General features: G+C 36.9%; 5 protein-coding genes and 15 non-coding genes across 21 annotated transcripts; 3 read left to right on the top strand and 17 right to left on the bottom strand.

Moving 5' to 3' along the window:
- The first annotated feature begins 2,011 nt into the window (after positions 1-2,011).
- On the top strand, positions 2,012-18,270 carry LOC128207300 (uncharacterized). Of its 2 annotated transcripts, XM_052910141.1 has the most exons (5): positions 2,012-2,035; positions 2,815-3,949; positions 5,338-5,496; positions 9,201-9,460; positions 16,349-18,270. In XM_052910141.1, exons 2-5 carry the CDS (start codon positions 2,890-2,892, stop codon positions 16,439-16,441), a joined length of 1,572 nt encoding a protein of 523 aa, XP_052766101.1. In that variant the 5' UTR covers positions 2,012-2,035; positions 2,815-2,889; the 3' UTR covers positions 16,442-18,270. The 2 variants fall into 2 exon arrangements, with proteins under 2 accessions (XP_052766101.1, XP_052766100.1); XM_052910140.1 differs by lacking the exon at positions 2,012-2,035 and having other exon boundaries at positions 2,495-3,949.
- A 23,343-nt stretch (positions 18,271-41,613) lies between these two features.
- LOC128209186 (uncharacterized) lies at positions 41,614-51,229 on the top strand. Its single transcript, XM_052913108.1, has 4 exons — positions 41,614-43,275; positions 43,645-43,803; positions 48,104-48,357; positions 50,123-51,229. Exons 1-4 carry the CDS (start codon positions 42,012-42,014, stop codon positions 50,204-50,206), a joined length of 1,761 nt encoding a protein of 586 aa, XP_052769068.1. The 5' UTR covers positions 41,614-42,011; the 3' UTR covers positions 50,207-51,229.
- A 3,898-nt stretch (positions 51,230-55,127) lies between these two features.
- Positions 55,128-55,209, bottom strand: Trnas-gcu (transfer RNA serine (anticodon GCU)). Its single transcript has one exon. It is a non-coding gene; the product is annotated as a tRNA-Ser (tRNA).
- Positions 55,210-55,768: 559 nt separating this feature from the next.
- Positions 55,769-55,850, bottom strand: Trnas-gcu (transfer RNA serine (anticodon GCU)). The gene has a single exon. It is a non-coding gene; the product is annotated as a tRNA-Ser (tRNA).
- Positions 55,851-57,576: 1,726 nt separating this feature from the next.
- Positions 57,577-57,658, bottom strand: Trnas-gcu (transfer RNA serine (anticodon GCU)). Its single transcript has one exon. It is a non-coding gene; the product is annotated as a tRNA-Ser (tRNA).
- Positions 57,659-57,996: 338 nt separating this feature from the next.
- Trnas-gcu (transfer RNA serine (anticodon GCU)) lies at positions 57,997-58,078 on the bottom strand. Its single transcript has one exon. It is a non-coding gene; the product is annotated as a tRNA-Ser (tRNA).
- A 495-nt stretch (positions 58,079-58,573) lies between these two features.
- On the bottom strand, positions 58,574-58,658 carry Trnas-gcu (transfer RNA serine (anticodon GCU)). The gene has a single exon. It is a non-coding gene; the product is annotated as a tRNA-Ser (tRNA).
- Positions 58,659-58,994: 336 nt separating this feature from the next.
- Positions 58,995-59,076, bottom strand: Trnas-gcu (transfer RNA serine (anticodon GCU)). Its single transcript has one exon. It is a non-coding gene; the product is annotated as a tRNA-Ser (tRNA).
- Positions 59,077-59,704: 628 nt separating this feature from the next.
- On the bottom strand, positions 59,705-59,786 carry Trnas-gcu (transfer RNA serine (anticodon GCU)). Its single transcript has one exon. It is a non-coding gene; the product is annotated as a tRNA-Ser (tRNA).
- Positions 59,787-60,414: 628 nt separating this feature from the next.
- On the bottom strand, positions 60,415-60,496 carry Trnas-gcu (transfer RNA serine (anticodon GCU)). The gene has a single exon. It is a non-coding gene; the product is annotated as a tRNA-Ser (tRNA).
- Positions 60,497-60,888: 392 nt separating this feature from the next.
- Positions 60,889-60,973, bottom strand: Trnas-gcu (transfer RNA serine (anticodon GCU)). Its single transcript has one exon. It is a non-coding gene; the product is annotated as a tRNA-Ser (tRNA).
- A 335-nt stretch (positions 60,974-61,308) lies between these two features.
- On the bottom strand, positions 61,309-61,390 carry Trnas-gcu (transfer RNA serine (anticodon GCU)). The gene has a single exon. It is a non-coding gene; the product is annotated as a tRNA-Ser (tRNA).
- A 628-nt stretch (positions 61,391-62,018) lies between these two features.
- Positions 62,019-62,100, bottom strand: Trnag-gcc (transfer RNA glycine (anticodon GCC)). The gene has a single exon. It is a non-coding gene; the product is annotated as a tRNA-Gly (tRNA).
- Positions 62,101-62,498: 398 nt separating this feature from the next.
- On the bottom strand, positions 62,499-62,580 carry Trnas-gcu (transfer RNA serine (anticodon GCU)). The gene has a single exon. It is a non-coding gene; the product is annotated as a tRNA-Ser (tRNA).
- Positions 62,581-62,917: 337 nt separating this feature from the next.
- Positions 62,918-63,000, bottom strand: Trnas-gcu (transfer RNA serine (anticodon GCU)). Its single transcript has one exon. It is a non-coding gene; the product is annotated as a tRNA-Ser (tRNA).
- Positions 63,001-64,293: 1,293 nt separating this feature from the next.
- Trnas-gcu (transfer RNA serine (anticodon GCU)) lies at positions 64,294-64,375 on the bottom strand. The gene has a single exon. It is a non-coding gene; the product is annotated as a tRNA-Ser (tRNA).
- A 5,531-nt stretch (positions 64,376-69,906) lies between these two features.
- Positions 69,907-97,718, bottom strand: LOC128209273 (uncharacterized). The gene is made up of 19 exons (XM_052913232.1): positions 97,005-97,718; positions 94,990-95,034; positions 92,246-92,353; positions 90,182-90,220; positions 82,729-82,800; positions 82,314-82,438; positions 80,478-80,635; positions 79,990-80,071; positions 77,103-77,221; positions 75,400-75,443; positions 75,092-75,202; positions 74,755-74,841; positions 72,980-73,088; positions 72,577-72,719; positions 72,185-72,383; positions 71,289-71,490; positions 70,877-70,974; positions 70,430-70,486; positions 69,907-70,091 (listed from the first exon to the last, which is right to left on the bottom strand). The coding sequence occupies exons 1-19, from the start codon at positions 97,194-97,196 to the stop codon at positions 70,066-70,068; spliced, it is 2,016 nt and encodes a 671-aa protein (XP_052769192.1). The 5' UTR covers positions 97,197-97,718; the 3' UTR covers positions 69,907-70,065.
- On the bottom strand, positions 70,199-70,280 carry Trnas-gcu (transfer RNA serine (anticodon GCU)). The gene has a single exon. It is a non-coding gene; the product is annotated as a tRNA-Ser (tRNA).
- Positions 97,719-98,308: 590 nt separating the features above from the next.
- On the bottom strand, positions 98,309-101,857 carry LOC128207483 (uncharacterized). Its single transcript, XM_052910431.1, has 3 exons — positions 101,757-101,857; positions 99,054-99,240; positions 98,309-98,522 (listed from the first exon to the last, which is right to left on the bottom strand). Exons 1-3 carry the CDS (start codon positions 101,809-101,811, stop codon positions 98,447-98,449), a joined length of 318 nt encoding a protein of 105 aa, XP_052766391.1. The 5' UTR covers positions 101,812-101,857; the 3' UTR covers positions 98,309-98,446.
- A 20,310-nt stretch (positions 101,858-122,167) lies between these two features.
- Positions 122,168-129,954, top strand: LOC128209521 (uncharacterized). The gene is made up of 4 exons (XM_052913573.1): positions 122,168-123,179; positions 127,121-127,252; positions 127,669-127,755; positions 129,113-129,954. The coding sequence occupies exons 1-4, from the start codon at positions 123,080-123,082 to the stop codon at positions 129,415-129,417; spliced, it is 624 nt and encodes a 207-aa protein (XP_052769533.1). The 5' UTR covers positions 122,168-123,079; the 3' UTR covers positions 129,418-129,954.
- The last annotated feature ends 14,225 nt before the right edge of the window (positions 129,955-144,179 follow it).

The following is a 144,179-nucleotide window of genomic DNA, read 5'->3' on the forward strand; positions in this document are numbered from 1 at the left end:
CCCAGGGACACGGTATTTATAGTGTCCCCTGTGTTCCGATAACATGGTTGTTAATCTTAAAGGATCGACCTGGATTCAATCCAGTGCTTTCCTTGGCACCATATTGAGCCTTCACTGGTTCTACAGCTGCCGAGGCTCGGTCGCATTACGGCCATTGCAATGCATCTCTGCACACAGTGCATTATCAGCATGACAAAGACTTACGATGGCAATGTGAATATAAAATAAATGCGCTTATGTACATTGAACAACCGTGAATGTTTAACTATAAAAGCATAATACTAGATTTGCAAAACCTGTGAACTAGCTACTATGACAATAACAGAGCTGGCGTGATATACTTTAAGCTGCTGCAAAGAACTGCATCCGTTAACTGGGGGTTCCTGGTGACATTGCTATACATTTGCGCAAGTTAAACAACCAGGGTACCGCTAACTAGATTTACATTATGTCTGTGCACAATGTATAAAAAACCTAATATGCTGTGTTATCGGAGCACTCCGAACAAAAGGACCGGTAGGGCAGTATTCCCAGTGGCGATCGGTCCGTCCGTTAACACTGTCAGTTGTCCTTGATTAGTTACACAAATAAAATAAAACATCAAAAATTAAAATCAAGCAATATTTTAAATAAAAATGTTAAGCATCGGACAAATATGGATTGATTATCTAAATATGATATTCATGAAACAGTTTTTCCTAAAAAGCTTCCATGCAGTACTAAACCATTTCAAATTCATTCAGCACATGTATCAGTGTGTGGTTACCACTTCATAAATTACGACATAAATGCCATCGATGTGCCATATAAATAGATCCAAATGAAATGACAAAAATAGCAAGCAGTTATCAGGTGTTAATTCTGATAAAGCGCTTAACATGATAATAAATATAAGAAAAAGTGTAGTAAATTATCCAACAACGTGAATAACGAACAAGTTTAACCAAAACAACAATAAGTACACAATTTGATGACGTCACACTGTGAGTACATGCATTTACGCGGTTTATGTGTACATCGGTCTGTCAAGTTTTACTGTGTGCACGGATTATAAAGTTATTCGCTGTCGCTTTCTACGATGATTTAGCAGCGTTTTCGTAGTGAACAGGGCGTTTCACAACATGCAGATGATTACGGTGTAGCTTTATTCTGTACTGCCTGGATGTTGATGTTGAAAAGTTCCACCAAGAATGTTTCCAGCGAACATGATGTTCTAGCTGTCATGCAGTGTGTACTGAGAAGACTGTGCTGCGGAAATCGCATTTGTGTCTAAGGTAAACGACAGCTGCATTGATTGCATATTGCATGTGTTTGTCAAGATGGAGATGTTTAAAACGTTCTTGTGTTGTTTGTCACTAATGTGGCTGTATTTGTTGACGGACTGGATATTTCTGTGACTAGTGATCTGCATTAATTGATTTGGCGGATCATTGTTATCAGAAAGTTTTAAACAAAATGCTTTCTGGCACTATGATTCGTCAGCAATTTGTCAACAATGCGGAGGGATATCTAGGTCGCGTGTGATTAATCTAGCCAATAGAATTGTCTGATTTGTTATCTTACACATGTGTAAGATAAAAATATTCGTAATGGGTAAATTACACGGAAAACAAGGGTAAGCATGTGATAAATAGACATAAGCGATAGTATGTAGGATGGAGGGAAAAGCCCCCTTGCATAAACAGATAAACAGAATTTAATGAATTTCATTGGATTTAAAGTAATTGTATGTGTACCTAGGACGGGAACCGGAATTGATTTCTTGATTGGATATCGGCTCGTGGTATTTTACCCGCTATTGATTTATATTCGGTGAATTGCTATTATATAATTAACAATAAACATGTCTATCATACGATTTTTTTTTCAAATTCTGTAAACATTATATCTGTAATATGTGTTCTTATCGAAAAAGGTGGTCAATTTATTGGCATTCGGACGGTTAGATTTAAATTTAATATGTGACTACCCGTTTACATGTCACAGTTTATGAAGGATGCATTTCACAAAACAACGTTTGATTTAAACACAGAAGGTAATAAAATTGAACAACAAACAAGAACGTCAATATTTCTCAGTCACAAATAAAGTCATTAATTTTAAATGAGTATTTTGATTTGAGTTTGTTTTCGAATTCTTTAAACTGAAAAAATCGATTAATCGTCCAGTCCATTATGAAAACATTTTTTTATTTATTAGTTTAATAGATCAATAACACACTGATCGATTATCCTTTGAATATGAAGAATCAAAAAGGGAGATAGTGAAATTGAATACTGGTACCATAGAAAGAATGTTCTAAATATCACTTCATATGTGTTCTTGTCGATGCTATTTTCAACTACGAAACCCCCCTATATCTAATGTTGTTCTCATGTTAATCCGTCTGTATTTTAGTTTGATAAATTACTAAATTTATAAGCTTGAAATGATGATAAGTTGTAAATATAATAGAAAATCAGGCAGATATCAGTTTCCGTCTGACGGAGTGAATGTAGTAGATACGCGAAACTTAAGATTTAGTGATCATCTAGGAAGTGATCAATATTATTTGTTATTCCGCACCTATAAACTTACTGATATTGATTAAAGCATATCTAAAATTTAAATGCTCTATTTTAACAACGCAGTGACATATGGACTAATATATATCAATTCTACATTATTTAAATTAACGAGAAAATGTTGGAATTTAAATATATTCTTTTTATAATGGTTATATACCGCTCAGCCGAGGAGGTAGACTGTGCTTGTATTGACAATGACTCATGTTTATCTTGTGCGAAGACGAATTCATGGGTACCCTTTTTAAAGGTCACGTGTAGATGGTGTCCCCTTGACAGGCGGTGCCATACAGTTGGATCCGTTCAGAACCCCTGTACAACGGAAATGAATATTGATGAACCAACGCGGTGCCCATTGAATGAGGGATTTCGAAGTGATTACAATCCATCTGAGGCCTATACCAACGCTTTGCTAGCTGCAGTCTCATATGCCGAACCGGAGTACGCCCAAAAATGTCTTAATCATAGTCTTCCAAACCATGATTTCGAAATGATTGAGGCGATCGGACGAAAGTGCGATGGCATATTTGATTACAAGGAGTGTTTTGCATACACGGCTGTTTCTCACACAAGAAAACTCATTATTGTCTCGTTTCGAGGAACGGCCGCATTTACACAACTTGTACACCAGCTCGGTGAAACACTTTCTCCAAAACTCTTTAAACAATATGGATATGTTCACTCATATTTCAAGTATGCTTTTGAAAGGCTGTATCCGTGCATTAAGAAGAGTGTTCAAACTCTTGTGACAAAGCATTCAAACTATGACGTTTTCGTAACTGGTCACTCCCTTGGAGGTGCAATTGCCTCTCTTGCCGCGATTTCTTTAAGGGAAAGAGATCTAGTAACAGACGACAAAATGTCACTGTACACGTTCGGTATGCCCCGCGCTGGTAGCCGGGAGTATGCCTTCAATTTTGACAAGAAAGTCAGAAAGAGCTGGAGAATTGTCCACTACCAAGATATGGTCAGCATAATACCACCGAGGCTGGGGATAATAAAGAAAAAGATTCCCTACCATCACCATGGTGAAGTGTATTACCCTGATGCAGAAATGAACAAATATTCACGCTACAATATGTGTCATGGCAACGAGGACGACCCAAACTGTAGCCGAGCTAATATGCCCTATACAGAGGATATGCTTAACACAATAGCCAACTGCATTTTATCAAGTAAAATAAAATGTGCACTTGCTGTAGGAACTCAAGTGTACAACCTGTATATGGGTAATTTCGTTTATCACACGCATTACTTTGGTATCAACATGGGTGGTTATTGTAAGAATGAACTTCGATACAAGAGAGCATTCGAAGAATCCCAGTTTCCAAGTGACTATTGTCAGATCATCTCACTAAAAGACGCACAGGAAGTAGCAGGAACAGGTACAAGTTTTTCGCCAAATTAACAATTGCCATATGCTTTAAAGCTGCACTCTCACAGAATAAACGTTGTGTCACCTTTTTTTGTCTTTGAACGAGCCAAGTTTTGCGAAAATCCATAGGAACCAGTTATATAAGAGTTAGACTGCTGACAAATAATTAGATCGCAGATTTTTATACATAAGTTCAAATGATGTTTTATGCATTAATAACTTTTTAAGCCATAAAAAAAAAATTCGAACAAAGATATGAAAATCTACAATATCTGAATTTTTGTCAGCAATCTTTTATCATTGGTTTGCATATATATTTACGCAAAAATTGGCTCTTTCCAAAACAAAAATAGTTGTAAAAATGGTATATCTAATGCAGCTTTAACGTGATCTATTGTTTCTTTATCAGTGTTAATCTTGTTGTAACTAGACTACATTGTTCTAATTTATTGCACATGTATTTGTTAAGGAGTCCTGTTTATAAGGTCAATTGATACTGTGATAGTATGTAAATACTTTAAAACTTTAAAGTGACACTCTTATTCAAAATCAATACATACGCTTGTGTTGCAAACATAAATTTTGAGTGATAAATCTTTAACTACTTATTAAATATGCATTTATGGAAAATATTAATTACTGATAACAAGATTGTTGCCGTGTATTTAACAGCTGAAAACGCAAAAATATTAAATGATTGGTGAGTGCTAAAATATTTACTGTGATTTACTATCGTCTCTTAAGGTAGAAATACTGTGTTTTCTGCACCTTTTATTCAAACTAAGCTCGGTATAGTTCATAAGAACCATTGTTTTCGACATTTTTTCATCTTTTAAGCATATTTAAACATTTTATAAATTGCTGTAAATCTTATTTGTGAGTAAGAGTGCATTTTTAAAGATTAATCATTTATTTAATTATCCCCGGTTGTTACTCTGTAAGACCAATGTTGGAATATTTACACTCTGCTAGTATTCCGTATAACGTAAACTTGTCGCTAATGTTGCATAAATATCATGGCGTTTTGACGTCATTGTTTATTTCAATATTGCGCACTGAGTGGATTAGCGCTACGCTATATAATCAATTATATATGACGATACAATTATCGGTTATTCTTTTAATCTAACGTTATTTGTCAACTTTTTTACTAACAAATACTCAGCTATAGAATGTTTTTTAATCGTAATTAATAAATTGATTTAAAGGTAAATGGAAAGTGTGATAGCCTTTTACGGGTTTTCATGCTGTATGGAAGCAGGAAGATACACTTGCAAATACCAAGAAGCGCATAGAATTTGCTCGCTGTTCAGCATGAACACAATAAAAATACGATCAACACTTCAATGAGTCAATCTTTAAATTAGTTTTACATGAAACCCGTAATTTTGATTGCAGCTATTGCCACTGTAAAGGAAAGTGAATGTGACTTTGAAAAGGACTTTTGCGGATGGACGCGGGGCAACGGAAGTACGTTCAACTTCAAACGGGCACAAGGAGCCACAGACGAGGGCGGCAAGACGGGACCTTCTGCAGACAGGAAAGGCTCCAATAAAGGTATATATAGTAAGATTTATTGTATTCTGATTTCAGGACCTCTAACTTAGAAATGAAATTTAAGTAGCACGTAAATAATTTTAATTTGTTTCGCGTTGTTTAAGAAAAAATGATGTAAGAAGCATTTATTTCAAATTGTGAGTAATGAAATGTTTTCGCTTTCTGTTTCACCGTTAAAGGTGTACTGTCCGTTAGTGCGTATGACAACTATAATAATTATCTAAAGGATTATGTATGCTGGATTTATGAAACATAATAGTGAAAAATACCACTCAGGATAAATATGTATGAACTATCATGAAATCTGGTATGTGTATAAATGACAAGATGAGATTATGCATGTCATTTTAATCATATTGTCGACCATAAATGTGGTTGCAATGGCAATGAAGAAGTGGAAAACCCGCTTTTTTATTATTGGCATACAACTCAAAATGTATTAAACTATTAATCTATGTTCATCAAACTCGGTTTGTAGATGTATAGAGAAATGAGATAATGCTGTGTACATGAAACTAGATATTTTGAAAGATCTAAATTACGATGCCATTTAGAGCTTTTCATTAGAAATCATCATTAGAAATCAATGCGGTTGCTATGGCAATGTAATAAATGTATAACCGTCTGACCGAAACAAACAGGACCCTGGAATATTTATAGAGTATGCAAGCCAGCTGTGTGAAGTTAGCTAAACATACGACATTGGACATTGGACATTCAAGATCGAATGTTGTGCTGGCACGACATTGGACATTGGACATTCAAAATCGAATGTTGTGCTGGCACGACATTGGTAATTGGACATTCAATATTGAAAGTCGTGCTGGCACGACATTGGACATTCAAAAATGAATGTCGTGCCAGCACGACATTGGACATTGGGATTTCAAAAATGAATGTCGTGCTAGCATAGGACATTCAAAATCGAATGTTGTGCTGGCACGACATTGGACATTGGACATTCAAAAGTGAAAGTCGTGCTAGCACGACATTAGACATTGGACATACAAAAATGAATGTCGTGCCAGCACGACATTGGACATTGGGATTTCAAAAATGAATGTCGTGCTAGCACGACATTGGACATTGGACATTCAAAATCGAATCTTGAGCTAGCACGACATTGGACATTGGACATTCAAAAATGAATGTCGTGCCAGCACGACATTGGACATTGGACATTGGGATTTCAAAAATGAATGTCATGCTAGCACGACATTGGACATTGGACATTCAACATTGAATGTTGTGCTAGCACGACATTGGACATTGGACATTCAACATCGAAAGTTGTGCTAGCACGACATTGGACATTGGACATTCAACATTGAATGTTGTGCTAGCACGACATTGGACATTGGCCATTCAACATCGAAAGTTGTGCTAGCACGACATTGGACATTGGACATTCAAAATCGAATGTCGTGCCAGCACGACATTGGACATTGGAATTTCAAAAGTGAAAGTCGTGCTAGCACGACATTGCACATTAGACATTCAAAAATCAATGTCGTGCCAGCACGACATTGGACATTGGACATTGGAATTTCAAAAATGAATGTCGTGCTAGCACGACATTGGACATTGGACATTCAAAATCGAATGTTGTGCTGGCACGACATTGGACATTGGACATTCAAAAGTGAAAGTCGTGCCAGCACGACATTTGACATTGGACATTTGGATTTCAAAAATGAATGTCGTGCTAGCACGACATTGGACATTCAAAATCGAATGTTGTGCTGGCACGACATTGGACATTCAAAATTGATTTTTTTGCTGGCACGACATTGGACATTCAAAATCGAATGTTGTGACTAATTGAGTCGATAAAAAATAAGTCGACAGGCAGTAATAGGTTACTCAATCGGCTCATTGACAATATTTCGTGTTATTATACGTAAAACCAGATAAAGTAGATGTAGGAACGATAACATTTATCTTTTTTGGAATCATCAATGCATGTGTATATTTTCCATATGTCATCATATACTGTGAATATAATTATCTTCACTTCGTTTATAAATGGTACTGGATGTGTAGCAGTGGTGTGTAAAGAATTAAGCTTATTAAAAGTATGCCATTTCGAAAGCATTATCACTGTTTGTCTACATATAATCAACGACCATTCATAAGTATATTCATTTGAATCTTTCTCTGCATATGTGACATCATGTCTATCTGAATCATGCTTAAGTTTCAAATATTGCAAATGAATCGTAATGACAATGCTCTCTTGGTGTTTATAAATTCATAATGGGTCATTGCTTTTGTGATCTCTAACCCTTTACAAATAATTTTAAGACAATATCTAGCACGACATTCAATTTTGAAATCCCAATGTCCAATGTCCAATGTCGTGCTGGCACGACATTCATTTTTGAATGTCCAATGTCCAATGTCGTGCTAGCACGACTTTCACTTTTGAATGTCCAATGTCCAATGTCGTGCCAGCACATCATTCGATTTTGAATGTCCAATGTCCAATGTCGTGCTAGCACGACTTTCACTTTTAAATGACCAATGTCCAATGTCGTGCCAGCACAACATTCGATTTTGAATGTCCAATGTCCAATGTCGTGCTAGCACGACATTCATTTTTGAAATCCCAATGTCCAATGTCGTGCTGGATGTCCAATGTCGTGCTAGCACGACTTTCACTTTTGAATGTCCAATGTCCAATGTCGTGCCACCACAACATTAGATTTTGAATGTCCAATGTCCAATGTCGTGCTAGCACGACATTCATTTTTGAAATCCCAATGTCCAATGTCGTGCTGGCACGACATTCATTTTTGAATGTCCAATGTCCAATGTCGTGCCAGCACAACATTCGATTTTGAATGTCCAATGTCGTGCAAGCACGACATTCATTTTTGAAATCCCAATGTCCAATGTCCAATGTCGTGCTAGCACGACATTCATTTTTGAATGTCCAATTTCCAATGTCGTGCCAGCATGACTTTCAATTTTGAATGTCCAATGTCCAATGTCGTGTCAGCACAACATTCGATCTTGAATGTCCAATGTCCAATGTCGTATGTTTAGCTAAATTCACCCAGCTATGCAAGCCAGTTTTATGCAACTGCAAATGTATTTAGTTAGAGAGCCATTATGCACGTTGTATATGTTTTTGTTAGACAAAAAGTAATGTTTCTCAACGAAATTGATTAATAACCTCACTTAGTAAATAAATATTGAAGTTAGGCTCGTGAATTTAGTGTCAGGAGAGAGAATAGTAGGTTGATATTCTGACTGTTTTCTATGGGCAAAATTTATTGTCATAGGGGTGGATAAATCAAAATACCAAACAAGCAAATATTATACTATAGAGCATATCATGCCTCATGCAAAAATGAATGTAAAAATGTAAAACGTGTATAATAGGATTAAAAGGTATTTATAAACACGCCAAACAGTTTCTTTGGGTGTTGAAAACCATTTGCAGTTGCTATTGGATTTTTTATCAAGATTTTTTTTAAATTGTAGTAAAATGGTAATGCCAAGGCTTAAATCGGTAGGGAAGTATTGCATTGCTCGCATTACTCATTGGTATCACAACCTAATAAAAAGTGATCTAAAGATATACAAAAAGAATGACTTCGTGTTGGTGATACATTAGCAGAGTGTATCAGTTACAATAGTTATATGGACAATCAGACAGTGTTTAAAACAGTTAAATTATCTATTTGAACGATCTGTAGGTTTCTTCATCTTTGCTGATGCCTCTGGGAACGACGATCAAGTAGCCAAACTGCGGTCCCCAAACTTCCCTACCGGAGATTATTGTCTGAAGTTCTTCTACCACATGTACGGCAAGGACATGGGCAAGCTCACATTATGGCTGAAGGTGGACGGAATTAAGCGTACAAATGTATGGAATAAATATGGAGACCATGGAAAGGAATGGATTAAGGAAGAAGCTTTTATCAAAAACCAAGCTAAGGTCAATGGAACACTCCATGTAAGCTATTTTTTCGTATATTTTCTTGTTTCAAAATTGTTAAAAAATGCATCTCAGCTAATCTTAAGTTTGATGTTTTCAATGGATAAGCGTATCATTGAGATTATTTGTCTATATATTATCTTTAACGAACACTGAAATAAAACTCTTCGCTTTACGGTTTAGCTCAATGATCAATTATGTGCATAAAAAATCACATATCAATAAGTCACATCGTAAGCGTCTTATCATTACCACTACACTAGAAATAGCGAGGAGAAAAGATAATGTGCATCTACCACTACAATAGAAATATCGCAGAAATTGCGTCTTTAACAATACCCTTGATAAAATGATAGTAACAGAAGTTGTACGCTTATCAATGTACATAGCGATGCCGAACAGAAACAGTATTTCTACCAATATACCAGACATCGCGATGGTTATCAGACATTGTGCCTCCTGAACTACACTAATCATAGCGATGGAGAACAGAAATTGTGCCTCTATCACTACACAATACATAACGATGCCTCCACCACTTTAATAGACATGGCAATGGTGAACAGAAGCTTTGCCTCTTTCCCTATACAAAACTGTACTAGGTATAGCGATGAGTCTATTAAGACACTAGACAAAGACATGTTGCGCAATAGCTTTGCCTCTGCCACTATTCTAGACAAAACAATGGTGAACAGAAATTGTGCCTCCTCCTCCACCAAGACACAATACATAACGATAGTGAACAGAAATTGTGCCTCTACCACTACATTAGACATAGCGATGGTGAACAGAAACTATGTTTCCGCCACTACACTAGACCTAGCGCTGGTGAACAGAAACTATGTTTCCGCCACTACACTAGACCTAGCGCTGGTGAACAGAAACTATGCCCCCGCCACTACACTTGACATAGCGATGGTGAACAGAATCTATGCCCCCCGCAACTACACTAGACCTAGCGCTGATGAACAGAAACTATGCCTCCACCACTACACTAGACCTAGCTATGGTGAACAGAAACTATGTTTCCGCCACAACACTAGACATAGCGATGGTGAACAGAAACTATGCCTCCATCACTGCACAAGATCTAGCGATGGTGAACAGAAACTATGCCTCCAACACTGCACAGGACATAGCGATGGTGAACAGAAACTATGCCTTCGCCACTATACTAGACATAGCTATGGTGAACAGAAACTATGTTTCCGCCACAACACTAGACATAGCGATGGTGAACAGAAACTATGCCTCCACCACTATACTAGACTTAGCTATGGTGAACAGAAACGTTGACTCTACCACTATACTAGACCTAGCTATGGTGAACAGAAACTATGTTTCCGCCACAACACTAGACATAGCAATGGTGAACAGAAACTATGCCTCCACCACTGCACAAAATCTAGCGATGGTGAACAGAAACTATGCCTCCACCACTGCACAGGACATAGCGATGGTGAACAGGAACTATACTTTCGACCCTACACTAGACATAGCAATGGTGAACAAAAACTATGCCTCCACCACTACACTAGACATAGCGATGGTGAACAGAAACTATGCCTCCACCACTGCACTAAACCTAGCAATGGTAAACAGAAACTATGCCTCCACCACTTCACTAGACATAGCGATGGTGAACAGAAACTATGCCTCCACCACTGCACTAGACATAGCGATGGTGAACAGAAACTATGCCTCCACCACTGCACTAGACATAGCGATGGTGAACAGAAACTTTGCCTCCACCACTGCACTAGACATAGCGATGGTGAACAGAACCTATGCCTCCACCACTACACTAGACCTAGCGATTTGGTTAACAGAAAGGCAGCCTCTACCGTTATACTAAACATAGCGATAGCGAACAGAAAGGCAGCCTCTACCGTTACACTAGACATCACTATGCCACCCCATCGACCACGACACTAGACATAGCAATGGAGAACAGAAGATGTGCCACTACCAAACCACTTTTCTATACACATCGATGGTTAACGGAGACTGTGCCACTACCAATACACTTGCCATATCGCTGGTGAACGGAAGTTGTGCTTCTACCATGACACATGACATAGCGATGGTGAACAGATGTTATGCGTCTACCACTAACTTCACTTGACATAGCGATGGTGAACAGATGTTTTGCCTCTACCACTCACTACACTAGACATAGCGATGGTGAACAGATGTTATGCCTCTACCACTCACTACACTAGACATAGCGATGGTGAACAGATGTTTTGCCTCTACCACTCACTACACTAGACATAGCGATGGTGAACAGATGTTTTGCCTCTACCACTCACTACACTAGACATAGCGATGGTGAACAGATGTTTTGCTTCTACCACTCACTACACGTAACATAGCGATGGTGAACAGATGTTATGCCTCTACCACTCAATACACGTAACATAGCGATGGTGAACAGATGTTTTGCCTCTACCACTCACTACACGTAACATAGCGATGGTGAACAGATGTTTTGCCTCTACCACTCACTACACTAGACATAGCGATGGTGAACAGATGTTTTGCCTCTACCACTCACTACACGTAACATAGCGATGGTGAACAGATGTTTTGCGTCTACCACTAACTTCACTTGACATAGCGATGGTGAACAGATGTTATGCCTCTACCACTCACTTCACATGATATAGCGATGGTGAACAGATGTTATGCCTCTACCACTCACTACACGTAAAATAGCGATGGTGAACAGATGTTTTGCCTCTACCACTCACTACACGTAACATAGCGATGGTGAACAGATGTTTTGCCTCTACCACTCACTACACTAGACATAGCGATGGTGAACAGATGTTATGCCTCTACCACTCACTACACGTAACATAGCGATGGTGAACAGATGTTTTGCCTCTACCACTCACTACACTAGACATAGCGATGGTGAACAGATGTTTTGCCTCTACCACTCACTACACATGACATAGCGATGGTGAACAGATGTTATGCCTCTACCACTCACTATACTAGACATAGCGATGGTGAACAGATGTTTTGCCTCTACCACTCACTACACTAGAAATAGCGATGGTGAACAGATGTTTTGCCTCTACCACTCACTACACTAGACATAGCGATGGTGAACAGATGTTATGCCTCTACCACTCACTACACGTAACATAGCGATGGTGAACAGATGTTTTGCCTCTACCACTCACTACACGTAACATAGCGATGGTGAACAGATGTTTTGCCTCTACCACTCACTACACTAGACATAGCGATGGTGAACAGATGTTTTGCCTCTACCACTCACTACACGTAACATAGCGATGGTGAACAGATGTTTTGCCTCCACCACTCACTACACTAGACATAGCGATGGTGAACAGATGTTTTGCCTCTACCACTCACTACTCATGACATAGCGATGGTGAACAGATGTTATGCCTCTACCACTCACTACACGTAACATAGCGATGGTGAACAGATGTTTTGCCTCTACCACTCACTACACTAGACATAGCGATGGTGAACAGATGTTTTGCCTCTACCACTCACTACACGTAACATAGCAATGGTGAACAGATGTTTTTCCTCTACCACTCACTACACTAGACATAGCGATGGTGAACAGATGTTTTGCCTCTACCACTCACTACACGTAACATAGCGATGGTGAACAGATGTTTTGCGTCTACCACTAACTTCACTTGACATAGCGATGGTGAACAGATGTTATGCCTCTACCACTCACTTCACATGATATAGCGATGGTGAACAGATGTTATGCCTCTACCACTCACTACACGTAACATAGCGATGGTGAACAGATGTTTTGCCTCTACCACTCACTACACTAGACATAGCGATGGTGAACAGATGTTTTGCCTCTACCACTCACTACTCATGACATAGCGATGGTGAACAGATGTTATGCCTCTACCACTCACTACACGTAACATAGCGATGGTGAACAGATGTTTTGCCTCTACCACTCACTACACTAGACATAGCGATGGTGAACAGATGTTTTGCCTCTACCACTCACTACACTAGACATAGCGATGGTGAACAGATGTTATGCCTCTACCACTCACTACACTAGACATAGCGATGGTGAACAGATGTTTTGCCTCTACCACTCACTACACTAGATATAGCGATGGTGAACAGATGTTTTGCCTCTACCACTCACTACACATGACATAGCGATGGTGAACAGATGTTATGCCTCTACCACTCACTACACTAGACATAGCGATGGTGAACAGATGTTTTGCCTCTACCACTCACTACACTAGACATAGCGATGGTGAACAGATGTTTTGCCTCTACCACTCACTACACTAGATATAGCGATGGTGAACAGATGTTTTGCCTCTACCACTCACTACACATGACATAGCGATGGTGAACAGATGTTATGCCTCTACCACTCACTACACTAGACATAGCGATGGTGAACAGATGTTGTGCCTCTACCACTCACTACACTAGACATAGCGATGGTGAACAGATGTTTTGCCTCTACCACTCACTACACTAGACATAGCGATGGTGAACAGATGTTTTGCCTCTACCACTCACTACACGTAACATAGCGATGGTGAACAGATGTTTTGCCTCTACCACTCACTACACTAGACATAGCGATGGTGAACAGATGTTTTGCCTCTACCACTCACTACACGTAACATAGCGATGGTGAACAGATGTTATGCCTCTACCACTCACTACACTAGACATAGCGATGGTGAACAAATGTTTTGCCTCTACCACTCACTACACGTAACATAGCGATGGTGAACAGATGTTTTGCCTCTACCACTCACTACACTAGACATAGCGATGGTGAACAGATGTTTTGCCTCTACCACTCACTACACCTGACATAGCGATGGTGAACAGATGTTATGCCTCTACCACTCACTACACTAGACATAGCGATGGTGAACAGATGTTTTGCCTCTACCACTCACTACACTAGACATAGCGATGGTGAACAGATGTTTTGCCTCTACCACTCACTACACTAGACATAGCGATGGTGAACAGATGTTTTGCCTCTACCACTCACTACACTAGACATAGCGATGGTGAACAGATGTTATGCCTCTACCACTCACTACACTAGACATAGCGATGGTGAACAGATGTTATGCCTCTACCACTCACTACACTAGACATAGCGATGGTGAACAGATGTTTTGCCTCTACCACTCACTACATTAGACATAGCGATGGTGAACAGATGTTATGCCTCTACCACTCACTACACTAGACATAGCGATGGTGAACAGATGTTTTGCCTCTACCACTACACTAGGCATAGCGATGGTGAACAGATGTTATGCCTCTACCACTCACTACACATGACATAGCGATGGTGAACAGATGTTATGCCTCTACCACTCACTACACTAGACATAGCGATGGTGAACAGATGTTTTGCCTCTACCACTCACTACACGTAACATAGCGATGGTGAACAGATGTTTTGCCTCTACCACTCACTACACTAGACATAGCGATTGTGAACAGATGTTTTGCCTCTACCACTCACTACACGTAACATAGCGATGGTGAACAGATGTTTTGCCTCTACCACTCACTACACTAGACATAGCGATGGTGAACAGATGTTTTGCCTCTACCACTCACTACACATGACATAGCGATGGTGAACAGATGTTATGCCTCTACCACTCACTACACTAGACATAGCGATGGTGAACAGATGTTTTGCCTCTACCACTCACTACACGTAACATAGCGATGGTGAACAGATGTTTTGCCTCTACCACTCACTACACTAGACATAGCGATGGTGAACAGATGTTTTGCCTCTACCACTCACTACACTAGACATAGCGATGGTGAACAGATGTTTTGCCTCTACCACTCACTACACTAGACATAGCGATGGTGAACAGATGTTTTGCCTCTACCACTCACTACACTAGACATAGCGATGGTGAACAGATGTTTTGCCTCTACCACTCACTACACGTAACATAGCGATGGTGAACAGATGTTATGCCTCTACCACTCACTACACTAGACATAGCGATGGTGAACAGATGTTTTGCCTCTACCACTCACTACACGTAACATAGCGATGGTGAACAGATGTTATGCCTCTACTACTCACTACACTAGACATAGCGATGGTGAACAGAAATTGTGTCCATACGAGGACACTAGGTGTTGCGATTGTGAACGGATGTTATGCCTCTACCACTCACTACACTAGACTTAGCGATGGTGAACAGAAATTGTGTCCATACGAGGACACTAGGTGTTGCGATTGTGAACGGATGTTATGCCTCTACCACTCACTACTCATGACATATCGCTGGTGAACAGAAATTGTGTCCATACGAGGACACTAGGTGTTGCGATTGTGAACGGATGTTATGCCTCTACCACTCACTACACTAGACTTAGCGATGGTGAACAGAAATTGTGCCCTTACCAGGACACTAGATTTTGCGATTGTGAACGGATGTTATAACTCTACCACTACACTAGCCATAGCTTTGGTGAAAATATATAGTGCCTTTAAAAATTGCACGTCATGTTGTTATTACGGTCTCAATTTCTAGCAAAATTATGAAGTATTGACTTCATTAAGTACACTATGTAAATCTTGTATATGATTTGAATTGGATATAATTTCTGGCTATTTCATATTTTGTATACTTTATATTTCTTAGTTTGATTAACCAAATTGTGTTGTCATCTCAAAAAAGTCATTAAATATGCTAAAGGATTTAGAACAAAGGCATTATATGAACGTAAATCGTGAGTATCTACCATGTTAGGCTGTTAAATGGTACATGTAACAAGAATTGAGTTAGTATTTAAGTTACTATTCTGACTAGACTATTGAGAAACGTATTGTACGTACATATGTATCTTTTATAGTTCGAGTTCGAAGCTAAGATGGGGAAAGGTTTCGCCAGTGATATAGCTTTGGATGACATAAGTGTAAAACCTGGAAATTGTAAGAGCAACTGAACACTAATGCGGGGCCTAGAACCGTACTGGAGAATGAAGTTATATATGTAGTTGTTTATACTCTAATGTTGCTGAAACCTAAATTGCATAATTGATTTTTGAGTGCATTCAGTTTGAACTCATAAATTGTATTTTCACATGCTATACCAGAAAATATGCTTGTCCAGAACAAATGCTCTCTTCCAAATATATTTCTTGAGTGCATTGAATAAAATTGTATATTATATGTATATGACTATATATGTTAAATTGTGTGTTCGCTGTATGAGGTAAAAACAATAGACAATCTTTAATTCATGTCTTTGTATTCTTATTAAAGGAAAAAAACTTATCATGGCTACATTACATTTAAACACACGTTACAACATTTAAACAAACTGTAAGAATATCTACAACAAAGGCAACTGCCACAGTTATCACAATACTTTTCTGTGTTCTGTGTACCCCTTCACCACACAGCCAAACATTTTACACTGAAAGAAAAACTCCATTACATATTCAGATTAAATTATCCTTTAATAAAAAAAATGACATTCGGTAAGACACTTGTTCGTTATAGTTGTCATTTTGCAACTAGCTCTTTGGTACAAAAAAAGTAAGAATGATGCCGACGAAGATGGGATTCGAACACACGCGGGCAGATCTCAGTGGATTAGCAGTCCATCACCTTAACCACCCGGCCAACTCGCATTCTCAAAACAACTTTGAAAGAAATTAAGAACGAGAATGTTTATCTGTATCATTACATCAATACACTTTAGCGTCTAAGAAAAGCAAAGATATAGGTTATTGATGCTTTTTTGACCCCAATCAGTAAAGATAATCTCGGAATTGGGAATTTTCGCGTCGTTTGTCACAAAATTGTAAATTTCTGATAAATGATTATTTATTTTTTTGTTCCTTCATCAATTTCCAGGAAATACTCACGAACCTGTTTGTCCCTTGTTTATCTAAACACATTCAAAAAGTCGTCAATATCTTCAATAAAAAGACCTAGTCATTGATACAACTTAGTGCATGGCAATTAAAGAAAACAATCGACAATTTTTGATAGCACATAATGTCTGTGTGCAATAAAAACTCCCGTTCTAGAAGTTTATAACTCTTACACACGAAAAAAAGAAAAAAAAATAACATCATTTTTAATAACTCCTCAAATCGTATTTTAATAGTGTCTAGTTACTCTTTTTCACCAAATCACGGAATTAGCAATTGACTTGAAGCATAACATCGATTCGCATTTACGCATTTACCAAATCTGCGTGAAAATTAATTATGATTAAAACCTTTAAGAAACTGTTGAAAGAAAAAAATCTTAGTGTAGAGGTCACCTGTACTACATATTCTTGTTCAGAACGTCAGAATGCTTCATATAACCGAGGTTAACTTTCGATGGTGGGATTTTTTGTTCAAAATCTCGGTCAGTATGTCAAATGTTTAAAACATTTTACCATATCTGATTTAACATAAATTTTGAGCAAATTTAGATAAAAAACAAGTAAAAATATAACTAAACTTTATAAAACTCTAGATGTCACATGTTTACCTTATGTTTAGAAACATTGTTGTAATCATTAAAGCTATGTCTAATTCTTGTAATAACTAGTTTATTTGTTTAAATGTAAGACAGTATTGTTTCAATATAGCTCTAGACCACATGTTCCTACCATATATGAAACTTGACCAAAAAAAAAATGTTTACATTGTTATGAAAAAATGAATGAAATACGAAAATGGTTGTAAAAAAATATAGCGTAGAATTTTCATTGTTTGTGTTAATTCAATTTAATATCTTTTTTATAAATAGACAATATAATTGTATTCGATGATATGCTGTTTGCTTGTTATGTACGTCTTTGCCATGTAATTTCCACAATGGCCCAATGCAAATATACCGAAATGCCAAAGCAACATGAACAGTCAAATGCTGGTCAGAAACTGCAAAAACTTGTTAACGTTTATGAGGCAACACAGCCAGTATTTACTTAACTTGGTCAAATGCATTAGTCCAAGTTCACCTCTAGTCAACTTGCTTTGATACATTCCCATTAAAGAAAGATGAAGTAGAATGGTAGATGGAGCGTTTGGCAGTCTATGCTGAAGTATGTATTTATATTTAAAGGTCGGAAAGTGATCACTGTTAATAGTCATCAACATGTTTGTTCATTTAAACAAAACAACCCATTAAAATTATGGACTAATCATATTATATACGCAATTTGCCCTACCTCAAAGTTGCTATCTCAACTATGACCTATTTGAATGTTATGTCTAAATATCAGACAGTATGACAGACCCGTTCAGATATTGTGAATACTGTCATTCTTCTTCAATGACCCTTAAAATGTTGTCAACATTTAAATTCCGACTCTATAAATGTACGAAGATATGTCAGCAAAGGGGGGTGTGTTATCAGGTTTTTATTATTTGGAGCATATCAATGCCCTTCTTAATCGATTAGAAAAATCCGGCTATTGCGCAAAAGTTGGTACAATTGCATAAGGGAATCCTACCATCGCAGACAACATTACACTCGTTGCTTTGGCGTTCTTTGGTCTTCAGCATATGCTTGATATCGTACAAGAGTACGCAGTCCATCACAACTTTGAAATCAATACTACAAAATCTTGTTGCTTGCCGTTCTCCACAAGACGCTTGTCAGTTCCTTAATTAGTAACATTTGCCGGACAATCGCTTAATTACGTCGAATCTTCCACTCATTAAGGGATATTAGTGAACTCTTTCTGCAAAAGATAATGACGTTGCTTTCCGATAGTTAACGCGATAACTTTTTATAAGAAAATATATTTTTCAATCGTCGAACTAGTAGTGTAATGCCTGGCCTTATACCTGACATTTGCGCTTTGGTGAACAAATACCTCTTACGAGATAGCCTAAACGATTTTATATTGCATAATATAGCACATTCGAATTCGAGCTGGAAAATCACTATCCATAAAACCGTTAAACAGATATGATTTATCTTATGGCGAAAAAGACCTTTGACAAGAATTTTCAAAAAACTCAATAAAGAAATTGAGCCATGTGCTATGTGACAGTCCTCAAATATTCGATCGGACTTGAAACTTGCCCACTTCATTGCTTGCTTGTGAACCTCTTTACTGCACTCCGGGTGTTTAATAAGCAAATGCGTGTTGTTTGACAAAACTGTTCATACACAGCAGCAGTATGTAAACGTTTTTATTGTGATCTAAACATGCTATTTGGTCAACATTTCGGATCCGACATTGAAGGTGATATATTGAAATAAATGAAACGGCTTAAAAACAGCATTACCTTGGACCCTGAACCTTCAGTGGTATGTTTTTCACTTCATTGTCTTGTTATGATTTATAACACACGTTTGAATTATATGTAGGGGAGCAAAGTGTCCACGTCGCATGTATCCAACCCCACGGAGACGGGCCTCAAAAGTAAAGCACCAAGTATTACTTCCGGTTCGAACCCCAATGGCTCCCCCGATATCGAGTTGGCTCAACCTAACAGTATTCCTCATACGGAGAGCTCCAAGCTCTAGGGTTGCGCGGGGAGTGTGGCATTCTGTGACGTTTGTGTAACACGCCCGTGCTCATCTTCGAAACTTCATTGTGCCCATATCTCTTCTGAAGAATTCCAATCTTTGATTAATTCCCATAACGAAACGATGAAAAGTGATTCTCGTAGTATACAGCATCCTGAAAATAGAAATAATAATTTGTCGAATGACCTCTGTTATGATGCTTTAGATTTAAATATTGGTTCACTCAACGTGTGTGGCCTAAAGACAAGGCTTAACTATCCAGAATTTGTTGATCTAATTAAGAATTTTAATATTTTCTGTGTCCAGGAGACTAAAATTGACAATTTTGATATCATAAGTTTGGATAATTATCACTTTTATTCTAAACCAAGGTCACAAAAGTATCTCCGGAAATCCGGGGGTCTCGGTTTCTTTGTTCACAATAGTTTAAATCATAAAGTGGAAATTATCCAATCTAATAATGAATATGTTCATTGGCTAAAGTTAAGCTTATCAAATAACGATTGTATAATAATAGGCAACATCTATGTCCCACCCGATCAGTCTAGATTTTTTAACGAAGACGAATTTTCAGAATTTCAAAATGATGTCTCTGACAAGTGTATAACATACAAAAAGATTTTCCTGACAGGAGACTGTAATGCATACACATCTAATATGCCCGATTTTGAAGATTTTGATGATTTTCTATCAAAGCACTTCAGATTAGACGAAAAAACATTAAGTTCTCTTAATATATCACGAGTTTTAACTGACCTGAATCTGCCATTGTCACGCAATTCACAATGTCGTAAAATTAACAACCATGGATATAAGTTGTTAAATATATGTAAGTCCAACAACCTTTTTTTATTAAATGGACGTCTTGGTAACGATGCCCACTCTGGATATTACACATTTCGTAATAGTTCTGTTATCGACTATAGTATTGCATCATCTCATTTACTCTGTTCGGTGAATGACTTCGAAATAATTGAAGTCGATCCACTTTTTTCGGATGGTCATAGCTTACTGTCAACAATTGTCACTATCGATATTTCCAATACACAAACAAATGTAAACATTACCTCTAGCTCGCGAAATCCAACCCGTCATCCTAAATGGCAGCAGGAAAAACACGAGGAATTTGTGTTCAACCTGAACAGTACCGACAAAGAATCTATTGATAACCGGTTGCGTAATCCCCCACGGTCAAATACGCGATTATTCCTCAATACAATTACTGAAGATATTGCTAATCTGTTCAAAGAATCGGCTTTTAAAACATTCTCTCAAAAAATAAGTAATAACACCTATCCAACAAAATATACATATAGCACGAAAAGGCCGTGGTTCGGCCTACAGTGCAAGAAGGCGCGGTCGCTATACAATAAAGCACGGAAAGCTTATAATATGAATAAATCGACTTCGAACAAAGAAAAATTACATACTGCGAGTAAGCATTATAAAGTTACAATGAATACGTATGTTGCAAAACACAAGCATTCAGCAGAATACAAACTTCGAGAACTCCATTCAAAACATCCTAAAGATTACTGGAACCACTTGAACAAGGTTACCAACGTATCTAAACATGAGTCACCCCCTATAGACGATTTTTTTCATTATTTCAAAAAAATCAATGACGTCGTTGACGCGAATGATCATATATCGGATAATAACCACCCGAGCTTCTCTAGCGCCGAAACCGATCTGTTAAATAGGCCAATAGAACATGACGAAATTAACAAAATGATACTGAAAAGTAAGAATGGTAAAACATCGTCGCAGTTTGATAATATTATCAATGAATACTTTAAAGCCTCGCGCGCCGATATGGTGCCAACCTTCTGTACACTTTTCAATATAATTCTTGAAACTGGTATTCTCCCGGATGCATGGCTAATCGGGTAAATAAAGCCAATTTTTAAAAACAAGGGTTCTCCTACCGACCCCCAAAATTATAGGCCGATTACCATTCTTAGTTGTTTAGGCAAATTATTCACGTCTATCCTTAATGAACGCATCAACACATTCCTCCATAATAATAACTTGTTAAACGAGAACCAAGCCGGATTTCGCGCAAATTATTCAACCTGCGATCATATTCTTACATTGCATTTCCTTATAAGTAAACTAAGGGCCCAGAAAAAGAAACTGTTTTGCTCATTTATTGATTTTTCTGCCGCATTTGACTCTGTCTGGCGAGCTGGCCTGTGGCATAAGCTAATGCAAACTGGCTTACAAGGTAAAATCCTCACAGTCATAAAAAATATGTATAATGATATAAAATCATGCGTTTCCATCAATGGGCATCTGTCTCCTATGTTCCCAAGCTTTTGTGGAGTTCGTCAGGGAGAAAATCTTTCTCCGATTTTATTTTCTATTTACCTAAACGATTTAGAAGAATTCCTTAAAAGAATATGTTCTAGTGTTTCTATAGAAGTAGATGCTAATGAGACAATTATGTACCTTCAGTTACTTATTCTCTTGTATGCTGATGACACTGTACTTTTTGCAGACAATGAACGTGATTTTCAAAAAAGTCTTAACTGTTTCCAAGATTACTGTTTGCAATGGAAACTAAATATTAACCTCTCAAAGACTAAAATAATTGTCTTTGGTGCCAGAAATCTGAAGAAATTTAACTTTAGCATTGCTAACCAAGCGCTAGAGATAGTCAAGGAATACAAATACCTAGGTGTATATTTCTCGTCCACCGGTAGCTTTTTATACTGCCGTAAATATTTAATAAGCCAGGCTAACAAAGCAATGTATGCTCTATTTCTTAGAATTAATAACCTAGACTTGCCTTTGGACATACAACTGAAGCTTTTTGATTCTACCATTGTCCCGATTCTAACGTACGGTTGTGAAGTCTGGGGTTTTGAAAACCTTGATCTGTTGGAGCAACTTCACTGTAATTTTTTGCGACGGATTACATATACTAGAAAAAGTACTCCACGGTACATGCTCTACTCGGAACTGGGTAGATACCCCCTTAACACCATAGTTAAAACCAGAATGATTAGTTACTGGAGTAAACTCGTTTCATCCCATGACTCGAAAATAAGTTTTTTGATATATAAAGGCATTTTACATAGTAATAATTCAGCCTGGACCAGTTACATCAAGTCAATACTTGATTCAACGGGTTATTCATACGTTTGGCATAACCAAACAAGAGTATCTGTAAAATATATCAGTAAACTTGTGAAATCTAACCTTGTAGACCAATTTCAGCAAAACTGTTTTGAACAATTTAATCTTTCGTCTAAGGGTAAAATGTATTCTCTGTTTAAGTCTGATATTAAATTTGAGGAGTACCTTAATATTTTACCCAAATCTCTACGTTTTACATTCTTGCATTTCCGCACTAGTAATCATAAATTCCCTATCGAAGTCGGTAGATGGAGACAGAATGCTGTACCACATGTCAATAGAAAGTGTACGTTTTGTAATCTAAACGATATCGGTGACGAACTGCACTATTTACTTACATGTCCATTTTTTAATCCTACCAGAAAACAATACATAAGTAGTCGTTTTTACTCAAGACCTAGTGTCTTACACTTTAGTGAAGTTTTAAATTGTATGAACCCGGATACCTTAAGGAAAACAGCAATTTTTGTTAAAATCTTAGTTAATCACTTTAAACGAATCTGATCATGTACTTTATAGTTTTTCATTTGATATCTCATAACTATATCGATTATATTGTATCCTAATTCAAATAAATGAATTTGTTTTGTTATAAAAAAATAAATAATAATAATATTTAAACTAACCACATTCCCCTTACTTACTAATTATATTTGTTTTGTATAATGATAAACACTAAACCTGTTGTGTAGCCGCCATTAACCCACATATTTATACCTGTGTTAACATATATATATTGCGTTTTCACATGCTTTTACTTAAATGTAAACTGTGATATAATAAAAGAATATTGAGTTGAGTTGAGTTGTACGACGTGCTAATCATTTTTATTTTTATAACATGGGTGCTTCAGGATGCTCTAAACTTGCCAGACTACCTTCTTGAGTTTGCAAACATCAAACAGTGGTCCTTGCTACTCGTTTAGTTCCTACAATCGGCTTAAACTGCCTAACGGCTACACATTTTATCGTAAAAATCAAATCAAACGGTTAGCTATGTCTGTAGTATGAACTCACTGAAATGACATAACTTTTATCGCTATGAGAGGATACTTGAAAAATAAAGATGTTTACAATTATTTAAAAATAGTTTCGTTTGTATTTCGTTCTTCACAATACTGGGTAACGTTACGGTTATGTATGGGTTTCCAAGGCTGTCAATACGTTTAATGGTATATATAATTGTTGCCATCAAAGTTACTTTGATAAGATATTCACTTTATGCGAGTTGCTTGGTTTGTTTGCCAGTTTTCGACCCACCAATAGTTAGCATTCTTGTACACCAGATTGATTATGCTATACGTACCACATGCATTGTATTTTGTTATGCGATAGCAGTATCACAAATGTGTTTTCTTGTCATGTTTAATCAGGCAAAACATTTAGTTTCCATGTTTTTATTATTCCAAATTTGGGAATCGAACATGCCCGAATTTCACGAGAGACCATAAGCGTAACAGGCTCAAGTACCAAAATCACATACTAAATTAATATTTTTATTTTTGAATTAATTTCCTTTAAAAGTCTTAAGATAATATAAACAAAAACCAAACTTGTGTTATTGTAAGGAATGTACGAGAAACTGTGCGCAAAGTTGGCTCAGAACGACAAAACCTTCCCTCGGCAATCGGAAATAAATATGCACACAGTCTAAACATTGGATCAACACCGAATATTGGCTCCGTATTGAATAACAATCGTTTGTGTTGATAGTTAATATTTAGAGATAGTTTCAGTTATAAATATTGAAAGCAGGAGCTAGGCATCTTTCTCTGAAAAACTCAATATCATGAAAGCTTCCCAAATTTTGACGTAAATCCTGGACATTACCTTTACGCGTGTGATTTATCGCCCCAAAAGAGTCATTCAAAAATCACAAAAGGGAAACACACACCAAACAATTGTCCAAATAAAAACATACCATATCCGATTCTGAGAAATGTGTTCCGTGGGTCGTCAAATTTTAGGTCAAACTTCTGCCGCATCTCTTCAACAATGTCATGCATGGGTGGATTATCGAGTTTTCCCTCGCGAAGCATGACATTTAATAACCACCTATTGTAGCACACGCCTTTGATCACGTGGTTTTTATCCATACAGACGAACTCGAAGACATATTTGTCTGGGTTATTCGACACTATCCAGGATCGCATTGGTGTGAAGCCGTATGGCATATCAAAGTCTGCAATCATATCAAGGTTTCTTGTCAATATACTTAATGAAGGGAATGGAAGTTTGGGCCTATGCTTTTTCATGTTTTAGATTTGTTGAATATTTCGTGTTTTCATTTGCAAATATTTTCATCAGATTAGAGTTCATGGGCTTAATTTACTTGTTCCTGCCCCTCACACAAGAAGTCGTCTATATTGCTTCTAGTAAGGCATCTCCTATTATACCGCTCTCAAAAAGGACCCCACATTTCTTCCTTCTTAGAACGAAATGGGCTCAGTATTCACAGATTCATATCAGGATCTATTTTATGCCTATCAATTTCCTTTTCCATATCCAACAGTGAAAATACAGCACGCCATTTTCTTATTCCGTATCATGCGAGAACCGTGTGTAGTCTTGGAACTACTTTCGTATTGCTAAAATAGCGTGACAAAAAAAAACCTGGTAAAATTTATCGACTTATATATAAAAAACATAAAACATAAAATTACCTAACTTTTCTAACACTCCAGAAGCATTTTAATATTAAGGTTCCTCAAATAATACATGGGGATAAGCACGAAGGTCGAAGCAGACAACACTTCCAAACTATCTAGACAGCTAGATGTTTGCCATTTCGAAGTTCATAAATTGTAGCAAGAGCAGCTTGCCAATACAATACAATTTTTTGTGTGTGTTTTGTGACATTTAATAATTGTTTTCGTATTAGCAAATTGTCAAATTTGCTAAGATATGAAATATGTTCTTCTTATTTTGCTCAATAAAGTGAATTCTGTAACTTCTGACTTCGTTTCGCTGTAGTAGCCTCCCTTGACTTCAATACACAAAAGTACGTAACACATTCATACTCGCAAGCCATTCCATATACAACAAAGTATTGACTTTTGACAGATGGCAGTAAATTTAAATTTAAAAACTTAAACGGAAAAAATAAAAAGGAATAATTAGATAGGCAGGTATTGAATAAATGGAATATAACGATAAAACGCTTTTCTGGTGACCTGCATCATGTCTCGTTCGGTGAGTAAGGGCCACGTGTTTACACACCGAACTAGACGTGATACAGGTCACCAGAAAAGCGTCCTATCATAATATCCCCTATATAACTGTCTTCACCATATCGTAATTAATTAATTATAATACACTTAAATATGTTACCAAAGTCCATGGCAGCGCGTTCCCTGCTAACGAGAGTCGTATTATGATGAATTGAGGTACAGTTGGAGCTCGGTGTTTTGCCCTGTCTAAATTGAATCCAATATATTAATATATATTATTATATTCTAAAAAAGGGCTATTCAATGGAAATCAATATTTATTTCAAGTTTTTTTCAAAATAAGATAATACAGTTTCATTATGTCGTACTGTGTGTTTTAACTCAAAACATATATCGATATGGCTTCGGAGCTTACAATAAGCTATATAATACCTTAATTTGATAATCCTTTGAGCGGTTCTAAAATAACTTTCTTTGTTCTTGATCCATTACTTGAAAATAAACTTGTACAAGGAGTCTGTAAGTACCTATATTTCCTTCCGAATTTTGTAATATTGTGACCAACGTCGATGTCGAATCCCATCTGCATGACTAACGTAGGATAATGCTTGTCGAAGCCTGCGCTGACAATCCTCCATATGGCTGAATACGTTTGGCCATTTATTTATAAAACACGCAGGTGTTTAATTCGGTGTTATACAAATAATGTATTGAGTACAGTTCAAGATCGTTTTGATGTGCGACCTCCCTCGAAACTGATACGGTTAAATTTCGGTTAAATGTTTGGGTTTAATTTTTGTCTGAAATTGTGCCTTCTGGTGTATTATATTGATTTTTCTTTCTCCGATATAGACATAAATACAGTACATACACTAGAACAACTTGAAGAGAACGTCAACCCTGTCGCCCCGCCACCGCCAGCACTGTGCTTTTGCTGTTTATACATTTTTTTAACATCATTTCTATCTTTTCTGAATGTGTTTTACCACAAATTGGTTTTTAAAATGCTCTGAAATATGTGACACTGGAAAAGTTATATCGACATCACATATCCATATTTGGCATTTCAAGAAAACAAAGCATGTATTAGTCATTCCAGAAATTTATGTTGTTTTTCATAAAATTGTTGTCTTAAATATATTTCTTTGTATATGTATGTTACAAACACACAACTTGTGCTTGAAGATGACACATATGGCACAAACTATCACATGCATGTGCAAAATGATGCCTCTTAGCTCTGTTTTAATAAATAAAAGGGCAATTTAAATGTTAAAAGGTTAGCAAAACACCCTTTCGCAAACAATAGGGGTTTCATTTTAACAAAACTCAAAATCATATTCATGCTTTGATTCAACAAAATTATGTGGAACCTTTGATGCAGACTTTTGACAATAAGTAATCGGTTAATACTTTAGGTTGTCGAGAATTGTTTCCGCTTATGTATACTCAAAGTAGAAATATTTTAAATTTTGGTCATTCAAATTGGTCTGTGCAAATTTCAAGTTAACCTCCATGACCATCAAATATTGTATATCTGAATCTTTAATGCTTACCATACTCTTCAAATACAATTAAATATACCCAAACTGCCATTAAAAACACTTATCGTATAATCTGACTTGCAGTCTTTATTTTTTTATGTTTTAAAGTGAGATTTTTTTTAACTTCCATGACCATTAACTTCCGATACTTTGTCCATCAATTTTTACCATTTATTTAAAATTCTCACGAAGCATAAACTATAATTCTAAACCGCCTGCCTTGAAGTTTGAATCTGCCATTATTTGAAGATGAGGTGAACAAAGTCAATGTTTCAAAGTGAATAAAAAGGCATCCCTTCACGTAAGTACTGCTTTTTCTTAGTGTATTTTTAAACATAAGTATGCATTGTAATAAAATATATGGATGATTATGTGATATACTGCTTATTTATTGATGCATATGCATAGGTTATGCAATTTGGCTTATAGCGTACACTAATTCGGACATAACTAGTAGTTCGGATAAAAATAACTCTTTCAGTAACGGAAGTTATTTTTGGATTCGGCAAACATTTTCTTGATGCTTATGAATAGCATAACCAATGAAATTTAAATGTCTTTAATTATTTGTTATTTAAAATGTTAAACTCATGTTATAGCATTACATTAGAATATTAAATCAACTAACCTAGCTATACTTAAGCGATGGTAACGGAAGTTAATAAATGTAACATACACAATAAAACGTTGTTCCTTTGATCATTGTTGCTTAACCATAGCAGCTTGCAAAGATTTTTACACATGTGTTGTAAAATAGAAAATATTTATTTAGTAGCTTAACCTTCTTGAATCATGAAAAATAGAGTTAATCTAAAACACTTTTGGTAACGGTAGTCTCTACGTTTTTCTCCTTTCTTCAGGATGCCGCAGTCAAGGGATTAAATCCAGCGAAGATACAGAGAAAAGATGAAAAGGAGTCGAGTGACTTCATGAAGAAGGATAGAGAACTGAATCAGAAGGTCTATGTTCCTGTAACAGGACTGTCACAAACTGAAGCCACGAAGAGAAGAGTGTGGCAATTATTGAGTGTAACTATGTTGTATGAAGTATGGTGATTAAAACATAAAATGACTTTGAAAGTGTTTATTACATGAACTCGTGTTCAAGTTTTATAAAGTATGGTGATTCAGACAGTCAATTATTTTTAAAGTGTTGATTAGATGAAGTTTTGTTTAAGGAAAAATATATTTTAAAGCTCCAATTAGTTATAGTATAATTACATTGTATGTATAAAACAATAACATGCATTTTCCAAAGAAACAAAAGCTATATTTAAGTAAAGACATCAGTTTTTTACGTAGTCAAATACATGCTCTGTATGAGCCAATGTGGATTGTCCAAAAAAAATTAAATCGTCATTTAGAAAAAACAACAACTTTTTTTTTCAAAAGATTAAAGGTCTGTGTTCTGCAAAGGAGTTTGATGAAGAAAAGTTGCATGTTAATTTATTAAACATTTAAACAGGTGGTTCTCAATTGATACATTTATGATAATTTACATATAAGCTATATGCAAACAATTACTGTTAACCCCTTCGATGCCATTTAAAGCCCTTACAGTATATTATTTGCACATTGATTACGTTCATATAATAAGCAAATCACAAGGTTTGCAAAATGATTTAACATCATGATTTACTTCATTTTGTAACTTGATATGCTATCGCAAAAAGACAACAAAGACAAAAGTTCTTAAGTCTTTAGTAAGATGAGTTTTAGCAGCTAATCAGTCATCTTTCTTTAGGAGAAACTGTGAAAAATATGGAATCAATATAAATGTATATAGTCAATATTAAACATCAAACTTATTGTATCTGTTCACCACGATCTTGTGATGTTCCAATTTGTATCGGCTTTCCTTTTCTGAGTAGTTGTTGTTTCGGCATAATTCTAGTCTTTTTCTCATCTTTTTCAAATGATTTTGCCTTTAAATTGTTGTTTCAATTGCAAAAAAGTTGTTTGTTCAAAGCTGTTTTAGAGATTTATTGAGTGGACAAAGGGAATGGACACATTATTTTAGCTCTGACAATTTTATAAGTTTATTCTAGTTTAAGAAGGAGTTATGTGGACATTTTTATATCAATTTAAAAAGGATAAAATATTCTTTTCATTGGTGGAATTATTTAGTAGTTATTTACAATAAAAAGTGCATAAATTTGGAATAAAGTGTGCATTGTGCGTATAAATTCATATACATGGATGTTATATTCTGTTAACTAAATGTACCTGGATTATAATAGTGACAGGTGGTGAACAATAGAAGGATTACAGTGTATTGTTTGACCGTCGCTTCTCACCGGTAGATAGCAGAGGTATACAAAGGAACTGCAGTGATGTTGTTATAAGCATCAGTTGACTTTGCTAGAGTGAGCGATTACATGTTTGACCATCATTTGTACATATATGTACATGAACAGTATTTCCTACCCGATCTATGGTAAACAATTTGTTCCTACCCGATCTATGGTAAACAATTTGGGCCAAAATGGGTATTGATGTATCACTGTATAGAATCCGCATTGGTTGTTTCCCACCCAGGAAAAGGCGTACCACAGTCAAAAGTAAATCCAGATATGACAGATATTGCAAAGGAACTGATATCCATTTATTGACTTTTGTATGCGGTATATTCACAATAGTGACACTTCTGTCTATGTATGGCGTCTGTCATGGAGTATGCTTGCTCGAATCATACCAGCATAACATTGTAGCATATTGCGCCCCCTGTGCTACCCAAGGCGACTACTACAACGTTCATACCCGTACTTCTTCAACGTCTAGCAGCAACAACTTGCATTATCACAATGTTGCTGTTCAGCTATTGTGGTTGTGCGGCGACGTCGAGACCAACCCTGGACCAGTTACCGACGAAGGCGAGGCGCGTATTCTTGAGGCTATTAATGGTGTCATGGCTGAGCTGCTTACAGTTAAGACAGAGATCAACAGTGTGCAGACCCATATCCAAGGAGTTGAAGATAAATGTGATCATGCATTAAATGAAATTAAAACGCTGAAAGTAGATTATGGTTGTATGAAAAATGATCTTTCCGAGATAAAGCACGACATTGATGAAATGAAACAGCATTCTGAAAATTTACAGTTAGATATTGATCAAGTGAATGAGAATACTGAGAGAAATACAGATGCTATGAATGAAGTTCAACAGAGTATCGAAATGCTTGAACGAGATGCGATCAAATCTAATATGAGGATTTTTAATTTGCCCTTGTCTGAATCAGCGTCTATTAAAGAGGTTAAATCTTCTATTATAGAAAATGTTCTAAATGCTGCTAGTCCCAATGATATTTGGATCGCTGATGATTTAAAATATGTCAAATGTATTGGCGATGTGAAAGATGGTAGACAGCCGTTAACCGTAGTTACATTTCGTTATGATGATGATAAGTATAGGATTTACAAAGGCAGAGATGAATTACGTAAGCATAATGTACGCGTTGGTGATGATTTAACAGTAAAACAACGCCATCAGTTGAAAACTCTCAAGTCTAAAGGCAAGGTTGGATATTTCTTTCGTGGTGAATTGAGAACTATGGATAGTAAAACGGACCATGCTGGCAAAACAGAACGTGCAGTTAAACAAGCAAGAAGAATGCTAGATCAACCGGCCCAATCAACGACTGGAGATTATGCCTCGGACAATACTAATGTTGAAATGGGCGAAGCTGAAAGTATAACGGACACACATATGCCACCTATTATATAAGACGGCGGCCAAGGCCAGGGCAATAGTTATTCGGATTTGAAAATAATATCCTGGAACATTGATGGTCTTAAAAGCAAGTGTTATGATGAAGATTTTATCAGTTACTTTAAAAACTTCGATATAGTATGTTTTATTGAAACGTGGATAGAAAGCGAATCTGAAATTCCAGTATTTGGAAGTGGTTTTAAATCATATTTTTGTCCAGCAATACGAAATAGTACACGTGGCCGCGCAATGGCAGGTATAATTATATATTACAGAAATGAATATCAACGTTATATCTCGAGAATATATGAAGAATGTGACTTTGCCATATTTCTTAAAGTTGACAAGACATCTGTAAGGCTGCTTGAAGATCTTATCATTTGCTTTGCATATATACCACCTATTAATTCTCCATTTTATGAAGGTAAAGATAACTCTGGTGTTGACCTACTAGAGAGCACGTTACGTGAATATGATATTCAGACTAGTGAAAGCTTCTTACTTATGGGAGATCTTAATGCGCGTACTGGGGATCGAATGGACTATTTTACTTTTGATAGGAATATACCAGAATTGCAAACAGTCGAGGATTTATTAGACGATTCACATATGTCCCCACGTGTATCAAATGATAAACATGTTAATAACTTTGGTGTAAAGCTTATTGACTTTTGTAAAGTGAATACACTCAGAATAGCAAATGGTAGACTATTTAAGGATCAGAATGTCGGAGATTTTACATTCGTTAATCATAATGGTTGCAGTGTTATAGACTATTTGCTGTATACGGATAATATAGTTAAATCTATAAATGACTTCGTGATTGAAACTCGTTCTGAATCCAGTCATTTACCTATTCGAGTACATCTTAAATGTTATACATGTAACTCAGATCATCATACAACCGCCACTTCAAATATAAAACAGAAATATGTATTCAATCAGAAGAATTGTAATGCGTTTGAAGAGAAACTGTCATATGTATTTACTGATGAACTTTATAATGAAATTGACTCTTTGCTTGAAAGCCAGTTAACTGATATAGATACGCTAGTGTCTACTGTAACTGATTTGATAAAGGAATGCAGTCAGACTTGTTTAAAGACATTTAAAAGTACACAACAGAAAAGTAGTAATTGGTTTAATAATACATGTAAAACATTAAAGTATAAGACGCAGCGGGCACTGAGAATGTTTCGTCGTGATAGAACAAATGTCAACTTATCAGCCTATTTAATAGCGAAAAACGAGTATAGGGAATATTGTAAAACTGAAAAGGACAATTTTAATAGTAATGTACTGATAAATCTTGAAAATAGCTGCTCTGATGGTCAGACATTTTGGCAAAAATTTAAACGTCTTGTTAATAAACAATCCAGAAGAGAAAATATATCTATCGATCAATGGAAAGATCATTTTGAAGGTCTCTTTCAGAGTTTGACTCTCGAAGATAGTGAATTACCATATCCAGATGATGTATATACAGGTGAATTAACGGATGCACTTTTTAATGACTCTATCACGGACGATGAAATTATAGCCGTTATTAAAGATATGAAAAAGGGTAAAAGTGGAGGTAGCGATGAATGAGTACCAGAATGTTTTATATATAGCCTGAATTACTTACTGCCTGTTTTGCGAAAATTATTCAATCGAATATTTTCTACTGGAACATACCCAAGTCAATGGCGTGAGACAATTATTATTCCATTATACAAAAAAGGTGATCCTGATGTAACTGACAATTATCGAGGCATCTCATTGTTGAATGTTATGGGCAAAATATACACTGGCATTATAAATAGGCGCCTTACATTTTTCATTAATATATTTAATAGGCTAAGTGAAAATCAATCAGGTTTCAGAGAAGGATACCGGACTGTCGACAATGCATTTATATTGCATTCTCTTGTTAATAAACAATTATCTACACTTGGTAAAAAGTTATACGTGTCCTATGTGGACTTCCAAAAAGCATTTGATGTTGTAAACAGAGTCAAGTTATTTAATGTCATGTCGACCAACGGTATACATGGAAAACTTTATTCCTCATTTCGAGCTATGTATTTGTCAGTGAAGGGGAGGGTTCGCGCAAATCATGGAACATTGTCTGAAAGTTTTAACTGCCCTCTTGGTTTGAGGCAAGGATGTATAGCGTCACCTGTTTTATTCATTCTCTTCATAAATGAATTTATCAAGCTTATTGAACCTCCGGCATTTAATGGTATACAGCTATTTCCAGACACTACCCAGATAAACTCTGTGTTCTTTGCAGATGACTTGGCTTTGCTTGCTGACACTCCGTGTGGTCTACAACGCCTTTTAAATGCACTAAGTGAATTTTGTTATCAGTTTGGTTTAAATGTCAATATTAAGAAAACTAAAATTATGGTTTTTAAGAATGGAGGTACCTTGTCTAAATTTGAGAAGTGGAACTATAGAGGGACGTTATTAGATGTTGTAAATGATTTTACATATGTCGGGGTACTACTTACAAGACAATTATCTTTAAATAGGATGGCGTCAGATCAAGCTTTAAAATCAAAACGAGTTTTGCTAACTGTTTTATCTAGACTATATGACTATGGACAAATGAATAAATCTACATTTTTCAAAATATTTGATACTAAAGTTGTCCCAATCTTGTTATATGGTGCAGAAATTTGGGGTGCAGAAAGGATGGTACCAACAGAACAAGTACAACTATATGCCTGCAAACGTTATATGTGCATACCAAAACATACGATGAACTTTCCGGTGCTTGGTGATTGTGGACGTTTTCCCATGTTTATTATCGCTATAAAGCGTGTTTTGAAATATTGGATGAGAATAATTAAACTTCCTAATTATAGATTTGTTAGGAAAGCATATGATTTATTATATTTGCAAGACCAAATTGGCAACAGAAATTGGGTAACCAATGTAAGGAACATTTTATGTCAAAATGGTTATAACTATGTGTGGTTAGAGCAAAATGTGAACAATGAAAAACTGTTTATATCACGTATTATACAAACATTGAAAGACCAGTACTTGCAGGAATGGCGTTCTGCAGTTATTGACAGTCCTAAGTTAACTTATTACTCTTTGTTCAAAGATAATTTGTGTCATGAAAATTATTTAGACATTGTAAAAATAAGAAAATTTAGAAATGCGATGGCATGTTTCCGTTGTTCTTCTCATGACTTAGAAATCGAAAGGGGTAGATATATAAGCACCCCAAGGGACAGACGCATATGCAAACTCTGCAATATAGAACCAGAAACTGAGTACCATTTTATGTTTAAGTGCCAACACTACAATGATTTAAGGTTGAAATACCTGCCTAGTAAATATTATACTGATCCCACTGTTAACAAATTTACTGTACTGATGTCTTCAAGAAATGAACAAATTGTATTAAATGTATCTATGTTCATATTTTATGCTATGAAATATAGGAAGTTGTATTTAACAGATAATAATTAAATGCATAATGTTATATATGTGCCTTTATGTATACTTTTGTTGTGTATTAGAAAAAATGTTTTCTTAACAGTTGGAAATATACATGGTATATCACGAGCATTACAGTAGTAGTACTCTATATGTTGAAGCATTTTAGTCATGTATTTAGTTTCCCTCATTTCATGTATTATTAATGGCATTATTTTAGATTCATAATTGTGACCATAGTTTGAAAATTACCATACTATTTTAGTATCTAGTACTATCTACCATCAGATTGTCTTGAATTTAATACCTAATATTATAATATTTCGACTCAGAGATCCACATAGTAATGCTACAAAGGTCATAAATATGATTTGATGCAATATAATACACTTTTTATGTTGAAGTAAGCCGAATGTTTTATATATTAATATATATATATATATATATATATATATATATATATATATATATATATATATATATGTCTTAAATATATATTGTTTCCTATTGACAATCTATTTTTTCGTTTCGAATAGGCTGTCGGGTAAAGGATATTATTCCATGCAGTAATGGTGTCTTACCGTTAGGTTATGTTGTCATAGTTGTTCTGTTAATCAGTTCAAATATCAAATAAGTCTATCTGTGTGTGTTCTAGTAAAATAACAATAAGACAAGATAAGTCTTGTTTTCAACAATACCATTTACAAATTTTCATATTTATAATCATGGAAAATCAATATGTGTATATGTCTGTAAATTTACTTAAACATCATTAAACAACCTAATTACAATTGTTATTATATTTGCGTTACAATGTCATGCATTAGTGTCCGTTCTTTAATGTAAAAATCTTTTGTTTTTGTTTTAACAATTCCTCTTCACCATATCTATATAATTGCATTAAATTGAATGTTGTTTTATATTGTTGAATGTATATTGTATGTATATCCAGACAAACAATTTGAGCATATTATACTAGTATTAAAATACAAACACCTTAGTTGTACAACTAAAATCTCTTAAGTATTGGTAAATGTATTATAATTATATTCCTGGCATCTAAATACGTAATTAACAGATATATAATAATTAATTATTGATAAGACTTGGTTGATTCACATAGTCAATTCTAATAACTTTTATTTGACAGTTCTAACATTATTTATTTATTTTTGAACCATGTTTATTATCAACTATTATTTGCTTGCATGTAATATTTATGTAAAGCTGTATCTTAGAAGTTTGAATATTAACATTGTCATAACCCTTTTCCACTCATTGTGTACATATATGTATCTGTATAATATGTTGTCTTGGGCCGGAGGCCTTTATCAATTAAATAAATTGAATTGTTAAACCATGTTAACTTATATGAAGTTAATATAATGTAAAATTTACTTTACATTGGCATATGCTAATCAAACTCAAACATCAAATAAGCTGTTGTTTAGTTGTACACTGTGAGTTGTTTGTGTTGTTTCTGTCACAAAACCGTTAATAAATTGTTGCCGAGTCAGTCAATCTACTATTCATTCATTTCAACAGTTACGCAATAGCTAAAGCTGTGTGCTGGGTAGTTTTGTCTGTGTACATGTTTGTATATGACTACTTATAAATATAAAACAGCAAAACAAGTTTTATTTTTTGTAAAGCCAGTTTAAAATGTAAATTAATCATCTGAACATCCGTTACATTGAAACTGCATCGGTTATCTTTGAACATTTTGTTTGGCCGACATAATAAGAAGACATAACTTTGAAACTAGTTACCTGAGAACACGTATAATGCAAAATTATTATTACGGGTGATTTTTGAAAACATCAATGTCACTTCATTTTTTCAATCTTAAAATCATAACAACAGCATAAATTTCTGGAATTACTGGTATATGAACAGCCATCGTATTACTCCCGGTCCTTCAAAATTATGCTAAGTGGATGACATTACTCTCGCGTTGAACTGGCTGCAACCATTCGGCGCGAATTCCGGTTTACAAAGAGCAGGGTTCACAAGCGCTTTCCTTCAAGTATACTGTTGGCCGACCCTGGCGCCCATTGATGAATACATCACTAAACAGATAACAATGCACTTTTTCCATGAGGTGCTCATTTTTCTAACTGTTAACGTTTTATATTGTGTTGAATGACGTTAGAAATGTAAAAAACAAGGAACGAGTAAAATAAGTGAATTTATTTCATGAGTTCAATACGAAACACGCACACAAAAAAACAATTTTGAGTTCGAGAAGTCCTGAAATAATATTAAAATGTTGCATATCAATGTTAATTAATACTGCATTTTTTTAACGACTAAGCTATTTATACGCTGTATTTTAATCGATTGGTTACTCGTATAACATAAGTTATGCACCAATTATCAGAATGCAGGTGGACTTCATGTATATATATGCAAAATGAAAATAGAGAGCAGTCTATGAATGGTTGTTTAAATTGTTCAACACGTCATTATGAATTATTAAATACGCAAATCCAAAGCGATTTGACATTGTCATTGTTCTATTTTATATTCAATGGAAATAAATGTCAACAATGCAGTTTTATCGCAAAGGAAATGCCCGTCATAATGGCAGCAAATTTTAATTCCTCACATGAATCCCATTATGTTCATGTTGGCTGTTATCAAATTTAAATTGTGTGTTATATTTCCTAAATTTCTTCCTTGACATACATAAAAAAATAATTTTAGTTGATCAATTTATCTTCGACAGTATACACACTTCGATTTTTCAATCTGTTCAGATAAACTTTTCTTGCCTATCTGACGTGTATTTTCGGTCATGTGACCGGTGCTGGAAAAACTCGTCTGACACCTCCATGTAAGATGAGTCACGCGCAACAACGCGCCACTTTTTATTTCTTTCATTGTACGGTTTATGAAAAGTATATTATGCAATTTCAATAAAGCGCAATCAAAAAGATAAGTATGCAATACTTTTAATTAAAATTGAAAATAAATAATCGTAAAAGCGCGATTTTTAGAGGAATTATTTGACGTCAACAGCAATTTAAAAATACTGCTCTTTATGACGTCAGTACACAACGTCAAACGGTCACTTTTTCCACCAATTCGTAATATTAGGTAAGCAAAAAAAATATTAATCTTGTGTTTCAGGTACGAATAGAAAAATCCGACCCTCGGGGCACGCTGGGTGACCGGTAACTCGACAAATCTCGTTATCGGCTTACGCGCGTGCCCTCGGGTCGGATTTTTTCTATTTGTAACGGAAACACAGCATAGTTACTATTAATATTCGTCATAATTTTCAAAATATTGTGACATCTGAGCTTGTGTCGTCAAGTTCTCTCCTTTCAAATCTCTTATTTAAATCAACAAGAACTCAAAAGCATTGCTGCAACACTTAACGCTTTACCTCTTCCGGCATGCATAGTCCGCCATGTAATTCATTTAAGGAATGAATTGCGGGGTTGATGTCATTATTATAATAACTTAACACTTTCTAAAATGTTGATTTATATTTTACGGGACCAGCTGACAAAATACAAACAATAACAAGATCAATAGTTTTCGTGTATATTGTTATGCGATGAATTGAGATCCGAACATATCCGAAGATGTTGCGTTTATCGACTGATGAACGCAATTGCCGAATTGCAGTTCATTTAAGGAATGGAAGTTGAGGTGTAAATATTACAATGTAAAGTCTTGTACGTAAAGTTGTTTAATGGTGGAATCACGCCGTGTTATGGAAACATGATCAGAAATAATAATCTAACTTAGATATTGATAACGTTTTTTAAAACAAATAAATGACTTCATATTATATTTTTTATTTTATAAACCTGGTTTTCTCCATTCTGTCGCCCTACTTCACACACTTAGCTAACGACTAAATGTGTGTTTGGTGATGATTTTAGTCGGTGGCTAAATGAGTAATTAAACGATAAACGATAAAACCATTAATCAGAATCATTTCGGCGCTTTCATTGGCGAAGACATAGTCATAGTTACTAAACATACGTACTTGTATATGTTTCTAAATTTGCATTGGAGGTTTACCATGATCTCTTTGTTTGTTCTCTCACCATGCCATTGCAATCATTGCTTTGGTCAACGTATGTCATTTTCATCAATACGATAAACTAAACACGCCACTAACATTACTGGGATTAAGTTCGCATGTGATATATTTTGGAGAAAATCCAAAACGAATTATAGCTTTAATATGCTCGACATACCAAACCAAGGAATTAAAATTCGAACTATCGTTCAAACAACTACACACGTTTGACTGAGTGGTGTGATTTAACTATTTGCAACTGTAGCAGCAGTAAATATGTTAAATACAAAGATACACATTTTTACTTAATTTCACAAGAACATCAGTTTGAAAGCTTCTTTAATGTTACGATTTGTGAATAATGTTTTAACACGTGGCTTCAACGGGGTTCTCACTTGGGTCACCACAACATAATTATGTTGAACGATGCAACGCTGTGTGCACCGTTAAAAAGTATTTCTATTAATATGATCATTAATTTAAACGTTTGCATAGAACACATTGCGTTTAACAATATATTTACTTCAAATATTACATAATTGCATTCGATAACGTAAAAATAAAAAAAATGTTGTCAACAACGTGAAATTATATGTATTGTAACGTGTGTGGAGTGTACCTAGCGGCTGTACACTATTTTATCAAACTTACGGCAGAACCCTTAAATAAATGACAAAAGATGAAACTATATAATAATTTTCCTCAAGGTTACTTAACCTTTTGATTGTGTACGAATGATTTTGATTAAGCTCCAAATAAATAATCACAAAGATTTAAAGAAGAAGTTTTGTATAAGAAATTTTCCTTTTGGAAAAATGCCTATGATCAACTTATTAAAATGAATTACCTCTTTAAATCTACTGCTTTGCCGATGATCTCGGTGAATTATCAGAAAGCTGGGCTTTCTTGGATAAAACACTGAGTTGTAACTTGCAAAATTAAAATGCTTATAAATTATGAAATATTATTTTAAGTATATACATAAAATACATTCACTTTCTTTGCGTCTGCAAGCTATAAATATGCTCCAACTATATCAAACAGGAAAGCAGAGCTTTCTCTGAAAGTTTGTTGAAGTTCCAACCTACTATGCCTCACGGGATAGCTGAGCTTTCCAGCAAGAGCATAGAAGTGTAGACATTAAATTAGCTATCGTATCTTAAATAAATATACTATCGGGAACTATGTATTCATATTCTGGATAATGCATCCAATCATATTCAGTGAAATATTCCAGTATGTATATGCGTTTTATAAATTACTGACTCCGTATGATTAGAACGAAATTATCAATACTTGTAAAGATATGAAAGAGGCATTCGTTATTCGTAACTCAATAATATATTACAGTATACAACTAAATGATAAAAAAATCCCTTTGAATTATAAAAATACTTTATTTATATCGTATGCTTAGACACTGGACAAGTATTTTATCACATGAATACCCTTGTTTTCCGTGTAATATACCCATTACGAATATTTTTATCTTACACATGTGTAAGATAACTTATCAGACATTTCTATTGGCTAGACTACACGCAACCTAGATATCCCTCCGCATTGTTTGTAAACAAAATGGTTTAAATACCAACAAATACTTACCTCAATAATGAGCTGTAAGACTTTCGGGAGACAAATGGCTAACGAATCATAGTGCCAGAAAGCATCTTGTACAAAAACTTTCTGATAACAATGTTCCGCCAACCAGATAATGAAGATCATTAGTTACAGAAATATCCAGTCAGTCAACAAATACAGCCACATTAGTGACAAACACCACAAGAACATTTCAAACATTTCCATCTTGTCCAACACAAGCAATATGCAATCAATGCCATTTGCTTGCCAGTTTAATCAGCTGTCGGTTACCGAAAACACAAATACGAATTCCGAAGCACAGACATCTCCTTACACATCCCATGGCGGCTAGAACATCATGTTCTCTGGAAACATTCTTGGTGGAACTTTTTCAACATCAACATCCATGCAGTACAGAGTAAGGCTTCGCCGTAATCATCTGCATGTTGTGAAACTCCATGTACACTAAGAAAACGCTGCAAAATCATCGTAGAAAGCGACAGCGAATAACTTTTAAATCCGTGCACACAGTAAAACTTGACAGACCGATGTAGGTCACATAAACCGCGTAAATGCATGTACTCTGAGTGTGACGTCATTAAATTGTGTACTTATTGGGTTTCTTTGGTTAAAATCGTTCGTTATTCATGCTGTTGAATATTTTACTACACATTTTTATAGTTGTGACTTGTTAAGCGCTTTATCAGAATTAAAACTTGATAACTGCTAGTTACTTCTGTCATTTTAATTTGGAACTATTTATATGGCGCATCGTTGACATTCTACTCTGAGTACTTTGGCTGTCAGACAATCGGTTCAGAAAGTGGAACTAAATTGGTAATAAAAACACCGTTTTAAGCATGTGATAAAAAAGATTTGACACTCGTTGTCATTTAATACAAGAATTTTATTAAACTCGTCCATGAAAGTTGTTAGTAAGCTCGCCAGAGGCTCGCTTACTAACAAATTTCATAAACTCGTTTAATAAAATCTTGTATTAAATGACAACTCGTGTCAGATCCTATATATTTACATGCATCATATAATTTATGTATGTACACGATGAAATGTTGTGTAAGTCTTAAATAAACTGCCTGTTCTGTTTTGTTCTTTTCTGTTCAAAAGTTTCTCCGGAAGTTGTTAGAGTCGCCAACAAAACATATATAAGGAAGGAAATATGAAAACAATAAGGATATGTAACATGAGGAGTGTCTATAGTAAATAAGTTAAGCGATACTTAAGCTCGTTAAACTACGTTAAATGTAATGACTATCTGGAAAGGAATGAATAGTATCTGTTATTTTGCACCTTTATACTTATCCTGATTAGTAAAACTGAATCCACAATTTAAATGCTCGTTAAACAAAGAAGTGACGAAGAATGTTTTTCTAAATATCTAAACTCACAAGAAAATGTTGGAATTTAAAAGTGTTCTTCTATTAATGGTGATATTCCACTTAGTCGCTGAAGTACATTGTAATTGTTCTGAAAAGGACACTTGTTCATCATGTGCGCGGACGAAATCTTGGGTTCCCTTCTTGGACGTCACATCAAGATGGTGTCCCCTTGACAGACGCTCTCATTTCTTTGGGTCCGCTGAGAACCCTTGTACGACTGAAATGAATATTGATGAGCAATCGCAATGCCCAGTCGATGATGGATTTCGCAGTGATTTCAATTCATCTGAAGTGTATACCAACGCTTTCCTGGCTTCCGTTGCCTACGCCGAACCTGAATACGTTCAGAAATGTCTACATCATAGCCTTCCAGACCATGATTTCGAAATGTATGAGGCAATCGGACGAAAATGCGATGGTGTATTTGATTACAAGGAGTGTTTTGCATACACGGCTGTTTCTCACAAAAGGAAACTCATTATTGTCTCGTTTCGAGGAACGGCCGCATATAAGCAACTCGCAGAGGAGATTTTCAGATCAGTTTTCTCCGAACCCTTTAAACAATATGGATATGTTGACTCTTATTTCAAGTATGCTTTCGAAAGGCTGTATCCGTGCATTAAGAAGAGTGTTCAAACTCTTGTAACCAAGCATTCAAACTATGACGTTTTTGTAACCGGTCACTCTCTTGGAGGTGCAATTGCCTCTCTTGCAGCGATTTCTTTGAGAGAAGGAGATCTAGTAACAGACGACAAAATATCGCTCTATACGTTTGGTATGCCTCGAGCTGGTAGCCGCGAGTATGCCTTCAATTTTGACAAGAAAGTCAGAAAGAGCTGGAGAATTGTCCACTACCGAGACATGGTCAGTTTTCTTCCACCGAGACTTGGAATTATAAAGAAGAGGATCCCCTACCATCACCATGGTGAAGTGTATTATCCTCTTGCAGAAATGAAAAGAAATTCATGCTATGTTATTTGCCATGGCAACGAAGACGACCCAAACTGTAGCCGAGCTAATATGCCTTATACAGAGGATTTCATTTTTACCATGGTCGGCTGCGTGCTAAATCCATTAACATGCGCATTAGCATTAGAAAAACAAGTGTACGACCTGTATATGGGTAGTTTTGTTTATCACACGCATTACTTTGGTATCAACATGGGTAGCTATTGTAAAACAGAACTCCGATACCATAGAGCATTCGAAGAATCCCAGTTTCCAAGTGACTATTGTCAGACTATCTCACTGACAGACACCCAGAAAGTAGCCGGAACAGGTACGATTATTTCGCTTATACATCGATTGCCATATTATTTAACGTGGTCTACTGTTTCTTAATCATTGTTCATCTTATTATGAAGATAGTACATTGTTCCAATTAATTACACATGCATTTGATTGAGTGAATTGGTGACGAAGTCCTGTTTATAAGGTATTTTTGTAAGTACTATTAAACTTTAAATCAATTTGATTACATCCGTGTATTACCCTTTAAACCAATGCTTGATGCTCATATTACATTAGTGAGTTATTACGTCATTGTATATTCCAATATTGCGCTCTGAATGAATTGGCGCGATGCATTTTGACCAATGGCATTCGATCTCTAGTTAGCTTTCCATGAAACCTATGCCTTGAATTGCAGCTATTGCCACTGTAAAGGAAAGTGAGTGTGACTTTGAAAAGGACTTTTGCGGATGGACCCGGGGCACTGGAAGTATGTTCAACTTTAAACGGACACAGGGGGCCACATATGAGGGCGGCAAGACGGGACCTTCTTGTGACAGGAAAGGCTCTAATAAAGGTATACATAGTAAGATCTATTTTTAGAGGTTAATACACGGCGTAACCGGGCTGTTGAGTGAAAATTGACCCGAGTGACTCCTAATGGCCCGAGACATAGTCGATGGACATTATGAGCACGAGGGTCAATTATCACTCAACGGCCCGGCGACGTTGAGTATTAAACTCTTTAATACATATGTTGTTGTTGTTTTTCCGTAAGTTTGAAGTCTTCTTTTTAAAGTTTTCCTGCAATCCAGCTGTGTATTCTTATTTCCTTTTGGCTTGACTACGATGTGTAAACTCACCCTCAAATTAAATTTAGTTTTTGAGAGTAAGCCAAAAAGGAAAACAGCATTTTGCTGTCATTTCATGTTCCCTTCAATTTTAATTGTTCACCTTGAAAATTCCTGTCGTTTCATGTCTTGAATGCCACGATTCATGTAGCAAGAACGACCGATTGTACTTAAATAAACTTATACCTGGTATTATTGATTCAACATACATGTACAGTGGTTGTTTTTCAAGTAAATTCAATTTTGCCGCTTCCCTTGTTTTGTTTTTAGAATGTCATCGCTAAATAAACAAAACGCCGCCCTAATAGTCCACACTTGTTATGAAACACTAGCATAGTTTCCTTACTGCGCTCGCGTTTGCCTCCCTTTAGGATTTTAATAATTAATCTGTTCAAGCAGATCAATAGTTTTTGGTTAATTTAGTTAAGAAATTATTATACAGTCGCAAAATTTGATTTTAATACAACAATTTAATTCACGTGCGTAAGTTCTACGGGCCGCAAAATGATAATCGATAATCGGCCCGGGCCGCAAAATTGATAATTGATGAGTCATGCAAATAATCGCGGTATCCCTGTACAAGTGTGTTACTATATATAGTAACATATGTATTAAATTCTGATTTAAGGACATGAAAGCTAGAAATATAGTTCACGTAAGACGTGATAAGTTTTGATCTGTTTCGCGTTGTCTTAAAAAAGTTATTTAAGAAGCATGTTTTACAGGGTAAGGAATCACAAAATTCCGTCATGTTAAAATATTGGCCAAGGATTGCATCATTAAAATACAAGCAAATCTTAAATATTTAACACGTGTAGAAGCAGAAAATACCATAGTCTTTTATAGGCTAAGACATATTTTCATATATTTTCTGTCAAAAAAGTTATTTAGAAATTTAAGTCACTTACTTGGTTGTTAACATCAGTTGTGACCCGTGGAGACCAATGTGAGAACCCCTTTGAGACACGTGATTCCTAACAATAAATGCAAAAATGTGAACAATGAAAAGTTAAGTGCCCTCACGGTCTACCGCTATAGGTTTACTCTCCGTCCGCCATGAACATGCATTATGCATGCTAGTTGAATAAATTTCGTATTTGCTTAGATGATAATAAGGATATTATACACGACAATTTATTTGTGTGTATGGCAACACATTTTTTGAAAAATACCACATTCTAACGTGATTTTGTCATAAATAGGTTCATTAAACTTGGTATGTATATAAATTACAATGAAAATATTATGCATGTCATATTGTAATTTTGTTTCGACAAGATATTGTATATGCTATGGCTATGAATAAGTGGAAAGTGATATTGGCATAACACATGAAACTCGTAGGTAGAGTGAAATAAGATAATGCTCATTTTTAAAAAAAAATATCTATGCTTTGTTCATAAAACGTGATATGTGGATAAACGGTTTTCGTTACATAAAATACTTTGACCTTGGACAATACATAAATGCAATTTTATGCAAACATAAAATTATTTATGGCGTTGAACATTTTTTTAGCTTTAATACGGTACGTCCGTGACACGGGATTTAGACAATATCACGGGAATTAGCTATACGCTCAATTTATCCCAGGAGCCAATCAACTCCCCTTTCCTTGTCACGTGTCGCTACAGGCCAATCAGAAGGCGTTAGCCATTTTTCTCTAATTTTTCTGCCGTATGCAAAGCGCTCCCCACTCTCTGGAATTTATCATACCACCTCCACACCTCCTTCACTTAATTTTCATTATAAGCATTTTTGTATCTTCCATGGTCCATCCTGATTCTCAATGTATCTGTTTCTATCACTTCATGGCTTTGTACCTTAGGAAATACCATTACTTCCATGTCCCGTTTTGTATTTTACTTTTGCGTTATTACTGTTTACTGTGTACCCCCGATTTTGTTAATTTTGTGATTTTATGTTGTTTTTCGTACTTTTATGATTTTCTTTCTGACCTCTTTGTTAAATAATTTGTGCATCAATTCAATCGGATTTGTCCACCCACATATGTTTTTTCGGAAAACTTTTCTAAAATACCTTCTTAGTAACTTAACAACATTTATGGCATTTTAAAAAATATCCGTTTTTCATTCAACCGGTGTTTGTTTTCCTTCAATCCATACTAGTTCCCTGTACATAAGTAACTTTGACCTTAGATAATCCATAAAAAGAAGCATGCCAGCTAGTTTTCTGAATTTTAGTATGTGGTTAGAGGGCAATTATGCACGCCATTTATGTCTTTGCCAGACAAAAATAAAATGTAGCTAGCGCAACGAAAATAATTGATATACCTCACTAAGTAAATAAGTATAATGTCTCATGTGAAAAGGAATCATGATAGCTTTGTTAACGTGTATAAAATAGTATACGATATATATGAATGATACCGGAGTACCCAGATAAAATCCACTTGTCCGGCTTAGTGACAATAAACCAAACTCACATGCGCCCAGGCCGATAATCGAGCCCGGGTCGCCTAGGCGAGAAGCGAGTGCACTAACCACTGCGACATTCAGATTATTAGACGCGGCCTGGCCGTCTATATGGATACATGTTTGCAATTGTCAATGGGGAAGTGTATACGGATAAATTTTAGTCACGAAAAAAAGAAGATTTGTTAATGTTATCAACTCTTATTCAACTTTACTTAAAATTTGTCGTCAATAACCGTTTTGATGCGTGTAAAACTTCCAAAACGTCATATAAAACGAATAAGCCTAATGTTAAAAACAGGAAATTAAAAAAAGTTATTCTCTGCGTTTTTGTATTGACTGGTCGCCGGTCATACGAGTTCGTTTTTTAGAAATTTACTTTCTGTGAAAATATGTATATATACGCTGTGGTAGTAAATAAGCATGTGAGAATTTACGGACATATTGTGAATAATAGTTTAAATTATGCATTTGATAACAAATATAAGTGCCTTAAATTTTAAATTTAAGTGATATAAAATGGAAGTACAAAGCTTAATTCACACGATTATACTAACAAATATAAGTCGGAATAACGAAATTTACACAATTTAAATTTAACTGATTTAAAATGAAAGTTCAAAGCGTAATTCACACGATTTAAAACAAACATTAATGAATAAAAGTAGGTTAAAAGGATCATTAATGATATCTCGGCCAAATTGACCCGACACCAATAATTTATCGGTGATTATGCAAGGTACCTGTCTAAATAATGTATGCATGCCGGAGACGACCGAGTAACTACGATCTAGAAAGTTGATTAAACCGTCATAGTTCGGCTATGTCCGTGTTTATTTGGAATGTTAACAATTGTATATATTGTCACATGACTTTATTGAGCCAATTTGGTATCGATATTTTTCACGTGACACAACGATTCAGCATCGTCCTCCATCTTTTTGCAGGGAAAGAAAACGCGAAAACTCACTATGGTAAGAGGTGTTTTAGGACATTTTCATCAAGGGCAAACTTTGTTTTCTCCATACAATGACATGCAATGTATCGCTATGGCTCTGATTGCATTATTGGCTTTTTTTAGTTACAAACACAACCACATGTCCTCATAAACGGCTGTCGATGTAGACTGTATACTGAATGAGGAAAATGCTTTTATTCTACCATAGTCGAAAGTTTAAACGAGGCTCGATATTTATCGCATAATGATTTGCCAACATCGGTTAGGTTTAGAAATGATTTATTTTGTCCGCAATAAATGCTTGATGTTTACTATAGTAACGTAAGCGGTGATAATGACGTCCATTTGGGTCAATCCCCATTCAGCTGCGTCTTTGATGCCTAACATCAACATTCGTCTTGTTTTAACTGGCATGAAACGGATGAGGTAATGACAAGGCATAAAATTGGTAGTGGACCAATGCATCGCATTGTTTCCAATACTGCTTGGTTTCTACAAGTTGACAAGTTATCAAACTTATCTTAAAAAAACACGACTACATGTTGGTGACACGTTAGCAGTGTGTAAAGATTGCAACTGTTACCTAAATATTCAGACAGTGTTTAACCTAAATACATTATCTGTTTGAAATAGGTTTCTTCATCTTTGCTTCCGGGAACGACGACCAAGTAGCCAAACTGCGGTCCCCAAACTTCCCTACCGGAGAGTATTGTCTGAGGTTCTTCTACCATATGTACGGCAATGACATGGTCAAGCTCACACTGTGGCTGATGATGGACGGAATTAAGAGTAAAAACGTGTGGACCAAGTCTGGGGACCAAGGAAAAAAATGGATAAAGAAAGAGGCATTTATCAAAAACCAAGAAAATATCAATGGAACACTCAATGTAAGTCGTTTCCTTTTTTCTTTTATGTTTGAAACTGTTCAAAATATGCAACGTATGTAATTTAAGTTTGATGCCTTCAAAGGAGTATCCAAACATTGAGACCACACTATATTTCATCTGTTATGAAAACTGAGATAAAGCTCTTCGCATAACGGTTAAGCTCAATTATAGACCATTGTTATACCAAATCACATATCAATAACTAACACCATAAGCGTCAATCATTTCCTCTACACTAGACAAGAAATTGTACTTCTAACACTACACTAGACAGAGAGATAATGTGAAAACACTGTGCCTCTACAACGAGATTAGATATAGCGATGGAGAACAGAAATTAAAATTCTACCACTATACTAGACATAGCGATGGTGAAGAGGAAGTGTGCCTCTACCACTACACTAGATATGGCGATGGTGAAGAGGAAGTGTGCCTCTACCACTACACTATATATCGCGATGGTGAAGAGGAAGTGTGCCTCTACTACTACACTAGATATAGCGATGATGAAGAGGAAGTGTGCCTCTACCACTACACTAGATATAAAAATGGTGAACAGAAAACCCGTGCCTCTGTGACTTCACTAGATATAGCAATAGTGAACAGAAACCGTGTCTCTGTGACTTCTCTAGATATAGCGACGGTGAACAGAAACCGTGCCCCTGCGACTATACTAGATATAGCGATGGTGAACAGAACCCATGCCTCTGTGACTGCACTAGATATAGCGATGGTGAACAGAACCCATGCCTCTGTGACTGCACTAGATATAGCGATGGTGAACAGAACCCATGCCTCTGTGACTGCACTAGATATAGCGATGGTGAACAGAACCCATGCCTCTGTGACTGCACTAGATATAGCGATGGTGAAGAGGAAGTGTGCCTCTACCACTACACTACATATAGCGATGGTGAATAAAAACCATGCCTCTGTGACTTCACTAGATATAGCGATTGTGAAATTAAACCGTGCCTTTGTGACTTCATTAGATATATCAATGGTGAACAGAAACCGTGCCTCTGTGACTTCACTAGATATAGCGATGGTGAACAGAAAACATGCCTCTGTGACTTCACTAGATTTAGCGATGGTGACTAGAAACCGTGCCTCTGTGACTTCACTAGATATAGCGATGGTGAACAGAAACCGTGCCTCTGTGACTTCACTAGATATAGCAATGGTGAAGAGACACCGAAATCGTGCCTCTGTGACTTCACTAGATATAGCGATGGTGAACAGAAACTGTGCCTCTACCACTAGACTAGATATAGCGATGGTGAACAGAAACCGTGCCTCTGCGACTTCACTAGATATAGCGCTGATGAAAAGAAATATTGCCTGTAGCAAAATGGGATTCATGATAAACTAAAGGACTAATATTTTTACAAATATTTACTTCAGTAGCGTATATAATGTTCATGGAAGGCATATAATTTGTACCAATTTCATGTTTTAATTGTTGTTGTTTTTATTTATTTGTATGTTTAGCCAAATTGTGTGTTTATTTCAATAAGGTCATTTAATATGCAAAAGAAGTTGAGTACAACATAAATTATTTAGTTATTACTCAAGAAAATATCTTGCTCTGATATAACTTTTATTAAGTGTTGGTAAATATATTATATCAACGTAATTCGTGAGTGAATTGTATAGTGGCAATTAAGTGGTAAAACGAATCTAATTAGTACTTGACTAATTTTTGTGATACTTGGGCCAGAATACTAAAAAAAATGTATTTTTTATGCGTATGTATCTTTTGTAGTTCGAGTTTGAAGCTACGATAGGGAAAGGTTTCGCCAGTGATATAGCCTTGGATGACATAAGTGTAAAACCTGGAAAATGTTAGAACAGATGAACAGTACTGTCGGACCTAGAGACCGTACTGGAGACATTTGCTACAGTTGTATTTATTGTATGCTTTCCGTTGATATCAATGTGCCCCGGTGGTTTGACATTAACTGCACATCGACAATAATTATTGAAAGTGTTTTAAATACTAGTACTCACAGTTGTTATTGTCCGCAATGGGGTAACTAAATAGGCACGAGTTAACTTTATAGAGTTACCCCACCGGAATTTCATTTATTGTTTCCTGCTAATCCAACGTATATTTCAAATTAGAACTTGCAAGCAACTAAGTTATATCGTGTATCACTTTGTCTCATCAGCTTCCAACCTTTAAGCATGCGGAATTTCACATACCACTGGGGGTGTATATCACATACCCCCACCCCCAGCTACTGACAGTGTAACGAATATATCTCAGTGAGTACTTTTAATAATAAGATTATATTAAGACATAATGCATTTGTTATGAAAATATTCAGTGACGCTTAAATATTGTCTCAAAATTATTTTTGTGATATTTGGGCCAGAATACTTAAAAAACGTATTGTTTATGCGTATGTATCTTTTATAGTTCGAGTTTGAAGCTAAGATAGGGCACGAGTTAACTTTATAGATTTAACCCACCCGGACACATTTACTGTTTCCTGCTATTGAAACCTTTAAAGCTTCCAACCTTTAAACATGAGGAATTTCACATACCACTGGGGGTGAATATCACATACCCCCCTCCCCCTCCCCCAGCTTCTAACAGTGTAATGAATATATTTCAGTGAGTAATTTTAATAATAAGATTATAAGATATAATGTATTTGTTATGAAAATATTCAGTGACGCTTAAATATTGTCTAAAAATTATATTTTAAGAAATATAGATTTTAAGAAAAGTTTATGTATTCAAGTTTATTTGGAACAAATACAATAACAATGTAAAAATAGTAATACAATTGTTTAACAGCATATATATTTTCTCAGTAAGTTTACATTAAATTATAACTGTACAAGAAAGATGTATCACAGTCAATAAATGCTTGCAAAACCGTTTTTTAGTCGCCATTTTGTAAACAATGACTCATGTAAACAGTCGGTTACACTTAACTGATTGCTTGAATAAAATGGATATAATACAATAACGTGCATGAGTTAGCTCCCCTACAGTGAAAAAATAAGCCGAGAGAGAAGTTACATTTTTTTTTTCATTTTGTTACGTCTTCTGCGGAGTATGAAAGTTACAGGGGCGGTATGAAACATACTGGAAAATTACAGGGGGTGTATGGATTATATACGTCGTGCACATGACCGCTCTAGGCCAATCGGATAGCGTCATTCATGTAGGAGGTGATATTGTGACATATTCGTAACCCCTTTTTCACCACCTCTTAGTACCAACGACTTTTTATACATTTCATTTATCGTTCGTTTATTGATTTAAGCTGCCAGCCGCCGAATTTTTAGTTATATCAGTTTGCAAGTGTATGCTAAATTAAAAGGTACCCCTCTATCTAAGTTTGAGGTGCACCTCTATATTTAGAATGCGTTTGTATCTATAAGGTGTACAACATGTTTTTGATTACCTCAAATTAAGAGATGCATCGGAATATTAGGAAGGCACCTCTTAAAATAGATGTGCATCTCTACTTTGTGGGATAGGCATTTTTGGCTAATGCTTTGATTATAAACGCAATTTAAATTCACGATTTCATCTTCAAGAAATCACGGTTTTACGAATTTAACTTCACGAATTCTTGATTGAAATAATATTGAACTTGTAATGTCACCACCGACCTTTAGTAGTAGTACCATGCAATACAAAATCCTCTACCGGCTAATATAATCATCTGAAAATTTGCATTCGAGTTTCAATGACGGTAACCATGGTATCATTTTTCAACCATATAACATGGGTTTTAACTGTGACGCAATGAGGTTAAAATTTGATCCAATTTTATGGAAATTATTTTGTTGGTAGAAAATATGCAACGGAAACGAAACTTTAATGATCAAAACCAGGACATTAAAATAACCTTTGATTATAGTTGGATTTGAAAGTGTTTTAGACGTTACGACCATGACTTAATAAATTTGTTATGTTATATCCAACGTAAGTCTAATATTTAAAACCAAAATGACAATTCTATGATATTTCAATGTTGAAAAAACAGTTTGGTTTGATTTATAATCAATACCAATGTTACTTTATCAAGTAACTTTTGTTTTATATGCACATGCTTCTTGGACAGAAATCAGTGTAAATAGTTTTTGACATAAATTGTATGTGTTTTTCATAGTGTCAGAGTCAAATCCAAGTTGTGGAATATAATAAGCTATTATATGTGTATATAAGCTGCATTCAATCTAATATGAAATTTATCTTCTTACACATTACAATGTGTGCATCTTCTTTGTTAAGATACTGTATTATTTTACTAAGTAAGCCTTTTTGATGGAAACCTTAATTGACTTAAAGCAGTTGTAAATGCCTGCACATTAACACACTTAAGTCAGGTTGAAATTTCAAAATAAAATACGTCTCCATGCAATAACTCTTGTTGAGTCTGATAATCTACACACATGGTAAAACTGCAAACGAATGAACCATAAAAAAATAAAAAATAGGTATTAAACGTCAAAACGTTCCAATTTTTGTTAAGGGGTGAAGTTTCCTTTCAATCGCAATAGTCTTCTAAAAAATAAGATTCGCATGCATTTCTTCAGCTGAATTAGCAAAAATAACAAAATCGTCTGCATATAAACGCAAAAAGAAAAATAGGAACCATCTTGTGAGGATGTCTTTGGCCCCATTTACCATATTAAACTTCATCTAAATCGTTAATATTTAACAAAAAATAATTACGGCAATAAGTATTCGCCTCGACGAACACCTATATTTTTCTAGCACACCGGATAGGCATTTCCGGTGAATTCAGCTGGAAAACTCCATCTAGCATCCCCCCATGCCAGATGAGTCACGCGCTGTGACGTAATACTTTAAATTTCTTTTATTGAACACTTAATGTAACCATAGTTATGAGATTTCAATAGGTGAGTTCCATTAACAATAACTTTACAAAAATATTCCTTTGAAACAAAAGACGTGATATCGAAGGAACTTATTGACGTATGCAGTGAATACATATTACTGCGCGTAATAACGTCAGTAAACATCATCGCACGTGCTTTTTGGTTAAATGTAAAAAAAGGCTCTTACTTATGTATTTTCTTCACAAAAAATGTAATCTAAGGTTTGCTAGAAAAATATATATCATGTGTGTCCATTCCGGATAGAAAAATCTGACCCTCGGGCACGCTGTGTAGCCGGTAATTCGGCAAGCCTCATTACCAGACAACGCAGGTGCCCTCGGGTCGGATTTTTCTATCTGGAACGGGAACACATGACAGATATTATCAATATGAATTTCAAACACTGCACCTAGCTCATGTTGTTTTTTCTTTACTTTTTTACATTACTTTAAAGAGGATATGAATATCTTAGCTTATCTAATAATGACTGTCTAATAATGACTAGTTTTTATATTTGACTTAATATTTTTCCTCGTTTTAGCTAGTATACATATCTTATTACTATACATTATGTTATAATAGTTGGTTATGCTCTTTGTTTGCTCTATCTTGTCTTGCCGTTTCTAGTTACATCTTATCGTATCTTAATACTTTGTATCAAATAGACGAACAAAAATTTATGTCGTTCGCTTCATACTGACATTTTGACATTATTATATGTGCCTAAGATCTATTACCCATATGGCTTTAATTTTAAAATTCGGCTTTAATATGTTTGACGATAACAATACCCACTGGAGTGTCTATTGTACACTTTTTCTCGATATTTAAATTAAACAATTAGTTTATTGCGTTGAAACGTTTTAAAATTTTAGTCCTCTCTCAATCCCATACCAAACGTCAGTGCGCACATGGATGGGACACACATTCAACGACGTCATTTCCGAAATGACGTTACAACCGCATACTATTTGGCGTACTTGTTTGAATAACTACAATTTACTGTCATTTAGAATGTTTTAGGCATATAATAAAAAGAAAAAAATGCTTGTGCCAGTGTAAGATCGTAATATATTTTACCTAGTGGCTACGCTAGCGTTTGGTGCTCGGTGAAATATAACACTCTGACACTGAAATAAACAAGTATCCTCTATTTAACTAGGACTTAAGTTATTATTTACGTATGTAGCATTTGCACGTGGAGATGTACCATGGGATTGGATTTAGGGTTGCGGGGTCAAGGGCGCAGTTAGTTCAATAGCGGCTTTTGCTCAATTGTTATAATCAAGATTTGTTTTTAGATGAAACGTGGTGTACAACATAATATAGGAGCGCATTAGGGGCAAATGAGGTCAATATCAATGTCGCTTTTTCTAAATATAGAAAAGTGGTTTTCGTTAGGAACCGCATATAGTAATGAAACTTTCCACACTTTTAATGTTGGTACGTTAAAAGTCAAAGTTGCTGCTTGAATTAAGATACCCAAACTTTTTGGTTTTCGAAATTGTCAGTGGATGACATCAGTTTGAAACCAGGAAACTGCACGCGTAGCTGAACATTACTTCGGGATCTAGGAACATGATCATAGGAAGTGTATTCCATTCCAGATTTGTTATATCTTTAGAATACTCAACACTATTCATTGAAACATAAATCTGATGTGACTTCATGCTAGGTGTCTGGAGCCTGTGTTTGACTCTTTCACCGTGCAGCCCAAAACCACCTCCATGAAAATTCGGACGGATTTACAAAATAATTAAATCAGCCTCAAATTAGATAAATTAAGATGAGTTTGCAAAAATATACGCAAGCCAAGCTACTTGTACTGAAGATGATAACATCGTTTAAATATAAACAGTGTATGGCTCTCATGAGTTAAAGGGTAGCAGTAAAAGCTATTGCGACGAGGATGGGATTCGAACCCACGCGGGGAGACCCCAATGGATTAGCAGTCCATCGCCTTAACCACTCGGCCACCTCGTCTGCTTATCGACAAAAGTAAATGGGCACCACAATTTTTTATAAAAGTGGAATATCTTTATATGATTTTGTATCACTTAGCATTTCCATGTACATATGTATATTTTGATTACATTTGGAGTTGGTTGGGTCAAGTAACAATTTCCATCCTTTAATGGTTGGAAAGAACACGTTAAAAGTCGAGATTGCTGCTTGAATTTAGATCCCCAAAATAGGAGTTGCCTAGTTTTCGAAATTGTCCATGGATCACATCAGTTTGAAACCAGGAAACTGTGAGAGCAGCTGAACATTACTTCGAGATCTAGGGACATGATCATAAGAAGTGTATTCCATTCCAGATTTTTATATGTTTAGAATACTCAACACTATTCATTGAAACATAAATCTGATGTGATTTCATGCTAGGTGTCTAGAGCCTGTGTTTGCCTCAAATTAGATAAATTAAGATGTGTTTGCAAAAAAAAAACGCAAGCCAAGCTTCTTGTACTGAAGATGATAACATCGTTTGAATATAAACAGTGTTTGGCTCTCATGAGTTAAAGGGTAGCAGTAAAAGCTATTGCGACGAGGATGGGATTCGAACCCACGCGGGGAGACCCCAATGGATTAGCAGTCCATCGCCTTAACCACTCGGCCACCTCGTCTGCTTATCGACAAATGTAAATGGGCACCAAATTTTTTTTTATAAAAGTAGAATATATTTAGAATACTCAACACTCTTCATTGAAACATAAATCTGATGTGACTTCATGTTAGGTGTCTAGAGCCCGTGTCTGCCTCTTTCATCATGCAGCCCAAAACCACCACCATGAAAATTCAGACGGATTTACAAAATAATTAAATCAGCCTCAAATTAGATATATTAAGTTGAGTTTGCCAAAAAATACCCAAGCCAAGTTACTTGTACTGATGATGATAACATCGTTTGAATATAAACAGTGTTTGGCTCTCATGAGTTAAAGGGTAGCAGTAAAAGCTATTGCGACGAGGATGGGATTCCAACCAACGCGGGGAGACCTCAATGGATTAGCAATCCATCGCCTTAACCACTCGGCCACTCGTCTGCTTATCGACAAAAGTAAATGGGCACCACAATTTTTTATAAAAGTGGAATATCTTTATATGATTTTGTATCACTTAGCATTTCCATGTACATATGTATCTTTTGATTACATTTGGAGTTGGTTGGGTCAAGTAACAATTTTTTTTTCCTTTAATGGTTGGAAAGAACACGTTAAAAGTCGAGATTGATGCTCGAATTCAGATCCCCAAAATAGGAGCTGCCAAGTTTTCGAAATTGTCCTTGGAGGACATCAGTTTGAAACCAGGAAACTGTGAGAGCTGCTGAACATTACTTCGAGTTCTAGGAACATGATCATAAAAAGTGTATTCCATTCCAGATTTTTATGAATAAAACCGTGTTTGGCTCTCATGAGTTAAAGGGTAGCAGTGTAAATAAAAGGGTAGTCTCTTATGGCCACGACTATATTAACGGTCTAACTCAGCAGTTAGGGTTCAGTGTAGTTGATTAACACGTCGGAAGTCTTGAGGGGCTTTTATTACATGTATTATAAATCCACAGCTCTGAAAGTATATAAACATCAGCTTAAGCATATCACACAAGAGTTAACAATTAATTCAGTATATTTTCTATAATACTTTGAGAATCAATATTCCTCATAATTAATACTATTTTCTAGCGGCCATACTATTACATAATATAATCATATTAAAACAATACAAACATCATATACAAAACAGGTACAAACACATTTCACATCACATTACATATAATCAAACTCACCAGCTGTAGGCCAAACTGCCTTTATATTCTCCCTGACACATACATTCAACTGGTGCCGCAAATCTAAAATAAGTGGTCTTATTAATATTACTTGTAATATTAACATGCAAGGTTGAATCACTATCTTGACCTTTTAGAAATATTATAACTGTCGTATTTCCAACTTACTAAATACTTAGATACAACTGCTCAAATGTAATTAAAACAATTACACTTCTTAAATAATATTCTAGAAATACTAGGTTCTAGAAGTATAACTATTAGACTAACCTTCAATATCTTTTCCCGCCAATTCCAACAATTACAGATATAGTAAAATATGATGTGTTCGCCTTGAAAACAAAGAACCGAATGATCCAGTGTTCCCACCAAAAATGTCAATTTAGGGATTATAGTCACAGATGACCATACAGCAATTATATTTTAAAATTACTAAGAAAGACAACTCTGTACATAATATCAAAGCTGATTTGCTTGTTTTCTCCCTTGCATTACATCAAACTCACTTAAAAATAAAATGTAATAATTAACAAACTTGGACTTTGTAACAGCAGTAAAAGCTATTGCGACGAGGATGGGATTCGAACCCACGCGGGGAGACACCAATGGATTAGCAGTCCATCGCCTTAACCACTCGGCCACCTCGTCTGCTTATCGACAAATGTAAATGGGCACCAATTTTTATTTCATAAAAGTGGAATATATTTAGAATACTCAACACTCTTCATTGAAACATAAATCTGATGTGACTTCATGTTAGGTGTCTAGAGCCCGTGTCTGCCTCTTTCATCGTGCAGCCCAAAACCACCTCCATGAAAATTCAGACGGATTTACAAAATAATTAAATCAGCCTCAAATTAGATATATTAAGATGAATTTGCCAAAAAATACCCAAGCCAAGTTACTTGTACTGAAGATGATAACATCGTTTGAATATAAACAGTGTTTGGCTCTCATGAGTTAAAGGCTAGCAGTAAAAGTTGTTGCGACGAGGATGGGATTCGAACCCACGCGGGGAGACCCCAATGGATTAGCAGTCCATCGCCTTAACCACTCGGCCACCTCGTCTGCTTATCGACAAAAGTAAATGGGCACCTCAATTTTTTTATAAAAGTGGAATATCTTTATATGATTTTGTATCACTTAGAATTTCCATGTACATATGTATCTTTTGATTACATTTGGAGTTGGTTGGGTCAAGTAACAATTTCCATCCTTTAATGGTTGGGTAGAACACGTTAAAAGTCGAGATTGCTGCTTGAATTTAGGAGTTGCAACGTTTTCGAAATTGTCCTTGGATGATATCAGTTTGAAACAAGGAAACTGTGAGAGCAGCTGAACAGTACTTCGAGATCTAGGGACATGATCATAAGAAGTGTATTCCATTCCAGATTTTTATATGTTTAGAATACTCAACACTATTAGTTTGAAACTGTGAGAGCAGCTGAACATTACTTCGAGATCTAGGGACATGATCATAAGAAGTGTATTCCATTCCAGATTTTTATGAATATAAACAGTGTTTGGCTCTCATGAGTTAAAGGGTAGCAGTAAAAGCTATTGCGTAGAGGATGGGATTCGAACCTACGCGGGGAGACCCCAATGGATTAGCAGTCAATCGCCTTAACCACTCGGCCACCTCGTCTGCTTATCGACAAATGTAAATGGGCACCAATTTTTATTTCATAAAAGTGGAATTTATTTAGAATACTCAACACTCTTCATTGAAACATAAATCTGATGTGACTTCATGTTAGGTGTCTAGAGCCCGTGTCTGCCTCTTTCATCGTGCAGCCCAAAACCACCTCCATGAAAATTCAGACGGATTTACAAAATAATTAAATCAGCCTCAAATTAGATATATTAAGATGAATTTGCCAAAAAAATACCCAAGCCAAGTTACTTGTACTGAAGATGATAACATCGTTTGAATATAAACAGTGTTTGGCTCTCATGAGTTAAAGGCTAGAAGTAAAAGTTGTTGCGACGAGGATGGGATTCGAACCCACGCGGGGAGACCCCAATGGATTAGCAGTCCATCGCCTTAACCACTCGGCCACCTCGTCTGCTTATCGACAAAAGTAAATGGGCACCTCAATTTTTTATAAAAGTGGAATATCTTTATATGATTTTGTATCACTTAGAATTTCCATGTATATATGTATCTTTTTATTACATTTGGAGTTGGTTGGGTCAAGTAACAATTTCCATCCTTTAATGGTTGGGTAGAACACGTTAAAAGTCAAGATTGCTGCTTGAATTTAGATCCCCAAAATAGGAGTTGCCAAGTTTTCGAAATTGTCCTTGGATGATATCAGTTTGAAACAAGGAAACTGTGAGAGCAGCTGAACAGTACTTCGAGATCTAGGGACATGATCATAAGAAGTGTATTCCATTCCAGATTTTTATATGTTTAGAATACTCAACACTATTCATTGAAACATAAATCTGATGTGACTTCATGCTAGGTGTCCATAGTGCGTGTTTGCCTCTTTCACCGTGCAGCCCAAAACCACCTCCATGAAAATTCAGACGGATTTACAAAATAATTAAATCAGCCTCAAATTAGATAAATTAAGATGAGTTTGCAAAAAAATACGCAAGCCAAGATTCTTGTACTGAAGATGATGACATCGTTTGAATATAAACAGTGTTTGGCTCTCATGAGTTAAAGGGTAGCAGTAAAAGCTATTGCGACGAGGATAGGATTCGAACCAACGCGGGGAGACCCCAATGCATTAGCAGTCCATCGCCTTAACCACTCGGCCACCTCGTCTGCTTATCGACAAAAGTAAATGGGCACCTCAATTTTTTTATAAAAGTGGAATATCTTTATATGATTTTGTATCACTTAGAATTTCCATGTACATATGTATCTTTTGATTACATTTGGAGTTGGTTGGGTCAAGTAACAATTTCCATCCTTTAATGGTTGGAAAGAACACGTTAAAAGTCGAGATTGCTGCTTGAATTTAGATCCCCAAAATAGGAGTTGCCAAGTTTTCGAAATTGTCCTTGGATGATATCAGTTTGAAACAAGGAAACTGTGAGAGCAGCTGAACAGTACTTCGAGATCTAGGGACATGATCATAAGAAGTGTATTCCATTCCAGATTTTTATATGTTTAGAATACTCAACACTATTCATTGAAACATAAATCTGATGTGACTTCATGCTAGGTGTCTAGAGCCCGTGTTTGCCTCTTTCACCGTGCAGCCCAAAACCACCTCCATGAAAATTCAGACGGATTTACAAAATAATTAAATCAGCCTCAAATTAGATAAATTAAGATGAGTTTGCAAAAAATACGCAAGCCAAGATTCTTGTACTGAAGATGATAACATCGTTTGAATATAAACAGTGTTTCGCTCTCATGAGTTAAAGGGTAGCAGTAAAAGCTGTTGCGACGAGGATGGGATTCGAACCAACGCGGGGATACCCCAATGCATTAGCAGTCCATCGCCTTAACCACTCGGCCACCTCGTCTGCTTATCGACAAAAATAAATGGGCACCACAATTTTTTATAAAAGTGGAATATCTTTATATGATTTTGTATCACTTAGCATTTCCATGTACATATGTATCTTTTGATTACATTTGGAGTTGGTTGGGTCAAGTAACAATTTCCATCCTTTAATGGTTGGAAAGAACACGTTAAAAGTCGAGATTGATGCTTGAATTCAGATCCCCAAAATAGGAGCTGCTAAGTCTTCGAAATTGTCCTTGGATGACATCAGTTTAAAAAACTGTGAGAGCAGCTGAACATTACTTCGAGATCTAGGGACATGATCATAAGAAGTGTATTCCATTCCAGATTTTTATGAATATAAACAGTGTTTGGCTCTCATGAGTTAAAGGGTAGCAGTAAAAGCTATTGCGTAGAGGATGGGATTCGAACCTACGCGGGGAGACCCCAATGGATTAGCAGTTCATCGCCTTAACCACTCGGCCACCTCGTCTGCTTATCGATAAATGTAAATGGGCACCAATTTTTATTTCATAAAAGTGGAATATATTTAGAATACTCAACACTCTTCATTGAAACATAAATCTGATGAGACTTCATGTTAGGTGTCTAGAGCCCGTGTCTGCCTCTTTCATCGTGCAGCCCAAAACCACCTCCATGAAAATTCAGACGGATTTACAAAATAATTAAATCAGCCTCAAATTAGATATATTAAGATGAATTTGCCAAAAAATACCCAAGCCAAGTTACTTGTACTGAAGATGATAACATCGTTTGAATATAAACAGTGTTTGGCTCTCATGAGTTAAAGGCTAGAAGTAAAAGTTGTTGCGACGAGGATGAGATTCGAACCCACGCGGGGAGACCCCAATGGATTAGCAGTCCATCGCCTTAACCACTCGGCCACCTCGTCTGCTTATCGACAAAAGTAAATGGGCACCTCAATTTTTTATAAAAGTGGAGTATATTTATATGATTTTGTATTACTTAGAATTTCCATGTACATATGTATCTTTTTATTACATTTGGAGTTGGTTGGGTCAAGTAACAATTTCCATCCTTTAATGGTTGAGTAGAACACGTTAAAAGTCGAGATTGCTGCTTGAATTTAGATCCCCAAAATAGGAGTTGCCAAGTTTTCGAAATTGTCCTTGGATGATATCAGTTTGAAACAAGGAAACTGTGAGAGCAGCTGAACAGTACTTCGAGATCTAGGGACATGATCATAAGAAGTGTATTCCATTCCAGATTTTTATATGTTTAGAATACTCAACACTATTCATTGAAACATAAATCTGATGTGACTTCATGCTAGGTGTCCATAGCCCGTGTTTGCCTCTTTCACCGTGCAGCCCAAAACCACCTCCATGAAAATTCAGACGGATTTACAAAATAATTAAATCAGCCTCAAATTAGATAAATTAACATGAGTTTGCAAAAAAATACGCAAGCCAAGATTCTTGTACTGAAGATGATAACATCGTTTGAATATAAACAGTGTTTGGCTCTCATGAGTTAAAGGGTAGCAGTAAAAGCTATTGCGACGAGGATAGGATTCGAACCAACGCGGGGAGACCCCAGTGCATTGGCAGTCCATCGCCTTAACCACTCGGCCACCTCGTCTGCTTATCGACAAAAGTAAATGGGCACCACAATTTTTTATAAAAGTGGAATATCTTTATATGATTTTGTATCACTTAGCATTTCCATGTACATATGTATCTTTTGATTACATTTGGAGTTGGTTGGGTCAAGTAACAATTTCCATCCTTTAATGGTTGGAAAGAACACGTTAAAAGTCGAGATTGATGCTTGAATTCAGATCCTTAAAATAGCAGCTGCTAAGTCTTCGAAATTGTCCTTGGATGACATCAGTTTGAAACAAGGAAACTGTGAGAGCAGCTGAACATTACTTCGAGATCTAGGGACATGATCATAAGAAGTGTATTCCATTCCAGATTTTTATGAATATAAACAGTGTTTGGCTCTCATGAGTTAAAGGGTAGCAGTAAAAGCTATTGCGACGAGGATAGGATTCGAACCCACGCGGGGAGACCCCAATGGATTAGCAGTCCATCGCCTTAACCACTCGGCCACCTCGTCTGCTTATCGACAAATGTAAATGGGCACCAAATTTTTTTTCATAAAAGTGGAATATATTTAGAATACTCAACACTCTTCATTGAAACATAAATCTGATGTGACTTCATGTTAGGTGTCTAGAGCCCGTGTCTGCCTCTTTCATCGTGCAGCCCAAAACCACCACCATGAAAATTCAGACGGATTTACAAAATAATTAAATCAGCCTCAAATTAGATATATTAAGTTGAGTTTGCCAAAAAATACCCAAGCCAAGTTACTTGTACTGATGATGATAACATCGTTTGAATATAAACAGTGTTTGGCTCTCATGAGTTAAAGGGTAGCAGTAAAAGCTATTGCGACGAGGATGGGATTCGAACCAACGCGGGGAGACCCCAATGGATTAGCAGTCCATCGCCTTAACCACTCGGCCACTCGTCTGCTTGTCGACAAAAGTAAATGGGCACCTCAATTTTTTATAAAAGTGGAATATCTTTATATGATTTTGTATCACTTAGCATTTCCATGTACATATGTATCTTTTGATTACATTTGGAGTTGGTTGGGTCAAGTAACAATTTTTTTCCTTTAATGGTTGGAAAGAACACGTTAAAAGTCGAGATTGATGCTCGAATTCAGATCCCCAAAATAGGAGCTGCCAAGTTTTCGAAATTGTCCTTGGATGACATCAGTTTGAAACCAGGAAACTGTGAGAGCAGCTGAACATTACTTCGAGTTCTAGGAACATGATCATAAAAAGTGTATTCCATTCCAGATTTTTATGAATATAAACAGTGTTTGGCTCTCATGAGTTAAAGGGTAGCAGTGTAAAAGGGTAGTCTCTTATGGCCACGACTATATTAACGGTCTAACTCAGCAGTTAGGGTTCAGTGTAGTTGATTAACACGTCGGAAGTCTTGAGGGGCTTTTATTACATGTATTATAAATCCACAGCTCTGAAAGTATATAAACATCAGCTTAAGCATATCACACAAGAGTTAACAATTAATTCAGTATATTTTCTATAATACTTTGAGAATCAATATTCCTCATAATTAATACTATTTTCTAGCGGCCATACTATTACGTAATATAATCATATTAAAACAATACAAACATCATATACAAAACAGGTAAAACACATTTCACATCACATTACATATAATCAAACTCACCAGCTGTAGGCCAAACTGCCTTTATATTCTCCCTGACACATACATTCAACTGGTGCCGCAAATCTAAAATAAGTGGTCTTATTAATATTACTTGTAATATTAACATGCAAGGTTGAATCACTATCTTGACCTTTTAGAAATATTATAACTGTCGTATTTCCAACTTACTAAATACTTAGATACAACTGCTCAAATGTAATTAAAACAATTACACTTCTTAAATAATATTCTAGAAATACTAGGTTCTAGAAGTATAACTATTAGACTAACCTTCAATATCTTTTCCCGCCAATTCCAACAATTACAGATATAGTAAAATATGATGTGTTCGCCTTGAAAACAAAGAACCGGAAGTGTTCCCACCAAAAATGTCAATTTAGGGATTATAGTCACAGATGACCACACAGCAATTATATTTTAAAATTACTAAGAAAGACAACTCTGTACATATTATCAAGCTGATTTGCTTGTTTTCTCCCTTGCATTACATCAAACTCACTTAAAAATAAAATGTAATAATTAACAAACTTGGACTTTGTAACAGCAGTAAAAGCTATTGCGACGAGGATGGGATTCGAACCCACGCGGGGAGACCCCAATGGATTAGCAGTCCATCGCCTTAACCACTCGGCCACCTCGTCCGCTTATACAAACATTCAATTGGGCACCAGATTTTCTTCATAAAAAAATAAATATATTTTTAATTATTTCGTATCCCATTCAAAAAGAAAGGCAAAGACAAACTTGTTCCATATGTTGTTTCAAATCCGGCCGTCATTCGGTATGCGTGCTTGATGGCTTCATGCTGGTGTTTTTCGCTCAAAAACTTAAGTTATGGTTTACGTATTTGCATGTGCAGATGTACCTTTGGATTACATTTGGAGTTGGTGGAGTCAAATAACATTTTTTTTTCAAATCTCATAATAGATGGTATTTATCTGTTAGAAGTCAAGGTTGCTGCTTGAATTAAGATACCCAAACATTTGAGTTGCCAAATTTTCGAAATTGTCCTTGGATGATATCATTTCAACATCAAGGTTTAAATTAACGTTGGTTTATTTATTGATACTCATGCAGTGACTTTCACGTGCTAAATAAACACACTTCATGGCTTCATAAAAGGACAGACAGTGCAAACAAGCGGAAAAATACTGCTAAACAACGAAGACACAGAGTCCGACCGATTAACATCGGTGATGAAATTTATTGCTGAAAACCTTTGAAAGAGATTGACACTGCTGAAAATGGCTGGTCAAAGTACGCGTGGAGTACTTCGGACTCCACACACTTTGACCAGCCCAATTGCGTTCATACCCCGATAATGACATCAACCCTGCAATTCATTCCTTAAATATTAGCATTCCATCTAGTATGAACATCATCTTCTAACACATTACATTGTGGGCAGATTCTTTTTTTCAGAAACTGTATTATTTCACTTATTAAGCCTATTTGATGGTTATCTCAATGGACAACGGTCTTAAAGGACGGTCCTATTGAGTCCGGTAATCTACACAAATGGTAAAACTCAAAACTTATGAACCGTGTAAAAAAAAGGTCTACTTTCAAAATTTTGGACAAAAACATTTTCATACTTTGCTTCTTATAATATACAATGACAATATATGCATAGCCACCTACTCCATGTGTGATAGTCACACACAATTATGCTTAAACTCCTAAACTTTTGATCCATGTAACAAAATCGGTCTGAAAAGAAAACGTAGATACGGAGCCCGACCGATTAACACACACACACACACACATTCACTTTTTATTTTGTCACGGTAACATATCGTTACAACATATATGTTATAACATATACAGGCAATTGGGTAAACAACATGACGGAAAATAACAATTGAGGCAATTTTACCACCGGGTACAGTGACAAATTGCTAACAGACATGATTAAGGAAATCAATGTAATACAAAGGTGTAATTAAGAATTTGGCATGAATACTGCTCGTTGATCTGCTCATAGATCTGTAGTTAAAACAAGTCCCTTAAACTCGGGATATTTTATGAATGGAAATTCGCCTCGTTTCGTTGGCTAACGGTACAAAAAGCACGTGCAGAAATTTATGAATGGTGTAAGTGGTCTTGGACTTGCTACAAATTTAATATGAGATTATTTAGATTTAACTAGTTATGAATAATGGGCTTTGTAGAGATAATGATCGCTGCGTGATTTGGAATATAAGCCTGGAGGTAAAAAGAAGCAGAGTAATTAATAATTGTTAAAATTTCATGTGATTCATCAAATATCTGGCGAACTTTGACAGATTAACGAGTTTTTTTTATTACTTGTATTTAGGAGCTCGCTATACTTTATCATATTTGGATGCTGCCAATAATATCGTGAAATGAAGATTTTTCTTTGATCCTGGAAAATTGTGCACGTTAATACGTAATGGTAGCTGTCGCCTATGTCTGAATGACAGAGCGGACACCGCCTGTGCGCGTATTCTATTCCTTGCCATGCTAAAGTTTCAATTGGAAATTTAAAATTACATGATCTAAGTTTGTATAAATTTAAAGCATGATTAAGTGGAATGATAGTTAAATGCTTCTCTTGTGTAATCGTTTGCTTATAGCTATTATAAAATATTCCTTTATTGGACGATCTCATTTTTTCGTGCCAAAATTGTAAGTACTGGTCTTTTAATATTTTCGATATACTATAACTTGTGAACTTAACATTTACGTTTATTTGACTTTCGAACAAATTTGAATTACCAGTGGAGTCAAAAATAAACTTTATATAATTAAGCCATTTATAATTTAGGTTACTTTGTCGCATCGAGCGATAAACAATTGATGCATATAAGTCCTCAAAACATCTGTTATTAATCGATTAAAAACTTGGTGAAGAGATTAACACAGGTGAAAATGACAGCGAGTTTGCTAAAAAGCTTATTGACATAAGTGTGTAAAACGATCACGTGGATTGCTTGATGTTCCAAAAAAAAATCCGCGCTATTTTAAACGGGAATCAAAGCGTTTAAAGCGTTGAATGGCTTTTGGACTGCAACGTTTTGTGAGTATAGTCATGTAATTGTAAGACATAATTATTAACATAAAAATCTAATGTAGGTAGTAAATGCTCACTCATAATTTCATTCGCAACAACGTTTAGAGTTTTATGTTTATTCTTAATTAGATCATGTAATATAGGTTACTTGAAATGTGGAATACGCCAAATAGTTACTTATAAGGTATAGAGTAATTCTCAATATCATATAAAACTTTATCTGAAGCTGTGGTTTCATAAACAATGCACTGCCACGAATAAAACATTGAGGAATTTTTAGTAAAATCTACTCTACAATTCAAACTTGACGTATTTAATTTACTTCCAGGCTATGTCAGCTTAACCAAATATATCCCAACAAAATGCATTGGACATATTAATTAGGTTTATGTTTAAGGCTTCCTTCTACAACGACAAATACCTCTGAATCGAATCTCCGGAATGCATTTATTCCCTGTATGTTTGATGTACATGTATTTTAATTATGCCCTCAACCTTTGTCACAAAATGAACAGATTACTCATTTATATCAGTGGTTTTTAAATATGCATTTACGTTACATGCTCAAGACTTTGGTCTGAAAATACTGAGATAAACTGAGAAATATTCACACACTTTCCGTTTCATTCGGCATTACATGACATGATACAAGTTGTAACAGGTCGATAGCCTGTCAACGCTTTAGGCGATTTACCAACGCAGCTCTAGCGCAGTTGATACGCCCGTGCGCGCATTAATTCGCCAAAAGTTAAAAATGTTATGTCGATCTGCCGATGCGATTTCCGAGATATAAAAGTCTGCAGGCCTAGCGGCCTACAGCCTAAAAAACATTTCGCGACATTTTTAAACGGGAAAACTCAGCTGAGACCCCAGCTGGGCGACATGACCGTAGCGTTTATTCTTTTTATCATGTAAAATAATGTATTATCCGCCAAGGCCACTAGCTCGTTTTAGAAATTCTAGACTTGTTTTGACAAAATTCTGTATTAGAACATCTGTTATTGTACTTGTTCTAAATGTTTTATATACACTGTTTAAACTTTATAAATGCGGCTGCTCCTCATAATGAGACAATTATGAGATTCTTTGTGTTTGAAACAGTCGTGTATGCAACACATTCTCTGTAACCGATCGCCACATGCATTTTGTAATCATTGTCTGGAAGGCTATGATTTACACATTTCTGTGCGGATTGAGATTCGGCGTAGGCAACGGCAACCAACAAAGCGTGTGTGTAAGCCTTAGATGGATTGTAATCAATGCAATTGCTCATCAATATTTATATTAGCTGTGCAAGGATTCGTAATGAATCCAATAGTATGGCACCGTTCGATACCATCATCACGAGACTGAGAATGAAAACCACTTGTTTGTCTTTGCATCATGCATATACAGTCACAATGTATCTCTATAACTTAATTTGATATTATCATTATAAAAACTTTAAAAGAACACATTAAAATCCTCACATTTTGCTACTTTAATACTTATTAATTAATTAATAATCTGTATTATAGAATAAATACAAGTAATTTGTAGAGACGTTCTAACGCAGAAAACTGATTATTTTATTTAAATATTGCTAAAAATACAATAGTAGGGTATTGTCAACTTGAAACATTATAAAACCGAATTCGAAGGTTAAGGAACTTATAAAAATGCCTTAGGCAAATCAAAAAATGTTTTAACTGGTCAATAAAATCAAAGCGCTTAAAGCGTTGACAGGCCTGCTATGTTTTCCGACTACAGTCATGTTATGCCGAATGAAATGGAAAGCGGGTGAAGATTGTTCAGTTTGTCTCAGTAATTTAGCCAAGAGGCTTGGGCATGTTGCATATGCATATTTATAAACCTGTTTAGTTTGTGAGTGGCATCATAAAAGTTGAAAGCAATATTAAGTTACATTAATAAATATATTGAATACATAGTACGTGGTGATTCGATCTAGAGAAATCTAGTGTAGATGGTGTCGTACGATGCCATACCTTTTGGATCCATTAGCACAGCTAATATGAATATTGATTAATTCAATACCGAATTGTTTCACAGTGAAAACATCTCATCTGAAGCGTATACCCACGCTTTGCTGGTTGCCGTTGCCTACGCCGAACCGGAATACGCCCAGAGATGTCTAAATCATAGTCTTTATTCTTTAATAAATAAGGTAAAGCGATTGTATAAAGGCAAATGTACAGCCTGTATGTCGGGTAACTTTGTTTACCAAACGGGTAACTTTGGTATCAACATAAGTAGTTATTGTAAGAAGCTACAAGAGGTCATTTGACTACTGAAAAGTGACAATTGCCAGATTATCTCACTGAAAGAAGCCCTGAAAGCAGCAGGAACAGGTGTTTTGTCGCCACAAAGTATTGCCTATCTATGTAGCATGGTCGTTGTTTCTATATAATTATAAAAGGGCAAAGATACTTTTGTTATTAACTTATTATAATCATAATATTTATTGCCTTGTTTTTACCAGACTACTTGGTCACAACTTTATTTTTCACGTTATGATATGGCTGGCAATGTCGTTTGATTTCTTGTGGTTTATTATAAAGGCAAATTTTAATAACATCTGGTATAACTTATTAAAACTTTTTTGGACACCGTTAGTCTTCTTGGAACATGTTGTTTTCTTTGCCAATCTATGAATTACAGCTATTTCCACCATGAAGAAAATTGAGTGTGACTTGGAAAACTTGTTTCAGGGGTTGGTGGGGTTAAGGTCAATGTCGCTGTTTCTAGGAATAGAAAAGTGGTTTCCGTTATGAACGTTAGTGATCAAACTTGAAAAGTAAGAATCTTTACCCCTTTATGGTTGGAAAGAACACAGGAAAAGTGAAAGTTGCTGCTTAAATTTAGATACCGAAAAATGAGTTGCCTAGTTTTCTAAATTGTCCTTGGGTGAAATAAATTTGAACACGGAACTATATGATCAGCTGAACATTACTGCGGGATTTAGTAACATGGTCATACAACGTGTATTCCAATCCAGGTTTTTTTTTAAATCTTTTCAATACTCAACACTCTTCATTGAAACATAAACCTGATGTGAGAACATGTAAGGTGTCTTTCGAATGTATCATATAGTGTAACCAAAATATATAGATGTATATTTCATCTGCAAGAGGTAAAAAATAACTTAAAATGTTTATTTTCATTCAATTAATGGGACAAAACATAAACTTAAAACATCACATTAAAACACATACATACGATAACAATCTATAATAAACAATATGAATGTCTATAACAAAAGAGATTGCGACAGTTATCTGAAGCCTATGTCCGCCTTTTTCACCGCGCAGCCAAAAATTTCCTCCCTGAAAATTAAGATAGATTTACAAATCAACCTCAAATTAGATCAAGTAAGGTGAGTTTTCAATCACGCTTACATCGTTTGATGGCTCTCATGAGTAAAAAGGTAAGGCGACGAGGATGGGATTCGAACCCACGCGAGGAAACCCCAATGGATTAGCAGTCCATCGCCTTAACCACTCGGCCACCTCGTCTGCTGACAGTGTTTAGTGGGCTTCATATTTTTGTGTAAAAATGGAATATCTTTTTAATGATTTTAGTCACTTTAAAAAGAAAGACATTTTTACAACAAGTTTACAATTCTGCGTGTAATCTTAGAATAAAAAAAAACGCCTGCAAGTACCTGTCATTGTTTCCGGTGAAGTGAAATCATCCATGGCAGTGCTCACGAAGTTGTTTCCTGTAAATAAGACAAATATAATTTTGTGTCGACGGAGTATACATTTTGGTACGGAGTATACATTTTGGTACCGCCCCATGAAGCTTTAATCTTAAACTACGGTAACAAAATAGTTAAAGGGCAATGAAACTCTGCATTTAGATTTTACATTTAAACCACCGAAATACTGAGATTTTCTATATTTACTCCTACATGTTTTTTTTTGCTTATAAGTTACTTGAACCACTTAAGATACCACAATGGACTTTAGACTTTCTACATAATTGCATGTTGTCACTAGTAAAAAAAACTCAGCAATTATGTGTGACACTTTTCAGCGCTTTGAGAGCTCTATTTTTTAATCAAAATAACCTATTTTCAAAGTTGCTGAGATTGAAATTAAACGCATACTTCCGGAAGTGTCGGTGTGGAATAAGTGTGACTGGGATATGTCCTTGCGGCTCTCGCGATCGTACTTGTCAATCACTCGCATCTGGGCGTCCGTCAACCTGCAGCATCAAACATTGGCTATATTTGGTAGTCGATGAATATGAATAAATTCAGCAAAAGCTTGACGCCTGGTAGCATATATGGTGTTTCATTATGAATTTATGCATGTTGATTGTAGATAATATTAAAATGCCAAACCAATTATACAGTAGCGTTAGGTGTTTACGAAATAAATCACCAAAAGTCTTCCATGTTACATGATTGACCTCGCTTAGATAGCAATTCAAATCAAGACGATAAACAGATCAACTCATTTTTTTTTAATTTTACTCTCACGCCTTTTCAGTTAGTTTACTACCATCTATATACATACCCCCTTGATAACATTGGACCGAAGTCTTTCTTCATGACGGAGGTGTTGTTATACTGCTCTGCGCCCGGCTCCCGGTACGACATGCGCGCCGGAAGAGCTTCCCGCGTGTTTGTCACGTATGGGTCCGCCGCCTTCAGGTCCAAAATGTTCTCGCTATGGGTCAGATGCAGCGTCTTCTGTTTAGAAACCTTCTCTGTCTTTCCTGTTGATTGCATTATTAAACTGGTTTCATGTCTGTTTGCTAGAATTTGACAATAATTGTCGTAATGCCTCGCTACTATACCTAAACGAATCAGGACCATTATCTCACCAGTGGCTTAGACACGGTGGAGTACATGTGCAATAAACGTGTATGGCTGCTTTTCACTAGTTGCGGCGAAGCCCGGAATGAAATCATATCGAGACAAGTCCCACATTTGGTTAATATGTTTGGGTGGTGGCGTATTTTATGCCATTTGAAACCATTGGACAAATCAACAGCACTGAATTTGCCACTGCAACGCTAAGAATCTTCACATACCAAATCTAATTATTTAAGGTTATTAGTAACACAAGTTATTAAATGGAAACCGTATTTATGTTTTCACTAATACTGACATCAAACAAAACTCCACAGATCCCTAATGAAATAAACGCACAAACTAAACTTTTAATATTATTATTTGAAGTAACATCGACCTGATCTTGCATCCACAAGGTCTGCACATGATCTTGAAATGTACAAACTGAGTTTCATTAGTGTTATGTTAATCCGTACTCATGTTTGATATTGGATGGAAAACATCACAAGCAGTTAACTCGCGCATCCCATCGACATGCTCATTCTAACAGCCCGTGAAAGCATAACGACAGGGACTACCCTGGTGTTGGAGTTTTGTATTGCTTATAATTGTTACCTGCTGCCGGTATGCCAAAGTCCGATTTCATTTCACCCCGGAACTTCATCGTTGTTTCGGAGTCGAAGTCAAAGGGCGTGTATCCGACGACGAAGTGGGTGCTCCGTCCGTCCTCTAAGCGCCCCTTCATCTCCCGCCGGCGGCCCACCCTTCGCTTGGAAGCCACTGTGCCACCGGTATTGATACCAGTGAAGTTATGCTGTAAAACGGAGCATGTGAATAGTGCATATATCAGATACCAAGGTTAAAAGAGCAAATAACTGTATGAAATAAACAGCATGTATTGCTAGGTGAAACATTGTTGCTTATTTTGCAATAAAGTGCTCTAAATCCTACAATTGTATTCATAAAACTATTTATATCTGCTTAATTTGTTTTGCTACAACCCTTACCGCTGCCTCTGATACGTCTTTGGGTGGTGCGGGGTAGGGAAGGGCGTCGTCCGTCTGCAGATAATCCACGTACACGTCGTGCCTTTCTGCCAGTTTCGGTGGCCGGTAACCAGTCGGTGGGCCGCGATAGTCCGTCTGTGCAACTACAAAGTGAAATTATGTTTAGTCTAATGAAACAAGTTTATGAACTAGATCCAATCAAATCTGTTGTCAACCATTACTTTATACATCAACAAATAGTATTGGTAAACAATGGGAACTCAATTATTTTACGTGAATTGGTCTGGGTTAAAAACAAGAAACCACAATTTGGCTTCTGAAATAATATGTTACCGTACTAATCATTTGACACCTGTAATTTTTGCGTATAATTTATCAGTTTTGATATGTAACTTATACGTACGCGATATTTGTCTGTCCCGTTTGTGTCGGTCAAGGTCGAAGCTGAGTATGACATTATCCGTGTCACGCCGGTCCAGGTTCATCTCCATAGCCGTCTGACCTGCAGAGTTCTGCAAGTATAGCAAGGAACCAATAAGCCTGTGATGTAACTAAGGTGAAAAAATTCAGATATCTTAAGCCACTGATTTCGATAAAGTACATCTAAAAGGGAAAAACATACCATCATGGCAATTTGACCCGTTCAACAAAACTTTCTTTATGACCTAAAATTTAACCCTTTTAAAAAATTCTGACAAATGAGAAAATCATCTATAATATGACACTTCTAAAACCCTTTGAAACGACTTTCATCTTTCAAATTGTATTGAATGGGTTGCAGAGTTATTGTAATTTTGATATTTTCACTTAAATCAAGTCCAGATATTTTGATGTGTGTAAATGTTGTGAAAACAATTATTCGAAGGTGCAAATTGCGGAATGCGACAATTGACAACGCTCAGCAGAATAAGGCAAACTTTTATAGCGCCTTATATTGCCATTATAGTGCGTTGTTTTCCGAATACGGTATCTTTGCGGATATACTGACATTTGTTAACGGTTGTGTTTTATATTTGAGGAATTTATATGTTATCATCATCTCAACTTAATGATTAGCTCCAATGCCAATGCGTTGAAGTTTCGTCATCAGATGATAATTCGTCGTAATTTATTCGCCAATTGATTAACGTTGATGTCGCGGTAGCCATTTTTAATATTGTTATTTTTAATACATTTGTTAAAATTTACCATTCACAATCTTTATATAAGCATTTTCTCGTGTTAGAGTGAGATTCGTGACTCTATGAACATTGGTTATGTTAAGAATGCCGTATTTGGCGAGTTAGGTATCTAATCAAAATGGTAGAAACTTTGCCTCGTATAAGAAGAGCTGTGGTATATATTGTTGTTAATCGTGTTTTATTAACTCCCGTCAAACCGGAAGACGTTAAAATATGGTACCAGTAGCTCCCAGCTCTAGCGCTCGGCATTAGAAGGGTTGTACTGGGGAAATGGAGTACTCAGTACTGGTTCAACCTAGGAAAGTGGTATCCCTTGTATCGGTGCCTTACACGTGAAACAACTAAAAGGTCTCTTCACAAAGAGCTAGGGTATCGTAACCAGATCTCTTGTATCTCACTCTGTTTCTTCAAGTCTTCCAATGTCTGGATTGTACTGCGAATGGCAGTCACTTCTATCTCATGTTACTTATTGCATTTAAAACACAGTGACGTGATGGCGTCATGGCGGGGTCAAGCCATAATGCAGCCAATAAGAGCGGGCAGACCTTAATAAACTCACATAAACAAATGTATTAGATCTCTCACGTACAATATTAAATAGTTAATTAATAAATCTTATATATAGTTGTAAACATGAATCACAATCTAAGCATCGGTAAGCCAAGAGAAAATGCAGCTGCTGGGACTCGAACCTAAGACCACATTGGATGAGGAGCACACCTTTACCACAACAACATCTCATAAATAATTATGTCAGTATCTAAAACTTACCTTCTGACCATTATTTTTTGAAGTAGCATTAAAGAGAACTGCAATTGGTTTTAAACCCAAACAATGCAAAACATAAGTGATCTTGGTCTAACTAATTAGGTCATTAAAATCAATTACCGTAGAAATAATTCAGACAATTGCTTGTTTAAATTTTGCTAATTTTGCTAATGCTAAAATGATTTGTTCCACTAAATTGCTTTGTGAATATAGGCCCGTGTATACTAACCTTGTATTGTTCGTATTTGTGATTCTGGAAGTCAATTGAGCTGGACGTCACTCCATGTTTCTGCTGGTTAGGGTCAAATTGCAACAACTGGAACAAGAGTCTTGATTAAGCTATAGGCCTATTGTTGCATCGCTTAAAACAGAGAAGTTCAATAGAAACTCGATTTAGATGATGTTTAGAAGCATTTCCAAAGCTGCACTATTTACAATTGCTGTACATTTGATGAAAGCAATAAACACGGGGGAAATTACGACCTTTGTCGTGATATTGTTATACGTTTATCGTAATTTGCAAATTGAGAAAAACAAAACAAAAAAGCATGATCACTATTACATACATGGCCGGCAGAGGGCGGCGCTATAACGATAGGCGGCGCCCTTGACACCATGGCAGACAGCTTGAAATCCTTCGCGTACACAGAATGGCCTGACTCTGGGTCTGTACCGAACTGTAAAATGGAAATATAAAGAAATAAGTTTCTCGGCAATTAAAATATTCTTAAAATGATGTCATACGTAAGTTAAGTTATACGTAAACAATATGAAGGTTTCTAAAATGAATTGGATGTTTGAAAATGAAAGGAAGTGCTTCACCATTTGATCTCTTAAAAGAAAAGTGATTTAACGAGATCAGGGCTGTACTTACATTGAAGTGAGCGCCCTCCTGGTAATTCCTTCCCTCTTTCGCATCTGTAAATGTATTCACATTCAGATGATACGTTTCCCGTTTCAAAAATATGGTTACGATAATGATGTAATGAATTAGTTCGTATGAATATCAACATTAAATTTCTCCCATAAACGTATGTAATGGGATAAAACATAGGGGATAGGCATCTAATATAAGGACATTCACTTGTATTGTAAAAAAACTAACAGAGATATATTCCAAGAACTGCGATACATTTCCATGTTCTATAATGGATATATTCCAAGAACACTATTAGAAACAAGAGGCCCATAAGGGCCTATGCTCTACTGGCATGGCTCTTGTGATCATTTTCAATCCAGAGCATGTATGTATGGGTAAAAGGCAACAAACATATAGTTCACGTTTTGTGTTTGGGTTACCTGAAAACGTTGCACGTTCATTATCTGAGGACGGAAAGTGTTGTAAGCAGATTAGTTGCATGAACTTTTTTTTAATATGTGGCAAGTAAAGGTCATCTGACAAAAAAAATGATTTCAAAACTGTACTCATGGTCAAAATTTCTGTAGCTTTAAAAATAAAAAGTTGGTCAAAAGATCAAAGTCAAGATCATCCGAGGACAACATTGATGCTCATTTGCAAAACTGTACACATGGTCTAAATATCATTGCAGTAGCTTTAAAAATAAAAAATGAGGTAAAAAGGGGTGGGGCCATCTTTGGCCCCAGGGGCATAATTTCAACTGTTTTGCTTGACAGTCATCATATGATGCTCCACAACAAACAGCAAAGGTATGAGCCTTGTGGTTTTAAACAAGAAGATTTTAAAAAAATTCTTAAATGAGTCTCTAGGAAACTTGTGACCCCCGGGGCAGTGCCAGTTTTGACCCCAGGGGCATTATTTGAACAACCATGGTAGCAGATTACTAAATTGTGCCTTATTCAAAATAGCAAATGTCTGCATAGCTGGAACAGACAAAAAGATGTTCAAACATTCCCAATTAAAGTATACCAAACCTGTGAACCCCGGGTGATGGCCAGTAATGACCCCAGGGGCATAATTTGAACAAACATTCACAAGCAATTGTGCTGAGATGAATGCGCGAACACACTAAACGATTTTCAAACATTTCCAAATTTAAGTATCCCAAACCTGTGAACCCTGGTGCGTGGCCAGTAATGACCCCAGGGGCATAATTTGAACAAACATTCACAACCAAGATGAATGTGCGAACTACATACACTTAGAGCTTAAAATGGCCTTTGGCCTTTCAAAAAGAACAAGGCAGGGTAATTCACAAAATCAACTGCAGAACCAAAAAGCAGGCTGTCTCCCTTTAATCCTAAACTTGACTTTACACGTAAACTTGGCTAAAAATAGAATTCGCTCATGCAGACTTGGCTAAAACTAGGTAAGCTAAAAATAGCATTTTTTAAAACTTTCAAGGCCCATAATCTAGGCATGCATGGGCGGATCTGGCTGGTTTTCAAAAGGAACCAAGCTCTGATGGATATCTATTTACTGTACAAGTTTTATCGAAATACAATTAAAACTGACGTACACATTACCATCGCATAAGCTCTTCTGACTTTTGGGCAGTAGAGCTAATAATCGGTATGGAATAGGCCTCTTCAGTATAATTCCAACTTAATAAAGAAATTAAATACATGCATAGAAATATATAATTAATTAAAACTGACCATGAAACACCCGTGGCACGGTGGTTTGGCGGGCAAACTTTTGCAGCTGATTTGTAGAGGCATATGGCCCTTCCTCTTCCTCCTCTTCCTCCTCATCGTGGTTATCACCCTTTCGTTTCCTTATTAAATAAAAAAATACTAATTCGCTATTCTTACTACCGTTATTAATTCACAGTTTCAATTTATTTTATTTATTCAAATCAGTAACAAGAGCTCGGCGGAGTAAACAACTATCTTTGCTGTAAAACGTGCGCATTGTCTATGGCAGCATGACACCGACAATAATGACAAGGCCATACTATAACCTTGGTTTTGTTCTTCGGTAAAACAAATGAGCTATAAAGGGTAAGTGTGTGTGTGTGTGCGTGCGTGCGTGCGTGCGTGCGTGCTGCGTGCGTGCGTGAGTGCGTGCGTGCGTGCGTGACTCAGCGCAAACAAGAACGCACGGTAAAGACGTTGAACTATACGTTTTTACATTTCAGCCGACAGATATTTGCAGTTAAAACTAACATCAAACCAGACAGTTTCAAACTTAACAATTTGTTTACTTAAACAATCATTTATTATTTCCTGATGTATAAGTTGAATAAGTGACATTGACATTTCTCGTATTTAAACTGGATATATGATTGTTTTATATTATGTATTTGAAGGAATAAAATTCAATAAGTCTGCTGTCCTCTAGGATTATATATAACCACCTCATATATCAGTTATCAGTTCGAACGAAAATGGCATTTTTTGTTTGCTCCACCTACTGGTACGCTTGAGAATTTGGGAAATAAGACCACTATTAAACACAATAGTATGAGTTGCAGCTGGAAAGTTGTTTACAAAACTTTGCAAGAACCTATTCAAATCTGTATGGTGTAAAACACACATTTTACACATGCCCTCAATGAGACTTTAAACGTGTTCCTTTTGTACACAAACGGATGACGTAGTACTCAAAAGTAACCAAGACGTAAGCATACAAGCAGTGTTTTGCAACATTTTGAATACCTCATACATGCAATGGTACCGTGACCACGAACTGACGCATTACGTGGGAATGTTCGGGAAAGGAACCATTGCATGATAAGAGATAGAAACCTCTACCATATTCATTCACTGAGAATCACTCTTTACCATATTCAATTACTACGAATCACTCCTTGCTACCATAGTCATTTACTCAACTGAGAATCACTCTTTACCATATTCATTTAATAAGAATCACTCCTTGCCATCATATTTTCCCAACTGAGAATCACGCTTCACCATATTCATTTACTAAGAATCACTCTTTACCATATTCATTTACCAAGAATCACTCTTTACCGTATTCATTTACCAAGAATCACTCTTTACCATATTCATTTACTGAGAATCACTCTTTACCATATTCATTTACTAAGAATCACTCTTTACCATATTCATTTACCAAGAATCACTCTTTACCTTATTCATTTACTAAGAATCACTCTTTACCATATTCCTTTACTGAGAATCACTCTTTACCTTATTCATTTTCTAAGAATCACTCTTTACCATATTCATTTACTAAAAATCACTCTTTACCGTATTCATTTTCTAAGAATCACTCTTTATCAAATTCATTTACTAAGAACCACTCTTTACCGTATTCATTTACTAATAATAATTGTTTACCATATGCGTTTACTAAGATCCACTCTTTACCGTATTCATTTACTAAGAATAATTGTTTACCATATTCATTTACTGAGAATCACTCTTTACCATATTCATTTACCAAGAATCACTCTTTACCTTATTCATTTACTAAGAATCACTCTTTACCATATTCATTTACTAAAAATCACTCTTTACCGTATTCATTTTCTAAGAATCACTCTTTATCAAATTCATTTACTAAGAACCACTCTTTACCATATTCATTTACAAATAATAATTGTTTACCATATGCATTTACTAAGATCCACTCTTTACCGTATTCATTTACTAAGAATCATTGTTTACCATATGCATTTTCTAAGAACCACTCTTTACAATATGCATTTACTAAGAACCACTCAAGATTTACAATATTCATTTACTAAGAACCACTATTTACAATATTCATTTACTAAGAACCACTCGTTACTGTATTCATTTACTAAGAATCATTGTTTAACATATGCATTTACTAAGAACCACTCTTTACCATATTCATTTACTAAGAATCACTCTTTACCATATTATTTTACTAAGAATCACTCTCCATATAACATCATCTACTAAATATATATATATATATATATATATATATATATATATATATATATATATATATCTATATCTATATATATCTATATATATATATATATATATATATATATATATATATATATATATATATATATATATATATATATATATATATATATATATATATATATATATAAATTACTATAACAAGAAAATTCATTGGATTTAAATGCACTTCTTTGAACCGGGTACACCGTTCTGCTGGTGGTAATGACAAGCTTCTAGAAGCTGATACCACCAGCACCCCCCCCCCCCCTCCATGCCTCTAAAACGGCCATATTTACTTACTTTATCAATACAGGAGAATAAAAAGTAATGAAATACGGCCAAAATGCACCACTTTGGACTAGAAATTGTTATTTATTTTCTTCGGAGAGTACCCCCAAACTCCTCAGAACCGAGGGAAAGGCGCAAGTCAAAAGCTTACGCCCCTAAGTTACGCCTCCTCTAACATAAAACCCTGGATCAGCCCCTGCCACCATCTACATCATGTTTATAGTATATACATGTTATTGTAGATGGTGGCAGGGGCGTTAATATATACATACGAAGATTAAATGAGGTATATGCAACAGTGGGGTTAAGTAACAATCCCAAAAGTCACAAAACAGTCACTCACGTTCTTATCTCGAGCGCAGCCTCACCAGGTGGCTGTGTTCTCGGTCCGTAGTCTCCCACACACGTACTCACGAAGTTACCCACTGTAATAAGTCTGCACGTGTAATAAGCCAGAACAGTCGTCTGAGTGACAAGATGCTTTCATTAAAATTATATATATATATATATATATATATATATTCATTTTCTATTTACTATTATTTCTAAAACTTTGTAGGTTGTGGCAACATATATTTTAGTGGTGTGTAGCCAAAACATAACAACTTAAACACCTAGTGCAGACAGAGCGAGCATATGTACTCATAGCTTAAGCACTTTTAATCATTATCGTTATCGTACCACCAGCATCATTATTTCCAGGACTTGTATTTATGCAAAGATCAGATATAAAACAGTATAGAGACGCCAGATAAATTACTCCCAACGTGAAAGTTAAGAACCTTACCGCGTATTTGTTAACCAGTTGGCAATGTACGATGAAACTCTCACCTATGTCGTTGTAATCCCCGCCCCTGAAGACATGTGACACCTTGTCCATCTCACGCATGCTCTTGTTGACGTCAGACGCGGCGTTCTTTTCTTTCTTGTCTGGTTGGAAGGCTCTGACACCATCGCGACCGAAGGCTCGTTGTTGCTCGCTGATCAACCTGTCAGTTGAAATAACACTAGATCATATATAAAGTTAGGTACTAAATGATATTGATATTATAAGGGTGTTATGACTATTTGTAATAAGCTTGCCTGGTATTATTTGCATTTATTCGTTGCTAGTTTTGATTAAAATATATACGCCTGCGTTAAAAAGTATAACTATTTTTCCTAAGCATCTATTGCCGCTACATCTTTGAGGGTATACACCCGAAGTCATTCCCTGTCATTCCCTCTTCCTGTATACGAAACTCCTTTTTACAAGGGTATAATGACATATATGAATTAGAACACGTAAATTCTATGAACAAATATAGGAAAAGAGAAGGCACTAAGCAGCTTAGCCTTCCTACAGAGCATGACAGTAACGGCGGTTACTGAGAGCTTGCGCCCAATGCTGGTTACACAGATATCAGCGTATATTGTCTACCAGTATCGCCACGCTCTGATTGTTGCTGTTTTCCTTCCAGTTTCTGAAGGTCTTCTCGCGCCCATTTGATGCCTTATGGCTTGACCCCGCCGTGACGAAACGCGACTTAAATTGTTTGTAAATGTTTTAAGTGGTCACTGCAATTCCCGTTAATCCTGATATTTGAATATTTGAAGAAACCGAATGAGGTACAGTAAGGCCTTAGTGCCATATTCAAGCTATTGGTGAATAAACCATTTAGTTCTTTAACGTGCTCGGTGTAAAGCACCAATACACGGGATACAATTTTCCTAGGTTTAACGAGTAATGAGTACACTTTTTTAAAATTAATACAGTGTCGAGCGTCAGGCAAGGGAGCTACTCGTGACATCTGTTTACGTCTCTACGACCAAATACCGTACGATCGAAAATTTCAATAACATATTTAGCGCGTGTATTAAATCAAACTGCCAAAATTTGATCCTGCAAATTGAAATAGAATGTCCCTTAATTGACCAATAAAGCTCAAAGTTGCTATTTAGATATTTTAACTACACAGAAATATTGATTCGAAAAAGTGATTGTACGATAAGTGGGTTGATAAGATAACCCAAAGGCATCATGTTGCCGCGTCTGTTCTGTTTATTTCTAATAAAACACACTTTACAGCTGCATTACACACCGTTAACTTCCAAAAATCAATAGATGTACTTAGGAACACTTAAAAGGCAAAAACTTACCTACCTATATGAGCAATAGATAGGAAACCTCATTTTTGTAACGTTATTATCAACCAGATTAAAGGCTTTCTTTACGTCTATGTAGACTATATTTAAATACGAATGTTAGTTTCTTCTTCAAGAACACATCTAAAGTTCAAATACATGTACTTAGGTATGCTTCTACCAAGCTTCTAAAATAGTCTGTATATGTAAATGTCTCTTATCCACCCCATTCTGACCCACATCACACACAAACCTAGCCTAATTAACACACACTACCCGTCGGTATCAGATCAGATTTAACATCCAACAGTCACAAAGCCCCAGCAACCAAACCAATCAATCCATACCAATCCGTCGTTATCAGATTCGATTTTTCAATGAAAGCCTCAACTCAATCCCACGAAGACCACCCCTACGCCGTCACGTGTCACCCATCAGTCACACAACTCCACCAACTAACCCATCCATACCCACCCGTCGTTACCAGATCAGATTAAACACCAACAGTCACACAGCCCCACCAACCAAACGGTCCATACCCACCCGTCGTTATCAGATCCGAGGGAGAAGTTTGTATTCCTTTGCCTCCAGAAGCGGGTCGGGTCAAGCGGAAGCTGCAGTTTGCTCGTGTCAACCCGGGGGAAGGTCGGCGCCGACCGGTTACGCAACTATTGGGAAATGAAGACGTGTTAAAAGTGACGATTATTCGAAGTGGTGGTTATTCGTTGAAATGTTAAATAGTTTCACTTTGATATTTAAAAATGTTTACAAGTTTAGAGCGGGGCTTCTCAGTGGCCATCTCAATTTTAAAATGTATATAGATATGTAAACAATTTAAACTTAACTGTAAAATTCCAAACAGTCACACAATATTGATTATATGAAATATTTGGACATGAAGGTGGATTTATCTGGATTGTTTTTGTTGTACATCAATTTAGCAAGAATCTATACTTACATTTTTAATGAAGGTTGAAGTGTACTCTGATGGTCCGACCCGACGGTCGCCCAAATACCGCGGCGCCATGTCCTGCAATGAAGAAAGCGTTAAAGATAAAAACGTGTGCACACTGTATGTTGCAGAATCAGTGTGTTATCATACTAGGAAATTGTATACACATTTTACTACACTGAAATGATCATTAAATTAAATATGGCGGCGGACAGAAGCAAGCGTTTCTGCTCGCACTTATAAGCTACAATATCTTGATATTGTGTGAACGGAATATTACAATATTTATATGGACGTGTTGCATTTGAAGTGTAGAATTGAACTGTGTGTTTTTCGTATGGATATAATTGTGATTTGGAAAGTTACGAGGTAACATTTGATAATTGCATTGTTCTTTGGTAATCAACGAAATCACCGACCCATTGAACCCGGCGCTCGATTAAAACTGTTCACGTTCAATTCAATTGACCGTGTATGGTGCGTTAGGCATCACTTATGTGATTGAGCTATGCCTAGCCAAAACGTCCATAAAGCAGTGATGGAAAGACAGATTATTAACGAAAAACTGCTTAAACTCAAGTCCGAGAGTCAACTGTCTGACAACGACGACGATGATGAACTTCAGCTGTCACAGATACCGCCTGGGCAGCAGTTCTTTCAAGAAACTAATGACGAACTTCATGCTTTACCGCGAGAGGACTATGTAAAAACACTAGAGACGCGCTGCAAAAGGGACCCTCAGCAGCTCAGCCAATACCGCCAATACCTATGGGACCGCGTTAGGGGATCTTCTGGGTGCCCGTCCGGTCGCCTGAAGTCCAGAAAATCGACAACTAAGAGCTCGAAGTTCGCAAAGCTGGCATCTGACTGTTACGTGTTACAACACTTTATCGACGGCGAACGCACCTCAGAGATTCACGACATTGTATCGTCAAACGTATTACTAAATGACTCATTGTCAATCACACGAGATGTCGACACCGATGAGTGTCACGACGCTTCCGGATGTCCTAGCCACACTGCTCAAGCTCCAGGCTGACGTTGATGACTTGAAGTTTCAGCAAAAGAAGTCTACAGACTTATTCTCCGATGTGAAAGAGAGACTTACGAAAGTGTTTTCCTTTCAGGACATTCTAATAAGCTCAATTAATGGAATACGCGCACGCCTGCCTACGCAGGATGTAAGCCAATAAATAGTTGAATTGGCTTACAAAACTTTTGTCGGTATTCAGGAATCATGCCGAGTTATTTATGCAAATGTTATTGATGTTAAATCACAATTGATTAGCGAAAATGCCAATGTATCAGATACGCTAAGTAACAGCCCAATCGTACGTTCGGATAACACTTATGTTGCTGAAAAGCAAAACACTATTGACTTAGCGAATGATGTTCATACAAATATGTCTTATGACGAAAGTCATACCGACCAGTCTGTTGTAAGCGCATACTTGCATGAACAAAACATCCCGTTAACGGCAAATGGTGCTAGCACGGTTCACGTTTTACACGAGAAATCAATCTCTAGCGTAGATCGAGACGAAACGCAGTTATTAAAACCGCAAGCGAAAAGCCTCTCTGGTATAAACCAATCGAGGCATGATACTTCCAACACTGCAACGTATGCCGAGAAAACTAAATCTAGGTGTAATGCGACTTCGAACATTGATCACGACACTGCCGATACTAATGTTCACAAAGCGCAGCGATCCCTTTCTGTGATAAACAACGTCGAAAAAGACAGTTCAGGATTCATAGCCCAGCGTAAGCGCCGTAAAATAGCCTACTATTTGGGCAATATCGACTCCTCAGTTACATACGGGGATGTTGTTGATTTCATGAAATCAAAAAAAGCTTCAAGCGACAAACATTAGAATGTTTTATGGCAGCGAATTAGTATCTATAAGGTTTAATTTGCCTTCGGATAGTTCCGAAGACGTAGAAAACGATGATTTTTGGCCGGCTGACATGGTGTTTAGACGTTGGAAGACCAGATCAGATTGGGAGACAGAAAGACAATCTCGGATTAAGAATAATGCAAAACTTAGAACTAATAGGCGTGTTAAGCAACGCTCATACAATTTTGAAGCATCCCAGTCAAAAGGCATGACTCGATACAATTACAATCACGACAGTCGTGACGAGAGGTACGATGACTATGGTGAGAATGAATACTCCGACGATTACTACAATCGTTACGATAGACAAAATGATGCCGATATATATCACCACGAACACGACAGGCATGACGATCGTTACTAATCAAACATGGATTATAACAATAAAACTTCACTTGTTAGTATTCTATGTCTCTACTTAGCTTTGCTTATGGCTCCTACACAGCTTAATATTTTCTCATGGAACGTCCGCGGTATAATGTCGTCAGCTTTCTCGCTCTCATGCATGCTTGACGAGCACAATGTTGACATCGCTATAATATCTGAGCACAAGCTAAAGCCTGGTAACAAGCTGTTCTTAGACAGTATTCATGCTGATTTTAGTTATCTGTCTATGGAACATAATGATACATCTTGCGAAACTAATGCAGTATCCTGCGGGTGAGCTGGCACCGCTTTCATGTTTCGTAAGAGACTGCTTGTTAATATATCGCAAGTGCATGCGTGCCTCAATAACAGAGTAATTGGTATCGAGGTATGCAATGTTCTAGATATACCAACGTACATTTTTGGTGTATATTTACCGGCTGAAAACGACAAAACATTTTATTGTGAAGTTATTGGCGAATTAGAAGCGCTTATTTCATTTTACTGTACCCAGGGCCATGTAATAGTTGCTGGTGATTTTAATGCTAAATTATACGACTATAGCCCAAAATCTGTGGCATTGACAAGAATCGTAAAAAGCTATAACCTTATACCTGTTAACCTTCGCCCATATAGCAACTCACACGACTATAGCTACGTAACTAACCGAACAATGATAGATCATATGTTGGTATCCTCCGATTTATATATACGTGTTACATCGTTTGAAGTCATTGACGAAAGTAAAATACTTACGTCTGATCACTTGCCATTTGTCATGACCCTTACGGCAGACACTCAAAGTCGAAATGCCGTTAACGATACAAATGTAAGGCGAACTCATGTCGCTTGGGATAAACTTACACCTGACGACATTTGCATGTATCAAACAATGTTAGATAAAGCGTTTATAAACGAGGAGTTATCCATACTCCCAGACGTTAATACATTAAATGAGACCATTGTATCAGTACAAGTATCAACGTGTGACAAATATCTACCAACACACAACCCGATACATAAACCAAAGACTTACTGGAATGATGAAATAAAACAATTATATCTAACTGCTAAACACGAACAATTACAATGGATGCGAAATGGTCGTCCGCGCAGTTCAAGCGATGATTTATTTAAAAGATTTAAGCGAGCAAAGTCCCTTTTTAGAGCTACACAGCGGAGGCTCGCCGAAACATATGTGCATAATGTTTTCGATAAAATCGATAACGCGGCAGGAACAGATGACAAGTTATTCTGGCGCCTTCTTAGAAAGTTAAAAAATAAAAACCCTAACAGTGTTACAAAACTTGAGGTTGATGGCGTAAAGTACGAGGGTGAGATGATAAAGGATGGTTTTGTTAGTTTTTACCGTTCCGTATTTGATGTTAGCTATAATGTGCCGCTTTCGGAATTTGAGCGCGAAGTTAAAGACAGAATTAATGAAAAGATTCGCGAATCTTTACCAGATAACACTACATTTAAAGAAATCTCAGAACATGAAATTAGGATCGCGATTAAAAGATTAAAACGTAAAAAAGCGCCCGGTCCAGACTCGGTTTTAAATGAACACGTTTTATACGGTGGGCAACCAGTTATTATGGCCCTTAAGGTTCTGTTCAATGATATAGTACGCTACGAAGAGTATCCAGCGTCATGGAAACGTAGTTACATCATCCCTATATACAAAGGAAATGGCAAGCCACGGTCAAGTCCTAGTAGCTGCAGGCCGATTTCACTTATTTCTACGTTTTGCAAAATATTCGAGCGTGTCATCGTAAATAGATTTGATAAAATGTCATTTTCCAAATTTCCGAATAAACAACAACAAGGATTCCAAAAAGGACTGAGTTGTATAACTGCAGCCTTTAATCTACAGGAAGTAATTACGCATAATCCCGATAGTGTAAGTAATGTATATGTAGCTCAGTTAGATATGAAAGGCGCCTTTGATGTTGTCTGGCACGACTCCCTATTTTTGAAATTGCACGATCTTGGCATTCAAGGGAAGCTATGGAAAACTCTACTTAATGGTTACCAAAACCTTACAACATACGTGAGGTGGTCTGGTTCAACGTCTGACTCTATAAATGTACGTAGATCAGTCCGCCAAGGCGGCGTATTATCAGGTTTTTATTAATTAGTGCACATTAACGACCTGCTGAATCGATTAGAAACATCCGGATATGGCGCCAAAGTTGGTACAATTGCTGCAGGGAATCCTACTCTCGCAGATGACATTACACTCGTTGCTTTAACGCCCTCCGGTCTTCAGCATATACTTGATATCGTACAAGACTATGCAGTTCTTCACAAATTTGAAATCAATACTACAAAATCTTGTTGCTTGTCGTTCTCCACAAAACGCTTGTCAGTTCCACTAATAGTAACATTTGCCGGACAACCGCTTAGTTACGTCGAATCGTCCACTCATTTAGGGATATTAGTTAACTCTAAGTATGGGATGCGGTCTACAACACGTATTGAAGAACGGTGCCAAAAGGGCAAAAACTCATTCCATGCTATGAAAGGTTATGGACTACATGGCGAAGGTCTTAGTCCATTAACTGCCACTAGCATATATAAAAAAGTCATTATTCCAACTATTTTGTATGGAAGCGAATTGTGGAATAACCTCAAGTCATCGGATCTCGATATTATCAATAGGACTCAACATTATGTTGTTAAAATGATTCAAGGCTTTAATAAATACACTCGGTCCGACATGTGTGAGTCAATGGTGGGACTTTATCGTCTTATAAGCTTAGTCGAGATCCGCAAATTATCTTTTCTGCAAAAGATAATGACGTTGCCTTCCGATAGTTTAACGCGACAACTTTTTATAAGGAAATATATAACATTTCTTAATCGCCGAACAAGTAATCCAATGCTTGGCTTTATACCTGACATATGCGCTTTGGTAAACAAATACCGCTTACAAGATAGCCCATAAACAAATTGAGCCATGTGTTGTGTGGCAGTCCGCAAATAATCGCTCGGACTTAAAACTTGCGCATTTTATTGCTAACTTGTGGCTAGACATCCGTCTGCTTAATTTGCAAACGCGTGTTCTTTAACAAAACCGAGCATATCGTGTTTGCTTGTCCGTGTACAGCAGCTGTACGCGATAGTTTTTATTGTGATATAAACATGGTATTTGGTCAACATGTCGGATCCGACTTAGCTCAAAAAGATTCGACAATTTTCAGAGATTTTGGTTAAGGGAGCAAGTACATACAAAATGAAGACTATAATCAATTGCTGTTATACAAGCTCAGTTTTCGTTATGTACAAGATGCGTTCAATGTATACAATACTTTCGATAGTGTTTAAATAATACTGAAACAGTGGCATTTGTGCATATATTGCGTAAGATGATTATGTCTATATTGTATGATCATACAATTGCTGTTAGTTTGTCATAAATATTGCGTTTGACTTGAACCCATTGTATACATGTATGTATTACTCTCATGCTACTTCTTGCATGAATTAACTTTTTCTAGTGACATATTTAAACATGCTTATATATATTACATTGTGTTCTAATCTCCCACGCGGAGGATATATTGAAATAAATGAAAATGAAAAATACTGTTATGAATATTGAGTTTTTAAACCAGGGAATCGGACACTATATGGTTCGACCATTTTATTATCATACCAGGGAATGTTGAATGTTACTTGTATAGCCATTGTTCTATCATACAAGGATATTATGAACCGTACTAATATGATTAATGTGTTATCATACCTGGAATGGTAACCTAAATGGTGCGATCATTGTGTTATAATATCAAGAATGGTAACTAAAATGGTGCGATCATTGTGTTTTAATACCAAGAATGGTAACTAAAATGGTGCGATCATTGTGTTATAATATCAAGAATGGTAACTAAAATGGTGCGATCATTGTGTTTTAATACCAAGAATGGTAACTAAAATGGTGCGATCATTGTGTTATAATATCAAGAATGGTAACTAAAATGGTGCGATCATTGTGTTATAATATCAAGAATGGTAACTAAAATGGTGCGATCATTGTGTTTTAATACCAAGAATGGTAACTAAAATGGTGCGATCATTGTGTTATAATATCAAGAATGGTAACTAAAATGGTGCGATCATTGTGTTTTAATACCAAGAATGGTAACTAAAATGGTGCGATCATTGTGTTATAATATCAAGAATGGTAACTAAAATGGTGCGATCATTGTGTTTTAATACCAAGAATGGTAACTAAAATGGTGCGATCATTGTGTTATCATACCAGGAATGGTAACTAAAATGGTGCGATCATTGTGTTATCATACCAGGAATGGTAACTAAAATGGTGCGATCATTGTGTTATCATACCAGGAATGGTAACTAAAATGGTGCGATCATTGTGTTATCATACCAGGAATGGTAACTAAAATGGTGCGATCATTGTGTTATCATACCAGGAATGGTAACTAAAATGGTGCGATCATTGTGTTATCATACCAGGAATTGTAACTTAAATGGTGCGATCATTGTGTTATCATACCAGGAAATTTTGAATGTAACTTGCATAACCATTGGTCTATTATACCAGGGTATAATGAACCGTACTGATATGATAATTGTGTTATCATACCAGGAATGGTAAACTAAACTGTTACGATCATTGTGTTATAATACCAGAAAATTGTGAAAGTTACTAGTACGACCATTGTGTTATCAAAACAAGAAATTGCGAACTATACAATTATGATCTACCAGTATGTGTTATCATACCAGGAAATTATAAATTATGCTGGTAAAATCAATGTGTTATCGTGCCAGTTATAGTTCTAGGAATCTGTGACCTACATAATATTTTATATATGGCAATATATTCTGTAAATCGGTTCTATTATGTAAGAAAATTGAAAGACTTTTATGTAGTGTTTCAGTCAGAATAGGTCAACACATTATACAGGTGAACCCCGTTGGTTTGAACTTGTTTGGCTCGAATTCTTCGTTGGCTCGAATTCGAAGTAAAGGACCAAATTCTGTATAAGTAAACATTTCCGCTTGGCTCGAAATTTTCTAGGCTCGGTGTTTTTTCGCCGGTCCCTAGGAGCTCGAGCCAACGAGATTCGACTGTATATGAATGCCGTAACATAAATTATTTTACACATATACATATATATAAACGTAGATATCAAAATCATCCTATATATGGATAGACTTACAGGCCAGTTGATTGCCCTCTCTTCTCCTTTTACTTCCGGCTGAAAAATAGGAAATGCCTTTAAATGTCTTTAAATGCATGTCGTTTTAATAGTCAACAAATAGAAAGAGTACATTTATTTTAATAAGTATTAGAGGTAAGAACACATATCCAAATAATAGATCACGGACATATATGTCAAGAGGATTATTACGGAGTTGGAAATATCAAAAAAAAAAATATGTTTTAAGCAGAGAGTAACACACACACATATATATATATATAGTCATACAACATTGGAGCTCAGAATAAACCGAGTCTTCTAGAGCTAGAACATATGATTTCAACTTAAAAACTTGTATAAAGGATGTTAATATTAATAAGTATATAATTGCCCTGCCAAGATTAAAGATGTCTGTACACAGATTACAAGTAGAGGCTGGTAGTTGGCATACACCAGCTGCTTTACCTTAAATCTTCGAAAGAAAATGTCATTGTGTGGTGGTTTATGTTGTTCTTGAATGCTAATTTTATACTGATATTAGAAAAGATTCCATATATCAATGTAATTATGCAAGACCTATTGTGATTAAATTTATACCATTTATCACCTATCAAATACACCAATATAAAGCTTTCGAGTGGAGAAAGACCTACTATATTTATTACGGATAACATTTTTTTCCCTCTCGATATGCTCTATGTCGTGTTATGGTACAGTGAACATACGTTGTTAAATCAGATAGTATCTTCATGATTTAAAGATTGACTGACCATTGACTATGTTATTTGCGTAAACTTATTTTACTGATTTGTACGCATGGGCATGTACACATAGACATATTGTGTATTGCATTCTGAAATGAATTCTCAACTCTATATAATTGTATTTTTGTTCGTTAATCCTACCCTTGTTTATGTAATAGTTACCGCACCGGTTGCCGGTCAAAACGTCCCCAGGTTGAAACGTCCTACGGTCAAAACGCCCCCTATTTTGGTCAAAACGTCCCCACCAAAAGTCAAAACGCCCCCACTTATATTCTAGTGTGCGGTAAAAAGTGAACAGCGTTTTCATTAATCCGCACGACAGTTATTGCTCGGCATTCTTGTTACCGTTCCAATATAGGTAATAGTGTATCGATAAAAGGAAGAACGCTCTAAAAATGGTAAAATTGTCATAAAGTTACCCCACGTTCCCCATGCGGCATGCAGTTACCAGAAGGGACTAAAGTACTAACAATTTACTGCATGCTCTATAAAATAACAATAAAAAGCCCAAAAATCATCTAAATTCCGTCTTCAGATATTACGAAAGTTTTTCCTGCTATTTCTATATAATTCAGTCAGGTGGTTTGATTTGTGTCGCCTAAAATACCATGTGAAAGACAATTATAATTATAATTTTGCATTTAAATGTTACGATGCAGGTGTGGTCTGTTGAAAACAATTACATTCTTGAATTAAGATATAGCATAAACTTCCCGGTAAGAAGGTCAGTTTCGTATTAAAACTTGATGATGCAGATGTGGGATGTTGGAGGACAAATGATACTGTTGACTTGTGCAACGGCTTTGACAAACAATGTCTTTAAAATAAGACAGTCTATCCACCACAATACATTTTACCAGTATATATGTAAGTTAAGTGGTTGTCCGTGTGAAATATATTATATTGTATCTGCATGGTACTATCCTTTGTGACAAGATTCTCAATTCGCTTAAATAGTCTATACCATAACAATATATTTTAGTAGGTATCGACGGAAATGGATGTCTATGTTAAAGGATCTGTATAATACAATGTACTGATGTTTTCAGAAGCGATGATTGATATCCAAACTTCTTCAATACACAAAATCAATCAACCAACTAAGTCGAAGTCGGCGATGATGGTGCTCCGCCGGAAGATGTATTTCTCAAGGTGACTCATGCTCATCCCATTCTTCCTATGACACTCCCATAGCCGTCCGCTCACCCCTTCCCCTCCTGTCACAAGCCACTACCCCATCCGACGCGCCGCTACCTCCTTCCCGCGCCGTTACCCAACCCCCCTTCCCCGCGCCACTATCCTCTCTCCTCTCATATACCTTCTGTAACCTTTTCTCCTGGAAATCGGCGATCGTGGTGCTCCGCCGGAAGATGTCCTTCTCCAGGTGACGCCCGCTCGCGTTTCCCAGCTCGAAATGGTGGACCAGCTGAAATTAGTTAAAAAAAGTTTAACATGTTTATTTGAATCATATATTATTGCTAAAACATGTAGATAGATAGAGGATATTTTTTGTTTCTTTTATGCTTATTTTCGGAGTTTTATTAGTTGTTTTTATTTATTTCTGAATTACCCCCTTTTTTGAAAAGGGTGGTTTTTACGCCGCTACCCTCATGCAAAATTATAGCTGTCAACTTTTCTATTTTCGGTTTGCTGAGAAATAGTTCTCTGCTATTCATTCTTATAGCTTATTATTCGCTCGTTTTTTTAGTGCAAAGCTTTTATGAACAGTAAACAATGTAAAGTTTTATAAGTGCACATATGTTCCAAAAAATAACGAAAACACTTTTATTTTAAGTTGGGCATGAATACATAATCAAATTACTATGCCGCTATTTAATGAACGAAAATTTGATGTGTTGTTTTGCTAACACATTTGTTTTTATCAAGACAAGTAACTACACATGAATTTAAAAGTAGTTCTGAAAGTTGATATGTTCACTCCTTATTTTGCAGTGAAAAATATCAAATTGATATTTTCACTGTTGTTATTTCACTGTTTTAACCCCTATATTTCATCGTAAAGCATGAAAGAAATATGTTATATATATATATATATATATATATATATATATATATATATATATATAGTAGTTCGAATGACGGTTAGCAATTTAGGGTCATTCTAACTGTTTTGATGTACCTTTAAACTAGTTATCGCATAAAGTATTGGGCTGATATTCATAGGTTAGGAAATGACTTAAGATGCTTTATGAAAACAGTAGAGTACAAATGTTAAACATAGGATAAAGCTGTGTTTGTTTAACTGCATTTTATCGCAACGTAACGAGATATGTTAATTATTAAATTGCATTTTAAAGCTGCATTCTCACAGATTGAACGCTTTGACAACTTTATTATTTTTGTCTTGAAACGAGCCAGTTTATGCGAAAATGCATGTAAACCAGTCATTTAAGACTGATTACAAAATATTAGTTTCCAGATTTTATATTAAAGTTCAAAAATTGATGTTTTATGCATTTTTATTGAACCGTTAGTAACGGTTTTAGCCATAAAAGATTTATTTTGGAACGGAAATATGAAAATATGCGATCTTATTTTTTGTCAGCAGTCTTTAATTACTGGTTTGCAGACATTTACGCAAATGTTTTCTCTTTCCAAGACAAAATTAAAAAAAGTTGTAAAACGGTAAATCTGTGAGAGTGCAGCTTTAATTTAAGCTGTGCTAATGAAATATTTATGATCTTATTTAACTCGTCCTAAATGAGCTAATGAGGTCATGATATTTAAATGCCAATTATGAAACGATATTTGGGAGAATTCAATCCCCTGAGGTAACCTAATACCATGAATTAAACTGTATTGGTTTTCAGTACTATAGAATTCAAAATCAACGCGGTTTTGCACGATCTAAATCCGATTTGAAGCATTGTCTTCTATGGGACGATATAACTCCGATAATGGCCCGTGTATGGTAGGGTTACACATACAATTGCTTTAAGAACAAAACATATTGTACACTCATCATACACAGTCATCCCGGAAATATCTGAGACCTTGAATATTAACAGTCTCAAGTCTGAGTTTCGATAATCCTGGACATATATGGGACCTTGAAAACGAACATTCTCAAGGCTGAATTCAGATAATCCCGGAAATAGCTGGGACCTTGAATTCGAACAGTCTCAAGTCTGAGTTCAGATAATCCTAGAAATATATGGGGCCTTGAATACGAACAGTTTCAAGTCTAAGGTAAGATAATCCCGAAATATATGGGGCCTTGAATACGAAAAGTCTCAGGGCTGAGCTCAGATAATCCCGGAAATAGCTGGGACCTCGAATTCGAACAGTCCCAAGTCTGAGTTCAGATATTTCTAGAAATATATGGGACCTTGAAAACGAACACATTCAAATTTGAGTTCAGATAATCCTGGAATATATGGGACCTCGAATTCGAACAGTCCCAAGTCTGAGTTCAGATAATCCCGAGAAATTCTGGGACCTTGAATTCGAAGAGTCCCAAATCTGAGTTCAGATAATCCTAGAAATATATGGAACCTTGAAAACGAACAGTCTCAAGTCTAAGTTCAGACAAATATGGAAATATCATGATTGGACCTTGAATTCGAACAGTCTCAAGTCTGAGTTCAGATAATTCCGAAAAAATCTGGGATCTTGATAACGAACAGTGTAATGTTTGAGTTCAGACTTACGAGCCAAAACTGCAAATCTTCAATTCATTGTTACCTTTTTTTTCAAGTAGCGTATTGGTGATGAAATTGTATTTCTATTTGAAATTGTGCAATTACTGGAATTTATTATTGTAAAACGAATGGAATAAAAACGTGATTTAATAAGATTTTTCTGAGCCTGAGTCTACACTCGGACATTAGACTGTTTGTGATCACGAGCCACTTTTCAGGATAAATTTCGTTTTTTTTTACTATTGGTCATTATTTATATAAAAATCGCAGGTACATGCTTGGAAGAATATTCGCCTGCTGGACAACGTTTGCCTCTCGTTGTCGTTTGAAAAGGGCAAGTAACCACTGCGTGGAATTTGATCAAGTAAAAACTAAACAGTAAGGCGACAAGATAGCCTACCTGACTTCGAGTGCCGCCCAGTCCAGATGGGTCCAAAACAGTGCCCTGGAAACAACGTAATAAACGGAATGAAAAAGTAAAACATTTCAGACCGATTCGGCATTATGGTTTATGCACTGCAATAGAATAACAACAACAACAAAAACAACAACAACAACAACACCTTAACGTGATAAAGTGGTTTAGATGATCTACTGCGTATGTATGCTACAAGTATTATTGGGCAAACATCAGAGAATGTGCCATTAACTAATAAAATCGTTAAACATGTAAACAATTCTAATGTCAGTGAACAGTGGATGTATACCACGTGGTAATTACGTCATAAATGCTACGTCGGAAGGCAACATTTTGCTTTGAATGAAGACTTAAAACAAAGAAAACTTTTTCTTTTTCATCGCCATTTCAATGAAACATAGGACAGTCTATGCTGCCCCGCTATCGTTTTATTACTGTATTTTGATAAGGCGATAAGTTTCCTCAAACACCCGACAAACGTCTTTCCAAAATAGTGTTTTGACAGTGCTCCATCAGGCACATCATCAGGTAGCGGGTTTGTGAAGCAGTTTGTCGAAGAGTTTTAAGAAACAAAATGCTCAATTACACTGGTCAAAGAGCGAAGGTGGGGTGGGGGGGGGGGGGTAGCTTTTTAAACGACGTACATTGCGCTTTGTTTCATTTAAAATGGTAATAGTAAAGTTATCTTTGTTTTAAAGTCTTCATTCGAAGCAAAATATTGTCTTCCGACGAAGCATTCTTGCCGCAATTTATCACTTGGAATACACACACTGGTGAATACATGTTCATCTACATGACCATCTATCTTAAGTTGTGGTTTGAAAAGTTAAATTCGTGCACTTTCTTTCGTGGGCTATCTGACATTTGACTTGTTTTCTAATTTTGTTTCTGTTTTCATTATCATGCGTCATAAAAAAAGTAAAATATATAATTAAGATAAGAAACTCTTACAAATTGAAAGAATTAACGACTTAAAAAACGCTTATCTTAACGTAATCTTTAAATTCTCCCGTTAAAACTGATACCCAGGTTTAAACATATCAGGTATTACACATAAACTATCATATATCTTTCCTTTTGACAACTTTCTATTTCATTCTTTGACAATCTAAATATTATCAATTACATTTTCAATTTCCTATTTGTTTGAAATGAACTGAGCATGGCGTGGTTTTGAATTATAGATGCCAATATATAATATTTATTCAGAGCAAAAATAAAACTGTGCTCTTGAAAAGAAAAATAGGCCTATGGTCAATTGTTGTAAAATGTTTTGTTATCAAAACAACTGCTAGATGAGGTGTTTTCACAAATGAACAATAAAATATTTACTTTAAAATGATTGGTGTTTTTGTTAATATGAAAACCTTAAGGCAACTTCATTGACTGTAAATGCACGTGTGTAGCAGTGAACTGTCAAGTGACAACAGAAACATTTATTGAATTATTCATTTGATTAACATCGTCATTCATTTTCTCCCACCCCAGATAAGTAGATCGAAATATTTTGCTATTCTGGAAATCCTTATCGTGCCCACGGGCAAAGATAAAAAAGTACATGTATATGAAAAGAAATTAAAATACATTTTACTGTGTTTTGTTTATCTGAGATGGGAGAAAAGGTATCTACCATGGCCACTTGTAAAACTTAGGTTTATCCCTTCCCTCGTGCAGGGTGAACTGCGGAAACTTGGTAAACCTCATTTCAACAAAACATCTTATATACGCTTAGTTTGGATCAACCTATCTTTCACGAACGGCCATAAAAAGACGTATAATCTGTGCCCATTCTGGCCGAAGATGAAATGAAGCATTAAAATTAATTATAATTTAATATTAATAGAAAGTCACAGAAAAATGTAACGCATGTGGTAATCAATGGTGACACGCTTTGATGAAAATCATGACATAGGGCTTTGAATATGTTGAATTGACATTTCAATAATCAACCATTCTAAGAACGTCTATCATTTTGCAGTGTATTAAGAGGTACTCACGGCGAAGTCTGTTGAATTACTTGTCTTCCAGAAATCTCGTTTCAGTTTGTTGTTGGTGTAGTTATACTCTCCCTCCTGCAGGACGCTGGAGCGGGTCAGGTTATCCCGGATGTTCTGGTAGCGCCGGTTCCGACCCGGTCCATACAGCTCCGCCAGCCGCCCCTCTAATCCGTCCGTGAACGCTGACGGCATAGCTCCGCTACTCGCTTCACTTACCGTGTAGTAGTGATCAGCTGCCTTATGCCACTAGCCACTAAACGATCCGACACTCGCTGATATTTGTTTATTCCATCAAATTCATAGTTTGAACAAATACGAAAACGTTTATGTTAAAAAGGCACTTTTGACGTTGACTGTACGCGACGTTCTTCCTTAGCAACTACAATGGAGTCATTTGGAACCACTCGGCAGACATCGGGTCGCTACGTCCAAGGCAGTGAAAGTGTTCTTTATTTAAAGCTAATGAATGTAGTGTGTGGCACGATGAAAGTGCTGCATTATATATAGTGCGTTAAAAGAATTTTTATCAACTCCAAATAAATTGTGTGACAAACGTTGGCACTGCGAGACAAAAGACCAAGATAAAGTTACTCCGGACGAAATTATATACTGAGATATTTAATGCTATTGATTCGCTGTTGGTCGATTTGTTGAACGCATTAAACGTTAAGGTATACAGAGGTTTAATCTTATATTAATCCTGACAGATTATTGCAGACATTCAGTTATACCAACGATCATTTGAAACAATATTTCTAAATATCATTGTATCTGTGATAATATTACATAAGAAATTATTTTGATTCTATTTTCAATAGTAATAAAATTATTCTTTTCGAGTCTTAGCTTTAAATAAAACAATTAGGACCTCAGCAATTCAACTATAAATACATATATTAATGCATATTGTACTAATTTTGTATTGTAATTTACATTGCACGTGTTTGAAGGCATTGTAATTTTACGTAAACTTAAACAAACTTATATGTTCAATGTAATAAACATTTGAAGAAATGGAAATTCGAAATTGAACCGCTTTGTCAAGTATTCCGTACACTAAAAGCCATACAAAATACAAAATCGAGTTCTCACCAAGTACCCGGGTTCGCATGTAAGACTGGGCGCTTGTGAGAATGACTGCCTGTCTCAACGCCAGATTAGTTAGTTAGGCGTGCGCGGATGTGACTAACAACACAAGATAACATGCTATTGTAACACCATCACAATATGGTACAAGACATCCACCATCGTGATTGAGATGATTAATAACTCGCGCTTCTCGCTCGTTCTGTATACTTTCAGTAGCTCGAGAAGAAGGTTCAGTAACCATTACAGATGGCGAACTAATTGAATGAAACTCTTAAAATATCTTTATTAAGGTTATAAGCGAGTCAGAAAAGTTCTTCCAAAGAATTACTACCCCACTTCCGATCTCCAACAATCTAGGGTCCCCAGCACCAGACCCGCTGCCCGCTTGGCAGATACCACTCGTCCGTACAACCGTCACACTGGTTCGAGCTGAAATGTGCATGCTGCCAAAATTAGAGTTAACGAAAAGCTTTACGACATTGATTCGGCTTCCTGTTATGCACCAGTCAATTCTAACTAAGCCCCCCCCCCCTTCCAGGTAGCCCCGCAGTGACGGGTGAATGCGGTGGTTTCGTCTTCGCGCCAAAAATAGTGGGGAATGGGCCTCACCGAGGGTCCCTGAGGTGCGGGGGCATTTGGCGGGGATTTGACCAGCAATTCGTCTCCGCAGTGCGGTGATCTTAACCGGGCATGGCTGGACCGAAAGTCGAAGTCCCCGCTAATCCCCGGACCTGGGGTCCGTGGTTACAATTAACACACAAAACCCAATCAATTATCTCGGAATTTTCCTGTCTGAACGGACTACTGCTACTTTGAAAAAGCATTTCACACGGAAAATACAGGAAATATCATGTAAAACAGCATAGTATGAATTATTTTATGAATGCCACGCATGCAAATATACCGAAAAGGGCTAATCAAAATGTCCAGTAAACTATGCAATAATGTGTACATGCTCACATGCAGTAGGGGTCATCATGTTTATGCAGCGGACAGCCAAACTCTGCTTCCCGTATACACGGATCAATGTCGCAGTCTGCCCAAGGAGCGTTTGAGGGACATTGAAGACATCCGACGGAATGGTTCCCGGGTGCGCAGTATTGGACCGGCCTGGGATGGACCACCAGCCTTTCATCCACGCTCCGCCCTAAGAGGGACATGCGCACATTCAGATGGATAACACTACTCTGTACATAGAATTGGTCTACATATTTGATGAATGAAAAATATGCAATTATATATTTCAATTTAGACAAAAATCATGTGAATATGTGAACACCGCTTTAAAAATGATAAAAAAAATACATACTTTGTACCGTCTAAGATTCATTACAGTTCAACATATATTTTGTCACATTTAGTGCCGGTATTTTTAAACCTCCTGTAATTTGTATTTATTTTAATCAGGTGAATCGGTAGATTTAAACAGAGGCTGGGCCAGTAGACACGATATGATATCGAAAACTGCGTCACATTTACCGTTCAGTTTCATAAAAATCCACACTCATAACCTGTATTGCGTGTTTATTTATATACACACACGATACTAACACAAGACACAAATCTGGTTGACGATTGTTTTATTAATAAAGTATTCATATCAACACCTTTTATAATAAGATGAACGTGATAACGAGTCGGTAAGTAAAGTCTTAGGAAGAAATATGAGCAGTACTTTATAGTCCTAACCATAGATAGCAATCAATATCAGTCGTAAGTTAAGCTAAAGTGCATCTATATAAAGTACAAAATGGAAGTTGCTATATTTTTTTGTGCCAAAACTGTAGTGACAGCTGTATTTATAGCTGTTGTACTTTGAGATATAGATCTAATTGTTAGGGCATCAGACTAATTATCCAACCATACAACTGGATCTATTGAACTCTCAGTGAACTGGACCACGACTTGAGATACTCGCTGAATGACAGTATTTGCAAATTATGTTCAAATAACAACAAGAAAAATTTAATGCATAGCATCAAGTCGGGGCAATGGAATTAGAAGAAAAACGTACATGCAGATAATCAATAATGGTTATTATTTCAATGATAATATTTTGTTTTATGTTGGGTGTACATATGCTCGAAGGACATTATGGTTAATAATATTGTTACAGTAGTTTATGCCCGGAATAAAAGATATTCTGTTTTCCCCCCATGCTATTCCTCCGGTTAAAACTTAATTATAACAAAAATATTAGGGATGCAAACGAATATTCGAATATTCGATCGAACGTTTGGTATTCGAATGTCAAAATCGGTATTCGAATATTCGATTTTTTTAATAAATAAAAAATAAACCTTTTTCGCTACCACTGTCATGTTGTGTATAATTTTCGTTTCTCTTGTTTTTACAACGAATGTTCCCTAGTGTCGGAGGCGTATTTTTAAAATATACATACGTTTCTTCGGATGAAATAGAGTCAATGGTCTAATACATAGATTTCAATAGCATGAAATTCACCTTTTACTTGTACCGGCATGTTATGTGAATTCCTTGCTTTATATTTTGTATAAGATTTTGTAACACATTTCACTCATGATATGAGTGTATAGAACGGGGATAAAAACGCTATACATCAAAGGGGAATTATCTGGAGTTCATTCCTGACATTTTCAAAACAAACAATTAAGCTCAAGATTAATTTTTCAAAACTCGGCATTTTTGCTGTCACCAAGGTAGACTACTGCGTAGGAGGTTTACAAACATAAAGGATATTTTAGTACCGTGTAACCTTCATCTATTTGATATCAATCATTCGGAGCTCCTCGGCCATTTTATCGAAAACAACCTCGGATGTATGCCGGTACATCTGTTGAAGTAGTTCGTAAAATTTTGAATTATATCATTAGTTAAATGTAATGTTTTAGAGTTGTATTTATTGATCTAAGTTTAAATTTATTCTCATTGAATTGTATTATAGCAAACATAATGAAGAATCCCAAGAGTTAAGTCACAAAGTTTAACTGCTAAATAAAATTACTACGCGATCTACTTGCAGCGGACTTAAACGTACCACTTTTTGAGGGTGTAAACCATCCAAATACATCCGAGGTTTTTCAAAAACAACCTCGGATGTATTTGGACGGTTTACATACTGAAAAAGTGGTACGTTTAAGTCCGCTGCAAGTAGATCGCGTAGTAATTTAATTAAGCAGTTAAACTTTGTGACTTAACTCTTGGGATTCATAATTATGTTTGCAATAATTCAATTCAATGGCAATCAATTTAAACTTAGATCAATAAATACAACTCTAAAACACTACATTTAATTAATGACATAATTCAAAATTTTACGAACTACTTCAACTGATGTACCGGCATACATCCGAGGTTGTTGTCCGAGGAGCTCCGAATGCACCTCGGCAGTTGTTATGATTGAGTTGGTAATTAAAATCAAAATTTTCAAAATGATAAGCAGGGCTGTTACAATTTAAGGTTTCATTATCAATTAAAGTGTAAAGTTTTATAAAACAAACTAAACTTCATATTTTATCATGCAACGTAGAAACTATTGAAAGCATTGATCTGCAATTTATGAACTAGTCCCTAAGTTGGAATATTTCTAAAGTAATATCAAATATAGTCGGCGCCCAGAAAACAATAACACTATTTCAAAACGTTTCTTTCTGCTTCAAACGGTGAAAATAAATCAGTTCTTACCGTAACTCTCGCCAAAAAATAGCGCTATAAACAGCAGATGTGCGAAACCTTTCATTCTTCAAGTCGTTTATATAATGTATGTGGTTTTGTCTGCTATATTCAGACCATTTCTTATCTTTTGCATTCCTGAAGTTAATCAAAACACTCCAACTCTGAGAAGAAATATGTAGGCAGATCGCACATTCATTAAATACATCTAACGTTGCAATAACAACAATGCTGTGCTTTTTAATTTCTATATTTAAGCACACAGTCACACACACGCACGCACACGCATACTCGCACGCATATACTCATACGCACATATTCTGTCAATATACCAAGCGTGTATCTCTTATGGATGTTCTTAAGCTAAGCATTGTAGTTGGTAATTTAAAGAACAATTATTGGTTATACGAAATAGGATTTTTTTTATTATTTCTAAAAGAGGTATTCTACAATCTCTAAATTGACTTATGCTACATTCAAACACACATTCGAAAGAGATAAGTACGCAAATAATATCAGTGAAACATATTTATAATATGCATAAGACAAATTTCGAACATCATTGCATCAAATTAACTGGTTATTGAAACGGGAAGATATACAAACACAACACAAACTGTGCAATCTTGTACTATAAATTTAATTGAAACTGAATACCAGTTCCTTATTGTGTCCAACATACAGAAAACTAAGAAAAAAAATTCAAACCATAGTTTTGCCATTGACCATCAATTAATAAATTAATTTATTCAAATTCAAAGAAAATTCTCAATAATATTTCATATTTCATATATTAAGCAAATCAAACTCGAATCACATTAATGTTATATCTTTGAACAAGCATTCTAATAGCAATTCGTCCATCGTATGCCCTTGTTAATTCAATGTCTTATCCATTTGATATTGTATTATTGTTTCTTTGCTATAAACAATTGTATTGTGTTATGCAATAACAGTAAGGAATGGAATGGAATGGAATGGAATGGAATGGAAGGAAAGGAAAGGAATGGAATGGAAGGAACGGAATGGAATGGTTCAAAACAAGGTTTGATTAAAGACATGTTTAGGGTGGCGGAATTAGTGAGTATTGTTTAAATATCGAGTCTTAACACGATACGTTAGTCGTTTCAATGAGTTACTAAGTCGTTTTAACGGGATACGTAAGTTGTTTATAAATACGAGATACGTAAATCGTTTAATGAAATACGTTTACGTCAATCCTTTTACAAATGTCACCTCTAGATATCTATCATCTGACAAAATATTTCACTTATAGTTATGAAAAAAAATATTTAAGGATTGATTTGTATTTTATGTGCGTCCATGCAGTATGAACGCTCGCCCGCGATTTTGCATATCCATAAACCGCGCTAAGGGACTTTCGTTACCACCATCAAAGACATGGTGTTCACCGACATCCATATACGAAATATCTTAAGACCTACATTGCAGCCCTGTTTTACAGTCAAATAGGAAAGTGTGCCAGGTATTTGATCACCAAGTGGACAATGGAACAGTCGCCGGGTGTAACTTCGTGGCTCGAATGTTGGAAAAGGCAAGACACAAGCATCACTGAATCCTATCTCCAAGAAGAGGAAGTTTCTGCCAAGTTGAATATCTAAAAATAAACGTTGACCAGTTGCGAGCTTCCCTATCAGGTGACACTGTTTTCTATCTGGCTAGGATATCATCATAGATATAAACCTTGAGAAATTGGCTCCATGTCAATGAATTGCTTTTGAAAGTAGTAGATGCAATTGCACTAGAAAACCTTCCAGTCTACCTTTAAACATACTTATTCTATTTCTTGCCACTGTACATATTATCTATTGTTATTTACTGTGACAGCATGTTAAAACTTATTGGGTAGTTTGGATGTGTAGTTATAGTTGAAATTTGAGAAGTGGAGAAAGTGTAATAGAGCAAAAAGTCAATAACTGCATATAGAAGTACATGCAGATACAACAAGACCTATACTTAATACGAATTTTCGTATTTCAATAATTATGTGTGTATGTGTGATCTGTGAAAACAAAGGGTATACCTCCCCTCTCTCTTACGTACCTAATACTCTCCATCGTTGCCATCGAATCATGAATTGTAAATAAAATAAGTCCAGTTTGCGATTCATCGTACCCAGGGGCATAGCTAACCCTCTATTCATGTGGATTCATAATTGTGCTAGGGGGTCCGGGGGCATGCCCCCTCGGAAAATTTTGAAAACCAGGGTGCAATCTGGTGCATTCTGGGGGTTCTGAGGTGCTTTATACAGTATTGGAAAATGGACGGTTTTAGGATCATGTAACCAACTAGGCATACTGCAACTTTGGCTGTTTTTTAGTGATGTTTTTTGTCAGAATCACGTGGATTCAGTCTCATACTCGTATAGGCAGCTACGCGCCTAGATCCGAATAATGCAATATGTTGAAATTTTGTGTACCTTCTTGAGATTTAAGTACTCCAAAAAAACCTCTTGAATATCGTGTCATAGACAGATGTGACTTGTCCATTATATAGAACCAACGTCTGAGGCCTTTCGGAATCTTAGGTAGGTTTCATGAGCCAGGTAAAAACAGTCTCTGACTTCCAACCCACAGCTCCAGACAAAACATCTGGATGGTCGCACGATCTTCTCCAGGAAATATATGATGTGGGCGCATGATTGCAACTGCATTGTTACAGCCCATGGCAATCAAAGAGTTTGTCCTTGAAGAGGTTGCAGTCTGGTTAAGTTGTATTTCCACAAACAATCTTTGGCGGTGTTTGCTCAGTGGACATGCCATATTCATCGAGATGAAAATAACTTTGAAGGGATCTTCGTCAAGGATATGCAGGCATGTTCTTCAATAAGTGTTCCTTGCTCACGTACACGTGCATTTATGGTCTCATGAGAGGATTGTTTGCTCTAGTAAGTGTCAACTTTAACTATGTTTATGTTTAACTTTTGGCTACTGAGCTTGCTTTCGTAGTTTTTCATATACATATTCATCAGCGAATGATCCCCAAGTTCTTCCCTTTCGTTCATAAAAGAATATATTTAACCCTGTCTCATTCCTTCATTGGTTTTGACCTTTTTCAAATTGATATTGCAGACTTATCCGCCATGCATAACATTTTATCTAACCGTACATCCTTATATCATGGCCTATAAACGCCAGCTCCACCACTTTACGGTGGTGCAAAGAAAAAGAGCTGTCGACACTTCCGTGGTGGAGCTGTGCCCTATGTGTACATGAACAAACGTGAGTATGATTTATATTTTATTTGATAATTTCATTTAACGGACATATTTCGAAAATCGGAGAATGTGGTACCATGTAAGAACACTTTTACTGCAGGCTGGTTACTATTTCGTTTCAATATTGTGCAAACTGTGGTGTCAGGAGCTTTTCTCCCGAATCGGACTTGTGCATATTTTGAGATCTGATTGCATAGCAAGTACATTTCGGTGCTTACACACCCCGTAAGAACTTTCTTGATATATGATATATTGTTATATGGTAAAATTAACAGCACCTAGCCATTTGTTTTCAAAATAGTTTTCAGTAAGGTTAAGTTAGTTCGCGAAGAGTTTTGTTTCCGCAAGTAGTATGCATAACCAGCATAATGCTCAATGAATGATAACCATAGCAACTTTTGTATTCATTCCAAAAGCGTTTACTTTTTATATTACTTCAAGCGCAAAACATATTCGATAGCGCCACCACTAGGGCAACAGCGCCACCACTATTATAAATATGTGCATTTTTCCTTTTTAAGAAATGCTTATCAGTTTTGTTGTATTCCGGCATAGGTACTGTACATAACAGTTATGTTTGCATGCATGAGAATGTTCTTACGGGGTGTGTAAGCACCGAAATGTACTTGCTATGTAGTCAGATCTCAAAATATGCACAAGTCCGATTCGGGAGAAAAGCTGGCGTTTAGAGGCCGTGTATATAAAGAAAATTACCTCCAAGCGTTTTATTGGCGCCGCTCTGAAGAGCGCGCCTATTATGGAATGGGAATTTATTTTAGTCAGTGGTAGGAGCGGTTTTTAAGTTGATTGACAGTTGGGTTTTACTGTTATTTTATTATGATTAAAAAATGCAAATGGATGGCGATTGCATGGGTGTTAAAAATGCTATTTGTGGTTGAATAGATTGTCTTCAAGTTATCTTCAAAACATTATATTTGAAGAACGACAAATAAGTTTAATAACTGTTCCCGTTTCGTTTACGTTTTCCGATTGGTTAACTGTAATATCATGTGCCGGAAATGTAAATATTCGGAGGAGTCCCGAATGAAATGTAAAATGTGTGGACCGGTAATTATGTGAATGGGAATAATTATGTTTTATGTTGTTTTGTTATGTTTACTGCATTAATAAACAATGAGTTAAGATGTTTTCTTTAATTTAATCGATATTGGATTAAATCATCACCTAACTTTATTTTTTAATGTGTTGAAGGTGACATTAGTAAAATTGTATTACGATTGCCCCCGAGTTGTTTTATTTTTAGAACACTACACATATCCGGATGTTGCTATTTTTAGAACCAGAAGGTATTTCCCCGCTATTCATAGGTCAATAATGGAATTTCTACATCGTCGATTAATAGTTGGAAACTCGGTTTTGTCATGAATATACGTTTAAAATAAGTAAACACTAAAAGTGCACACTGACAGTTGATTACGATACATCTAACAATTTGAGTCATTACAGTAAAACATGGATTATAAGTGAATTATACGCGTAAGAGAAGATTTTCTGTCGAAAAAACTAATGTCAGCAATCAGCATGGAATTGGGATATTCGTATCAAAGGGCTATTCATGTAAGTATCCTTGAGTAGTTGTGTAAGTTTATGTGTTCAAAAATGTTGTGTTTTTTTTTAATTTCTTTGGAATTCTTAAATCATTTTTATTTGCTAAACGTTAAGACAGCGTTTTAATATTTCTACATGTACTATAAATATACATGTTACATACTTTACATCTACTTATAATGCACCAGTCAATTGTAACCAAAGCCCCACCAGGTCCGAGGAACAGCTGGGACTTTGACTTTCTGTCCAGCCAACCCCGGGTAAAATCCTCGTCGGACGAACTGATGGTCAAATCCTCGCCATATGCCCCGTACCCCAGGGAGCCTAGGTAAGGCATATTCCCTGCTATATCTGGCTCAAAGACAAAACCACCGTATTCACCCGGCACTGCGAGGCCACCTGAAAGTTAAAAACACAGCCCATTTCCCCGGCATATCCCCGGCATATCCCCAGACCTGGAGGGCCGTGGTTACAATTGACTGGTGCATTATGTACATGTTACATATTTTTAAATGTACTTATGTACATCATTTATGTATATGTTATGAGTATGTAATCTTTTATTTGATTGTTTTATCTTAGAAAAATATTAGACTTAAAATTACCCATTATTTGTTTACAAAGAAATATATTAGACTTAAAAATACCCATTATTTGTTTACAAACTGCATATTTTCAAAATAAACCTGTATTAAAAGATGTACATGGTTTCGGGCTGGAAGCCACAACAGCTTGGACACAAGCGACATTCATTTGCTTGGTGTAGGTCTCGTTGAACGCCATACTGTTGTGAACCATATGCACAACATCTACACATATGTGCCTACCAACCCTTACTCTTGGCTAAAACGGATATTAGTGCAGAATGTATAATTAATACATGTGCATTTGTATTTTACGGTTGTAGTTTCTGTTGGTTGATAATCAGAAGTCTAATTTCTTTCAGGCAGGAAAAGGACTGAATATTACTATTATATGAAGAATTCCAGCCTGCATTAAATACTTTGTTGGATCATTGAGACAGATTTGACATCCATGTCTATCCACATCTGATAGAGATGATGTGAGTATTTCATATAAAACATATTTGAGTTGGTGTTTGTTGTTTTATAAACTCACTGTTTTCAATAATCCAGTGGTTGTGGTGGTGGTGATGGTGGTGGTGATGATGAATTTTATTGATAAATTTAGTAATTTTCTTTATATTATATTCATGTATGTATCAGCTTATTGTCGTTGTTTTTAAATAATGTTGAGAAATATTAAACTGTTTATATTTTATTTTGTATATGTATGGCAGTATTATTATCTATACAAATTAGTTAGAAAGTACTTTTTTTTTCTTTTACAGCACTAAACATTCTAGATGGGTAAAGACCTGTTAAATCAGCATTGACTCAGCATTGAGTAATTTTCATCTGTGCAGACACTACAAGTACAAACGCATGGGAACAAACCAAACTTCAAATGTTGAAGAGTGAAGAATTATTGTGAAAAGTTCTAAATGTTAGAATACCATTGACTAAATAAAACAAATAGACATCGATTACCAACAGAGACTGTTTACATGTTATTATATTCAAAAGACATTAGTTGAGAACTTTCACTCTGACATTTTTGGAGGGGCATTACCGCCTACTTAGTGTTCTTGTTTCTTACATATTTTAATTTAAAAGTACATTCATTGTTTTTAAATCTGAATTCTGAGTTAGTATCATAAGTAAAATTCATTTATTTGAATGATTACATTTTATGAATAAGTCCAATTGAGCTTTTTACAAGAAAAAGGTTGATTTTTAAGCATTTTATTAGTTATAAAAATGTATAGTTACATGACATTATGTATATTTTCTTCAAAACTGAACGGTAAACTATCATAAATTGTTTTTTGAATTGTTCATTAGACATCATAGAAAATATTTAAATGATTTCAGCAGGTTGTCTTATTATTAACTATTTTTTATGAATTTATAAAACTGCTATATATATTTTCAAACATCGAAATACTGCTCTGTTCCGAAGACTCACAAGATCAATCAAAACGATTTTTTTCCATGTGTATCAATAATATGTTCGGTTGAACGTAATTTTTCTGTTAACTGAAGTTTATTTTACCAGAAACTGTTGTGTTTATTTCATAATCTCTGATAATGTGAAAAAAAAATCAAATAAAGACAAAATATTTTTAATTAACAGTAAAAAATCTTCAAAATTTGAATAAAAGTCCCATAACGTACCATGATAATGACTATGTTGTCCGTAAAAGCTTTATTAAAGTGTGTATTACTTATACCTTAATTCAGTTCAAATAAGTATGGCCTTTAAGGATTTGTGTTTTCATAATATAGATTTCCTGTTATATTGAGCTTTGTCAATTTGTGTTGATGTTTTGTTTTATGTACAATTACTACTTCTATTTCCTAACGTTTGTCTCATTTGTCAAATTGAATTGTTACATATTTAAGTGAAAAAAAACACACACACTATTTTTAAAGATGCACTCTTACTCCCCAATAAGACTTATGATAATTAATATTATTGTTTTCATTTTTCAAAATGGGTTGATAGATGTCAACAACAATGTTTCTAATGAAGGATCTTGAGTTCAATTTGCTAATCAGAATGAACTTCAAACATGGTATTTCTGCCGTGTGATACTATAGTAGACCACAGTAAATCTTTTAGCAATCACCAATTGATCATTTAATATTTGTCATGCATTCTGCTATTATAAGCAGGGTGACAAGCTTGTTAACGATATTTCAGTAAATGCATTATTTAGTAAGTAGTTACTGTTTTTTTCATTCAATTTGATGTGTGTTATATATACAATTATATGTATTGATTTCAAATAAGAGTTTCACTTTAAAGATGCTCATTTAAAGATAATGAACAGACACACAAAAACTAGACACATTTGATACTAATTATACGAATGATTATTGTTTTATATATAGGTGACCTCTGATTTGTTTTGGAGATATTCATAAATGGGTGTTATTCTTTATTGTCTTCAGTTTCTTATACATTTAAGGATTTTTATAATTGCTTTTCTGGTATATATTACAATGTAATTTAATGCAAATGAAAACACACTTTAAACTGGACACATTTGATACTAATGATATAAATGATTATTGTTTACATGTACTCTGATTTGTTATGAAGATATTCATAAAGGGGTGTTCTTCATGTTATTATACATTTTGGACTTGATTTAGTATTGCTTTTCTGGTATATATTCATTTAATGCACAAAGAAATTATTTTAAGTGTTCAGTATCACTTTCACACATTATTTACTATTATTTTTTTGCATATTTGGCCTATTTATGCTTATATGTGCATTGTTGTATTTCAAAACCTTTGTGAAAAATAGAAACAGTATTATTTTCTTCATACATAGTCTGATACATATTCAGTTTGAATGCGTTATTTTTATCATATTTGAAAAAAATGCCATTGTCCAATAAGACACATGCTGTTTTTGTGTTAATATCAACCAAAACATCCATTTTCTACTCTTCTTTACTATGTAAATGAAGAAGTTAACATTAGTATTATTAAACAGCTAAAAACAAGGCATGTTATGTTATAAATGCATTTCATCTAGTAAACAATGTTCACTTTTTATATAACAGTTCAATAATTATGTTCTATTTATGTTTGCAACTTTACAGTTCAATAATTATGTTCTATTTATGTTTGCAACTTTCGGACGAAATGATAATATTTATTAAAGTACTACACAAATTGTTAAATTGTTATTTCATATAACTTCTTCATGATGAATGAGGTAACTTATTCTTCCCTACAAGTTGTCATTCCAGCATGGTGACGTTGCCCCCTCCCCCTATATGATTAGAACTGCAGTGTACATGAACAATAACTCTAATTCAGCGTATTGCAAGAGTTATTCCCTTTGTATCTTTTCCTGTCCGCAGCATAACTAGAAAACTTTTTTTGGAATTTCATTAAACATCATTCAATGGTATTTAGCACAACGAGAGGAAGTGCAGTGCACAATGACTATAGCTGTTTTTAAGCTAATTACATAATTATTGCCCTTTGCCGCTTTTTCTTGACCAGAGCATTACTTTAAAACTACTTATGGTATTGAAATAAAACTTGGTATATGGGTATGTGGCAATGACAAAAAGTACAGTGCACAAGCACCCTAATTCTGTCTTGTTCATTAATGTACCCCACCCCTAATGAAATGTTCAACTTGAAAATCTTCCATTTCAATGCTTTTGCCTATGTTGTCATGCAGAAAACTACAAACATTTTGAGAATTTCATAGATGCGGTTCAATGCACCATAATATGCTTGTTGGCCTTGACATTTCTTGTTTTTCAACATATAACAAGTGCATAAACTATTAAACGGCGCCCTTTGATGCTTTGCATCAGTGGTCTTTCTTGTTCTCTTCGGTAATGAAAATGCCTCTTTGTTCGACACTTCCGCTTCTACAAGCAACACAACCATGACAACAAATAATAACAAATTTTTACTCCATCAGATAAAAACTATCCTATTTTAACACGAAATTCATTTGTCTTCATATGTTTAATGTCTTGAATATATTCACTTCACACTACCTTGTTGTCATATCCCGGTGGAAATTAAACATCATAGATCCCAAATCAATTACGTTTCATACCATAATCTGCATCAATCGCGACTTTTGTGTAACAAAAACATTCAATTATAGATGTTCGTTAGTGCTAGAACATATCACTTCTTAAATGTCATGTTAAACTGAGTCGCTCATGGTTTGTAAAATGCATTTATTTTTCAATTACGAAATTAAGTGTGGCAAATCATAAGGAGTGTTAAAACAAAAATACCAACAGCTGGAACCCTTCAGCAAATGTTGATATTTGCTTAAATATCGTCTTTACAACGCGTTTGAAAATTAATTACGGCTGTGGTGTTGCGTGATTGGTTGATTGATATTATCACGTGACGTTATCAATGTATCCTTAACAGGTCAACATATCCACCACTTATGTTAAAGTCCCAGTGACCGTGTGGAAAAAATGGCTGTTTTCTATTTTTTTCTTGACTTAACCGGCATGGGTTCGAACCCCACTAAAACCATAATACTTTTTTATACTATAACGGTTTTTTTCTGCAATTTGGATATCGTAAAGTAAAATAATGATAGAATAAGTGCTTTTAAATGCATTACCGGGAAAACTGATTTTTGGTCCATAAAATGAGCGAGTCACTTTAAAAGCGCATTACTTTGTACATTATATCAATTAATGTCATGACTCAATAGCCTAAAGAAACTTATTCCTAGGGGGAAACATGTACATGTACTTAGGTAATAACACAAAACTAATAAATGGGACTCAAGTACAATGTTAGCTCTATAACATTTTCTCTTTTTAAAAATATTGACAAACTATTTAAATCAATTCAATTATGTCTGAACATGTTTACCAAGTTTAAGTACAGCACTAGCATCTTGTTTTGTATAAGTTTTGACCCAGGTTAAAGTATTTATACGAGGACGACACCGACGCCGACACAACGGCTATCACAATACCTGCTTTAACATTCGAAACAGACGAGCTTACTAGATGACTACTGAAGCTCACAAATGTCCAAACATTTCTCAATAATTGCAAAATTAGAAACATAAGCCTAAGGCCAATATTAATTTATTGCTAAATTCCCATCCATTTTTTTCTTGTTTAAATGGGGCCGTTGGCGGTGGGGGTCAGGGAGTGGGTAACATTTTTTTCTTAGATTATTAACCAATAAAACTGTGTTCATCCCCTTTCCTATATACATGTGTTACTAGACAAACCAAGAACACCATCGTAACCCTTCTCACTTTTTACGTATGACCGTTTACATAGACACCGGCTGGTATGAATAAACGCCGTTCCCAGACTGATACGCAAAAGCCACTGGCACCGGATTTTCAAACTCAAACATTTTTTTTTTAAATCAAAAAAAAATCTTATAATTCCTTATATTTTCTTAAATATTCGGTATTATAATTTTTAGTTAGGAATAATAAGATTTTTTTTTATTTAAAAAAAAAATGATTGAGTTTGAAAATCCGTTGCCAGTGGCAAAAGCAGACCCTAGTTTAACATTACTATTTGAGTCACAGGTGCTCGTCACATTGCCTGGATACAGTAATACATACTTATTTTATATTTTCTTATTTTTTTATTTTTTTTAAATTATTTATTTATTTCGGTCAAGATAGTGAATACATGTCATTTAAAACATTATTTCACAATTTTTCATGAAAGAAAATTAGTATAACATATAAATAAATATAAGGTAAACATGTGCAAAAAATCATCAATTCCAAACGGACCTAATCAATAGAGCATAGGTCCTAAAATAATTGAGATAACCTAATAATTTTTACTGTTCTGATAAGGTAAGATTACCATATACAAGAAAAATATAACTTTTATGCTAGTAAGATTGACCTTTACGGCATATTCAAACAAAATGCACCGACCAGAAACTGAAATTCGCCATTATGAAAGAACCGGGAGGTTGAAAAACAACGGATTTTTCCCCCCTAAAACTCGTTAAAAACAGACTGACATGCAAACTTTCCGTATGCATTACAAAGATGGCTTAAATTATCATTCCTACCGTTAAACAAAGCGCTGATAGCGCTGCATGAACAGGGTTTTTTATACGGGTTTTCACCATTATGATTCACGATGATGTGGGTTTTTATAAGGTGCTGATATGTTGCACAGTGAATCTAAGAGTCCCCGTGTAAAACAACCACAGGGGCCGCCCCAGGCTTATTGAAGCATGATGGTAAATGAAAATTTAATATTTTATTGACAATAAAATTGATGTCGCTGTTTAAGAAGGCAAACAAGGATGGAAAATGTAACCAATCCAAGCAGAACTACATCATATGGTGTTACATATGACTCATATGATATGAGTATATATATACTAATCAAACTTTACTCATTAGAAAGAGTTTGCCTATGTTTGCCTTGTTATTCACAAAAAAAAACTTCGAACATACAACAAATTAAAGTAAAATAGTTTCTTAATTGAAATGATGAAAATTTATTTAACGGATTTCAAACAATTGTGGATGAAACACCTAAAACAGTTATTAAATCTTCGATATTTTCTCATATTACACCAAACCAGCAAAAATAGAAATTGATTCATTTCAATAAAATTGCATTTTCAAAAATAAATGCACAAACATCTGTCTTTACGTACACTGTAAAAAGTGTGTCTATATATAGTTATATATATCATATAAAGTTAACATAAAATCTTTAATTTCAAAACTTGTTTTCCTTCATTGTCGATATGGTCAACAACTCTCATCTATTTCTATATCGTCAGATAACTCGTCAGCACTTTAGCACGTTTGTTATTCCCACGCGGGCTATCACGTGATGTTTTAAGAAGGGAAACTGCGTGATCATTGAGATCAATGACACGGTGCATATCCATATCGGTACCCTCTTTGCGAAATCTACTGAAACGGTACCCTCTTTGCACATGCCCCGGTCATTTTCTGCTGAAAACAAATCGGCGATGAACAACAGACAGACAGAAATATTTATTCCGACGTGTACATGGTACATTGTCTGTAAACATATACATATTTCATGAAATATACAAATAACATTCAATATGTATGATGATATGTATATATAAATAAATATAGTAAACATTCACGTGTCAGGTAAATACAAAAAAAAAGAAACAAAAAAAGAAAAGAAAAAACTACAAAAAAACAAGACAGAACACCAAACTAACACCAGACAGTCAAACAAATAAAGGAAAAGAAATACAACATCATAGAGCAATACTTGTTTGTGAGTTAAATGAAAACGAGGATGTAGCATTCTTAAAACATCTATTTAATGCTACTTTATAGACAAACTGTACAACGCTAATAGTATATCGTAGCACATTATATATCCTAGAGTATATTTAAAAAAAAAAGTTTTATTGACGTATCAAGCTTTTCAAGTTTAACTATAGTCATTCGCGGAAACCGGTAACCGGACTGTAGTCATATACGATCACGTGACTTAATATACTTATCATTCCGGACATTTAATAAATCGGATAACACGTGATGTTATGATCTTGAAAAGCATAAAGTACGATTGTTTATATTAAAGAAGTAATATATGATATGTATCGTTTACCTATAAATCTGTATGTGTCCGGAGGATGTCTATGTGTAAACTAAGTCATGACACTTAGCATAGGATTAACATTTCTAACTAACTTCGAGACAGCAAATGCCAACTTGCACGTCAGATAAGTAAACATTGTTGAAATATGCAGTAATTATATAATTTAAATACATACAATAAAGACATATTAAGATCACGGTCAATCTACCTTCTAAACTTAATCAACAGAGCTTAAATGTAGACAACACAGAAATATACAGGGATACATTTATAACAACTTATATTTAACCATACTGTATTGACTTTAAATTGGCAAGGATTCTTTGTGTAATATTTTATATTTCAGTGCCAGTGGCTGATTCTACTATCCTGTAAATACTCCATATAAACAGATCATGTGTTTGGTACATATTCTCTGGTAGGATTAATTATTTATATTTCTTACAGTACAAATTAATTAACAATAGTGTTTAAGATAGTATTTCTGTATTCCAATGCCCTTTTACAATACAAACTAAGATTTCTTAATATAGTCTTATTTTCTGTCTTCAACAGCTCCATAAATTTAAACATACTTGGTCTTACTCTATAGTACCTCTTAATATATCTAGCTCTATATTCATTAAAACATGGGCAAATTAGTGTGAAATGGAATTCATCTTCTAAATCTCTTTTATCACAGCATTGACAATATCGTTCTTCATGGGGAATTCGAGTATTTGCATATCTCCCAGTATGTATTCGTAAGGAGTGTGCAGATATTCTTAGTGTAGTTATAAATTTTCTCAAATAATCTGGAAGAACATCTAAATAATTTTCATAGTCAAAATATAATTTACAATTTGTATACACCATTAATACATTGCTCAAATTTACATTTGCTGTCCACTCCTGTACAAAACAGTCAGTGAGTGTCTTCTTAAACATAGTAACAAATAACTGCGGAGAAACACAAGATGGGTTCTCCCATACATATCTATAACCATTTGTAAATAGCAAATTTTTCAAATTATATACCCAGTTCTTAGCTCCTTTATTACAATCTTCTACAGCAAGGCTATATACTTTCTGTATTATGATATTATCTGTATTTATAATTTTAAGCCAATACTTGACAATTCTTAACCAATGTACAATATATAAAGGATGTCTCCCAAGTTCCCAATAAACACATAATGTTTTGGGTGTAAATTTTAATTTTCTACAGTGTTTTAACAATACATTTAATGCCTTCAGTCCTTTTCCAGTTGTATATTGCTCGTTTAGATTAAAATTTCCTGTATAACTGAAAACTGTACCTAAGTATGTAAAACTATCAACAATTTCAATTTCATTTCCATTGTAGGTCCACTTTTCATTTTCAAGTAATCTGTCCCTTTTTCGAAAAACCATAATTTTACTTTTATCTGTGTTTACTTTTAGGCCCCAACTTTGGCAATACTGATACATTAAGTCAAGGTTATGTTGTAGTTCACCAGGACTTTTTGCTAGTATAACCATATCATCTGCAAATAACAACAACATTAAAACAATATCATCTATATGGATTCCTGAATTAATATCATCTACTAGGAATAACTCCAGATCTTCTACAAATAATGAAAATAACATTGGCGACATAATTTCGCCTTGACGCAATCCAACAGCATATTCAAAATAGTCACTATAACTATTACAATTTCTAACACATGACTTAACTTTCTGATACATATCTTTAATTATACGTAAAGTTTTTCCTTGAATTCCTGATTTAAACATTTTCATCCACAAAGCATTTCTATAAATAGTATCGAAACATTTACTAAGGTCAATAAATACACAGTATAGACGTTTCTTCTCAAAAATATAATTTTGCACAATGCTAGACAGTGTGTACAGTGCATCTAAAGTGGATCTTCCTTTTCTAAAGCCAAATTGAGCATCTGATACAACATTATTATTTTCACAAAACTTTGTAATTCTATTATTTAATATAGTTGTAAACAGTTTTGAAAGGCAACTAACTAAGGTTATACCTCTATAGTTATTAACGTTATTTGTATCTCCCTTTTTATGTAAGGGTACAATTACTCCCTCCATCCATTTTTCTGGAAAATAACCTGAGCTTAGAATTGCATTAAAAATGTCACACAAATGTGAGCCTATGATATCCATACTTTCAATTAAGTATTAATTCATTATAAAATCACTGCCTATAGCTTTATTTCTCTTTAATGATTTAGCAGCTTTAATCACTTCTTCTAATGTAATATTCATGTCCAGCTCGCCTACATTAAGATTTTCACAGTCTTCAAAGTTATGATTTTGACAAAAAGTTTCTGCCTCAATATTAGCATTTTGTAAGTCAATGTTTCCAAGATTTGCAAAATATTTTTTGAATTCATCTAGACTAATGTTATTTGTTGATTTTGTTGATTTTTTGAAATATTTCCAAAATTCTTTTGGTCGAAAATGTTTCAATTTTTCAATATCAGCAATTTTTTTCAGCTTGTATGCCTTTCTTTTTCTTTTACACATACCTTTATACAATTTTTTAGATGTACAAAACTTTCTTCTATTCTCAATTGTATTTAAACAGTGAAAACATTTCAAATCATTTATGTACTGAGTTTTTGCTCTCTCACATTCCATATCAAACCAATCCTTATTTTCAACAATAGGCTTATCATAGAACCTGTGTTTTTCCTTATATTCATTTTTTTCATAAACAAGGGATCCGCTACATTTCTGAACACCTTGGTAAAATTATTTAAAACAGTGTTTATAGATTCTCTACTGCTAGTATCTATGCCACTCACTAACTTATTTAATACTGTCAAATTTCCAATTAAACCAGCTCTAAATTGCTGTTTAAAATTATCATTCCATGTAAATTTGGTACCAGCAGTAACCTTTGCACTGTCTTTCAAAGTATTACACTTTATTGTAAATATAATACTGGCATGATCACTGTATTCATTAAAATCACTGATTTCAAAAGAATTTAGTATAGAAAAATCACATTCTTTACACAACAGCATATCTATGACTGAAGCACCTCTAGAATTTGCAAATGTGTATTTACCAATAGAGTCACTGTATAATCTCCCATTTACAATTCTAACACCTGTGGACTTACACAGGTCAATTAACTTGTCTATCTTTGAATACTGCCGAACCCCTCTTTCGAGTATTACTTGTATCCATGACCATTGCATATTTTATCAGGTGAATACCTTGGCATATATAAATCAGGGCTATATTCAACATAATCTAACTCAACATTGTAGGTATCATTTAAACTACAATCAGGCTTGTTTTCCACTCTACTATTCCAATCTCCAGCAATATGTACAGCACCTAAATCCGTAAAGTCGTTTATATCATTTTGTATAACATCAAATAAGTCAACATTTACAACATTATATACACGCGAATCTTCACACCAATAGTATACACCACATATGAAAATATCTGATTCTGTATGGAAAAAATTATTGTCTAACTTTAACCATATTACAGTATCGTGGTGGTTACGGACTACCTCTATTCCTGGTTTTAAATGCTCTTTAAAATATAAAACGGTGCCACCACTATTTCTACGTGCTCGTCTGTTTTGAAATTTTCTGTAGAAATTATAGCTACAATAACCCGAAAGTTCTATATCAGTATCTTTTGACAACCAAGTTTCAAACAGAAATATAATATCATTAGCAGTAATAATATCTGTAAACTCCTCGGATTGTCTTTTATCATGTGATAGTCCATTTACATTCCAGGAACAGACCTTTAGCCCACCCTCGTCAAATCCCTATCTCTTCGTCGCAATTCCCTCACTCATAGGGTTCCGTTCACGTACAGAGTGTCATATGACAGCCAGGCACGGTTACCCTTCCGCTGTTCTTCCTTCATACGTGGCACCATTCGTCTACGTTTCTCGCTAACCTCCCGTGGGAATTGCTCGAAAACATTGCCAGTCCCCTTTAACGCACTTGACTGCCTCCTTACCAGCTCCCTCTCCTTAAATAGTGTAAATTTGGCAACAATATTTCTACTGGACCCCTGCCTTCTCTGACCCATTCTGTGTACTCTGTCAAACTTAAAGCTGTCCACAAGTTCCTGTGCCAGTTTCAGCTTCTCCGTTATAAAGTCCCTGATCACTCTCTCGCAGTCCTCTGGGCTAGCATTAGCTCCCTGAGCCTCCGGTATGTTGCTGAAAACCAGGTTATTGCGCATGGATTGCGGCTGAAGGTACACAAGCTCTGCCCTCATTTCTTCCTCCCTGGTTTCCAATCCCAACACCTGTTCCGACATCTTCGTTAAGTTGAAGTCCGCTGATTCGACCCGGTCCTCCACCCTGTTTATTCGCTCACTGGTCTTCTTCTCATTGTAATGTATATATGTCCAAAGTTTTTTCAAATCATTTTCAAAACTCCCCACCTTCGTTTGTAAAGTTTCCAAAGTTTGGGTTTGACTTTTCATTCTCCCATCTAGTTGTGTCAATTTAGAATTTATGCCACTTAAACATTGCATGATGTCCGCGTTGGTGGGTTCTTTGTTTACCTCCGCCATGTTTGAAGATTCAAAATTCGTCACGGTATTCGATGACTCCTCATCACTCTCCGAGAAAAGATTCGTCAAAAATCAACTGTTCTCCAGATAATCTCTGTCACTAGCATATAAAACAGAATTTGTTTGACTTAGAACTTTACTTAAACATGTATTAATCCCCTCCGGTGTTTTACTCCATTTTTCCCGCTTTTCCTCAGGTTCATTGTTTACACTATCGTCGCTTGCTTTTCTACGTTTATTTCCACGTCTTCCCATGAATTAACACTATTTTTCGGAAAAGAGCGTCACTAATACTATAATTAACATAACTGTTACAAATTTATTTAAGTTTAGTCCAGTTTTCCAAAGAAAAAACACAAAATCTAGCAGAGCTCGGATTTTTGACTTCTTCACCTGATCACGTGACCTCACGTCGGACAACAAGCCAGTAAATGTTCATTCAACTGATGAAAGGGGGTATGTCATGTGTAAAAGAAGTTTACCACGGAACACTAGAATGTTAAAGCTATGTCTGTTTTAGTAATTTGCCCATTTTTCAATAACTCGCAACTCCGCAATAAGCTACAATATTGATATGTCTTGCCTCGCCCACCGCCTCTGCATGTTCTGCGGGCTTAAATGAACCACTGGTTTGATTATGTACACCCTATACATATTACATGTATTAATTTATATATTATATTCATACAAATGGCAATTTAAAGTCTAAAATATGTGGTTAATTCATAAAAACACCCTACTTTCGGTTTTGCAGCGGCACGGGATACCTCTTTGTTATTGATTGTTTATATCACAGGTACCCTTTCTCTCATTTTTTAAAGCAATGGAGAATGTTTGGCATTTCTAAATTTTGATCACATATATATATATATCGGCGTTCTCTGTCACATATTAAACGATCAACGCAAAAATACGATAACAAAGTAAAAACATGTTATTTAACTCGATACAGTGCTACGAGGGTACCCGGGGAGAGGGTACCTGTGATATTAACAATCAATAGCAAAGAATGGCTACAGCATATAAAACACACATATAATACAAGCGATTACAACAACAACAACAACAACACAGTACATCATAAAACAAATCATTGACATGGAACTAACTGATTTATGGAATCAAACACTCCTACTCCCTCGTGCTCCCATGGTGACTTCTGTTATCCATGCATGTTATCATCTGTAACCAAACCCACATATATTAGTGTATGGAAAGAGGCTAAAAGAATATCACGGAGCTGCCATTCTCGGTTTAAATACAAAATCTGCTGATGTCGTAAAAATACATGACAAAACTAGATAATTGCAGCTGAATGAAATAATGATCATTCCAATCCATTGCTTAACCCAAAACAAACACAAAAGATTACAAATGCAATCAATACTAACCATCACAACATCAGATTCCAAGTAAAACAATCAAGTTTTTTTTAAACAAAGTAAAACAAACATCTCTGTAGACTTCAACTGTGCACGACAATCAATCAAACTTGGATTTCCCGCTTCTTCTGTACAAAGGCAAGGGAGAGAAATCTGATTAACTTACTGCATTATCTTATTATGATTATCTCTCTTCGACTGTAAAATCACTTGGCTTCATCATTGTGTCACGTGATTGAATGGCGCGCTTAGAGTGTTAGTAATTCTTGTTTACGTTCGATGTTCTTCATTTTTTTGGTGCAGGGATACTACTTTAATGTTATCTTTATCTAAGTATTACATATTAAATTATTTAAATAGATATTGCGTTATGATTGCTTCTTGCTTTGTCAAATCTACCTCGGTTATTTGAAACATAGCTTGCAATTTATATACTAGTAGTCTGCACTTTCTCAAACTATATTTTTGGTGGTAAATCGGCTGGCGACATTTGTTACTATTAATAGGAATTTTCTGTTGGAGTGTCGAGTTTGTGGCTACACTGAACAGGGTTGAAAACAACCCTGTTCAAAAACTCGTTTAGTAAGACGCGTATTTATCCAAATCAAACGTTTTTTGTTGCAGTATTTCTACTTTCACTTCGAATCACCTTTTTGCAATTATGACCTTGACCGCGCACTCGGCTATGACTTAAATACACGAAGCGTTTTCATTGCCGTTTCAAAGTGAAAGTAGAAATACTGCTACAAAATACGTTTTATTTGGATAAATACGCGTCTTACTCAACGAGTTTTCATCGGTAGGAATGATATTTTAAGCTTCTCTTTGTAATGCATGCGCAAAGTTTGCATGTCAGTCTGTTCTTAACGTGTTTTGGGGGGGGGGGAATCCGTTGTTTTTCAACCTCCCGGTTCTTTCGTAATGGCGAATTTCAGTTTCTGGTCGGTGCATTTTGTTTGAATATGCCGTAAAGGTCAATCTTACTAGCATAAATGTAATATTTTTCTTGTAGATGGTAATCTTACCTTATCAGAACAGTAAAAATCATTAATTATCTCAATTATTTTAGGAACTATGCTCTATTGATTAGGTTCCGTTTGGAATTGATGATTTTTTGCACATGTTTACCTTATATTTATTTATATATTATACTAATTTTCTTTCATGAAAAATTGTGGAATAATTTTTAAATGACATATATTCATATTTTGACCAAAATAAATAATAATAAAAAAAATAAAAATATATTAAAATAAAAATTTAAAAAAAAGGTATTACTGTATCCAGGCAATGTGACGAGTACCTTTGATTTGAGTCAATAACATTTTAGGGGCGTCGGGATAAAGAGGGGGCGGGCGTTGATGAAAATCTAGCAATTAATTTATAGTCGCTAATATGAGCCAGCCAATACAGATAAACAAATCATACAGGACGAATGTTTTGATGCGAGGCATGATAGAAACCGCAATGTTTGGGCGCACAAGAAAATGTCAGCAACACAGAGAAATGTTCGGCAACTTATACTATGATAAAATCTGACCTACTGTATGGATGCACGGTGTGCGAGTATAAACTGTTAATACCTTCATACAAAATACAGTCAACATCAGTGCCAACAAAATAACTGTGTTTGAAAACGGTTCATTCGCGTTTTAAATACCGAAAAAGAGCCAAGAGTGCTACTTATGAAAGCGCTGTGCATTGCATTCTATTGGAAAGGAAACACATTGGAATCGGTCTATTTCTTTTTCGGAAATAGTGGCGCTCTAAAACATGTGATCTCAGCAGCCAATTATAACAATTATGTAAGAAGAGAAACACGAGAGTCGCCATAACGTTTAGTTGCTAATCGCACATGTGATATAAAGTCGGAGAGATGATCATGGCAGTGGTATTACGCTTTAAGCGCTTGTTAGAAGCAGCTAGGAAATTAAATAGTTTCAAAATGGACAGATTACACTTTCAGTATTTATTTCAATGAAAGATCAAGCATAATAATAATCGAGATAATATATCAGGGAAACTTTGCATGAGATCAAGTAGTTATTAACAGTTACAAAAGAACAACACGCGACATTTGGAAACTTAAATTGATGAAAAGAACGCTATCAACGGCATTTGTAGAAATTTGCGTACATTAATTTAACCATTTTGGTGACAGAATTAGAACGGAAATTCCACCTTTTGTTTACAATTCAATGTATGTATGCGTTGCTACTCTCTGATTGACAAAACAAATGAGAGAACTATTGTAGCGATAAGCTAGTTGATATTCAGTTTACACCAGCAGTATAGTTTGATACTACTACATTATTGAACTGTTACTACATAATAACTCGCTACCCCAAGCTACACACAGTTTAGATAAGTAGTAGTTTTCATTGTTTTGTGTACGTTAACACGCCGGAACTCTCCATTAACTATGAGCATACAATACCTGCTTTGCTTCCTCTGGAATATGATTCTATTCCTGGATTTCTCGTCTGCTCGACCTGAATCTTCAAGACAAAACATTCTTATAGGTATGTATACTACACAGGTACAGCTTTTGAGACTTTTATATGTAGAATCCAAACCTTTTTACCTAATGATAGTGCTTATCAATTTTTATTGTTATCATTTTTTATAGTTTGTGCAATGGTACTACTAATAATAAAATTAAATAAATTAAATAAATTAAATTATTAAATTATTATTATTATTATTATTATTATTATTATTATTATTATTATTATTATTATTATATTATTATTATTATTATTTAATAATAATAATAATAATAAAAATAATAATAATAATAATAATAATATAATAATAATAATTATATAATAATAATAATAATAATAATTATTATTATTATCATTTTTATTATTATTATTATTATTATTATTATTTTTTATTTTTATCAGTATTATTAGAACCATTATGATTCTACGCTATGCCCGATATTTTCTCTTTAGTTTTACTCACCGTTCATAGGCGGTACACAGTTGCTACTTTTACTCATCGCGATTGACAATGAATGTGTCACAATACAAGAATTAAGGTACTTCTTGGATACTTACATTGCTACTCATCTTTATCAAACGTGTTCAAATTAAGCAGAAATACAATGAACACTACATGGAAGATACTTGATCTATAAGCTTGTTTAAGGGAACTAGACTACAGAACGTAAAAAAATAAACGGCAAATGCACGTATTTCCTCAAAACAAGCCTAGAATTGCCAAAGCAAGCAAGTAGGCGGCTGATAATATATCATTGTACATGAATGAAGTAATAAACGCAACACTTATGTTGCTGTCTCATCTGTGTTTCCTCGTTTCAAAATAGCGCATAATGAATTCCCAGTTCAAACCATATCCTTTTCTGAGTACAGATAAATATACAGGCGCTATTTTTAAGTTTACAGGATTTTAGGAGATAGACAACCACAGTAAATTTCGAATTGGAAAAAATGTGCAATAGCTTCGAAAGATGCATGTGTCGTAAGCGATGTGAAACATCAGTAAGTAAGTTCACTGCGCTGAACACAACGATGTCAATTTTATGTAAGCTTTTGGTCTCTAGTCCCTTTAAAGGCCCAATTTAACAGACAAGGATGGTCAACGAGACTAACAAGGTTTAGAAAATCGTGTCAATAAATGTTGGTGTAGGTACAAGATACGAGAAACAAGAGTCTTTATTTAAAGTCGGGTACATGATATCAAAAAACATTAGCTCATTAAGCTATTTTGCGATATGAATAACAAACATACATAACATACCAATACATAACAATGATTTGGAGACCTGGTAACAAAAGCATACTGTTTTAAATAGGCTACACGTGGAACCAAACACACAAAAAAGACGTCTATATTTATGCAGTCAATTACAAAAAAGTTAAAGCACTATTTACATTGATAATATGAACTATTTTTCCCGGCTGTACGGCCAGTCCACATGCGCACGGGTCCGCTTGTTGACATACCAAGTTGTAAGTAGCATTATGTACATGGGAATAACAGCATGGTCGAGTGATGTGCAGTTGGTAAAACATTATTATTTAAATTTTAAAAGACTTAGTTGCTCCTATGACTGGGTCAATCCCAACCTACAGGCAAATATCCAAATATCTGCCATGCCGCTGACCAGACAATATCAGCAATTAATTGGATACGCCAAATCATAACACCTTAGTAGTTGTGTGTGTTCGATAGTTGTTTGTGATGTAGAAATTTAAAACAAACAAAAATTAACCTTAGCTCTTAGAATTTCAATTTAATAATTATTATTTAAAATGCCCGCTGAAATATTTTCTGGTTTTTGAATTCCACATATTGTCCAGTGGGTGTAATCCATCTCACTGAAAACGAAATTCCTTTTTTGTTTAAACAAAAAATAAAATATATTCAGTAAGGTACATTTTAATTTTCAATTTCTTGTTAAGTTATTAAAGATTATTTGCATTTAACATCTACAAGTGGGGCATGCCCAGGTGCGGCTAAGCCTTATGAGTTATATGTAATTTTAAGAGCACCTTATTTCTTTTGAGGTTTGAGGGTCCACATTTGAGTGGCATTTAAGCGGAAATAGTAATTCCTATATCTAGTTGTTTTTACTGATGGCATATCTAAAAACAATTTATATATCTGACATTAAAATTACAGGTCTTAAAAGCTAAGGTTTTTAACATATTCTAGTGAGATATCGTACATACATTTGTAAGTTTCAATAGCGATGCATCTTACTCTACTCAAACGTAATGTTGGTAACTGAACTCTACGGAGAAGATTTTCATTACTTGAGGTGTCATTACTGAAAACGATTTTAAAAGCTCTGTATTTTTTTTGCTTTGGTCTCGCTTTTTAAATGCCGAACAACTGGACAGTAAGAAATAGAATCTGATAAAATAATAAGCTAAGCATTGATTGTGAAAGAAATTGCTATGTGTTTGATGGATATTCAGTTGCCTAGCTGCTGTATTGCTCATGATACTGACCATTAATCAGAATCTAGTATGAACTGCTTCAACTAACGTTGGCAACAAATCAAGTTAATTTTCGCCCACTATCCCAATCTGTATTTCGTCCACTATCCAAATCTGTATTTGGTCCACTAGCTCAATTTGTATTTCGTCCACTAGCTCAAGTTGTATTTCGTCCACTAGCTTAATTTGTATTTGGTCCACTTGCTCAATTTGTTTTTCGTCCACTAGCTCAATTTGTATTTCGTCCACTAGCTCAAGTTGTATTTCGTCCACTAGCTCAATTTGTATTTCGTCCACTAGCTCAATTTGATTTTCGTCCACTAGCTCAATTTGTATTTCGTCCACAATTTGTTTTTCGTCCACTAGCTCAATTTGTATTTCGTCCAGTAGCTCAATTTGTTTTTTGTCCACTAGCTCAATTTGTATTTCGTCCACTAGCTCAATTTGTTTTTCGTCCACTAGCTCAATTTTTATTTTGTCCACTAGCTCATTTTTTTTTCGTCCACTAGCTCAATTTGTATTTCGTCCACTAGCTCAATTTGTTTTCGGCGAAAAAATAATCATAGAACAGAAATTTAAACTGCAAAATGAACGTATATCTCCAAGAATGTTGAGATTTCGTATAATGAGTCTTTCGCTTAAGTTTCCGCTATCTCTACACGTTAAATTGAAGTTTTATACCGACAAACCCCATTTCCTTAACGCTTTAGTAACGCTTTAAGCCATAAAACATTAATATTCGAAAGTAAATATTCAAAACTTCGATCTGACCTTTGTTAGCAATCTAAGATCACTGGCTCATTCCAAGACAAAAAATAAAAAATAAATGGTCAAAACGGTCAATCTGTGAGAGTGCAGATTTAAGATGAATGATGTTGCTGCTTTAATCTTAATGGAATAAGTAATAGTTTCACACGTCCAAGGTAACTTTTAGTCAATATAAGAAGATAAAATAAATAAATTGCATCACGATGCACCATTTTAGACTAAAACTGGCTTCAAAATTCTTATGGAGGACCGCCAAACCCACATTCAAATATGTTAACAATACATGTATATAGTTTGTTTCTTGGCGAGACAGACTAAAGTTGCGCCCAAAACTTGCGCCCTCTAGAACGCCAACTCCAGCAGCCGCGCCTAGTTTTACTATAGAGAGTTTCTGGAGCTTTCAATGCACAGTAGGTTGGGAGAACAAATAAACGCTCCAAAAACTGTTTTCTGGTTTAATTTATTTTAACGCATTAGAATTCACTGATACAAAATGTATTTCACTCGTATCACAGAAAAATACATTTCCACGAGTGGCGAAGTGGAAATAATGTTTACTGAGATCACTCGTTGAAATTAATTTCAATCTTAAACCGCAATTCAACATAAAAAATATGCGTACATTTAAAAAAATCAATTATATATATATATAAGCATATTTTTCTCAAAGTAATGCTTTTTTATTTACATTGATTGATATATATGTTTATTTTACATTTCAGATGTTTCTTCACTTGACAAACGTGATGGTGACCTCGGGTTTTTCTCAGGGCTAGACTACAGAGACAGTGAAGATGTAATTGATGATCATTTCCATCGACAGGCATATGAAAATATCGTCGAAAAACTCAAAGGTAAAATATGAAGACCAACCATCGTGCTTCATATATTCCTGTGGTATACATTTCTATGTCTCGTTTACTTTCTTAGTTTTCACTGACCGTGATGGTCACCTTAACATTTGCAAATGGCGATATGTAAATAGGTGTTTAGTGTAGTTTTCTGGTAACGTTTTAAAAGGGGTTTAAGGTCTGTTGTCTTGCAGCATTTTGTTTCCTGTCTGGTGTTTGCTTGACCTCGATCCATGTGCCTTTAGACGTGTTCTTGGTCAAGTTAAGGCTGCTGGGCTTGTCCCTGTAGTTTCCATGGTTTTATCGGTTCACCGGTATTGCTCCACTATATAACATTGGCCACAATTTGCCTTAAATACAAGTAAGGTGAATCTGGACCTATTATACCTTGTTTATCGTTGAGAAAACTAATATTTCAGTTTCGATGGACCACGAGGAAAGAGCGTTTCCAGAAAAGTTTCAGTCAGCAATTGCAGTTCAAAGTGGTCGGCCTTTTGATATTACAGGTATGTCTGTGTTTATCAGCATGTGACTCACAGCCTTTACAAACCAGCCGACTGTACTTTTAAAAAAGAAAAAAAGTCTCTTTATTCCGCCGATTCTGATAAATGGTTTTGTCCCCCAAAACAACCTACCCGGTAAAAAGTCAAGAACGCAGTTAATAACAGCTAACTATTTCCCACGACTCGGTATTTTTTTTAAGCACCGAGCGCCTGTCTACGTTATATCGAACTTTCTCATGTTTGAAAGGGGGCTATTTTTGTGATCATTTCATTTGTAGATGAATCAGTTTTAGAGATCGTTTAATCGAAACATTTTTTTATATATATTCAGAAAGTTCCTACTATTTGTAATTGTTGAATCGGTGTAAAATGTTCCGTTCAATTAAACATTAATGCTTCGAACCCCAAAACGGTTTGTATTACCACATTTTCCACGGTCGTTGTTGCAAAGATGGCGACAGCCGATTTGGAAGCGTTTTATTTCTAAATTAAATTCGAGTGCTTTTCCAACACAGCCTTCGACAAAAAGGAGATGTTCAGTGAAACTCAATCATAGGAAATGTAATTTCACGAGTTTATGATGACCAAACCATCGCGTGTATCGTAGCTTCAACAATTGGAATCGGAACGGAAGAATGGTTTTGATCCCACGCATTGCGTTTTGAGGTTTTTATTGAAATGCCTCAGCTAAGCCAAAACCATTTGTTAAAAACAGTTGTCAGTTACTTCTACGTTTAGAACAAGGGTTAACCACATAAAATAGCTAAGCATGGGCTGCACATGAAAGGTTATCAACTTACGATATGACTGAAATATTGTTTAAAGCCTTCAAAGCATCGTAAACCATTCAAACAACAAATTAAAATTTAAATTACTATTTGAGGATTAAATTTTAATGCCTAATACAGGAAAAATGTATGGTTAGTACAAATTAAGACATATGGATGTTACAGTTATCTCTTATATCTGTTTTCAAATGGTGAAAATTGTTGTTTTAAGATGCACTCTTACTTCCAAACCAGATTTACCACAATTAATACAATTGTTTTAATGGCAAAAACAATGGTTCATATGAAGGATACCGAGTTTAATTTGAAAGCAAGATGAAGAAAACACGGTTTTTTCTACCATATGAGGCGTTCACAGTAAATCTTTTAGCACTCACCAATTATTTAATATGTTTGCGTATTCTGCCATTTAATCCACAGTTACAATCTTGTTATTAATATTTTTCATAAATGCACTATTTAGTAAGTTGTTAAAGGTTTATCACTCAAAGTTTATGTTTTTATACAAGTGTATGTTATGTATTGGTTTTAAATAATAGTGTCACTTTAAGTGTTTCTCTTTACTGCTTCAGGCAAGTCAACTCCTTGGCCATCGTGGATACAACCAAAGTCACCCATCTATCTATTTCACCGGATAGGTTCTAAACCTCCATGTAAACCCTCATCAGATGCTGGTCAAATACAGCAAGGACTTAATCCTAAGCCAACGTTTAAAATGAGCGACGTACGGAAGTCGCCGTACATAAGCCTGTTGCCTTACGTGAGACGGCCTTACTCGCGATCCGGGATGGTATCGGCGACGAAGCGATCGGCCATTGCCCCTCCGTCACGTGATTGGTGCCTATTGCTCCGTGGGTACAGTTGCCCGTATGGGTGACAACGGCAACTTGAACATTGTAATACAAGAACTATTTGTGTAAAAAACGGATAGTTATCATTCCAATTCAAATCCAAGCATTTAAAAACCAAAAAAAAAATCAACATTTTTTTTTCACGTCAATAATAAATCGTCTAAACAGTCAGGTTGCATTTACTTATCTAGTTGTCTGTTTAGTTATCCGCCAATTTTCCTTCTTTGTCTGGCTTTACAGCCTTGTGTGTGGTTGTAACTGGTTTTAGATGTGTCGCCTGTCGAGATAGCAAAGGTCACTGTGACCTTGGTCTTTGACCTACTGACCCTCAAAAACAATAATGGTCATTAGCTGACAAAAATACTCTACAACAAATCATACCAAAACAAAGTGTGACGTGGTCGACGCGGACGGTGCGGACAACGTCAACGGACAAATTAATCCATATTTATATCATGCGCAGGTGCAACATAAATTTAACAATATGAAAAAGAAACAAATATAAAAAAAATAGAAGACTGAACTATACAAGTATTATATAAATATAACACGATTTGTATTTTAGTGGAATGTTTTCTTTGTTTTCCTTCTGTATTAATTATATATCTTATCAGAATGGTTATCAATAAACATCGAACAATATTTTCTCTGCTGTTTTTGGATAAATATAAGACTGCCCATAATGTATAAAACAATTACAACACCCAACCATGTCTGCAACCTGGTGAACGGGTGCAGTAACAACAACATGGATTCAAGCTTGCTTTTATTAGCACCCCCTGAAGCGGGCATCTTTACGAATTTACGAAACGGGTTCTTTGGTCCTTTTGCTGGTCTGTGTGACACTTCGCCATTAAACAGCTGTAAGTTCTTGTTGCTGGGCATGTCTCTTCAAGGGCATATTAAAAAACACTGGTGTGCTGGTCACCATGACAGCGCTAGCACTCTTCATGAGGCGCTCGATCAAGTCCCAACTTTACAAAACAAAAACGTTGTACACACGAAGCAATTATTCGGCAAAATTAAGATTTACAGCGTATCTCGCGTCTCGGGCTGCCCCCTGAGTGTAAAATAAAGCCCCCTGGGTCTAAAATAATGCCCTCTAAGTCTAGAATAATACCCAATGAGTTTACACTTACGCCAACTGAATTCAGACCACCACTTTAAGGTATTTATGCAACATATTAAACAAGCACAACATCAGTAATATTTACGAACGCGCTATCTAGTTCTGACAATTCTATGACTACAGTTCACGACTCCCCCGCATTACAGGGAGCTTATACGCCATTCCATTTGATATCGAACTTGTGCAGAGCTAACAAAATGGACTAAGAAAAACATAAAGTAAAATATTTATTTACAAATTAAAAATCACCAATTGAATAATAGTATATACATAAAGTCAAAACACATTGTAATAAAGTCATGAAATGTATGAAAACATGTTCAGTTTCGTGAAATATTGTTTTAAACAATGTCCTCAGAGTTGGTTTTTAAGTATTTTAACACACACGAAAATAATTGATGAACGAGGAAATCATCACCACTTACCATGCAAAGAAAATACAGAGAGCAGCAGAGGGATGAACGTCTATTTTACGAAGCCATTGGGAAACTCATCATCGGCGACGGACCCAATGAGAGTATTGGCCATAATGCACAGACAGGTTAGAAACAGTAATAAGAGCTGCTCTAATCAAACGTGCATCCGTGAACAGTTATTGCTTTTCTTAGAACTGAGGCGGGGAATATCGAACCGGCGACCTCGGGGTTAATAGTTGATTGTCTTACCTCTAGACATCTTAATTGGCAGTAAAGTGTCTTTACAAAAGACCGCTGGACAAAAGGTCGAGTGTGTAACAACTAGACCTTGGGATAAATGTTTATAGTCTGGAGTGTCTTACCACTACAGCCCTGAGTTTCACTTCCATATGTCTTACAACTAGCTCCATGGATTGACTGTCAAGTGTCTTATCACTAAGTCCTTGGATTAACAGTCGAGTGTCTTATCACTAGGCCGCTGGGTTGACAGTCGAGTGTCTTATCACTAGACCCTTGGATCGACAGCCGAGTATCTTATCACTAGGCCGTTGGATTGACAGTCGAGTGTCTTATCACTAGGCCGCTGGGTTGACAGTCGAGTGTCTTATCACTAGGCCCCTGGACTGACAGCCGAGTGTCTTATCATTAGGCCGTTGGATTGACAGTCGAGTGTCTTATCACTAAGCCGCTGGATTGACAGTCGAGTGTCTTATCACTAGGCCGTTGGATTGGCAGTCGAGTGTCTTATCACTAGGCCACAGGAATGACAATCGAGTGTCTTATCACTAGGCCACTGGATTGGCAGTCGTGCGTCTAATCACTAGGACGCTGGATTGGCAGTCGGGTGTCTTATCACTAGGCCGCTGGGTTAACAGTCGAGTGTATTATCACAAGATCTATGGATTGCCAGTCGAGTGTCTTATCACTAGGTCCATGGATTTACAGTAAAGTGTCTTATCACTAGGCCGCTGGATTGACAATCGAATGTCTTACCACTAGGCCGCTGATTTAACAGTCGTGTGTCTTACCACTAGGCCGCTGGATTGACAGTCGAGTGTCTTATCACTAGGCCACTGGATTGACAGTCGAGCGTCTTACCACTAGGCCCCTGGATTGACCGTCAAGTGTCTTATCATTAAGCCACTGGATTGACAGTAGAGTGTCTTATCACTAGGTCCTAGGATTGACAGTCGAGTGTCTTAACACTAGGTGCTTGGATTTACAATCGAGTGTCATATCACTAGGTCCTTGGATTGGCAGTCGAGTGTCTTATCACTAGGCCGCTGGATTGACCGTCGAGTGTCTTACCAACAGGTCCTTGGATTGACTGTCGAGTGTCATACCACTAGGCCACTCGATTAACAGTCGTGTGTCTTATCACTAGGCCGCTGGATTGAACGTCGAGTGTCTTACCACTAGGCCGCTGTATTGGCAGTTGTGTGTCTTACCACTATGCCGCTGGATTGACAGTCGTGTGTCTTATTACTAGGCCACTGGATTGACAGTCGAGTGTCTTATCACTAGGCCGCTGGAGTGACAGTTGGGTGTCTTACCACAAGGCCCCTGGATTGACAGTCGAGAGTCTTACCACTAGGCCCCTGGATTGACAGTCGTGTGTCTTACCACAAGGCCCCTGGATTGACAGTCGAGCGTCTTTACACTAGGCAGCTGGATTGACAGTCGGGCTTCTTATCACTAGGCCGCTGGATTAACAGGCGTGTGTCTTACCACTAGGCCCCTGGATTGACAGTCGTGTGTCTTATCACTAGGCCACTGGATTGAAAATCGAGTGTCTTATCACTAGGCCCCTGGATTAACAGTCGTGTGTCTTACCACAAGGCCCCTGGATTGACAGTCGAGCGTCTTATTACTAGGCCGCTGGATTGACAGTCGGGCTTCTTATCACTAGGCCAATGGAATTACAGACGTGTGTCTTACCACTAGGCCCCTTGATTGACAGTCGTTTGTCTTACAACAAGACCCCTGGATTGACCGTCGAGTGTCTTATCACTAGGCCCCTGGATTGACAGTCGAGTGTCTTATCACTAGTTCCTAGGATTGATAGTCGAATGTATTATCACTAGGTCCTTGGATTGACAGTCGAGCGTCTTATCACAAGGCCGCTGAATTGACAGTCGGGCTTCTTATCACTAGGCCGCTGGATTGACCGTCGAGTGTCTTATCACTAGGCCACTGGATTGACAGTAGAGTGTCTTATCACTATGTCCTAGGATTGACAATCGAGTGTCTTATCACTAGGTGCTTGGATTTACAATCGAGTGTCATATCACTAGGTCCTTGGATTACCAGTCGAGTGTCTTATCACTAGGCCGCTGGATTGAACGTCAAGTGTCTTACAACTAGGCCGCTGTATTGGCAGTCGTGTGTCTTACCACTATGCCGCTTGATTGACAGTCGTGTGTCTTATTACTAGGCCGCTGGATTGACAGTCGAGTGTCTTATCACTAGGCCGCTGGAGTGACAGTTGGGTGTCTTACCACAAGGCCCCTGGATTGACAGTCGAGCGTCTTACCACTAGGCCCCTGGACTGACAGTCGTGTGTCTTTCCACAAGGCCCCTGGATTGCCAGTCGAGCGTCTTATCACTAGGCAGATGGATTGACAGTCGGGCTTCTTATCACTAGGCCGCTGGATTAACAGACCTGTGTCTTACCACTAGGCCCCTGGATTGACAGTCGTGTGTCTTATCACTGGGCCACTGGATTGAAAGTCGAGTGTCTTATCACTAGGCCCCTGGATTGAATGTCGTGTGTCTTACCACAAGGCCCCTGGATTGACAGTCGAGCGTCTTATCACTAGGCCGCTGGATTGACTGTCGGGCTTCTTATCACTAGACCGCTGGATTAACAGACGTGTGTCGTATCACTAGGCCCCTTGATTGACAGTCGTTTGTCTTACAACAAGACCCCTGGATTGACCGTCGAGTGTCTTATCACTAGGCCCTTGGATTGACAGTCGAGTGTCTTATCACTAGTTCCTAGGATTGATAGTCGAGTGTATTATCACTAGGTCCTTGGATTGACAGTCGAGCGTCTTATTACAAGGCCGCTGGATTGACAGTCGGGCTTCTTATCACTAGGCCGCTGGATTGACCGTCGAGTGTCTTATCACTAGGCCGCTGGATTGACAGTCGGGCTTCTTATCACTAGGCCGCTGGATTGACAGTCGGGCTTCTTATCACTAGGCCGCTGGATTAACAGACGTGTGTCTTACCACTAGGCCCCTGGATTGACAGTCGTGTGTCTTATCACTAGGCCACTGGATTGACAGTCGAGTGTCTTAGCACATGGCCGCTTGATTGACCGTCGAGTGTCTTATCACTAGGCCCCTGAATTGACAGTCGAGCGTCTTATGACTAGGACGCTGGATTGACAGTCGGGCTTCTTATCACTATGCCGCTGGATTAACAGACGTGTGTCTTACCACTAGGCCCCTGGATTGACAGTCGTGTGTCTTATATCTAGGCCACTGGATTATCAATCGCGTGTCTTACCACTAGGCCGCTGGATTGACCGTCGAGTGTCTTACCACTAGGCCGCTGGATTGACAGTCGAGTGTCTTATCACTAGTTCCTAGGATTGATAGTCGAGTGCCTTTTCACTAGGTGCTTGGATTTACAATCGAATGTCTTATCACTAGGTCATTGGATTGGCAGTCTAGTGTCTTATCACTAGGCCCCTGGATTGACAGTCGAGTGTCTTACCACTAGGCCCCTGGATTAACAGTTGTTTTTCTTACCACAAGACCCCTGGATTGACCGTCAAGTATCTTATCACTAGACCACTGAATTGACACTAGAGTGTCTTATCACTAGTTCCTAGGATTGATGGTCGAGTGTCTTATCACTACGTCGTTGGATTTGCAATCGAGTGTCTTATCACTAAGTCCTTGGATTGGCAGTCGAGTGTCTTATCACTAGGCCCATGGATTGACAGTCGTGTGTCTTACTACTAGGCCGCTTGATTGACGGTCGAGCGTCTTATCACTAGGTCGTTGGATTGACAGTCGACTGTCTAATCACAAGGCCCCTGGATTGGCAGTCGTGTGCCTTATCACTAGACCCATGGATTGGCAGTCGAGTGTCTTATCACTAGACCCTTGGATTGATTGCCGAGTGTTATCACTAGGCCGTCGGATTGACAGTCGAGTGACTTACCACTAGGTCCCTGGATTGGCAGTCGTGTGTCTTATCACTAGGCCGCTGGATTTATCGTCAAGTGTCTTATCACTAGGCCGCTGGATTAACAGTCGCGTGTAATACAACTAGGCCACTGGATTGACAGTCGAGTTTCTAATCACCAGGCCGCTGGATTTAAAGTCGAGTGTCTTATCACTAGGTCATTGGATTTACAGTCGGGTGTCTTATCACTAGGCCCCTGGATAGACAGTCGAGGGTCTTAACACTAGGCCGCTGGATTGACAGTCGAGTGTTTTACCACTAGGCCCCTGGATTGACAGTCAGGCGTCTTACCACTAGGCCGCTGGATTTGCAGTCGAGTGTCTTACCACAAGGCCGCTGGATTTGCAGTCGAGTGTCTTATCACTATGCCGCTGGATTAACAGTCAGGCGTCTTACCACTAGGCCGCTGGATTGACAGTCGAGTGTCTTACCACTAGGCCCGTGGATTTGCAGTCGAGTGTCTAACCACTAGGCCCCTGGATTTGCAGTCGAGTGTCTTACCACTAGGCCGCTGGATTGACAGTCGAGTGTCTTACCCACTAGGCCCCTGGATTTGCAGTCGGGTGTCTTACCACTAGGCCCCTGGATTGACAGTCGAGTGTCTTACTACTAGGCCGCTGGATTGACAGTCGAGTGTCTTATCACTAGGACGCTGGATTGGCAGTCGTGTGTCTAACCACTAGGCTCCTGGATTGGCAGTCGTGCGTCTTATCATTAGGCCGCTGGATTGACAGTCGGACGTCTTATCACTAGGCCGCTGGATGTACAGTCGGTTGTCTCACCACTAGGCCCCTGGATTGACAAACGAGTGTATTACCACTAGGCAGCTGAAAAGACAGTCGAGTGTCTTATCACTAGGTGCCTGGACTGACAGTCGTGCGTCTTATCACTAGGACGCTGGATTGGCAGTCGTGTGTCTTACCACTAGGCCGCTGGATTGACCGTCAAGTGTCTTATCACTAGGCCGCTGGATTGACAGTCGAGTGTCCTATAACTAGCTCCCTGGATTCACTTTCGAGCGTCTTACCACAAGGCCGCTGGATTGACAATCGTATGTCTTATCACTCTGCCCCTGGATTGACAATTAAGCCTCGTACCACTTGGACGCTGGATTGACAGTCGGGTGGCTTACCACTAGGCCCCTGGATTGGCAGTCGTGTGTCTTATCACTAGGCACCTGGATTAACAATCAAGCCTCTTACCACTAGGACGCTGGATTGACAGTCGGGTGGCTTACCACTAGGCCGCTAGATTGACAGTCGGGGGTTTTACCACTAGGCCCTGGATTGGCAGTCGAGTGTCTTGCCACTAGGCCCCTTGATTGACAGTCATGCGTCTTATCACTAGGTCGTTGGATTGACAGTCGAGTGTCTTACAACTAGGCCGCTGGATTTACAGTCGAGTGTCTTATCACTAGGCCCCTGGATTGACAGTCGAGTGTCTTATCACTAGGCTTCTGGATTGGTAGTCGTGCGTCTTACCACTAGGCCCCTTAATTGACAGTCGTTTGTCTTACAACAAGACCCCTGGATTGACCGTCGCCGTCGAGTGTCTTATCACTAGGCCACTGGATTGGCAGTCGTGTGTCTTACCACTAGGCCGCTGGATTGACAGTCGAGTGTCTTATCACTAGGCCGCTGGATTAACAGTCGAGTGTCTTATCACTAGGGCGCTGGATTAACGGTCGAGTGTCTTAATATACTAGGCCCCTGGATTGACGGTCGAGTGTCGTATCACTAGGCCCCTTAATTGACAATCAAGCCTCTTACCACTAGGCCCCTGGATTGACAGTCGTGTGTCTTACCACTAGGCCCCTTGATTGACAGTCGAGTGCCTTACCAATAGGACCCTTGGTTGACAGTCGAATGTCTTACCACTAGGCCGCTTGATTGGCGGTCGAGTGTCTTACCACTAGGCCCCTTGATTGACAGTCGAATGTCTTACCACTAGGCCCCTTGATTGACAGTCGAATGTCTTACCACTTGGCCACTGGATTGACCGTCGAGTGTCTTATCACTAGGCCCCTTGATTGACAGTCGAGTGTCTTACCACTAGGCCCCTTGATTGACAGTCGAGTGTCTTACCACTAGGCCACTGGATTGACAGTCGTGCGTCTTACCACTAGGCCGCTTGATTGACAGTCGAGTGTCTTAATACTAGGCCGCTGGATTTGCAGTCGAGTGTCTTACCACTAGGCCGCTGGATTGACAGTCGAGTGTCTTACCACTAGGCCCGTGGATTTGCAGTCGAGTGTCTAACCACTAGGCCCCTGGATTTGCAGTCGAGTGTCTTACCACTAGGCCGCTGGATTGACAGTCGAGTGTCTTACCACTAGGCCCCTGGATTTGCAGTCGGGTGTCTTACCACTAGGCCCCTGGATTGACAGTCGAGTGTCTTACTACTAGGCCGCTGGATTGACAGTCGAGTGTCTTATCACTAGGACGCTGGATTGGCAGTCGTGTGTCTAACCACTAGGCTCCTGGATTGGCAGTCGTGCGTCTTATCATTAGGCCGCTGGATTGACAGTCGGACGTCTTATCACTAGGCCGCTGGATGTACAGTCGGTTGTCTCACCACTAGGCCCCTGGATTGACAAACGAGTGTATTACCACTAGGCAGCTGAAAAGACAGTCGAGTGTCTTATCACTAGGTGCCTGGACTGACAGTCGTGCGTCTTATCACTAGGACGCTGGATTGGCAGTCGTGTGTCTTACCACTAGGCCGCTGGATTGACCGTCAAGTGTCTTATCACTAGGCCGCTGGATTGACAGTCGAGTGTCCTATAACTAGCTCCCTGGATTCACTTTCGAGCGTCTTACCACAAGGCCGCTGGATTGACAATCGTATGTCTTATCACTCTGCCCCTGGATTGACAATTAAGCCTCGTACCACTTGGACGCTGGATTGACAGTCGGGTGGCTTACCACTAGGCCCCTGGATTGGCAGTCGTGTGTCTTATCACTAGGCACCTGGATTAACAATCAAGCCTCTTACCACTAGGACGCTGGATTGACAGTCGGGTGGCTTACCACTAGGCCGCTAGATTGACAGTCGGGTGTTTTACCACTAGGCCCCTGGATTGGCAGTCGAGTGTCTTGCCACTAGGCCCCTTGATTGACAGTCATGCGTCTTATCACTAGGTCGTTGGATTGACAGTCGAGTGTCTTACAACTAGGCCGCTGGATTTACAGTCGAGTGTCTTACAACTAGGCCCCTGGATTGACAGTCGAATGTCTTATCACTAGGCTTCTGGATTGGTAGTCGTGCGTCTTACCACTAGGCCCCTTAATTGACAGTCGTTTGTCTTACAACAAGACCCCTGGATTGACCGTCGCCGTCGAGTGTCTTATCACTAGGCCACTGGATTGGCAGTCGTGTGTCTTACCACTAGGCCGCTGGATTGACAGTCGAGTGTCTTATCACTAGGCCGCTGGATTAACAGTCGAGTGTCTTATCACTAGGGCGCTGGATTAACGGTCGAGTGTCTTAATATACTAGGCCCCTGGATTGACGGTCGAGTGTCGTATCACTAGGCCCCTTAATTGACAATCAAGCCTCTTACCACTAGGCCCCTGGATTGACAGTCGTGTGTCTTACCACTAGGCCCCTTGATTGACAGTCGAGTGCCTTACCAATAGGACCCTTGGTTGACAGTCGAATGTCTTACCACTAGGCCGCTTGATTGGCGGTCGAGTGTCTTACCACTAGGCCCCTTGATTGACAGTCGAATGTCTTACCACTAGGCCCCTTGATTGACAGTCGAATGTCTTACCACTTGGCCACTGGATTGACCGTCGAGTGTCTTATCACTAGGCCCCTTGATTGACAGTCGAGTGTCTTACCACTAGGCCCCTTGATTGACAGTCGAGTGTCTTACCACTAGGCCACTGGATTGACAGTCGTGCGTCTTACCACTAGGCCGCTTGATTGACAGTCGAGTGTCTTAATACTAGGCCGCTGGATTTGCAGTCGAGTGTCTTACCACTAGGCCGCTGGATTGACAGTCGAGTGTCTTACCACTAGGCCCGTGGATTTGCAGTCGAGTGTCTAACCACTAGGCCCCTGGATTTGCAGTCGATTGTCTTACCACTAGGCCGCTGGATTGACAGTCGAGTGTCTTACCACTAGGCCCCTGGATTTGCAGTCGGGTGTCTTACCACTAGGCCCCTGGATTGACAGTCGAGTGTCTTACTACTAGGCCGCTGGATTGACAGTCGAGTGTCTTATCACTAGGACGCTGGATTGGCAGTCGTGTGTCTAACCACTAGGCTCCTGGATTGGCAGTCGTGCGTCTTATCATTAGGCCGCTGGATTGACAGTCGGACGTCTTATCACTAGGCCGCTGGATGTACAGTCGGTTGTCTCACCACTAGGCCCCTGGATTGACAAACGAGTGTATTACCACTAGGCAGCTGAAAAGACAGTCGAGTGTCTTATCACTAGGTGCCTGGACTGACAGTCGTGCGTCTTATCACTAGGACGCTGGATTGGCAGTCGTGTGTCTTACCACTAGGCCGCTGGATTGACCGTCAAGTGTCTTATCACTAGCCGCTGGATTGACAGTCGAGTGTCCTATAACTAGCTCCCTGGATTCACTTTCGAGCGTCTTACCACAAGGCCGCTGGATTGACAATCGTATGTCTTATCACTCTGCCCCTGGATTGACAATTAAGCCTCGTACCACTTGGACGCTGGATTGACAGTCGGGTGGCTTACCACTAGGCCCCTGGATTGACAGTCGAGTGTCTTATCACTAGGCCCCTGGATTAACAGTCAAGCCTCTTACCACTAGGACGCTTGATTGACAGTCGGGTGGCTTACCACTAGGCCGCTAGATTGACAGTCGGGTGTTTTACCACTAGGCCCCTGGATTGGCAGTCGAGTGTCTTGCCACTAGGCCCCTGATTGACAGTCATGCGTCTTATCACTAGGTCGTTGGATTGACAGTCGAGTGTCTTACAACTAGGCCGCTGGATTTACAGTCGAGTGTCTTATCACTAGGCCCCTGGATTGACAGTCGAGTGTCTTATCACTAGGCTTCTGGATTGGTAGTCGTGCGTCTTACCACTAGGCCCCTTAATTGACAGTCGTTTGTCTTACAACAAGACCCCTGGATTGACCGTCGCCGTCGAGTGTCTTATCACTAGGCCACTGGATTGGCAGTCGTGTGTCTTACCACTAGGCCGCTGGATTGACAGTCGAGTGTCTTATCACTAGGCCGCTGGATTAACAGTCGAGTGTCTTATCACTAGGGCGCTGGATTAACGGTCGAGTGTCTTAATATACTAGGCCCCTGGATTGACGGTCGAGTGTCGTATCACTAGGCCCCTTAATTGACAATCAAGCCTCTTACCACTAGGCCCCTGGATTGACAGTCGTGTGTCTTACCACTAGGCCCCTTGATTGACAGTCGAGTGCCTTACCAATAGGACCCTTGGTTGACAGTCGAATGTCTTACCACTAGGCCGCTTGATTGGCGGTCGAGTGTCTTACCACTAGGCCCCTTGATTGACAGTCGAATGTCTTACCACTAGGCCCCTTGATTGACAGTCGAATGTCTTACCACTTGGCCACTGGATTGACCGTCGAGTGTCTTATCACTAGGCCCCTTGATTGACAGTCGAGTTCTTACCACTAGGCCCCTTGATTGACAGTCGAGTGTCTTACCACTAGGCCACTGGATTGACAGTCGTGCGTCTTACCACTAGGCCGCTTGATTGACAGTCGAGTGTCTTAATACTAGGCCGCTGGATTTGCAGTCGAGTGTCTTACCACTAGGCCGCTGGATTGACAGTCGAGTGTCTTACCACTAGGCCCGTGGATTTGCAGTCGAGTGTCTAACCACTAGGCCCCTGGATTTGCAGTCGATTGTCTTACCACTAGGCCGCTGGATTGACAGTCGAGTGTCTTACCACTAGGCCCCTGGATTTGCAGTCGGGTGTCTTACCACTAGGCCCCTGGATTGACAGTCGAGTGTCTTACTACTAGGCCGCTGGATTGACAGTCGAGTGTCTTATCACTAGGACGCTGGATTGGCAGTCGTGTGTCTAACCACTAGGCTCCTGGATTGGCAGTCGTGCGTCTTATCATTAGGCCGCTGGATTGACAGTCGGACGTCTTATCACTAGGCCGCTGGATGTACAGTCGGTTGTCTCACCACTAGGCCCCTGGATTGACAAACGAGTGTATTACCACTAGGCAGCTGAAAAGACAGTCGAGTGTCTTATCACTATGTGCCTGGACTGACAGTCGTGCGTCTTATCACTAGGACGCTGGATTGGCAGTCGTGTGTCTTACCACTAGGCCGCTGGATTGACCGTCAAGTGTCTTATCACTAGGCCGCTGGATTGACAGTCGAGTGTCCTATAACTAGCTCCTGGATTCACTTTCGAGCGTCTTACCACAAGGCTGCTGGATTGACAATCGTGTGTCTTATCACTCTGCCCCTGGATTGACAATTAAGCGTCGTACCACTTGGACGCTGGATTGACAGTCGGGTGGCTTACCACTAGGCCCCTGGATTGGCAGTCGTGTGTCTTATCACTAGGCACCTGGATTAACAATCAAGCCTCTTACCACTAGGACGCTGGATTGACAGTCGGGTGGCTTACCACTAGGCCGCTAGATTCACAGTCGGGTGTTTTACCACTAGGCCCATGGATTGGCAGTCGAGTGTCTTGCCACTAGGCCCCTTGATTGACAGTCATGCGTCTTATCACTAGGTCGTTGGATTGACAGGCGAGTGTCTTATCACTAGGCCACTGGATTGACAGTCGAGTGTCTTACAACTAGGCCGCTGGATTTACAGTCGAGTGTCTTATCACTAAGCCCCTGGATTGACAGTCGAGTGTCTTATCACTAGGCTTCTGGATTGGTAGTCGTGCGTCTTACCACTAGGCCCCTTGATTGACAGTCGTTTGTCTTACAACAAGACCCCTGGATTGACCGTCGCCGTCGAGTGTCTTATCACTAGGCCACTGGATTGGCAGTCGTGTGTCTTACCACTAGGCCGCTGGATTGACAGTCGAGTGTCTTATCACTAGGCCGCTGGATTAACAGTCGTGTGTCTTATCACTGGGCCACTGGATTGAAAGTCGAGTGTCTTATCACTAGGCCCCTGGATTGAATGTCATGTGTCTTACCACAAGGCCCCTGGATTGACAGTCGAGCGTCTTATCACTAGGCCGCTGGATTGACTGTCGGGCTTCTTATCACTAGACCGCTGGATTAACAGACGTGTGTCTTATCACTAGGCCCCTTGATTGACAGTCGTTTGTCTTACAACAAGACCCCTGGATTGACCGTCGAGTGTCTTATCACTAGGCCCTTGGATTGACAGTCGAGTGTCTTATCACTAGTTCCTAGGATTGATAGTCGAGTGTATTATCACTAGGTCCTTGGATTGACAGTCGAGCGTCTTATTACAAGGCCGCTGGATTGACAGTCGGGCTTCTTATCACTAGGCCGCTGGATTGACCGTCGAGTGTCTTATCACTAGGCCGCTGGATTGACAGTCGGGCTTCTTATCACTAGGCCGCTGGATTGACAGTCGGGCTTCTTATCACTAGGCCGCTGGATTAACAGACGTGTGTCTTACCACTAGGCCCCTGGATTGACAGTCGTGTGTCTTATCAATAGGCCACTGGATTGACAGTCGAGTGTCTTAGCACATGGCCGCTTGATTGACCGTCGAGTGTCTTATCACTAGGCCCCTGAATTGACAGTCGAGCGTCTTATGACTAGGACGCTGGATTGAGGGTCGGGCTTCTTATCACTATGCCGCTGGATTAACAGACGTGTGTCTTACCACTAGGCCCCTGGATTGACAGTCGTGTGTCTTATATCTAGGCCACTGGATTATCAATCGCGTGTCTTACCACTAGGCCGCTGGATTGACCGTCGAGTGTCTTACCACTAGCCGCTGGATTGACAGTCGAGTGTCTTATCACTAGTTCCTAGGATTGATAGTCGAGTGCCTTTTCACTAGGTGCTTGGATTTACAATCGAATGTCTTATCACTAGGTCATTGGATTGGCAGTCTAGTGTCTTATCACTAGGCCCCTGGATTGACAGTCGAGTGTCTTACCACTAGGCCCCTGGATTAACAGTTGTTTTTCTTACCACAAGACCCCTGGATTGACCGTCAAGTATCTTATCACTAGACCACTGAATTGACACTAGAGTGTCTTATCACTAGTTCCTAGGATTGATGGTCGAGTGTCTTATCACTACGTCGTTGGATTTGCAATCGAGTGTCTTATCACTAAGTCCTTGGATTGGCAGTCGAGTGTCTTATCACTAGGCCCATGGATTGACAGTCTAATGTCTTACTACTAGGCCGCTTGATTGACGGTCGAGCGTCTTATCACTAGGTCGTTGGATTGACAGTCGACTGTCTAATCACAAGGCCCCTGGATTGGCAGTCGTGTGCCTTATCACTAGACCCATGGATTGGCAGTCGAGTGTCTTATCACTAGACCCTTGGATTGATTGCCGAGTGTTATCACTAGGCCGTCGGATTGACAGTCGAGTGACTTACCACTAGGTCCCTGGATTGGCAGTCGTGTGTCTTATCACTAGGCCGCTGGATTTATCGTCAAGTGTCTTATCACTAGGCCGCTGGATTAACAGTCGCGTGTAATACAACTAGGCCACTGGATTGACAGTCGAGTTTCTAATCACCAGGCCGCTGGATTTAAAGTCGAGTGTCTTATCACTAGGTCATTGGATTTACAGTCGGGTGTCTTATCACTAGGCCCCTGGATAGACAGTCGAGGGTCTTAACACTAGGCCGCTTGATTGACAGTCGAGTGTTTTACCACTAGGCCCCTGGATTGACAGTCAGGCGTCTTACCACTAGGCCGCTGGATTTGCAGTCGAGTGTCTTACCACAAGGCCGCTGGATTTGCAGTCGAGTGTCTTATCACTATGCCGCTGGATTAACAGTCAGGCGTCTTACCACTAGGCCGCTGGATTGACAGTCGAGTGTCTTACCACTAGGCCCGTGGATTTGCAGTCGAGTGTCTAACCACTAGGCCCCTGG

Source organism: Mya arenaria, chromosome 11, assembly GCF_026914265.1.
Source record: "Mya arenaria isolate MELC-2E11 chromosome 11, ASM2691426v1".
In the NCBI taxonomy this organism is placed as follows: Eukaryota; Metazoa; Mollusca; class Bivalvia; order Myida; family Myidae; genus Mya; species Mya arenaria.

Coding starts and splice junctions, on each gene's coding strand:
- LOC128207300 (XM_052910140.1), top strand. CDS start 2,683: ATGTTGGAATTTAAATATATTCTTTTTATAATGGTTATATACCGCTCA. Junction 3,950..5,337: donor ACAGGAAGTAGCAGGAACAG/GTACAAGTTTTT, acceptor TTTTGATTGCAG/CTATTGCCACTGTAAAGGAA. Junction 5,497..9,200: donor CAGGAAAGGCTCCAATAAAG/GTATATATAGTA, acceptor AACGATCTGTAG/GTTTCTTCATCTTTGCTGAT.
- LOC128209186 (XM_052913108.1), top strand. CDS start 42,012: ATGTTGGAATTTAAAAGTGTTCTTCTATTAATGGTGATATTCCACTTA. Junction 43,804..48,103: donor CAGGAAAGGCTCTAATAAAG/GTATACATAGTA, acceptor TGTTTGAAATAG/GTTTCTTCATCTTTGCTTCC. Junction 48,358..50,122: donor ATATCAATGGAACACTCAAT/GTAAGTCGTTTC, acceptor TATCTTTTGTAG/TTCGAGTTTGAAGCTACGAT.
- LOC128209273 (XM_052913232.1), bottom strand. CDS start 97,196: ATGCCGTCAGCGTTCACGGACGGATTAGAGGGGCGGCTGGCGGAGCTG. Junction 70,975..71,288: donor GGTCCAATGTTATCAAGGGG/GTATGTATATAG, acceptor TTGATGCTGCAG/GTTGACGGACGCCCAGATGC. Junction 70,092..70,429: donor TTCACCGGAAACAATGACAG/GTACTTGCAGGC, acceptor CTTAATTTTCAG/GGAGGAAATTTTTGGCTGCG.
- LOC128207483 (XM_052910431.1), bottom strand. CDS start 101,811: ATGAAAGGTTTCGCACATCTGCTGTTTATAGCGCTATTTTTTGGCGAG. Junction 99,241..101,756: donor ATTTTTTGGCGAGAGTTACG/GTAAGAACTGAT, acceptor TGTCCCTCTTAG/GGCGGAGCGTGGATGAAAGG. Junction 98,523..99,053: donor CATGATGACCCCTACTGCAT/GTGAGCATGTAC, acceptor TGCACATTTCAG/CTCGAACCAGTGTGACGGTT.
- LOC128209521 (XM_052913573.1), top strand. CDS start 123,080: ATGAGCATACAATACCTGCTTTGCTTCCTCTGGAATATGATTCTATTC. Junction 123,180..127,120: donor AAGACAAAACATTCTTATAG/GTATGTATACTA, acceptor TTTACATTTCAG/ATGTTTCTTCACTTGACAAA. Junction 127,756..129,112: donor TCGGCCTTTTGATATTACAG/GTATGTCTGTGT, acceptor TTACTGCTTCAG/GCAAGTCAACTCCTTGGCCA.